The following is a 144,179-nucleotide window of genomic DNA, read 5'->3' as shown; positions in this document are numbered from 1 at the left end:
TATAGGGACCTTGATGCAAATAATAAGAAAAGAAAAGTAAGTGGGGGTGTGGGACCCATATGAAGGAGAAGGAGTCATAAAAGTGAAACAAAAGAAATGCATAAAATCATCGCCGCGTAGAGTTGGCGCATGGTTGGAACGTGGAAAAACCCACTTGCTAGGAATAGTGACTTAAATTACCAAAAATACCCCTACCTTTTCATTGAAAACTACACAAAGTTGGGGTGTCTTTGGACTTTTCAACACACCACCAAGCTCTCCCAATGTTGACTTGAACTAATACTAAGAAGAATACTTTGTAGATAGCTGACCTTATCAACGGTCGGAGTCTCATTCTTACAGTTCAAAGTATTTAATCATAATTAATTATTTAATTATAAGAATAGTCTCACATTAAAATGTGATGATTAATTTATTGGCCACTTTATTTTGACTATTCTATTTTCCCACTCTCACCATTTATTTTTTAAGTTTGACGTATAGCTAATTTTTCTTTTTCGTATTTTATTCTATGATATTTGTGACATAAATATCCAATATTTAAGATTTGTAATCGGTATAGATCAAATATTTTTTTTTAGCGGGAAAAATACCAAAAATTAGTAAAACAATAATTATGTTAATGCTCTTCCGTTAAGTCTATTAATGAGTTGATTAGACCAACACGTGTCACTTTATAATTAGTCCAGTTCATAAATATTTTTAAAAATTAATTTTAATTGATTTTAAAATAAAAACCTTTTAATTAAAAATAAAATAAAATCAAGATTTATTTAAAACCATTAAACCTAAAAATAAACAATTAAAATAAACCTAAATACATATTAAAATATTGAAACTAAAAGAATAACATCTTTTTAGTAAAAAAAAACCGTACCTCCTCCTCCTTCTTCTTCTTCTTACGAGATCTGAGATCTCAAGTGAGAAAGGGAGAGCTGCAGAGGGGACTTGCAGTGGTTGAAGGTTGGTCTGGGCACGGGAATGGGACTCGAGTAACTGAGTCAACGAGGCTTGGGCTCCTGCGAGGGCGATGGGGTTCGGGGCTCCTGTGATGTCGATAGAGTGAGGGCGATGACCTGGATCATCTTCTTCTAGGGCATAGGACTCGAGCGAGTGAGTCGACGAGGCTTAGGCTCCTGCGAGGGCGATGAGGTTCGGGGCTTCTGCGATGTCGACGGAGTGAGGGCGATGACCTGGATCATCTTCTTCCTGCAGGTCACTGGCTGGGGTGGGTTCTTCTTCTTCCTCACCTCCAGAGGTGACGACGCTTGGAGCAGCAGCTGGGTCATGGGCGATAAGTGAGGGAGAAAGTTTTCGTGTATGGCCTAAGATCCAAATCTAAGGTTGGATAGGTTTTTGATTCTTTTTTTTTTTAATTCTTTCTAATATGAGGTTAGTACTAATAATCAATTTTGTATTAGTTGTAGACTACTAGCTAGTCAGTTTAGCAGCTCTGACTTACAAACTCATGTTACCATTGATAAAATACATGTTCTCGTTGTTCATAATTTTGACCCTTATCTGTGTGCAAAGTTTTGTTGGCCATGGCGACTCAATAAACAAAATAAGAACCTAGCCACTAAGACCATCACTAATTTGTTTGGTTGGTTTTTTAATACGTATTTAGGTTTATTTTAATTATTTATTTTTAGGTGTAATGGTTTTAAATAAATTTTGATTTTATTTTCTTTTCTTTTTAATTAAAATGATTTTATTTAATTTATATTTTAAAATCAATTAAAATTATTTTTTAAAAATATTTATGAGCTGGACCAATCATAAAGTGATACGTGTTGGTCCAATCAACTCATTAACAGACCTAACAGAAGAGCACTAATAAAATTACTGTTTTACTAAATTTGGATACTTTCCCCGCAAAAAAAAAAAGATTGAGTCTATGTCGGTTACAAACTCCAAACATAAGGTACTTATGCCGCAAATATCACTTTTATTTCAATATGTTCCCTTTCAAAATTTAAAATATAAGAATAAATGTGCCAATATTTTTGAAATATTAGTAGGATGCTTTTATTTCTACCCCTAATTTTTCTTCATATACTTTTGTTTATTTAAACCCTTTACAAATTTAAAAATAAATAAATTCCCACACTTTCTAAAACTTTTATATACAAGATGACCCATTGGTAAATAATTATTTTTGTTGCCCTTTGCTTTTTATGGGTCTAGTTTGTTGGATTTTGCTTTAACTTTTACTTCTCAAAAAACACTTTCATAAAAAGTTGATGGAACTAATTTCTTCTACAAAAAATATTTTTAGAGTTAACATTAAATTATATTAGAAACTCAACCAATATTAAAAATATTTTTAGTACTTCAAAAGCCAAAAAAATGATTTTTATAAAAGTCCAACCAACCAACCCATATATCTTGCTATAAAATAATACAAGTATGTTACTGTCTTGAAGAAATTATTGAATGATGAGTAAAATATTTTGATTTAGCTTAATAAAATTACATATTTTCCTATAAAATTTTGTTGTTGGAAAAAAGAAATGGAAATAAAGAAAGTTTGAATATATTTATAAAAAGACATGTATTTGTATAATAATAATATTATTATTAAAATAAAAGAAAATTACACTTTGGATAACAAAATATGATAAGATATATAATAATAATACTATTTATTCTTATTATAATAATAATACAAAATATATATCAAAATAAAAATATTAGTATTCTATAATTGCATAGAAATAAAACTTTAATTTTATATTTGTCAGTCATACCCAATAACTTACCATATATATCGCAACAATAATAAAACAAAAAGGAAATAAACAACTACAACTAATATCAACCAAAACATTCCGCCCAAATTCAAAATTTGAACTTTTTTGCAGAAAATGTTTCACTTGAAAACCTGAATATACTAAAGTTGTCGGAGTTACTAGTTCAAGTTTTCCAATCAGACACAACTAAACAAAAAAGGTATATACTGATTCAAAACCGTTTGTATTCTATTCAAAATCACAATATTGGTGTAACTAGTCGTGTATATTGGTAAATAAACTAGGTTTTACCATTTTTCACGACAAAATATGGTTCATTTAATACTTTTTTTTTTCAGTTTTTTTTTTTTTGAAATATTTTTTTTTTCAGTTTTTGTTGTTTGTCTATTTGTTAATATCTATGTTCATCATGTTTTTTAAATTTTGTTGAAATCTATATATTATTGTAATGGTTGTAAGCGTGTACAAATTTTCTCAAATAAAAATTTGAATTTTAATGTTCATAAACAAAAAAGTTGAACGTAATGTAATTAAAAAATAAACAAAAGCGTTTAATTATAAATACTAGTATGATGATGAACCTATTCTTTATGATTTTTGAATGCAGCATGAAAATCAAAATCTTTTAAAAAAGTTTATGAGCAATTATTACAAATTAACATAATAAAATAAATGAATTGGTTAGGTTAAACATAATAAAAAAAACCATTTAGGTTGGAAAAAAGAAATCGCAATGGAGAAAGTTTAAATATATTTATTAAAAGACTTATATTTGTATAATAACATTAATATTATTATTATGGGAATTTCTTTGGTGCAACTCCTAAGAAGAGGTACACTCTGTGAATATTTTTCAGTGCGATTTTTTTTATGATCGTGTATATTATAGTTATTTAGAACATTTTGTAAATTTCTAGAAAATTATGAATAATTTAGAGTACCAAAAACAATGTTCAAACATATTATTTTCTACATGCATAAAAAAATAGTTACTCGTGCAACAACCTATTTAAACATTGTTTTCGGTATTATAAATTATTCAGAATTTTCTAAAAATTTATAAAATACTCTAAATAACTACAATATTATCGGATATAAAAAAATTTCACGCCAAAAACTGTTAACGAAAAGCAAACAAAAAGAGGTGTCCTGATACACCTCTTTTAGTGAGTTGTACTGTTGAAATACCTTTATTATTATTAAAATAATGACTTTGTATTTTTTTTCTCATAATAATATAGTTAATTTGTATTTATTATGAAATAATAAAAAAAAAAGTCTTCATCGTACAAAAGTTTTTATTTTATTTTAATTTATATTTTTGATGTTGTGAGATAGATAAGACCTGTACCAGTTGATTGCATATTTTTGTTGGAAGAAGAATTGGGTTCACAAGTAAATGGGTTAATTAAGTCTCCCATTTAAGAGGATTACTTCAATCCCTCCCTATATTAGTGCCCATTTTTTCGCATAAATATATTAATATTCAAATCTTACATAGAAAAAAAAACAGAAACATTGAACCCGAACCGTAAATTATTATATTATAATATATAGACTTGAGATTGAGAATATATATATTATAAATAATAAAAAAGTTTCGAATCAGAATATGTTGGTGTTTGGTGCATTAAAGCAAAATTTGATATGAATTTCATCACAAAATTTAAAAACAGTGAAAATTAGATATATTGATGGTGAAATGTTGAATCTTCCCCCTTGTTTATTATTCTCTACTTTTAGACTATTTTCAATATAAGATGTAAATTTTATACCAAATTTATCACACGAAGTAAGTTATTATTATATTTTGCTACATAAAATACAAATTAACAAAAAAAAATCAATAATTTATTTAATATTTATTGATAATATACAAAAAAAAAAAAAAATTTATTTTTTTATTGTAAAAAGAGTGAATAAAAATTAATATGATTAGTCACTAATTGTTAACTAATAAATTAGTGTCAATACGGTAAATAAAAAAGTAATATTTATTACTTGACCAAATTTTGGCCCTTATTGTGCGAAATTTGACACATTTTTTAAAACACAATTTGAGTAATACTTTTGTTAAAATATACTAAATATAACAATGCACTATTTTTTAGCACTTCATTAAAAATGCTCTTATATTTGTATTCAAAGTATAATTCTATATTACATGCATGTAGCCAATATATTGTTAAATCAAATTATTCTAAGAACTAAAATTATATTTATATTCCAAGTATAATCCCATATTACGTACAAATCAATTCATGATGTAATCATTGTCAAATCACATCATTCTAAGAACTTAAAATTTGAATATTTCTAATTTTATTTTCATGTATAATTTATATTTTAATTTCAGTCATTAAATTTGTCTACAAACAAAATATCATATTGTTGCAAAATTTCAAAGATTATCCTTTTTAACTTTTTTTTTTCCTTTTAAAGTTTTGATTAAACTCTTAGAACAATAGATTATATAAATATAAAATATTAATTTTAACCTCTTTTAACATAAATGGTGACAAGAGAATGACTAATTATTATGAATCTTTTGTTAACTAATTAGAAATTAATTCGTACTAATAATTGTGAGAATAAAATGTTACATCAAAAAAGTGTTCTTATTTAATAAGCACCAAAATAGACTAACATAATTGTGATGTCAAATGTAAAATTTATTGGTGTAGGACTCATTTATATTAATATGCAGTGCATTTCATATATAATATTATAATAATACTCAACTCAAATCAATAGATACACTTTTCTAACTTATATATTTTTCGATTTGACATGGTGTGTGAGTGTTTCAAATTTTAATGATATATTTTTTAAATTTTATAAGATGATGAATTATATTTTTCTTAAATTTCAAGATTTTCACACCAAGAAAATAAGCATTCACATATTTAAAAAATTGTATCCAAATGTATCTAACAAAAAATTATGTGTATATATATAGGTGGGTGCACTTTTAATAGTTACTACCCATAGATGATTACTTTAATATTAATTATTAGATTAAGATCTATGATCCATATTTATAGTTGTTAATTAATATTTCTAAATATAAATTTTGATTTTTTTCAAGTTTTTGGAAAGGGTGCACTTTTAATGGTTACTACCCATAGATGATTACTTTAATATTAATTATTAGATTAAGATCAATGATCCATATTTATAGTTGTTAATTAATATTTCTAAATATAAATTTTGATTTTTTTTAAGTTTTTTTGAAGGGTTACCTGATAAAAAACTTATATTTATTATGAAAATATAATACTGTAAAATTTTTATTTTTTAAATGCATATCAATTTCTAAATATAACTAGTATCTCTTATTAGTTAGAAACAACATTAATTATGGCAAAAAAAAACTAAATTCGAAATTAATGTAGAAAAAAATATTTACTTGTTGGTGACTTGCTATAACAAGTCACTGTGTTGCCACATTATCATAATTGTTAATACTCATCTATGGGTAGTAACCATTGAGAAGCATTTCATCATAATTATTAGTACACATGCTAAAATAAATTAAAAATAAAATATTAACGAGATAGGTTCAGAGCTGTCCTAGGAACGAGGTAGGATAACGGGTACCCTACCCTGTGGAATAAATTGACAAACCCTTTCCCTAGTCTCTTTCCATTTTTTGTGTGTTATTATAATCCAAGTTTTAAATAAACTTAATTCAATTCCATTTAACATGTATATTTATTGATACCCAATATTTAATATTTTACCATGCGAATAAAGAAATTTAAATATGAGAACTATATTCTCTCGTATTAGATTAGTATATCTAAATTTTTTAGAATAAACTTTAAATATTAAGTCGTACTCATTAACAACTACAATGTTTGTTGCGTGAAATTCTTATCAAAACATGACAAGTTGTAAATATATATATTTTTAGTAGCTAATAATTTTATTCTAAGTAGAAGCTTAGACGTAATTATGAGTACTCCACTGTCCAAATTGTTATCATAGTTTTATAACTATAATAAAACCAATAATTGATTTATATACACTAATTAATTGTATTTTGAGATGTCATAAATATGTTTTAAAATTTGTATATTCTCGTAATTAAAAAAAAGTAGCAGTTATGGTGCATGATGGTGCATGGACATATGTATGCACATGTAAGCGGAGCTCTAACATACTACAAAACAATAAATATAGTGCTAAAAAGATACAAAATCAAATCAAATCCAACTCAATTTTATTTATTCCGCTATTATGCTATCAAGCTACAGTACCCCACCAAATATGGCGGAGTACTATAGCAACGGCAATTTGTTTTTTTACTATTTTGCTTTTTATATTAGTATTTAATCATAAATATATATTATTTTATATATATTTTGTTGTAATTTTTAGTGTTGTGATCGGAATAGAAAAAAAATATGATGCTAAGATTCATTAGTTTTGGTGTTGGTGCAACACTATATATGATGTTATGCGTTGGAGATAGCTTAATGATATCAGATATACAGATAAAAAATGTTGTCCGCATAATGCATCATGTTTAGGGATGGAAATGGGGTGGGTAATTGGCGGGGGTGCTCCCCCTGCCCCCATCTCTGCATATTTCTCGTTGGGGCTGGGGAATCCCCATGGATACTCATTTATTTAAAACTAAAATAAAGAAATATAGATTACCTAAAATTAATATATATTACACTATATTAATCACTCGAAGTATTAAATATATCCAAAATAAAATTTAAATTTAAAAAAAAATACTAATATGCCACAAAACTAGATAAAGAAATATGTAAAATAAATAAAAAATATTATAAAATAAATAAAAAATTAAACAGGACCTTGTCGAAGCAGTGAGTGATATCCCCTTCCCCACCCTGTTTAACATTTGGGGTTTTAAAATGGCCCTCGTCTCCGCTGCGTTCCTCGTTTAGGCAATGAATCCTCGCAGGGTCTCGTCCCCGTAGGGAAAATTTTCATCCCTAATCATGTTAAGTACCATAAGTTTTACTTCATGTACATGGATTAAGATTTAATATATTTTTTTTACTTGGTTTAATGTATTTCGATTTTTAATGATTAAATACTATATGATCAATTTAATAATTAATGCACCAATTATACAATGAATGAAGTGTATTCTAACGATTTATATTTGTAATAAGTCCTTTCCTGTATCCAAATTTAGTTTACCTGTTAAACTTCTGAAAGATCTTCTCAATGTGTAATATATATATATTATATCATAGAAGATTTTGATGATTTCTCCATCAAAATGTCATATTAATAACCCAAATTGTAGTTTTCTTGTTGTTTTGCTAATTAATTAGCTAGACAGTCCTAATCTAGATTATTAACCTAATCTAGTGCTTTGCTGTGCTGTGTTTTTTTTTTTGTTAATCCTAATAAATAAGTTTCTTGTCCTTCCTTTTTTTAAAACTAGTATAATGTGCACGTGCCTTGCACGTGCTGCAGCATTACATAATTATCATCATACTATATAAATTTATAATAAACTATTACTTTTTAATTATTAATGAAAGAATTATAAAAATTTGTAGCCGTATAAATTTATTAAGTTTTATAACAATTTTTTTTTTTCATATCTAAAAAGAATAATAAAATTTTGTACCTCTTTTTATTAGGAAATATCGGTACATCACTTTGTATACATATAGAAATAAATGAATAAATTTTTGAAGAAATGTTAAGTTGTTGGAATGGTCTTATGGGCTTTAGCCATTGATTCGTGGCCCATTCATTAATCAGCCCATAGAGGTAGAGCCCACTTTGCATGACTTTCACTTTTCAGGTTGTCCTCTCTATTCTCTTCAAATATACACTAATCACCTTTTTTCATGAAATTTAAAAAAAAAATCTAAATCCTAAAAACACAACTTAAAAAGCCTTAGTAAATCGAGGCACATGTGATTTTGATCTCATTTGTATGAAAAATGCTAAATTGTTCTTGCATATTCTAATTTAGATTAATATATATATGTTAAATTTATTATTGATTCGCACCAATTATAATATGTAATATTATAGAATATTGAATTTTTAAGGTGTCTTATAACAATACCCTATCTACATATATATATATATAAATATATATATATTTCGATTTTTCAAGAGCAATGCTATTAGGAATAGTACGATATAACATGTCATAAAATATTGGATAAGGTGTGATTTAGCATGATTTTTCAAGAGATTCTAGATACCAACAAACTATAGGAACTTGAACCAAATTCTCATAAATATTAAATCATGAATTTTCAATGGATAAATCAATATCTCTCTATCTTATCGGATACATGATCAATTAATAATTAGAACGAAACTCTTTACCTATGAGAAATCTCCAATTGTTGCATCAACTGATGCATCAATAGTTAATCTCAAACCCAACAATGAGAACATACTTAAAACAAACATCTTTATCTACTACTATACCAAATTATTATTATTATGGATATTTGCGGCAAAAATATTCAAATTATTACGTTTGTAGCACTTAAGTACTCAAGTTATTTTTTTTTGTCGGCGAAATTATCTTTCGTCCATTTTGTGTTGCAGCAGTCAGTTCTAATCGTTAAGTATTTTTGTGACATGTTGGTGAAAGTACCAAATTAAATAAATATTTGTGGTGAAAGTACCAAATTAAATAAATATTTGTGGTGAAAGTACCCAAATTATAATATATTTGTGGCAAAAGTACCTAAGTTATAAGCAAATTTGACATTACGTGGTAGACTTAGTGACAAAATAAATAACTACAACAAAATATGAACAAAATATATTTTTACTGATAAACAAATAACTTAGGTACTTAATTGCTACAAACATAATAATTTGAGTAATTTCACCACAAATATCTCTTCTTATTATTATTATTATTATTATTATTATTATTATGTGCTGGAAGACAAAATATACTATTTATTGTTCAAATCTATATCTTGTTATTTGAGAAGCATAAATTATTTTGTTAGATTGGATACCTCTTACACGATATTGTCCTTTTGCATATATATATATTCTTATATATTATATATACATGTACTTATTATAACGAATATTAGTTTTGAAATGAGATCAAAGAGAAAAAACAAATTATACAAGTTAGGAAAAAATTTCAAAACAGAGAAAATTAATTGTGGAGATCCCTACAAATTTTACCCTAAATACTCTAAGTATATTATGAACTGGCTACTAATTAATGATTATCTGTGGCATTTATTTTTTTCTACATTATAGCTCAGAACATGTTAGTGATCTCTATAATTTATTTACAATCTCCAACACGACACAGCCCACCATAGAACATATATGTACACTCTTAAGTGTTGTTTGGTTGGAAGGAATGAAAATGAAGGAATAGGAATGAGAATGAAAAAATGAATAGGAATAAAATGAAATAAAAAAAATATAAATAAAAAAATTGATAAAAAAATTATTAAATTTTTTTCAATATTGTATTGGAATGATCTTTCCTTCAATTTCCAAATAGAATAGTCATTCCACTAAAATTGTTGAAAAATAATTCTATTGCAATGACATTCCAATACTCTAAAATGCAACCAAACAAAGGAATGAAATGAAAATTGATTCATTTTCATTACATTTCATTCTATTACTTCCAACCAAACATCACCTTAGGATTAGGGGAAAGAGTGTCGAACCTCGCTAACCACACGATAACACTAGCATTTGGGATACAAATCTATAAGTATATAAATATAAATATGTACAATTTTGGGGTCACCACCACTAGACTAGCTAGCCTAAGCAAATGGTGGTTAACTATGCCATGCCATTTACTCTTGAAAATGCTAAGAATTGATCATGAATTTAAGTCTGGGCCAAAATTGGGCCTCATTCACAATGAGATTAAATTTGGGCCTTATTCGTAATAAGGCTTAAGTTGGGCCTTATTCATATAACACCTATTATTGTTGTTCTGTGAAGTTTCAACTGTAAATAACGATATGAAGTCATCATCATCATACCCTGCGCTCCCGCGCAATCTACCACTGCCCCATTGACACTGCTAACTTACACCGGTCTTCCTCTTCTACGACTAACTAGCCCAACCTCACCTGCAAACACTGCCTTATCCATTAACCATGGAGTCTCGCCTTCTTGATGTCTCTAATTTGGCTTGGTCGTCGGGAACTTCTTTAACGTCCACCGCCTATTCGACAAAATTCCGCACTGACAATTCCCACATTCCAACCCCACAAATTCGCTGCCTGAAGCGGAGCTCGCCTTCTTCAAAGGGAATCCATAAGAACTCCGATAAGGACCTGTCTCGGATTTTGCGAACTGATGCTGCTATTAAAAACATTGAGAGAAAAGCAAACTCCAAGAAGTATAACAAGTTGTGGCCTAAAGCTGTTTTGGAGGCATTAGATGAGGCTATTAGTAATCATTTTTGGGAGACTGCGCTAAAGGTTGGCACTTTTTTTCTTTATACCCATTTATTTCTTGCTTTTTCCTGAATTAAAGCCAAAACCCAGTTGTCTTTTGGTTCTGATTTATACATTGAATTATGCAAGGGGACTTTTTGAAGCTACCCTTTTAATTTTTTCTTGAATTTAAGGATCATTTTTTGTAGTTATCTAAAATGTGATACCAAAAATGCTTACTTTGAGTATTACGAATCGTTTAAGTGTGAAAAGATTGAATTTTGGTTATAAAGTGCCCTGCTTGGCTGCTGAGCTTGAGATAATGCAGTAAGAAAAACAAAACAAGTAAGAAGATTCAATGATTTTAAGTGCTAATTTCTTTCGAGACATATGAAAACAATCGGTTGGGTTTTGTAGATTTTTGGACTACTGCGTATGCAACACTGGTATGAGCCGAGACGCCAAACATACACAAAACTCTTGGTGATGCTTGGCAGGTGCAAGCAACCTCAGCAGGCCAGCTTGTTGTTCGAGATCATGTCCTCTGATGGGCTGCAGCCAACTGTTGGTGTCTACACTGCCCTTGTTAGTGCGTATGGCCAAAGTGGTCTCTTGGACGAGGCATTTTCTGCTGTGACTGATATGAAATCAGTCTCTGACTGTGTGCCAGATGTATATACTTATACTATTCTCATTAACTGCTGCATTAAACACCGCCGTCTTGATCTGATTCAACGTGTTCTTGATGAAATGTCATATTTTGGGATCGAATGTAGCACCGTCACATACAATACTCTCATTCATGGATATGGTAAGGCTGAGATGTTTGAACAGATGGAGAGTACATTGACTGATATGACTGAAAGTGGCAACTCCCTTCCGGATGTTTTCACATTGAATTCTATTATTGGGGCTTATGGAAACTATGGCCAGATTGGTAAGATGGAGAAATGGTATGATGAGTTTCAGCTTATGGGGATAAAGCCAGACGTTAAGACCTTCAACATCCTGATAAAATCATATGGGAAAGCAGGCATGTATGATAAGTTGAGCTCGGTTATGGAGTACATGGAGAAAAGGTTTTTTTCTCCCAGTGTTGTTACATTCAACATAGTCATTGATGTACTTGGAAAAGCCAGAGAAGTTTCGATGATGGACGAATACTTCAAGAAAATGAAACATAGTGGACTGAAGCCTAACTCTATCACTTATTGCTCTCTTGTCAATGCTTATAGCAAAGCCGGGCTCATAGAGAAAGTTGATTCTATTTTTATGCAAGTGGCAAACTCTGATGCTACACTAGACACACCCTTTTTCAACTGTGTCATCAATGCCTATGGACAAGTTGGCGATGTCAATATGATACATGAATTGTTTTTGTCAATGAAGGAGAGGAACTGTTACCCTGACAATATCACTTATGCCACCATGATCCAAGTCTACAAGGCTCAGGGCATGACTGAAGCTGCTCAAGCAATGGAGAGTAAGATGATTAACATAAAGGAGCATTCAGGTAACTTGAAAGGCCTCAAAATGTTAAGTGATTCTATACATTTTTCACTAGTCATTTGCAGCTTCTCTTACACAAATGGTTACTCTTACTTCTGCGTTTCTCAGGTTCAAAGTTGATTGCATAGCAACCTCTAATACAATTGGATAGTCCACAATCTCACCGTGTGGACCATCCCTACAGGGCCTAAGCATCTTATATGAGCTGTAGTTGGTGCTGACTGTGATCACTATTTGAGGACCATATTAGAAAGGCCCAAAGTAGAGACTAGCAGAGTTGGCTTTTGGGCTTCATGATAACTATTAATCTGTCAACTCCTGTGAAGTCTTAAAGTCAATGAGTTTAATATGGTTTGGTTATTGGACTCCAGCACTGTCATATATGGAGTAGATTTTCAAGTCAAACATGGATTTTGGGCCACTAAGTCTGTCATCTTAACCAGAAGTAGGCAGACTCAGCCCACTCTAACTATGCAACCAATGATGCAGATGGCAATGTACTTATGAAGTTGGAAGTCTCTCTCTGAGGATGGTTTGCTAAGACCTTTTATTCTTCAAAATCTTGCTTTTCATTTACTCTGTCTTAATAGTCTGCTAACAATAGTTAATTAGCTATGTACTTTGTCCAAAAGTATGTGCATAATTCAAATGAAAAATAAGGTTGTTTCAATTGAGTGCTTTGCTTGTTGTCAATGGCATTTGATGAAGATAATACAAAAAGTTCTTTACTGCTTTACATACCTGTGGGTGTGAGGTTCAGGTTCTTGAATCTGTGGAATACTAGCCATTTTCACACTCTTTTCATATTCAAAAGTGGTGTTAGAAAAGAAAAAAAATAGAAGAAGAAGAAAGCAACCATTAAAATAGTGAAATAGTGTGAATGGAATTTCAGAGCTACTACAGTTGGAGTAGGAGTACCTTATTTTCCTTTGGGACATCATTGAGTCAATGAAAGAAGTTGATTTTGTTTTCAGTCAGAACTCAAATTATGTTTCTACAGAGTGAGACACATGTGAGGTTGGCCCCAAAGACTAAAGCAAGAATCTTCTAATTGATCCATCAAAAACTAACAGAAAATGCTAAAGTGAACATGTAATACAAGTGTGAGGTCACATGACATGACAACATTACAATTTTATATCTCGTGATATTTATATATTAGTGTGTAATGCTCAACACCACATCACAGATGTCCTATAACAATAGTCAAAGCGTAACTAATATTAAAACCGAATTCATATTTATTTACTTTTGATATTTTTCGAACTATGTTTCTATAGAGTGAGACGCATGGGAGGTTGGCCTTAGAGATTAAAGTAAGAACCCTTTAATCGATCGTTTAAAAATCAACTTAGAATACCAAAAGATACATGTGCTACTACAAGCGTGACGGTGAAACTCATATATTTTATTGATCGACATTACATGTGTCTGATAGTAATACTGAAAGGAGAACTACCAATACGAATAGTTGATTATGAAATGACTTAAAAGCCAAATTCATAAATATTTTATATATATATATATATTTTATAAAAGAATCTTCATTACACATTGAAGTTTCAACCCAACATTATAGGGAAAAAGTTGGATAAGAAGTGGAGTTGGGGTTGGGAGTTAGGGAAGGGTCAAGTGTAAGGGCTCTCTTGGTTGGTACAAGTCCATTTGATTGCATAGGATTATGAATTTGAACATTCTTGTGGAATTTTTCTTCCTTTTGCGGCTGATATCATTATTATTTTAATTACTAAACCAACTAGCAAATAATGCAAAAAAAAAAGAAGCTGATTGTGGCTTTAGTCTCTGATTGGACTATGAAATTGAGATTGAAATACAAAAGTTATGATTATCCATTTATATAAAGATATACATGTGTCAATTTTATGTGGTTGGTTTTCCTATTCAGAAATATTTTAGAGGTATTAGCATAATTGTTCCCCAAGTTTGGCAAATTAATATAGGGGTTGGTTGGTAACACTTAAAAAAAAAATTGATTTAATTAATTGAAAATTTGACAATTAAACATAAAACAATGTAATAATTCTATTTTTATTTATTATTTTTAAAAAAATTTAATTAAAATTCATTAAGTTTTGAAATAAAAATTTTTCACTATCAATTTTTTTAAACCGTTTTTTACTTTTTTTTTCCTTCTCTTCTTCAAATCAACAACCTCACTTATATTGGACTTGTTTGGTAACACTTAAAAAAAAAAAAATTATTTAATTAATTACAAATTTGAAAATTAAACATGAGAATGGTGTTTAGTAACTTTATTTTTATTTGTTATGTTTAAAAATTTTGAAAACAAAAAAACAACAAAATTTTCACTTTCAAAAATTTTTTAAACCGTTTTTTACTTTTCGTTTTTTTTCTTATCTTCTTCAAATTAACACCTAATGTTATATTGTTAAACAAAAAATAAAAATAAAAGTTATCAAACGTATTTATTATTTTTTATTTTTAAAAACAAAAAAACAAAAATAGTTATTAAACATATTTTTATTTTTTAAGAATAAAGAAACAAAAATAAAAATAAAATTTCTATTTTTGTGTTTAAAAAATTCAAAAACAAAAATTTTACCAAACACAACCATAATGATTCAAAAATATTTTTTTAAAAAAAAATAATTAAGTCTTTAAATTGAATTTACTTAGTAATTAGTGTTGATTTTTAAATTTTTTGATGATTACTTCAATCGACAAAATTATAAAAAAAAAATTACTATAAATTTAGAAATATGATTACTAATATTTTTTTGAATGAGTACACATCTTAATCAATAATAAATTCAAAGATTATATTATAAATTTACAATGAATTCAATCTACAAAGTTATAAAAAAAATTGTTATATATTTAGAAACGCAATTTCTAAATTATTCCAATAAATTCAAAAGACAACCATACTAAAAACTCATATTTTAGATTTGATGATGTTTAACAAGTTTACTCAAAATTCGAATATCAATAAGAGCAACTACTTTTACAATTGGCAATGAAATATTATTATTCAATTGCATTTCGCTGTCTTACTTTAAAACTTAGTACAAGTAGTAATAACATTATTATACCATTTTTTCTCAAACTTTCTCTCTCCCTAAAACCCACTTGAAAAATAAATAAATAAAAATACCCCACTTTCATTGCAAATTGGAAAAAAAATTGTTCTTATCTCTCTAGACCCCACTTTAATTTTTTTTTTCATATAATTTTCAAGGAAGTAGTAGCACCACAATTATGTTTCATTGAATCCAAAATTTGGAATTTTTGGTGGTGTGTGTAGAATCATGGACTAAAGGCTAAAGGGGTTTTAAATCCTTAAGCATAAAATAATGGTTATATGATAAAGACATGCCCAAAAGTCCTTTAAGTTCAAAAAAAAAAAAAAAAAAAAAAACAGGATATGCCAAAATAATATAATATAAGCTTTACTTAAATGGATCTTCATGACCAATCAAATAGTGACAATAACTAAACAACACTATCGTCTGCTCTTCTAGAGAATTTCCTTAATTTTTTCTCCTTAGTTGTGTGGTTGGGATTAGTTGAAAAGCACATTTGTTTCATTTTCTTTAATAGAAAAAAAAAAGTGAAAAAAGAAAAAGAGAATTCAATATATGATAACTCTCTAAAAGTCAAAATATAGAGAAGAAAATGGAGTTCTCCACTCATTTGGCATAAGAATCCATTCATTTCATTATTTGGTGTCCAAAGTTAATATCACATCATCATTAATCTTTAATCTTGATGAAGAGGTCTCTATATGAAACAACTCAACAAATTAATCACAACTTTCTTTATTATTTCAAACATATATTATTTTATTGTAACACTATATTTTATTTTATTTTATTTTGAGTTTATTCTTTTAGAAAATAAATAGTTAAGAATTACGTATAAAAAAAAAAATGCACGCGATATTTATGTCGTGACAGAACCAGATACAGAATTACTTCTTAAAAGAGTCGAGCTATTTATAAATTTTGACTTTCAATGAAAGCTTATATATTATTTTCTTTAAACATATTACAATATTTAGTTAAATTTTTATTAATATCTTAAACAATAAAAGTTTGTAGTAGAGGGTGAAAAAAGTGCAAGAATATGGTTTTTAGAGGTAAAAATGTGTCATGATTTCATATGGGTAGGGTATAAAAATTTACTCTAGAATAAAATATTTAATAAGTAGGAGATAGGGCATATTTTTTAGAGGGGAACAAATATGATTCATAATGAAAGGTTATCATCAAATACACCTTTCAACCTTTTTAGAATATATTCTAATATCCTTATAGAAATATAAAATATTATGCTTTACTACTAGTAGAATATATATAATATCTTGTCACAAACTTTTCATTATAAATATATAAGACTAAAAGCAACATAGATTCCAAGAAAGTTAAGTCCTCCTCAATATTTTAGTTTTGATTAGGAAAAAATCTTATAATTAAAAAAAAAAAATCAACCCCTCTTATAGATTAAAAAATATATATTATTATTATTATAAATCATGTCCTAATTACATACTAATATAAATAAATTCTACAAAAACATCAAAATCTCATGTAACTCTATGTTTATATTAATTATTATAATGTTAAATATATAGTATGTATTATTTTCCATGTGTCTATATTTTATTAAGGGTATGATGTATACATAATTTTATTCATAATTTATATATTATTAATTATAAATAATTATTACATAAATAATATTCAGTATGAACGAGATCACCAAAAGAATCAAAGGTAATAATACATGTGAACATTGGAAAATGATATAATAAAGTTCAATGTGTTCACGAGAAAGACAAATTTTATGTCATTATTGAATTGTTGCCTTCTTCAATTGCCAACCAAACATATTATAACAGTTCATAAAAATACAAAAATATATTAACAAAAAAATATATTAAAGTGCTATTTTAAATACTTTGAATATTTCTATTTTTTGTTATTTTCTTCTCAAGTAAACCAAAAAAAGTGGCAAGTGTCTTCTTCACATACGTGTACAATAGCTAGCAGCAGTTGATTGTGTTTTGTCATGATCCATGCAAAAATAAAGAATTTTAATTAAAAAAAATTAGGTTAATTGAGTACACCTACATTCATTACATAATAATCTCAATACATTTTTTTTTTCAATCATATTTTATTTGATACACCTGTTTCACATGAAAATTAATTAAAAAATATTGTAGCTGGTTTGAAGAACTGTTCCAAACTAGTATTTCTCTTTAGTTGATCTGCATCATGCAAAAACTGACTCCTCGACAACAATATAATTCAAACGAAAATAATAACATTTTCTATACACTCAACATTCAATTGAGAATATTATATACTTTACAAATATAAATAGAAAATTGTTTTAGAAAATATTTATTTTCACCAATTATTGAAATATATATGTAATATTAATTAATGTAATTTTTTTTCTTCATCAAAGTACAATCTATTATAGATGGACTTAAATGACATATAAGTAGTGATGCATACTGGGCGGAGAATTGGCGGGAAGTGCTCTCCCCGTCTCCGTCTCCGTCCCCGTCCCCGTCCCTATTTATATTTCTAATCCTCGTTCCCACTCCATTCCCGCTTATTCTCCGTCGAGGATGGGGTGGGGAATTCCCTGTTGGAGCGGGAAATTCCCACGGGGAACCCATATATTTAAAAAAATTAATTATAAATTAAAATTTTAAACTAAAAATTGTAAATTATATGTAAATAAAAATATTACACAATATTTATTATTTAAAATATTAAACACTATCCTAAATAAAATTTAAAATATTAAAAAATTACTACTATATTACAAAAACACATAAAAAAAGATATAAAATATATATAAAATATTACAAAGTATATAAAAAATTAAATGGACCACAGGGTGAGGAGTGCTATCCCCGTCCCCGCCCCATTTAATATTCGGGGATTAAAAATTATCCCCATCACCGCCTCGTTCCTTATTTAGAGGGGAATTCCCCGCCCCATTAGGGGCGGTTCCCCGCAGGCCCCATCCCCGTGAAAAAAATATACATCCCTACATATAAGTTCCTTAACAATTAATAATGACAAAATAAGGTAGGTACTATACTCCTAACTAAATAAGCAAAATTATTTTCTTCTATTCTATAAACTAACAATAAAAGTAAAAAGACAAAATCGAACAGGTACAAGATATAATATGTGTATTTAATTCAATAATGAGTCAATCTTATGTGTACATATATAAGACAAAATAATAATAAAAATATTCCTTTATTTATATTGTCGCATAATGAATAGAATTGAAATATATATAAATATTATAAGTTATCTGTATTTTGATTTATTAAAGGAAAATTTACATAAACCGACAAAACTGGCACATTTATTGCAAAAATATTGTGACGCAGAATTTTTATTTTTTTTACTATTTGGTATTTACTTATATATGTTTTAGTAAGATTTTATATTACAATAATACGATTTATGTTAAAACTGACACCCACATAAATTTGTCGGCACATTTTTTTTTTTACAATATTTTTCTTTATAGTCACATCACTCTCTTTTTATAGTCTATCTTAATTCTTTCTATACTATCACACAATTCTAATTTTTTGTTTCCCAAACCAATTTTGTTTCATCTTTACCCTCTCTACTATTCATTTTTTTCCCTAAAAACTTGTGTTATTTTATTGGTTGTACTATATATTTGATCAAGACAGGTCCTGAAAAAAAGTTGGCCTAAGATGGTTTTAATAAATTTGAAAAAAATGGACCCTTTTGTATATGTAATTTTTTTATGTAATTTTAAATAAAATTAAACTAATATTTAGTAATATAAAATTAAACTAATTTTAAATAAAATGGGCCCTGGGTAGGGGTGGGCCCTAGGCACGGGCCTAGCCCGCCTATGCCCAAGGCCGGCCCTGTATCTGATCATTATCTTCTTTTATTGTTTTTAAATTTGTTTGAGTTGTTTTTCATTAAAAGAAAAAAAAATGTAAGTGGAATGATTTTTTTATTTATTTTTTATATATATTTTCTATAATATCTATTCATAAAAGTCAAATGTCAATCTTTTTGGTCATTCTTGTATTTAAAATGTCAAAAATTCAACTTTTTATATATTTCTCTTTTTTATTGAACCTCCAAAAGTTCATAAATGCCCGTGTATACAGGGACAGAGCCACTTTGGGCTGAGAAGGGGCTTAAGCCTTCACTGAAATTAAAAAAAATACTTATATTATATATGTGTTAATTTTTCTTTTTCTTTTTTACTAAACACTTTCCTTACACGTTTAAAGCCCTCACTTAAACTACTTAAGCCCATTTACACTTTTGTAAGTAACAATCTATTTGTATATTTGTATATGTGTATGTATACATATTTGAAGGAATAGCATACTAGTTAAATTTTTTAGTTTAATATGAATAAATAAATATGATAAAACATACATTTACTTATTATATAATGAAGAGATATTAATTTATCAAACAAAATTTTTTAACACATATACGATATAAATTTATCATTCATTTTTACTCATATTAGTAATATTTATTCAAAGTTCAAGCCTTCACTGAGCTAAGTTTCTGGCTCCGTCACTGCGTGTATATATCGTCTCTCATGGAAAACTAGTTGATTTAAAAAAAAAATCATAAACACGAATAGGCTTCAAGGAAGCACATGAGCTAATGCGAGCAAAACTAATTTCTTATTTTCTGATCTATTGTTGTGTTGTTTATGTATGATTGTCGTGTGATTTCTTATTTTCTTTTCTGTTGTTGGACTGTTGTTGTTCTGGTGTTACTTATGTTGATCTGGGTTTTATGACTCAACGAGTTTTTTTCTAGATTTTTAATGGTTACGTTGATATTTAGTTGTTTATAAGTTGTTTTGTTGTTGTTTTCATCTTTTTGATTTATTTTTATTATTGTTGTTGCATTTGATTTGATTTATTTTGTTATTTTTTCAGTTTTTCTATCATTTTCGAGTTGATCTCATGCTGATAATTCTTTTTATGTTTTTGTTTTGTTGCTTAAGTCTTATTTTAAGATTTATGTTTAGTTGTTTGATCATTTCTTTAACGTTTCGATAATGTTGTCCCATATTTTAGTTTCGCTAACATTGTCTCAACACCAAAACAACGCAATATATACTATTAAAAATATTAAAAAAAACTATCATCAACCCAAAGCAACATAAACTCTCTCTCTCTCTCTCTCCATCTCTTTCTTTCATTCTTTTTTCTTCTTATTCTTCTTCAAATTTTCACAGCAACAACACCATCACCATTAGAGATCGTTGTTGACTTGAAGTTGATTTTTGTGTTGATCTTACGTTGTCTACTTGTCTGTGCAGGTTGTATGCTAGGATCATTGAAAATAACGTCAACATAACATGCCAACAACGCGAAAGCAACAATATTTTAGATTTTGCTGTTGTTGCTGTCAGATTCAGATCGCCGACAGCTATGGTATTTTGACGCTGCTGCTTTCTTAGATTGAGATCGGGTTGTAGTTGTGTTTTTTTTTCAGATCGCGATTAGTTGTCGTTGTGGTGTTACTTTTCAAGTCTAGATCGTCTGTAGTTGGGTGTTGTTTTATAACGAAATGCTTTGTAGTTTTGTTGTTGTTTCAGGTCGAGTTTGACTGTTGTTTGAAATCAAAATCGTCGTGGGTCACCTGAGAGAGGTCTGGTCTATGGTTTTGCTGTTGTTTGATGTTGAATTTAGATGTTGTTTCAGATAGAAATCACTGTGGGTGCCGCCTGAGAGATGACAGGTTGCAGCCTGCGAGAGAGAGAAAGAGCAAGTAATATTTCTGTAATTTTGAAGTTTTTTTCCGTACAAATGTAAAAAAAAAAAAATTTGTGCTACAATAAAATGATATTTTTTTATTACTTTTTGGTTATTTAAAAAAAAAAAAATCTCATTAAAATGGACTATTCTCTAGCATTATATATTTTATAAAATAGTACTTTAAATTTCAAATTTAGTTAATATATTTTTTAATATCTTCAAATAGCACTAATGTACTTTGGAAAAAGATTATCATCATATGTCATCCATGACGATGCGAATATACACGAACGAGAATGGAGAATATTGAAAATTCGAAACTAGTAATATTTTACTATTTTGTAATTAAAATACGGGTACTAAATAAACATTATTGATAATAGGAAGTTAAAAAATTTATATGGAAACAAAAAGTATTGAAATAGTATTTATTTTATTTATAAAGACACAACTTACACCATTCATTACTAATAAGTTTTGATATAAAAATTCATGAGTTATAATATAGCATTAGAGTTCAATAAAGTACATTGATCTAACATAATAACAAACAAAATTTTTTTAAATACTTTGGTTTAAAATTAGTTTTTAACAAGAATCACCATCTCAATTAAGTGGAGATGAAATTTGACAATTAATTGATTTTGAATTTCTTGTCACTAATCACCATTATTAGAGATATATATACATGAGAATACTTGAAATTAGCTCACTAACCATTCACAAAAAATAATTAATAATTTTCATATTATTATTATTATTGATTGAAAAATTTGTAAAATAATTATTGAGGAATATGACATAAATAGTTTTCCGACAAGTATAGAAGATATAGTACTTGTTAGTGTTGTGATAAGGCTCTTTAACATAAATATCTTCAAACATATATATGAGTTAGCAATAATGTCTTCTCATTTCTGTTTTTCTAGTTAGTAGTTGGAGTATATCACTTTGCTTCTTCTATATTAATTAATTAACTTACTATTCCATTTTTTATTTCTATATTAATTTTTTTGGAGTAGATAAATTATAAAGGTTGATTAAAAAAAAGTTCATAATCTTTTGATTAGTACCACAAGTACTCAACCACTATCAATTATGTATATAAAATTATTATTTTCACTTAATATAAGATTTAGAAGGTCATTAGAGCTAATTTAGTGGTAAGTTTGCATACCTCGACTAAATTATTAAAAAATTATATATAAATAAAAAATAAATATTCAAGTGTTTGAAAAATGAAAAAAATCAATTGAGTGAGAGGCAAATCTCAACTACTTAAATGATATATACATCAATAAATCTTAATCTATAACAAAGACGCGGCTAAACATATCGAAATCTAACTATATCACTATATTAAGACGGGTTTCATTATATCATTTTCATACCTTATTTCTTTATTCAATTTTAGATAACTATTCATAACATAATACAATATAAAAATCAATAAAATTGTACACAAAATATATATATATAGGGAACGACTACAATGTATATATTTTTTTTGCAATACCGGTGCATCATTTTTCTATTTCGGCACCTGAATAGTTATAATCCAAAATTGTTTTATAAGATGGTGTACATTATAGCTATCTATAACATCCTACAAATTTTCAAGAAATTCTGAATAAATTGTGATACCGAAATAGGGTCTAAACTGTCTGTTGCACGCGTGACTGTTTTTTTGTGTATGCGTGTAAAATTTGATAGTTTAAACTCTGTTTTCGACTTCGTTAATTATTCAGAATTTCTTAAAAATTTGCATGATATTCTAATATACACCGTCATATAAAAATTTGGGATTATATTTATCCAGGTGTTGAAGTAAAAAAATGATACACCATTATTATAAAAAAAATATATGTTGTAGTCGTTCACTGTATATGAGTTAAGTGCACCCAAATAAATAGATATTTGATTTTTGAAATCACTATAATTCTCCACCACCCGACTTAGACATTTATAATTAATTAATAATCAATCATAGATACTCCCCATAAGATATCTTTAATTAATAATATAATTTATTTAGATTTTGTTCTTATTAATTATTCAAAAAATAAAATATACAAATTTTAATTGTTAGATTTGTATACAATAATTGCGATTAATATGATAATTTATAATAAATATTTAGTCAACAATGAGAGTAGGCTTGGATTTTCTTTTTTCCCATAATTTTTAAACCAATTAATTAAGTTGATTTGGCTTAAATTGATTGTACTAGCATAAATTATTAACAACCAATTATAAGAGAACACGTGGATAGTTAAAAAGCTCTACTCGTGATGTTTAACAAGGTTCTAATTTTTTTTACTTTTAATATCTAACACAAATTTCTCTTTTTCTTTTTTCTATCTTTTTTTTTCAATTGTGTGGAATGGAGTATGCCACGTTTTCTTTACCCTTTTCGATATATATCACAATCTTATAAGGATTAATGTAACACACATCACAATCAAAATCAATTTAAAATTTTATGGCCACAAAAAGCTTTAAGATTAGACATAATATAGTCGAATGCTCTTTATTTCTTTGTTTTTTTTAACCTACTAGCTATATGCCTATGAACCAAATTATTTTCATTACATTATTTGTATAGAGACCACATAAGCAATTTGTTCTAAAAAAAAAAAAACATGTCTAAATTTAAAGAATTTGGATAATTGGTAACTGTTTTTTGACTGAGTTTAGCTTTAGTATCTTTTGTTTTTTTTATAGTACTAGGATATACCTTGTAATTTAAAAATCAGAATAACATGTTACTCAGCAACTTTTTAAATATGACAAAATTGCTCTCATTCATAAGTAATTAAATAAAGAAAATTAATTTGAAAAAGTATTTTAACATGTTATATATTTTAATTGGTCTAATTTATATATATATTTAAATAATTTAAAATTTAATTATATAAAACAAAAACTAATTAAAATTAATAAACAAAAAACTATTTTTATTATTTTCTCACTCTTTCTCTTTCCTTCTTTTCCTAAATCGTTCACTATAGTTGCCCTAACATTAAAAGATGATGGAAAATTCTGAACCTGGAAAATTATAAACCCAATAATATCTTGAAAAATCAAACCCGCACCACAACCTGCAAATCGAACCTAGAAAGTTTAACAATACTAGCGAATTCACAATAACAACGAAAGAAAACTAACAAAAATTGTTTTGGGGGTTCTGGTTGGGTCAGGACTTATTGCCAAAAACTCAAACCTAAAAATAAAAATTCATACACAAACTCAAACATTGAAATAGAGAATCCAAAAATTCATATCTAGAATGTCATACCATCGCCAAAATCTTGCCTACTCCTTTGCCATATATGCCCCTTCATGTCACCCTCGAAGCTTCTCTATAACTGCCCCTTATTGTCGCCACCAAAGCTTCATAGCCCATCAGAGAACGGATTTCATAGGTGGATCTCAAACTTGCACACGTAACAATCACGTAGATCGAAGAGTTGAAGTCTCGCTCTTCACATTTTTCAGGCAACGTCGATCTTTCTCCTCTAATGGCCCACGACTATTCTGGCTAAGATCTTCACGATCTCCTTGACAATGAGAAGGTGATTTCGGTACTAGTCTGTAACATCCCACGTCACTATGACTGCTTCCTGGAATGACGACTGACCCTACAAATCAACACGAGTCTTTCCAGAATGCTTTGTCCTCACTCGCACGCTTCATGGGAAAACTTCCCAGGAGGCCACCCATCATGAGACTACTCCAGGTCAAGCACGCTAACTTTGGAGTTCTCAAGTGATGGACTACCGAAAAGAAGATGCATCTTGTTTTTGGTAGCCCATCACTTGAGAACTCCAAAGTTAAGCGTGCTTGACCTGGAGTAGTCTCATGATGGGTGACCTCTTGGGAAATTTTCTCAGGAAGCGTGCGAGTGAGGACAAAGCACGCTGGAAAGATTCGTGTTGGTTTGTAGGGCCAGTCGTCGTTCAAAAAAGCAGCCATAGTGACATAGGACGTTACATAACCTCCTACAACATAAATTTAATTGACGGTGGCAAATGAGAGACTTCAGCTGGTTTCATCACCTTTCACACACGACCAAGAGACAGAATTGTGCCACCAAACTTTATGGGTAAACTTGAGACGATGATAGGATTTCAACTGGTGGAGTGCATGTCATCGAAAGTGGGCCTGGGAAGGAGTTGCCATGCTTGACAGAGACAAGGAGAAGGGAAAGAGAGAGTCAGTGAAGACCAAAAAAGAAAAGGATAGAGAAGATAAAAAATATATATATATATTTATTTTTATTTTCATCAAAATATATTTTAAAATTAATTTTTAGGAAGTTATATTCAGACCAATTAGGATAAAATATTTAAAAGATTTAATCACTTATACCAAATGGTAATTTTATTATATTGATAAAATTTGAACTGAGGTGCTATTTTATATCGATTTTATAAATACAGGGTACATAATGATAATTATTCTTAATGTAGGGTACTAAAGCTTAACTCTGCAAAATTACAGGGTACCAAAAGAGTAGGGAGCCCAAAATTTATAACAAATATTAAACATATTTTAATTGATAAAATTATAACAAGTTATTTATAACATATTGAATTATAGTGATGCAAAATCTTCTTTCGTCGCTTCTATATGGAGCTAATTTATTAGTTATTTTACTAATTATATAATATAATTAAAAATAATGTAATGATAATAATTATGTATAATATAATATAACTCAAGATGAATAATAGTTAGATATATTAATTATGTTTGGACTAAACAAGTATCGCATTTGCCAAGTAACATTACAAACAATACATTTATATCATACATACACATTTTAATACGAGGTTTATACTTTTTTGGACCATGTGTTTTGTCTCATTACTTGTTTAGATTCTATGTTTTAACAAATTTTTTTTTAAGATCTTGTGTTTTGTAAAATGATTTAAATAGATCCCTAAACTTAATTTTGATAAAGAAAAAATTGAATCTAACAATATAGTTAGACAAAATTATTTTGTTATTATTTTAAATTGTTAGTTTGGTAAATTATTTGTAATTTTAGCTTAGAAAATTTTGACCAAAAATCAAATTTAGAGCTCTATTTAAACTATTTTACAAGACACATCATTTAAAAAGTCATTTGTCATAACACAAAGTCCAAACGATTAATTAAACAAAACATGTCCACAAGTATACCCATTAATATACATATATATATATATATATAGCTATATTATATATAATCAATCACATGTCAAGGATAGTCAGCTGTCCAAATATGGTATATATAAATATACAATGCCTTTTTTAAACTCCAAAAAAAGAAAAGTATTTATTAAAATACTATAAGTTATTAATCAATTAAGGTGGCTGAATTTCCAAGAATAGTATTCTTGCGGTTTCTTATCAGTTTCCATGCACCTTTTTGGTACTTTTCACAGGCAGAGAAGGCTAAATAATTTGACTATTATGCTTTGCTTATATTTATTATTATATATTTCCAAATAATACATAAGAATTCAAAATACACTTTTTGTTTATTTTGTATTGATTTTTTAAAAAAATTAGTATTATACTAAATATAATAGGAGACTTGAGTTGATGTATGAGAACATTCAAATTAATTTGCATTGAAAAAATATATCTAGAGAATTAATTTATTAATTACTAGGGATTTAGAGAGAAAAAAAATAGTACCAATTAATGAATTCTATAAAATATTGTCTTGTATAAATATATATATAAAATAATTTTGTACAGAATTAATTAATTCCTTAAAATGTATGAAGAGAGAAAAAAAATTGATTTTTTAAAAATAAATTAGAACCCATATAAAGATCCTATATGAAAAATATTATTTTTTTATTAAATTTTATACAATGACGGCTTAAAATTAAACCGACATATTATTTCATAAATATTTATAATCTCTTTAGAAATTATATTTTTGTTCGCTTCAAAATAATTTGTCTAAAATAATAATAGTTCACTCTCTAAAATAATGAAGGAGAAAAATTGTAAAAATGAGTTTCCAATGAGCAAGCTAAATTTGAACTATTTTATATTTTTTTTACCTTAATAAAAAGTATTACACGTTTAGAGACAATTATTTATTAAGCTAAAAATAATTTGTTATTTTATATTTTTTTTACCTTAATAAAAAGTACTACACCACGTTTAGAGACAATTATTTATTAAGCTAAAAATAATTTGTTATGTTTTCTTTCTTTCTCTTTCCATTTTAATTATATATATATTTTCTTTCTTTATCGCTTATTTTAATGATGTAGATAAAATATAAATAAGAAATAGTTGATGTATAATATAAAATAAAAAAGATAAATTTTTGGTAATATATTTTGAAAGATGAAGTAGAACATTTATTGAGATTGCTCGACATTTTTATCACAATGCATGCATTTCACCATTTATTAAAGTTTCATTGTTATATATGGTTGGTGTTTATCACATGTGATCTAGCTAATAATTTATATTTATATATATATGGCTAATTAATTATGGTATGTGTAGTGGTTGGTAATAATTTGAGGGAATATTATTAATTAATATATATATATGGTGTGATATTATTGTATTAAATGGCTGTGGTTGAATTTATCACTTTGTGATGTAACACATGCATAAAATTATAGGATTTTGGCTTAATTTAGTAACAAAAGTTGACAAAGAGAGTGAAATAAATGAAAACATTAGGGATTGGATTTATTTAGTTTACATAAAAAAAAAAAAGCATTTCAAATCATAACACGTCAAGCTGTTATTTGTTCAGCAAACAATACGGAACCTCTTGTTCTTTTATCATCACTTTATTATTATTTTTTTTTTTCTATTTTCCAAATCTTCTAAAATTGACACATTTATTTGGAAAACGACATAATAAATTCATGTCCCTAAAATATTAAATTGGAAAAAATAAAAATACTATATATGTTTCAAAATTATATATATATCTAGATTTGTATTATTGTTGTGATTGTTACCCAAATTTTAATTGGCTCGGCTCGAAAAGTTTGTAGTGTTATATTTTGTGGTGAAATAAAATATTGAGAAATTTTTGCATTATATGGTTGTTGATGCCGTTTTTTGTCAACTTAGTTATGTAGAGCAATAAACAATTAAATTTTAAAAGAATAGAAGAAATTTGAGATTTTTAATGTAGTTCAGTAGTTATAATACCTACGTCCATTATTATGAAATCTATGCAAAAGCTTCGGGTGAGAGCAATTTGGCAGAGTATCTTCTCAGTACAATATTGTGCGTCAGTACAAATGACCAAGTCTAGGCTATTTGTAGACCTGGTTATAGAAATATCTTCCCTCAATTAAGAGAAGTTATAATCAAATATCTAAATTCAAATAAATATCAGAATTATAATAGAAATCAAATGCATTAATTACATTATAATCCCATAAAAATAGGTTTCAACACACGGTTTTACCAAATCCCTAAGAAATAGGAATTTCCTAACAGCTCTTCCATGTGGTAAACGCGTCGTCGAGCTCGAACGTTGCTTTAATGCGCTTTCGAGATCATTCAAACTTCGAGCTCATCATTTCAGTTGTTGCGTCCTCCTCACTCGCTAACTCGATTGAACTCAACCCTTAGAGACGGTTGGTATCTTCGAGCCTGCAACTCATGCTCGAGCACTGATAGCAGGTTTGGAACTGTTTAACAATTTGTACAAGTATACTGCTAACACTTGTTAATCCCGAACTTAATCTTGAAATTTAGGTGTAACAATAATAGTGAGTGACAGATGGCTAACGTGGGTGTGAGAGTTGAAGTCCCACCTTAAACTTTTATTTGTTTATAAAATTTTAATTAAATATTTTAATGTAACGAAAGAAGATAACATAAAAACCCTCACTAAAAATCTATATTTATAAATTACTCCATCTCATTCCAAAATCTAAATTTTTCTAAAAATTTTCCACTTCAAATATTTGTTCTTTATTCCCCACAAAAAAAAAAAAATATATTTGTTCTTTATTATATTTATTGTTGGTTGTGTATTCATTTTATTACTAACAATTTTAGGACCCTACAATAATTTTTTTTTTGTCGATGGAATATATTGAAGATACATAATTTACGCATCTTGTTTATTTTGTGAAAAGAAGATTTGTTTATTGATTGATATTATTTGAATTTTTCATTATGGTTCATTTTCAATGGAAATCATAACTAAAAAGTATAAGAAAAATTAGTTGACCCTTGACAATAATAAAAACGCATATACCTTTTTCTTTTGCTTAATTAAGACACACAAGTTGTTATAGTCAATAAATAGTTTTTTTTTTCTTTTCAAATTGGTCATATATTTGGGAAAAAAAAAAGAAAAAAAGAAGAGAATATCTTGATGGGTAATCATATAGGAACTTTCCAAAAATTGAAGTTTTTGATCAATTAAGGAACAATTTATTCAATATAAGATACTTAAGTGGATAATGAGAATTAAGAACTAGCTAATACACAACTAAGGTAATAATACTAATTGATAAGCAATATTATACATTCTTTTTTTCTACAATATATTTTAAGTATTGGGATTAAATAGTAACTCTAAAAGTTGAAATTTTGATAAACTAAATAAACATTTCACTAATTTTGTACCAAATTGGGTGATTAATTGGCTTGTTCAGGACACTATTTTAGTTAAAAACATCAAAACATAGGGTATTATTTCGGTGTTTATGAAGACCGGAAGCCATATTTGATATTTTACAATAAACTCAAAGGACCAAAATAATATATTCTGTAAAAAAATAAAATTATTGGTGCTGTTTGGTAATACTTAAAAAAATAATTTTTTATTTAATTAAATAAAAATGTAACAATTAAACATAAAATAGTGTTTGATAACTTTATTTTTATTTATTATTTTTAATTTTTTTTAATAAAAATTCATTAAATCTTAAAAATATAATTTTTCACTTTCAAAATTTTCTTAACTGTTTTCGATTTTTCGTTTATTTTTTTCTTCTTCTCATCTTCAAATCAACATCTTATTTATATTGTTAAATAAATAATAAAAATAAAAGTTATCAGACGTATTTATTATTTTTTATTTTTGAAAATAAAATACAAAAATAGTTACCAAATATATTTTTATTTTTTAAAAATTAAAAAACATAAATAAAAATAATATTTCTACTTTTGTGTTTAAGAAATTCAAAAACAATAATTTTACCAAACACAACTATTTGATTTTACAAATTAAAATGAGGAATCTCTTTTTGTAATTGTAGACTTGTTTTTTTTAAAAGAAAAAAAAATACTAACACGTGTTGAACAGCTTAATCTGTCTCATAACAACACTTGAGGTATTAATTTAATCTCTAATTTTAGTATTTTTTTTTTTTATAAGATCAATATCGAAACAAACAACACAAGACAGACTGTTTACCCAAGCCAACTGGAATATTCACACATTTTTTTTAATTAGGGAATTCTTGTAATTTCGTGGCACTTTCTTTGATTAACAAAACTAATTAAGAATTCATTTGGTGATAAATTTGATTAAATAGTAATTAATTTGCTTTAATTACAATGCATGGCCACGTAGGATCAAGTGTCCTTCCTTCGCTGCTTCTTTCCTTCCTTCCAACAAGGCGAGCTTAGCTACCAAGTACACGTTTACACGTGTGCACCATTAATGATGACTCTCACGTGCGCTCATTAATAATGGATTTTAATTTTTATTAATTAAAATGTTTTGTTTTTTTCTTTCATTGATTAATTGAATAATCAATGCCTTTCACGTTGTGATATGGACCACACGTATACATGTATGGACCTGACCTGATCTGACCTCACCTCTCTGCTTTTTCCAGTTTAGTCCAACTTGCCTTCCTCACCTCTCTCTTTAACATCCTTCAAATCCCCAAAATACCCTTCCTTTTTATTATTTACTTCGTATACTTGATGAAGAGAAAAAATAGATTATTGGGTAATGCTCCATTGCCTCTACTTTATAGCTCGAGATATGTTTTCGATGCAATTTTTTTTTTGTAATTATTTAAAATATTTTATAATTTTTTAAGGAATTTTAAATAATTTACAGTATTAAAAACAAAGTTCAAATAATTTGTTATACTCAACTATTTTTTTTACGCGTGGAAAGTAATATATTTGAATCTTATTTTCGGTATTGTAAATTATTCAAAATATTTTGAAAATTTGCAGAAGACTCTAAATAAGTACAATGTCAATGGTCATAAAAAAAATTCGGTAAAATTACTTCCCGAGCTAAAAACACCAAAGAGATGCACTAGTATACTCCTTTTGGCGGTGCACGAAAGAATCCTCCAATTTACCATAAACAAATGTTTATATGTTAGGTCATTTAATTTTAAAATTTATGTATATGAGAAGAAAAATATTTTTATTTTTAGTATGTATTTTTATTTCAATTATTAAATTAACATAATTTGATAGTATTAGTGTTAATATATGCCTCTTCTATATAATAAGTGGGTAGATAACGAATTTTTTTAGTTTTAATAGTTTTTTAATTTTTTAATGGAATATTCTTATATTTAACATAATATTATTATATTTAAGGGTATTTTGTGAATATCATTTAAACTTAAATAAAATAAAATAAATAATTAAAAAAATTAAAATACTATACTTTTGAGATATTTTACAATGATAATATTTAAAAATAATAAATAAATTAAAATTTAATGTTTTTGAGATATTTTACAATGATAATTATTTATAAAGAATAAAATCATATATTTTATAACATAAATAAAATTTAATTAAACTTAAACTCACTTATTAGAATAATATCATATTACCGTATAATATAATCTACTATCAATTAGCAACAAATTATTTTTAAAAAAAAACTAGCAAGAAACTTAAATTTAAATTCCACGTATAATGTTTAATATTACATTAAACATATAATATATAATCTCTTGTCACTCCTAAATTCAATAACAATAACAAACATAAACTTAAAAAAATTATTTAATTAAAACATAATATTTATTTGAAATTTATATGACATTAATATAAATTTAATAAAAATAATTAATAAATTCTATACATAAAACCACAAAAATTGCATTGTATGTTACTTGTATTTAGTATCTTAAAAAACTTTCAATTTTATTGTTTTACTAGCCAAAAACATTATCGGGCACCTCATTCATAGAAAATTAGTATATTATTTTCTAATTTTCTTTCATACTTTTTTTTTCTTCAACAATTTTCCAGTTATATTTTTTTCTCTTCTAAACGTAAATATATATAAACTAAACGTATTTTTTAAGAATATATACATAATTTTTTAAAGTTGCATATGTTACTTTTATTTTACATTTAATATTATGTAAAATAGAGTGCCTAGTTCATGTGATTTTAAATCTTGTTCAGAAAAAAATAGATGAGCAACAAATTAAATTCGAGATTTCAATAATGCCCCTTATATTTATACAAGTTTAATTGATGTGTATTTAAAAAATAATAATTACAGTAATGTGTACATAATGATAATAATAGTAATAATTAATTATGTTAAACCTAAATAGCAATTATGTTCACTTCTTTTGGTTACATTAGTAATTATATTTTTTTTAGAAATTAAGAGCGTGTTTGGAAGTAATTATATAATTATTAGGTTGTGTAAATTAATAAGATAGTAATTACATATCCTATGAATTACAGTATATTTTAAAATACAACTTAAAATATAAAGTGTTTTTAGATATTAAGTGGTAATTAATTATCAATTTTTATTGTCATTTTTTATAAAATAATTAATAATTATACAGAAAAATAATATTATGTGATAAATATTATTTAAAATTGATAGTATATAGTGTTTACACAGTGCAATTACATCAAATTCTCATGAAGGCTATGAGAATATTGGAGAGTATAATTGAGACTCCTCAATTGGTTTCAATTACATAATTATTTTGTAATTACATAGTCAGACAAACACGCTAAACTAAGTAAATAATCTGAATTAAGCTCAGTTTTAATTAGACATTAACTTTCCAAAATCACCTTAAGAAAAACTTTCGAGCCAAAATTTCATTAAATTGACTGAAGAACTTATACACTTACTCTAGTCAAGGGCTAAAAGGTCAAGGTCATCAAGCTAAAGATATTCATGAAGAAAAAATTCACTTAATTGGGTCATTTATTTCATATGCATGTATTATTATTTTTATTTATTCTATGTTAGGACAATAATTAGTATTATAATCATTTAAAACATTTTCTTATAAATGCAACATTAATGGATAGTTGCATTTTAAAAAAAAGTGCTTAGAAATTTTTTGTTTTAATAATTTTTTATTTTTTTCCAGTAAATTGTAAACATAATTTTAACTTAAATAAATTAAAATAAGATATTTTACAATAATAATTATTTAAAGACAATAAAATTATATATTTTTTAATTTAAATAAAATTTAATTAAACTTAAAATTAATATTATATTAAATATATAATTTTAGTTGTCACCAAATTTAAAAAATAAAACAAATATAACTTAAACAAAAATTAATTAAAATAAGATATTTTAAAGATATCTTATTATAAATAAATATTATTTTAGTTGATTAATTGAAAAAATAACTAATTTTAAAGTTATCCCAAAATTCAATTAAGAGTCGACCAATAGTAAATTTCAATCCCATAATCACTAGTATGACTGATCTAGCTGTCAAAATCTACGGTTAACGAAAAGACGAAAATGCCCTCGCCAGACCTCAACGTCCACGATGAGTCAAAGTGCCAAGTGGGCACTACTCGTAGAAGTAGTAGAAGAATAGAAAGCGAGAGAGGAAAGGACAAAGAAACTTCAAATCTCTCTCTCTCCTACCTGAACCCCCAAAAAAAAAAATTTAATTAAAAAATAAATAAATAAAAAAAATAAATATCTAAAAACTAACTATATAAATGGAGACTCCCGCTATTTATGCCTATTCACATTCTCATTTCTTTATTTATTTTCTTTCCTCTCTCTCTACTTTCTCTCTCTTCTTTCTTTCTTTCATTCATTCATGGATTCACCTTCTCGCTCCTCCGTCATCATCATCGGCGCTGGTGTCTCCGGTGAGGTTTTCTTAGCCTACGAATTCCACTCATCTTCATTCGATTTCTTTTCCTTTTTTCTTGTTTTGACATGAGATTTATGTATTGAAAGGTTTATCGGCGGCCAAGGTGCTGGCCGAGAACGGAATAGAGGACATACTGATACTAGAAGCGTCGGACCGAATCGGCGGTAGAATACGGAAGGAGAATTTCGCTGGAGTGTCGGTCGAGCTTGGAGCCGGTTGGATCGCCGGAGTCGGCGGTAAGGAGTCTAATCCCGTTTGGGAACTCGCTAATGAATCAGGCCTCAGAACCTGCTTCTCCGATTACAGTAATGCTCGTTATAACATCTACGATCGGAGGTCCGTATACAATTTTTTCCGGTCGCTTTTTATTTTTATTTTTCTTCTTCCATTAATCTGGTTCAGCTGGTATGATTTAATGTAGGTTTTAATGATTTTTGGTACCATACATTTTTGGAATTTCTTTGCATTAATGGCTCTGAATCTTTGGTAATTTATTTTATTGGATTATTAATCGGTGTAAGATGTAATTTTTTATTGTTACAGCGGGAAGATTTTTCCGAGTGGACTCGCTGCCGACTCGTACAAAAAGGCGGTTGACTCAGCTATTCGTCAGCTTCGAATACAGGAGGCGGAATTTTGTGGTAGCGACGTCTCCAATGCAACCGAACCGCCTTCGTATGTCTCTATTTTTATTTAAAAAAATAAATTCGCTTAGCTTTCTTCAACAAAGTGAGGCATAGCTCTATACTTTTTCTAAACTTTCCAATTTGGTTTCGCCTTTTCTTTCGTCCAGAACGCCCAAAACACCGATTGAGCTCGCCATTGATTTTATCCTACACGACTTTGAGATGGCAGGTTAGTTTTCCTGTTTTAATTTTTTGATGCCTAGAAATAACAAATCTTAAAAAAAAAAAGAGCTACTATAATATGAATTAAGTAAAAAGTCATAATGGGTTAAGTATTTTTTAAATGCAGAAGTCGAGCCCATCTCTACTTATACGGATTTTGGAGAACGAGAATTTTTAGTTGCGGATGAAAGAGGTTATGAACATTTGCTATACAAGATGGCTGAAAATTTTCTTTTCTCATCTGGGGGCAATATTTTGGATAGTCGTCTTAAACTCAACAAGGTATATGCTAATATTTACTACTTTTACTCATTGTTTTTGCGTGTTTGTTATCATTTATTGTTATTGTTATTATTATTTATTGTTATGGAAAAGAAAATGATTTGGTTCTTTTGATTATTATTTTACTTTTAATCATCCAATCATATCATATGAAAACGAAGGACGTAGTTGAAGAAAAAGAATAGAGGAGAAATCCTATTTCTGTTTCCATTAGCACGTACTGTTTTATTTTTCAATTTTTTGTTTTTATTTCATTTGTTTTTGTATGTTGAGTTGAGATTGATTGACCCACTTTTGGAGTTTAAAGATAATGACGTTTTCAGAAGCAGTTTTCCTTTCTTTTTCTTTTCATTTTCTTTGGTGTCCTTAATCGTTATTATAATAATAATAATGGGGAAACAACAACTTTACTGGGGTCAACTCACTTTTTTTGTTTTTAATAATAGTTTATTTATTTAGTTATAATTATTAGTCTACAGGAGCTGGTTTATTTCGCATATACTTGAGTAGATAAGTTCTTTCATTCATGATCATATAGTGGTTAATGGGGTAATATTATATAGTTTGCCAAAGTTATAGTCTTTGTATCACGGGAAATTAGCAGCTTTTTAGTTGGTTTTTCTTAATTTTAAAGTTGAACATCATTTTCTTAAATCAATAAATAATACCGATAAATCTGATCAGTATTAGAATCCAAAAGATGAAACGTCTATGGTACGATTTTTCAGTAAAAAATTAAGAGACATTTTGTGAGGAGTAGTTTAAGAGAGATTCATTTATTCAAACTTGAGTCAGACTTTTGTGTATACTGCCAAAATTAAAATATTGTGTTACCTTTATTTGAAGGCAATGCTTTTGTGAACTTCTGTTAACATTTCCCTTATTTTTGGTGAAGATGTACATCTTCTCTTCTGTTCTAAAACTTAAATTTGACTTCGAAACATTCAATCAATCTTTCTAGTGCTGGGTGTTTTACCTTTAGTTCCAATTGAGTACTCGGAGTCAATTGTACACAGGAAAGCTAAGAAATAGCACTTTTCGAGTCTATACCCCACGTAGAGCTATACCTGACCCACCAACAATATCTTTGATTTCAATCATGGAATGGAATGCAATGTTATCCTTTCCGCCATCTTTTTATTTATTTATTTGAGATGACTCAAAGCCTTTTACCTCTCATTAATTAGTAGGCCCCGAAAGGTCCCAATTTGCATTATTCTGACTTGAGAACATTAGCCGTTGCGGTGAGATGTCATATCAAAGCTCATATAAGAACACGAAAGTAGGGAGTCTTGTCACTTTTCTCCATTTAATGTGCTGTGTTTCTTTTCTTTCCGAATTGCTCACAAAATCAGTATCCAATGGCTATTTTTTTAATTACTATTATTCTTATAACAACGATGCAATTCATCGTGATTTTGAGTTCCCAAAAATTGTATTGTCGTAATTGGGTCTTTTCATCAGAATTCTGAGCCATCTTTACTGCTCAATAAATTTTCTTATGGTTTGACTTTTCAGCACCTGAGGGGTTAATAGATAATAACCCTCTGTTAATCCAATTTTTTGTACAGTTGCTTAATACATTTATTATTATGTTTGCAATGCATAATTTGGGGCAGGTTGTACGGGAATTACGGCACTCGAGAAACGGCGTTACTGTGACAACGGAAGATGGTTCCGTCTACGATGCCAACTACGTAATTTTGTCTGTTAGCATTGGCGTTCTCCAAAGCGATCTCATTTCATTCAGTCCACCCTTGCCCGTACGTCTCATATCCCTATATTTAATTCCTTTCTGTTTTAAAATAATTTTTAGAGTCAATTCCAAGGCACATTGATGCTCTTCTCGTTTATAAGATGTGACACTACACATTTATTTTCTTAGATTTGTGTATCTCTCATCCTTCCCAATTTGCAACGATATTTATTTGCTTTTATTTGGAGAATCTTTACCGCTCCATATGCTCATAAGTTTCACTATGTTCTGTCCAATATGGTTGAAATTCAAAAGAGGTATGGGTCCCTCTAGGTGGGAGTTCCAATCTCAACTTGTTTACCATGTATATACAATATGTAAGCATGGCCCACAATGTTTAATGTATTTTGTTAAATTAGTCAGAATCTATAGATATGGGCTAGCTAGCTCTCACACTCAACTGGGGTATGCTGGCAGCTGACGTGAGCGAAAGATTTCCGAGGTGTTTGTATTGTGCAAATCCTGTGGATGGCTGAATCTATGCAACTGTAATTTGCAACCCACGGGATTACCAAGGGGTGCCCCATTAGGCTATTTATTTTAATTTTTTAATGCAGACAATATGAAATAAAAAAAGAAATCATCTAGCTGACTTGTTGGTGGGTAACCATGCAGCCTTTTTTCTCTTTTCTATATTTTATATATTAAAAGAGGATAAGGTTTACCCCCACCCCAATCTTTTTACTTTTCTTGGGCACTTGGCCGTGAAATCTTTGTTTATATTATATTTTCATATCATAATGATTGTTTCTGGACTAATATTAACGTAATTTATAACTGTAAACAGAGATGGAAAACAGAGGCTATTCAACAATGTGATGTGATAGTGTACACTAAGATATTTCTCAAGTTTCCTGATAAATTCTGGCCCTGTGGACCCGGGAAAGAGTTCTTCATCTATGCCCATGAACGCAGAGGCTACTACACTTTTTGGCAGGTTGGTTTAGTTTTTACTCTTCCCATGCATGCTAATTTTATCTGAATTTCACTGTGTATGATATAATTTAAGCTATATGTTTTTGTGGTAGTTGGTTTAACTTTGATTCCATTCTTAATTTATTACTTGCTCTGTAGTAGTTTATAATTGATTGGCACACGATAAGGTGTCAAGCATCATAATTTTTTTATATTTGTGATTAGTATCACATGTCACATTCATGCACCTAATTGTAAAATATACAATATAAAGTTGTTAAAATTGCATAGGATTTTTACTTAAAATGAATTTACTTTATAAGTATGCATGTACATGCATCAGAACAATTCCATGTATATAAACAGTATTCTATATAAAGTGTTATTGTGAAGAGCTAATGTTTTGATTGGCTCATGTATATAATTGTGGTTGTCATCACTTGTGGCCAAAATGTCCAATGATGTACCAAACGCTCAACATTTTTTCCCTTGAGCGGCATTGTGTTTGGATTATGATTGAGACCCTTGTCTGCTGTGTGTTTTTCACACTTGGTTTGCAACTGCCTTTGATTTCAATTTTAGATATTAAAAATGTTATTTTTTCATGTAGTGTTAAAATACTTTTTTACATTTATAGTCTCTATTATGGTTGTTTTCTTTGATAGTGTATTTGATGTTTTTGTCGCTCTCTTAGAGCTGGCAGTTTTCGTTGTACTATGAACCAATCTCTGTCTAAGCTGTTCATCAATTTAAAAATAAAATAATAACAATAATAAAATATTGATTGGACTTTCTTATCTCAAATCTTTTAAAATTGATCAGTTTGTTGTATTTGGAAAGGATTTGATATATTATAATGACCACACGTGGCCTGTTGCGGAGACAATGTGGGATCTCCTTTGTCTTGTTCAATTCCAATGTTATTTAGTTTATCAATGTAGATTCTATATCTATAATCTATATTATGTCAAATTAAATATCTTTCTATTTCTATATATATAAATATATATTTATATCAGATTGAATGATTGATAAGCCTACCATCTTTTTTTTTAATATGGTTGCCTTCAACTTCAACTACTCGCCTTGGCTTCTAATCTTTGTACGTTAATGTGATGTGTCATTAGCACATGGAGAATGCTTATCCTGGGTCAAATATTTTGGTGGTGACGTTGACAAATGAGGAATCAAAGCGTGTAGAATCTCAATCTGATGAAGAAACATTGAAAGAAGCCATGGATGTCCTTAGGGATATGTTTGGCCCCAATATTCCTGATGCTACTAATATTCTTGTTCCTCGCTGGTGGAACAACCGCTTTCAGCGCGGCAGCTATAGTAACTACCCTCTCATCACTAATGACCAAGACTTCCGTGATATCAAGGTACACTATTGGAATAGTTACAAATAGTAACAATTAAGTAACTTTTTCCATTGGTTTTGACTTTGGTTTTCTGTGACCAGGCTCCGGTGGGACGCATATTCTTCAGTGGCGAACACACAAGCGAGAGATTTAGTGGGTACGTCCATGGTGGATACCTTGCAGGTATGAAATAATTGTTCTCTTAACTTACTCAATTGAACATAATTTGAAATGGCTTAGTCTTCTTACAAACATGTATATATATATATATAGGTATTGATTCTGGTAAAGCTATACTTGATGATATTGGTAAAGATAAGGAAAGAAAAAACGATCAAAATCAGACATTTTTGTTAGAACCACTGTTAGCGTTGACTGGGTCGTTGACTCTGGGGCAGACAGAAACAGTGTCAGGTCCCCACAAATGTGAAATTCCTACACAATTATATCTAAGTGGTAACATTGGGATCCAAGAAGCGATATTATGACTAGATGGACCTGTGGTACTCGATTCTCACTGCTGCTACTTTGATGAAGTTGAAAATATGATCACTATGATGAGAGATGATGTCAACAATAAGGGTTTGGATCTGAAATTATTTTCTAACCCTTGTTAAGTGCCTTTAATGAGTTGGATTAAAAAGTCAAGACAGGACAAGACGAGACAAAAGGTGAAGAAAAAAAAAGTGGAGAGGAAAACGTGCGAAATGATGCACATATTATCACCACACGGTGTATATGATGAATATGATTGTTGCCAGGAGTATATATATATATATATAACTATATGATGAAAAAAATTATATATATATATATATCGATTGGGTTTGGGGTTGCCTTTTGGAGGTTGGAAAGTTAATTATTTTGGGCATATTAGCTTTGATATTTGATTAGTTTTATTGTAACCATTGAAATTATGGAAGGAAAGGGGATATATAGTTGGATTCTAATTTGTTCAACCTGATGATGCTTATTAGTGAAATAATGAACTAATTACCTTTGGTATTAAACTAAAGTAAGTTCTTAGTTTTGTCTTTATATGATTAGCTAACTCATTTACTTGAATTCTAATTGGTAAAAAAAATTTACCAATCTCTTTTGGTATTTATCTATAGTAAGTAATTTATTTGTCTTTTTCTTCTTTTTATTCAGGGAATTAATCTACTTTTAGTATTAATCTAAAGTAATTTTTGTTTTTGTCTTTTTCTGAGTTGCAATCTACCAATCTCTCTCTCTGTTTTTTTTTCCCTTCCCAATGTTCTATTCTCTTCTCTCAGCTAATTAATAATAATCATGGTAATAATGATAGTAGTAATTTAGAAAAAAAGTCTTGAGTTTGTTGGGGTTCATAATTGATATGATTTATTGGCTCTCAATCGAAAACAAAGAATGATGGCTCTTTGTTTTTTTGATAATGGCCCCATTAATGCATATCTGAAAACTATTGAACTTTATTCATATATATTTACTAAATTAGCGGCCTGATTCGGAACTTTATAACCTTTATTTCAATGCTAATCTAATTTCTAAATGATAAGTTTGGGATGTCTTGTCATTTGCTTTTTGGTTTTTTTAGTGAAAAGATTTTATTATATGCTTATATCTCATGAGCTTACTATATGATTATATCTATATTACTTTTCATGGCCCCACTCCAACAAGTTTTTGTTTTTAATGGATTTTTGGAACCCCCCCTAATATGTGTCATGGGCCCTTAGTATTGATATGCCCAAAATTACTTGGTGGGCCAAGAGTTGTAAAGGGCTAAGGTTTTTTTTTCCTTGTTGAAAGGACAAGGGCCAATCCAACAAGGTTATGGAACCCAATTGACCAATTACCAACAAAATGGGGATTTTTTGCATGACTAAGTCTTATTTACAATACAAGACTAGTGATATGATATGATATGTAATCATATATTACCAATTTTGATATGACTATTCATGTATTTTGATTTTGAAAAAATTTGATTAAGACAAGAATAGGTTTTAACCTGATAAGTTTTGCTAAAATGTAAAAAGGTGATTGACACAACATAGAAGTTTTTGTTATTAGTCAATTCACTTGGAAAAGTACTTTTTAAATCATTCATGGATAAATTTAAAGAAAGACTAAAGTTGGAGGTTTTAGATGATTAAAGAAAAAGTATTTTGACATAAATGTTTCAAAGTTATATATTATTGTTGAAAGACAGGTTTAAATATGAGATATTTGCGATAATAATACTAAATTTTTGTTGATAGCTGTACTTAAATACTAATTTTTTTTTTATTTTGAGGGTAATAATATCAAATCTTTATTAATTGTTGTACTTAAGTACGATTTTTTTATATTTGTAGAAAAATACAAAATATTTGTTAATAGTTACACTTAAGTTTAAAACTTTTTAATACTAATAATACCAAATCTTTCGTATTATTACAACAAGTATTCTTTAAATAGTTTTAAAAATGTATAAAATAAATTTAATTTATGACAAAAATTAATTTTAAAATATTGGTACTTGATGGTAACTATTAACAAATATTTGGTATTTTTACTGCAAGTAGAAAAAAATATAATACTCAAGTGTAATTATTAATAAAAATTTGGTATTTTTTTCTAGTCAAAATAAAAGAATTAGTATTTAAGTGCAACATAGTATTATGTCCCAAGAACCCTTTAGATAATTTGTGAAGAGTTACAATTAGGTCATCTCCCCTCCACGATATTTTGAAGTAATTTTTCAATTTGGTGGGAAAAGAGTTTTATTTAGTAGTATTGTTTTTTTTTTAAAGAAACATTAAGCATGACAAGAAAAAAAAACTGAATATTATCTTTTTTATTTTTTAATATACTTTAAGCACTTTTATTTTCTATAACTTTAGTAGCCGGAGGAGAGTTTTATTTATTTATTTATTTTTATAACTATATCTTTTATTTAATTTTTGGAATTGCTAAGGTGTTGTTTGGTAACCATTAAAAAAATAGTTTTTTATTTAATTAATTAAAAATTTGACAATTAAACATAAAATAGTGTTTGGTAATTCTATTTTTATTTTTTATTTTTTTAAATTTTAAACAAAATTTATTAAATTTTGAAAATAGAAATTTTTCACTTTCAAATTTTTTTTAAACAGCTTTCATTTTTTCCTTCTCTTCTTCAAATTAACACATCACATTGTTAAACAAAAAATAAAAATAAAAGTTATCAAACATGTTTATTATTTTTTGTTTTTAAAAACAAAAAACAAAAATAGTTACCAAACATATTTTTATTTTTTAAAAATAAAAAAACAAAAATAGAATACTATTTCTATTTTTGTGTTTAAAAAATTTAAAAACAAAAATTTTACCAAACGGACCCTAAGTAATCCTCATCATTACAAAAAATGTCATTTGTGATAGTTCCTAACTGCCACAATTGATTTTTTGCGTCAGTTTTGAAAGTGACGCAGAATCTCATGACGCAAACCAGCTTGGGATTTGCGTCAATTGAGCACTGTCACAAATGTCACGTTTGTGATAGTTGGACATTGATGCAAATGCTATATTAAAAAACAAATGCTATGAACCTTGACCCTGTGTACCCAGCCCCTAGCGACCTTATGCGACCTCAGCCCCCGTGTACCTAGTCCCCAGCTAGCGACCCTCTCAACCCCTGTGACTCCAGCCACCCCCATGACCTCTGCAAACCCAGTAAGAGAAAAAAAATTAAGATGAGGGTTTTTGGGTTTTGATTTTTCAAATAATAATCTTCAAAATAAAAAATCTATACAAAAAAAAAAAAAAAATTATGTATGAGGTTCATGAACATATTATATTCATCAATTTAACCTTAAAATAAAAAAAAATGAAAAAAAAACCTCACCAAAATAGGTTAAGAAAGTCGGAGGCGCTGTTGGTTGTTTGGAGAAAACCTAAGTTTTCGAATTTGGGAGAGTGAGGGGCTCGGGGACGATGGCTGTGATTTATTACTGGGCAGACCGTTTGTGTCAGTGGGCAATTGATGGTAACGACTTGTTTGCGTCAGTGGGGCACTGACACAAATTGTTAAGCAAAACGTACTAACGCAAACACAAATTGTTTGCGTCAGTGGGCTTGTTTGCTTAACCGTTTGCGTCAGTGTCCCACTGCCGCAAACATGCCGTTACCGTCAGTTTCCCACTGACGCAAACAGTGACGTTAACGGCGTTGGTTGGCCAATGATGCAAACTTCGCCAATTAACAACGTCGGTGTTACCACTGACGCAAATGCTGATTCTCAGTGAACTGGATTGATTGACACAAAAGATGTATTTTGGTGTAGTGCCTTTTTCAAAGCATTATTTTAATTACATTCCTTTGATCTAGGATTTATTTCACTTTAGGACCATTCACTTATAAAGTATGTCTTAATAAAAATTAAAATGAGAAAGTTTATGTCTCAAAATTATATGTTTTTTCATCTGTTTTGGATTCTGAATTTTTCTTAATATTATCTCTCTAACTAATTGTTATTTTTTGTGTTTTAATTTGAGTGTTTTAAACCGCAATCACAATTAAAGCTTACGAATTTAGCTCTTGCACTAAGCAAAATTGTTAAGGGGAATTATTGGTGTCCAATACGACAAAGAGGTGACATACTTTATTGGTGTAATATAATATTAGATCTCACATATTTGAATTTAATAAGTATTATAGAGTATCACTAACTAGTCCTATAGTGACACCTCATGTGTTGTTTGACAAATTAAAATGACAAATAGCAACACTCCAAACAAAATAATAAGTAGTAATTACTTAGTTTAGGACCAACTCAACATTCTTTATGCTATACCAAACCCAACCCATTTAAGCCTTCTTTTTAAAGCCCATACAAACAGGCCCAGGCCTTCTCTAAGGCCTGGTCCACATAGCCATCTTTCTCTAACTTTCAGATAATCACAATTTTTTTTTTAATTTGAGTTAATTATAAATAAAAATAAATTCTACATGAAATATTTAGTTATAATGTTCTAAATGAAATATTTATTTAAATAATGATTTATCATTTAGAACATTGATTATATATAGTGTTTCACTTGCTTCATCTTTATTAAATTATAAACTCCTAATAATAATAAAATTAGTCTGTTGCCACTATTACGACTATATAAAGATTGAACTGGATAATTTTAAATCAATTAATCATTATATATATTTTTTATTCTCAACTTTTTTTGTTTGGATCTTAGATTTAAAGAGGGAAAAAACAAATTATGAGGCATTTTATTTTTTCTTGTTTGGATATTTTAAGGATTTTATTTAATTTTTTCTAAAAATAAAACTTAAATATATTATAATTTTATAACATCGAGTACGATTGTAAATATATTCAAAGACATCTCTATCAAAATGTTGAAAAAATATTTTCCTATATTTTTTCTTTACTATCTTATCTTGTTTCACAAAATATTTTCTAGATAAAATCTAAGATGGAAACAAAACCTTAACAAACAATTTTTGTTTCCATTTAAAAAAAAGAAACTTTTTTTGTTTTTTCCACTTTATATATATACATATACATATATTATATATTAGTCAAAATAGTGTATTTCAAATCATTAACATCTAAATCGATTATTTGTAAAAAAAAAAATATATATTTTAAAGGAGAAAAGATTAATTAGCCATAAAGAAAGTATTAAATACATTTCTAAACTAAGAGTTTAACTTTACAAATCAAAATTATACTAATTATATAGTAGTGAGGACTAAAAATCAAGTCTTTTTTTTTTTGACAAAACTAAAAATCAAGTCTTGATCTTTATGAAGTAGTTAGTTACAACTTACACATAATTATATATATAATGTATTTTATTGTGTTTATTTATTTATAATTTTCAACTAATTATGCCTTCGAACTTCTTTCTGTCGGCAGCAACTCTTCCAAAAAAAATAAAATTAAAAATCGAAAAATAATAAAAAAAAAACTGTCATCAATGTCATATGGTGGTGATCTACAGAGACTGTTAGAGATCACAGTTTCAGTCAAGCTCTGAGCTTTATGCAAGAACGAGAGAGAGAGAGTGACTGAATCGAAGTTCAGCTCACCACCATTACAGTCAAACTTCCCCAAAGCATTGGTTTTTATATAATCGAAACACTAATCCAAAACTGTAATGATGGTCCAAGACCCGCCATTTCCATCCTCAAAAAAGCCCCCAAAACCTCAGCGCAAGCAACCCCAACCTCAACCCCAAGAGCCCACCCTTCTCTCAGATCACTTCCCTGAGCCCCAATCTCTCGGTTTGCCCAAATGGGTTTCCTTCAATCTCTTCAAAATCACCACCATTTCGATCCTGGCTCTCGTCATTGCCGCCCTCTTCTTCCTCCATAACACCAATGAGTCTTCCGCCACTTTCTTCTGTTTCAACTCTCACTCTAAGAAGCCTATCCCCATTGAACTGCCCAAAGTGGACTTCAATTCGGTCCGACCCATTTTGGACAAGGATTCGGTTTACGCATCTTTCACCTCCCGTCGGTGGATTGTTGTCTCGGTTTCTGATTACCCTTCTGATTCGCTTCGGAAGCTTGTTAAAATCAAAGGGTGGCAAGTACTCGCAGTTGGGAATTCGAGGACTCCTTCGGATTGGGCTCTTAAAGGTGCGATTTTTTTGACTTTGGAGGACCAAGCTAATCTGGGTTTTCGTGTTTTGGATTACCTTCCTTATGATTCTTATGTGAGGAAGACGATTGGGTACCTTTTCGCTATCCAACACGGCGCGAAAATGATTTTTGATGCTGATGATAGGGCGGAAATCGTTGGTGATGATCTTGGTAAGCATTTTGATTTGAAATTGTCCAGTGTGGATGTAATGCAGGAGAGGATTTTGCAGTATAATCGTAAAAACCCGAATAGAACGGTTGTGAATCCTTATGTTCATTTTGGGCAGCGTTCGGTTTGGCCAAGGGGATTGCCTTTAGAGAATGTTGGGGAAGTTGGGCATGAAGAGTACTATAATGAAGTGTTTGGAGGTACGCAATATATTCAACAGGGCTTATCTAATGGCTTACCTGATGTGGATTCTGTTTTTTACTTGACTAGAAAGTTAGGTTCGGAAGCATTTGATATAAGGTTTGATGATAATTCTCCTAAGGTTGCTTTACCACAAGGTGTAATGGTGCCTGTAAATTCATTCAATACATTGTTTCATTTCAATTCGTTTTGGGCCCTAATGCTTCCGGTTTCTGTTAGTTCAATGGCTTCTGATGTGTTAAGGGGTTATTGGGCACAAAGGATTTTGTGGGAAGTTGGGGGTTCTGTTGTGGTTTATCCTCCCACAATATTTAGAGAGGATAAGATTGAAGGATACCCTTTTGCAGAAGAGAAGGATCTTCATGTAAATGTCGGTCGGTTGATTAAGTTTTTGGTTTCTTGGAGATCTACTAAGAGAAATTTGTTTGAAAAAATATTGGATTTAAGTTTTGCTATGGCAAAAGAAGGGTTTTGGACTGAGAAAGATTTGCAGCTCACAGCAGCTTGGCTTGAAGACTTGCTTGCTGTTGGGTATAATCAACCAAGGTTGAAGGCAGTGGAGTTGGATGCGATTCAGCTGGGAACTACCATCAACCAGGGAGAGTTGAAGGAGTTTGTTCCTCAAAAACTACCTTGTGTGCATCTTGCAGTTAAGGAATCAGAGACTGTGAATTATGAGATTGGGAACTTGGTTCGCTGGAAGAAGAATTTCGGTAACATTGTGCTGATCATGTTTATAAGTGGGTCTGTTGAAGGAACTGCCTTAGAATGGAGATTGCTTTATGGCAGGATATTCAAAACAGTTGTGATTTTGTCTGAAAAAGCTAATGAAGAGTTAGCTGTGGAGGAAGCTTCACTGGAACAAGTGTACAAGTAAGTTTTTCTGGTAATCATACACTGTATTAGACGCACATTTCGTGGCTTTTGTTGAGATTGTGAGGTTGGTGTTGATTATTCATTATTCTAACTCTTTGTTGTCTCTGAAGTCTCCTATTGCATGTTTAGTGCTGCATTGTACAATGTCTTGGATAATTGAAAAATGTATTATTTGATTGCTTACTATTAATATATTACTTTCTAAATATTGACAAGCTAAGGAGTAGGTAGTATAGAACACTGGCTGATACAAGTCGAGTCTTTTCCATCTTTTGAAATAAGTCATTTGAAGAACTTTTCTAATTACCTCTTATGCAAGATTGGCTTTTGATTCTTTTCCTTGCTGATTGATTCACCATGATATTTGTTTCTCTCGGATATGATTCATGCACACGAACTGATGAATCTCATCATTTTTTAATTTACTTTGTTCCTGACATGTCTGTATAGGTATTTGCCAAAGATATTTGAAAGGTATACTAGTGCAGAAGGATTCTTGTTTCTCCAGGACAATACAGTCTTAAACTACTGGAATCTAGTACAAGCAGACAAATCTAAGTTGTGGATCCCTGATAAGGTAATGCAAATTTCAATCACCTAACTCTGGCTTCTGAATGATCATATCTGATTTTCTTGGACCCTTTTTAGGTGCCTAATTCATGGACTACAGTCTCAATCAAGGACAAAAATTCAGCGTGGTTTTCAAAACAAGCGCACATGGTTAAGAAAGTTGTAAGCACTATGCCGGCTCACCTTCAGGTCAGCTACAAAGCGAGTAGCACGGGCGAAAATAGTCTTACAGTCTGTAGTTCAGAGGTTTTCTACATTCCTCGGGCTTTTGTTGGGGACTTTGTAGATCTTTCTGGCCTTGTGGGTAATTTCAATATGCACTACAGGGTAGCAATTCCTATGTTTTTCACGGCGATGGATTCGCCCCTGCAATTTGACAATGTCTTCTCTAAGATGATTTATAAGCCAGAGTTACTGTCTAGTAACTCTTCCCTCTCTTATTCTGCTCAAGTACCCGCTGTATACCCTTGGACCGTTTCCAATGAGGTGGGTTTTGTGGAACTCATAAGAGTCATGGCAGCTGGGGACCCCCTTCTAATGGAACTGGTTTAAAAGAGCAGTTCGTGAGAAGTGAATCTCAGCTTGGAAGTGCAACACTTTTGGTTATGTGGAGAAAGTTCATACAACACTTGACATTGAATTCCCTTGTCTATGTAGCTCTGAGGAAAAAGGCTCATCGCTCATATTTGATATAATGTAGTTTTTTTGTAATCTTTTTACTCCATAGTTTCCACTGTATGATTCATTGATGTAAATTTTCATTAGAAATTGTATTTGACTCAAGGTTATATCATAAAATTTCTCTCACTCAGTAATGAAATGGTTAGAGCTGTTCTTCATGCAACCAACTTATTTATTGGAAACTTTTTCAATTTATTGGGAAAATAATATTACCAGCTTAGGGTGCCAAAAATTAACACCCATAAGTTTGATAACAGTGTTACATGCTGAAGCCAATGACTTTTTAACTTAAATATTTTTCATACAATGATTTAGAAATGGCAAGTGCATCTCCTTTGGCCTTCCCTGGGTAAGTATTTGTTCCTGTTTGCCAATTATTGGAGAACAATATCCATTCTTGTCTCCATTCTTTCAAATAGAATTTCTCATTTTTGCTCAAACTTTTGGAGAGTAAGTTGAAATAGGCAGAAGCTCTTGGTAGATAGTAGCTTTGCAGCAGGCCACTCCAGAATTTATTTGCTATATTGATAAAAACAAAAGTAAAGTTAAAACAACTAAAAATCACAAAGATAATGAGGTAACTAACATTATGAGTCCATGTTATGACATTACCATAATCATGTAGCTTGCTCTGATTTGTTTCTGTGGTGTCATACCACATTGTTACTTGTGTCCTTGCATTCCACTCATACTGAAGAAAACAAATGTTTATATCATCACAATTATATTGAATCAGTTTAGAAAGGATACCTTCTAGATAGAGAGAAAAATCTAATAGAAGAAAGGCAAGGAACATGGTGAAAAGCTTGTTATGACACCCTGACTAGAAAAACTTATATCCCAAATTATGAGAGGAAAATATTTAGTTGACTCCATTACTCGAAGTAAGGAATTGTTGGGACAGTGTTGATATGTCTTAATTCACAGTTCAAATGAATAATGCTTGTGTCAACAATCCTCTGTGTCAACCATGGAAGGAATCTTTCAAACTTACCTGCCGTTTTTCGCGAGGATTGACTGCAAGATTTTTCGCGCTTTCAAGCCAGGTTCCAAGCAAGAAATTATCATCAGAAGCAAGAAGAACATCAATATCGGTAATGAGTTGAACAAATTTTTGACTATGAAGTTTATAAGCATCTACATCCTTATGTCGAAAAGCAAGCACTGCATCAATGTATACTTGGTTTGCATACTTTGAGAGCACTTGTCTTGTTAGATCAACCAAGTCATATCTGCCATAATGGAATGCACAATTAGAAATGATTCACTTTATTTGCTTAGTACTATTCAAAAGAGGTGATCTCAGAGAAAATTAATAATAATGAAGGAAAGCATGTTCCAAATCATTTTTACCTATAAGTAAGGCTTCCAGCAAATTCACTACCATTGTCAATAAATAGTTTTAAGGCATTGATCACCTCCTGAGTAGAATACCATAAATGTGCTTTGGGCAAATCAGTGCTAGTATTTTGGAGTAGAAATCTTCTTTTTCTATCTATTCTCGAAAGCATTTCCATCCGATTATGTCTTGAAAATTTTGGACTTTGTTTTACTTGTGGATCCCAATCTGGAAATTGTACTATAAAGTCTTTGTTATGGTCCTGAAAGAAGTTATCAATCATAATTAAGATGCCTTGCTAGATATGCTCTTACCCATAAGAATAAAATTATAAATCATTATAGCAGTAAAGGCAAATCATAACAGCTGAAAATGGTGAGAAAAGAGAATTTGATGGTTGACATACAGCGATTCCGTCAGTACAATTGTAAATTGTTTGATGAAGAATTTTCCAAGCTGCTTCAACTTGGTGAACCGCTTTACCATAACGTCTATGAGAATAGGACTTCAGCCATTCCTTTAGAAGCAACATACTTAAATTTAAATCATATCAATACAGCATATGATATGCAATTATTAAGAAAGAAAAGATGATGAGGGAAATGGGTTTGAACAGAATGTCATAGATTCAACATTTTAATTACTGAAGTTTGAACCTTCATCAAAGTTAGAAAAATGTTCTAGAAATGAAACAATTGACCAATTATATATTTTCTTGAGTTGTGAGTTGTGACCAAATTGTAAAGGACTTCCCCTGACACAATTGGGAAGATTATACAACATAAAAAAAATGAATTAAAATTTCTACAACAATGAATAGAAAGGCTGACATGGGTACCTGAACATTAACTTTTTCACTTCGAAATGCCATTTCAGACATCAGTTCATATACAACTGGATTGTGCTCTATTCCTTCCATGCACATACCAACGCCAACCTATTGCAACATTAAGTTATTTAAGTAAAGAGTATGTAACAAGATGGTATTTCAGTTTTGTTTTACCTGATACAAAATGGAGCATGTGATACCAAGAGGATTGCCACTTGCATAAATATAATCTAATTCAGTGTAGCAACTACGTATAGGAAGAAATTGTAAATTGACATACCATAGTAGAATTCTCACTGATACGAGCATCGATAGGTCCTGAAGAAACTGAGTCCAATACGCCATACATTTCAATATTTCCACCAAAATTATGTAATAGACACCTGATGTACATTAAAGTCTCACTATGCTTCAGAAAATAGTTTTACAAAAAAACAAAAAAAATCAAATCACATTGCATGTAAAAGAGAGACTTTTCAATTGTTGCCCATTTTATTGAAATGTAAAGAACAGTTCAATAAACAGAGCCAGTTACCAGACATAAGGTGTGCCATAAAATTGAGAAGATGTATTCCATACAGGTTTAACATCAGCAAATAAGTCAAGAACTATCATTTTCCCAAACGGGACAGAATGTAGAAGGGCCTGCACATATCAGTTGCAATGAAATCAATGGGCAGAAGGCATCATCATGGATCCAATTGCCAAATTACATACATATAAATCCTAATATCCTGTTAGTTTATACTTCTTTTTCAGACACACTATGCATGTGTTACTTGTCAGGAGGGACTTTGTTCTCATATAAATCTTCCTCCAAAGTTGTAATGAGTCTTACTTTAATAAGCAATCATAAATTCAAAAAATAAAAGCTAATCCATTCTTTTGCAGGTCATTATTAGAACTATTATTTTTTAAGGTAGCCCTATCAATATTCAATGCAAAGTACAAAGAGTTGAGAAATGAAATTATTAAGTTTCATAATGTTTATGTACACACATACTTTCATTTGAGGCGGCTTCCAGAAAGAGGCGTCCGAATAGAAGAGCCAACCCTGCAAAATTATACAACTCTCAACAATAAGTAACTCTATATGCAAGCAATAGGATGCTTAAAAAAAATTGAAACACCTTATTTAATTTTCTACTAGCATTACAGTTATGATATGGAGATTTATGATAAAAATTATCATTACTTCTTTTATGATAAATGTCAAGGTCACCTCTTCATCAAACAAAATCATGGTCATAATGAGACATCCTAAAATATTGAATGGAAATAGCAAATATGATTTAGTAAATATTCATATAGGTTATAAAGCATTGATTCCTAATCAAAGAACTTTCCAAACAACTCTAATGTTGTGTTTGGGGAAGAAGGGGAAAGAAGTGATTTGAAGAAGAGCTGAGAAACATACTTGCATTAGCCAAACAGCATCCTTGTCACCTTCTGACATTGCTTTATACACAGCAGCTCCAAGTGATGAAATATAAGCAGGGTCAGTGGTTGGTGGAGAATTTTCATTAAATGTATCACTGCATGTATTGTATTATGGTATTCAGTGAAGTTTTCCATCTCCAAGCATATTTAATTCAAATCCAAAGTTGCTACCAACAAACCACTAATAAAATGATACATGAAAGTTAGTTCTCTCCAGTCCTATCATGAGATTGTTTTTAATAGTTACATTGTGAAGGTAAACCATGAATTAAAGTTTAGTAGCAAGGTACGAGTGCTTAAAATGACGTTCAGAAAACGTAATAATGAAAGAAAAAAAAGTTCCGCCAGTAGAGAAGATAATTGAGTTTATCTCTCTCTCTCTGTCTATCTATCTATATATATATATATAAATAAATAATCATGTTTAAAGTAGTGAAGTTATTTGAACATTAATAAAATGCAAATGCAAATGCAAAGAATTACCAATTGTATATATCTGTCACATCTCCATATTCTGCAGCATTCCATACAAAATGTAAACCATCAAAAAATTAGTCAATGTTAACAAAAAGTGAGATTATTTCACAATTTATATATACAATGGAAAAATCAATGCACCTTCGATTTGTCGTTTAATAAAAGCTGCTCCAAGTTCAACGAACAAAGGATCAGAAGGAGCAAGAAGGTAAGTACAACACCATCGCTTATCGCCATTGACAGTGTTCCTAATGAGAGCAAGAGATAAAATTCTTAGCATTGCTTTGCTTTGACACAAAACACATGAAAAAAGAAAAAGGTTCAAATAAGACATATCTAATGCATTGCATGGAGTTACAAGCTAGCATTAGGAGAACATATGAAATCAATGACATGATTGTTCATTATTTAGAGAAAAAAGAACTGTAAAATACCAATCCCCAAGTCTAGTAATGTTAGCCGAAGGACGTATCTTCTTTAATGTTGCTGGAACATTTCCAGAGAATGATGGCAGAACTGAAAAAGATGAAGAGATCAAATGAATCAAGCCATGTCATCATAGTGAAAATTTGACCGGAACCTTCTTAATATTATAGAAATATATAAAGTAAAACTTCTATAAACATAGCATAATAGCCATTACAGAACTCAGCATCACCTGGAGTCATGCCTAGCTCTAGCATCCGGGAAAGTATTTGTTTCTGCAATTTCAATTGATTATCCAACCAATTTTGTGATAATGGTCCACCCCACCTGTAACAGCATATAGATTCGGTTTTTACACAAACAGAAGTGTATGCTGTGGACAACAAATTAAATTACGAATACACATAAGCTATTAACAAATGTCTACTTCATGGAATTTCAGGACAATTAGTTCTCACATTAATGGAGAGACAACCTCTGACTTTAAAAGTACAAGTACAGGCATCTAATACTTACGCATGTAAATTTCCCATGCGAGCCCATGCAAGGAAGGCAGGTCCACCAAAAAAGTCATTAAGATCCTCCTTACTGATATTAAAATCCTGGAATCAAACTTTTCCAATCAAATGATGCCGAAAGACAAGTGATCAACAAAGTTCCTGCACCTATAGCATTCTACAAATGTGCATTGCTTTCAAAAGGTACAAAACAATGAAATATGAAATGACTTTAAATTTCTTGAATTATCCATGTCTCATGTATCAGATAGTAACAAAGCTTCAAAATTCAAATAAATTACTGCGGCTGTGGGACAAGGCAGCCAAGTTCTACCTAGAAATTACCAAGGATATAGAGGAACCTGTGTAAGAATTAATAGCCACTTATCATACCATGAAAACTTTTTGCCAAATAGCTTCTTGACCTGTAAATGCTAAAGGCAGATTAATCCCCTGAAGAGCCATCCAGTCTATTTCTTTCTCCCATCTTTCCCAATCCCACCAAACAAAGGAATCTGTAAAAGAAATATTACAACTTATAAAAATTATAGACAACAAGAATCAGCAAAAGTGATAATGTGAAGTAATTCATATCAACCAAAGTTGAGAGCAACAACATTTTCATGCCAAGCTTTTGCACGTGCAAAATGAGTGGACTTTTCTCACTTCATAAGAACCTTGTCATCTTATGACTTGTTAGCTTTGATTTCTGTTGTAATTCCTAACGATCTTGAGCTACTGTGCAACAATATATGAATAAATGATTTATGTCAAAGCACATAGAAAGAGCCTGCACTTACAACTGGATGTAACAACATTTTGGTAATAGTTCCAAGGAACCGGCCGTTTTATTATGATTCCCCCATCGTTTAAAGGGGGAAGGGAACCTGGGTTAGGAATAGAAGTTATCTGGCTACCACCGGTCTTGTCCCAAGAAATATGAACCCCACACCAATACTTTAAATACCAATGAAGGCCAGATGCAAGTTCAACTCCAGTAGTCCCTTTGACTCTGAAAAAAACATGAGATAAAGCCTTAAATCAGGGTGCATACTTACTGTACAGCAGATAGTCTATTGTGACAAAATGTTTCTTACAAAACTAAAGAACCCAAATCCACATACATTATCTGAGGCTCATCCTGGCTTGATAGCTTGTAATTTTGTAATATAAAGCAACTATGTCCTCCACAAACATCCTGATATTAGAACTTTAGACAATCAGCTTAATTAAGTAACATGAGATCAAATAAATGCAACTTCAATAAAATCGTTGTACTGAATACACCTAATAAGTTCATGAAAATCGTTGTACTGAATTACTATTATAAGAAAAGATGTTAATTTCTGTCTTTTCTCAGCAACCAAACACAGCACAGCATTGTGATCACAAACAATAAAAAATTTAAATTGAAATTTGATTACTTCTCGTTATTCAGCTTGCTGTCCTAGCAACAAACGAAGCATTCGAGAGAAATCTAGAAAACCCACTTCAGAATCAGATTAAAGCACAAACCAAACCAAACCAAACCACAAAACAAACATAATGATTATAGCAATTAAAGATTGTACCTTGGATACAATCTTGAAGACAAAACTGGCTTCATAGGCAGGAGGAAGAAATCTCTTGAGAAGAGCATTAGCGGCACCCTCTTGAGCTGAAGCAGATACCCTTTTGGAGTCCAAACGCCGAAGTAGATTCTGAATGGCCTCAGGTTCAGATAAAGCTACTGGGACAAGTAGCAGACTCAAAGCTAGCAAAAGGGTCATCAAATTTGACATCTTTAGTGGCTCCTCCTCTGACTATCTTCAGAGGAAAACTGAATCAACAGCTCAGTTTGGTGAAACTGAAACTAGAAGTGGAAATGAATCATGAATGGTTATGGAGGAGGAAGAAGAGTCACACCAAATGGGTCACTATGTAATACAAAATAAGGTGGGCATATATGATTATAGTTTTACACAATCAAAAGATTCCAACAATAATGTTAGCAGATGGATAATGATGAATTATGATATGTTTTTTTTTTCCAACGTTTGAAAGTCAATGATCTGAAATTGCCACGTCAGACGCTTATCATAGACCTTACCACACCAGACTCATTATTTTTATTTAAATGATAACCACTTATATTTTTATTTAAATACCAGATTTAATTTTCAACTTTAAATTCAAACGATGAATTATTGTTTTATAAAACATGTAAAAATTAATTTTGTGCCTAATTTTAATCATTTTTCTAAAAGATACTTTCTTTTTAATTAATTATCAAATAGAGGGATAATTTTGATTAAAAAATGTTATTATTGGACTTTTTAAAATAGAAAATCAAATCGTGTTTTCTCTTTTTAAAAAAGAAGTATTCTTTTTGTCAAAAAAAAAAAAAAAAGCAAGTATTCTTATTCTATATAAAGCATATTAAATGAAGAGATTTTAGAATTTGTTCATATTCTTTTCCACGACAGAGTTAGGGTTTCATCATATTCTTCACTCCCTCCTCCACCCTCCGCCACCCTCACTCTGCCGGACTATACTCGAAGATTGCTCTTCTGTCTATTGCAAATCAGGTCAGTGTTTCAATTTCTCCCATTTATGGTTTTAATTAGGGCACTTTTTCAGCCTCATTATGAAACGTAGAGTCTTTTTCTAGCTAAAAGTCATCAAATTGAGTTTCTGGAAATTATTACCCAGACTTTGAGCTAATCACACTAGTTTTTGTTCGAGCACTACTACTCATTCTACCTGTGACATATATATATATATATATATATATATATATATATACTAGAAAGAAAAAAAAATTAAACGAATCAAGGAAAAACACAAAACTCACGAGGAGATTGAGAAGAAGATGTCAACTGAGACCGAGATTGAGATTGAACTGCGGCAGGTGAAGAGCAGTAAAAGACTTCCCAATGGCTCCGACGGAGCTTGGTTATGGATTTAACAATGGCGGTCGTCGATGTTGCCATATTTCATGGATCTAATGTAATTTCATGACACAAAATCTTGGATTTTTGTTGGAAAAGAGTAGATTTGGAGAGGAAGAAGAGGGCTTAAGGGGTTTAAGGCTTGTTCACGGGTTGGGTTGGGCCGGGTTATGGCTAAAATTCTGTGCTGGCCCGACCTATTCGGCCACTATCAATATGGGCTAGATTGGGTTGATCCAAGTTCTTATTTTTATCACATTTCTCCCAAAAAAAATTCAGATCTCATCTCAGTCTCTCGTCCACTCCACCCTGGTCTCTATCTTCCAAGTGCTCTTGCTCGGCTTTGGTGTGCATGGCATTGTCTCCGGTGGTCAAGGGTTTGATGGTATTGATTGTTTGATTTGATGGTTGTTGTTTCTATTCAATGATTTGATCTGCTTTTGCCTTTGTATGCTTAATTTTTCTTCTTTTTTTGACAAATTTTGATTTTCATTGTGTATGTGTTAGTAATGGTCTGTTAGTGTTGTTCGTAAAATGAATAAGTTTTTTGGTGTTTTGGATCATATGGGTTATTCGTTTGAGTTTAATTTTGGTTTTCTTTGTATGTGTGTTAGTTGTGGTCTGTTAGTGTTGTTCCTAAAATGAATGAGTTTTTTTATGTTTTGGATCATATGGGTTATTCATTTGAGTTTAATTTTGGTTTTGCTTGTTTGTTTCTCTACTCATATTAATTCCAAATTCTTGGACTGATTATAAGTTTTATTAAATTCAAACTGGTTGTTTGATTGTAGAAGAATTTTATCTTTCAGGTCTTTACTATCATCAGGGATTAAGAATTTTTTTTTTTATCTACTTCTAAATATTTCTATTCTTAATTCTTCTACATTTTTTAAGTGTAGTTAAGTTATAAATAGTTTTCTGTGTTTATGTAAAGGACAATTAGTTTTTTCATCTCTGTTTCTTTAAAAATATGTAACTATTTAGTTTTTGCAGGAATACTAATTTGAATCTTGCTTTTGTACTGATTTAATATTAATATGCTATAGGCATATTTAAAACAATATAATTAATCTTTTCAATGATTCTTGAAAGCTTCCAGGTTTGAAATCAGATTGTATTACTTCAACACTTTCAATCTCAGAATTTTTGTTCAAGGAGTAGATAACCATATTGAATTCAGTTTCACTAACATTTTCAATGTTTCTATAAAGTTTCCAGAGTTGAAATCAGGCTATTAATTCAACACTTTCTGAAAGTGAAATTATTCTCAGATTGTATTTTGGGGGTTTTTTTTTTTACTGATGAGAGAATTGATGATGATATGATTTTTCTGTATTTGTAATGTGTTTGTGGATGCAATAGGTTGTGTATACTTCTGAATTGTTGCATTGTTTGGGAAGTAATTTTTTGTAAAGGAGCAATTGTTGAATTTTTCTGTTTTTAGTAGAAGCAACTGTTCAGTTTGGATGACTGAGTAACCAGCACTGTTAAAGTTTTATATTTTAGAAAACATATTCTGTTAAAGCCATACGAATTTCTGTTAAGCCCCGTTTGACAGTCATTTATATAATTGGTAAGATATCAATATAATACACATATCATATCGTTCAACAGATCAGGATATCTTATACACAGCTTCATTCAATCACAAAGTTGTAATCTTTTCATGTAGATATTGGTCTTTCTTGCTAAACTTACTTGTATTTTTATGAATATTATACAACTTTGTTATTGAGTTTTTGAATTGGAAAAGAACGCGTCCGAGGCCGAGCGCTTACCTCTTGAGAAAGGGGTGGCGTGGTATTCCACGGGAGAGGTTTTAATCGTGGCGCACAACAGTGCGTTGGACGCAAATTATCAACTTTTGTTGGGGGCTACTTCGGCCGCTCTGCTGCCTTAGTTTGCAGACAGAGCGAGGGTCTGCCCTACATTGTTTTTCTTGATTTTATTATGGTTTCCCCAAATGATCATCGAAATTTTACTTGTCATAACTCTGTTTTTCATAAATTTTCAGCTCAATAAAAAAGTTTGGGGAACTTGAGGAAGGAGAATAGGAAGAAGAAACAATGTCGTATGACGATGTGGAGATCGAAGATATGGAGTGGAACGAAGAGCTGAAGGCGTACACATACCCGTGCCCGTGTGGAGATTTGTTCCAAATCACTAAAGAGGACCTTAAACTCGGCGAGGAGATTGCTCGCTGCCCCAGTTGTTCTCTCTACATCACTGTCATTTACAACATGGAGGATTTCTCCTCCCAATCTGATCAGACAAAGAAGGGTATTGACCCACCTAAACAGCAGCCAATCACTGTTGCTTGAACATTCCAGGTTCATATCCAATCAAACTCGTTTCAGCTTACTAATTTTTGTATGAATATTCATTATAGTTTGTTTGATCCTTTGGTTATGTTTTCATAGTTCTGATTTCAATTTATTTATTCGAAACTAATCAAAAATGTTTCTGGTGATGATGATTTCTATAAAGGGGTGTTTGGTACGGAGTCTGATTTGGTCTAAACTATGTTTGATAAATTTATTTTTAATGTAAATGGGTTGGAGGTTTGTGTTTTTTAGATAATCATCCTTTAAACAACAATCGAGTTTCACATTCCTTTAATCTGAACCCCTATAACTCTACTCCCACAAACTCAAATCCAAACCTTATACCAAACACTCCCTAATGACTTAAATCTTGTTCCTCATCTTTCTTTCAAATGAAAAAAAGTGACTATTATGCTGAAATGTTCTTTTATTTATGATAGCTCTTGTAGACAGTTTAAACTTTTACAAGTGGGATTAAATCAATATTCTGGTCTTGCAGTGTGGCCTTGGCTAGAGGTGGCAAAGGAATCGATAATTCTTTCCAAGTTTTGACATTTGAGGATTCTTTTCAAGTTTTGACAGAGCTTTTTTGACTACTTGTGAAAATGGAAGTGAGAAATGTTTACTTTTTTGTAAACATTATATTATTATTGGGTAAATAACAGGAGAGGCCAGGGGAACATATGAGTAGAGAGATTGTTATTATTATGTTAAGGGTCATCGTTAGATGAGGTGTTGATGTCCTTTGAGGTTAACAATATACATGTAACAGTGAATAATAGTTGATACCTTTTCTATTATCGTCTTTTTTACCGTTTGTTTTATTCCTTTGAGAGGTTGAGAATTCTGGGAGTTCATTTTCTTAAAATCTGATTTGTAGAACGAGGAATCGAAAATTGAAAGGCAAAGGTGATGTTTTGATGGTTACCATATCTCTACTTATCTATACTATATATATATATATATATGCACGAATAATTTTTTGAGTCATCCTTTTTTTTGGTTTGATAGTGAGACTCAATTTTAGTTGCTGATCATCCTTTTCCCAGTCCGTTTTTTTGTTTGGTAGTGAGACACTCATTTTTAGTTGCTGATCATTCTTTTCCCGGTATGTTAGATAAACACACAAATGTAATTGTATCTAAAATTGTGATTCTTTTATTTATTACATTCCTTTTTTTTCTTACTAGTTCATTATTACACGTTTCACCTTATTGTTTTGCCCTTATATATATTATTTATAAAAGTTTTTTTTTTATTTACTATTTTGTTTTCTCCTTTTATGTTCACTATTCCACTACCTGCCTCTATATATTATTTTATATAACCCTATATATTATTTTATATAATTTCTTCCAAATACGGTGTTACTCTGCCTAGGGAGAAGATAAAAAAAAAACAAAAAACAAAATTACATCTTCCCCTTTCCTAACAAAATTACGGTGTTAGTCTGTCTAGGGAGAATATTAAGTCATTCTTGGATTTATATTATCTTATTCGTAATTGTATATGCATAATATACATTATATTGTATTAAGTATAATAGGTTATTTTTCTTTTTTGTTTTTTTCTTAATTTATTTTTTCTATTAACCAATATATATATAATATACACTAATTATATGATGTTTATTCGTAGTTGTATATGCACAACATACAATATAGTATCTATATATATAAATTTAATATGTATGATTATATTGTATTTAGTCCATTGCATTTATATAGTAATATAATAAAAGACTATCATTATTTATTGAATATTAATACATACGAATGCAACGTGGTCTAATGCATGTGAAAGTTACACGTATTGATAGGCTTGTTGCTCGAGTCATACTACGGTCATCCTTCTTTTTATAAACAAAAAATAAATTATTAACTGTGAACTATTTATTTATATTATTATTTAATTTTTTCACAAATTCAAAACAAAAATATATTATTTTTATAAAAAGTAAAACGTACGAAAAAAAATAACACTGGTACCGGGTTGCTCGTGCCTTTGGCACGAGCCACTCTCACTAGTATATATATGCACGGATAGCCTCTTGGTCATCCTTTTTTTTTGTTTTATTCTTATTTTGTTTTTTCTTTTCAATTTTTTTTATATTTCTTTAATCCTAAAAATCATTACACGTCTACCCACTATGTATTACATTATTTTGTCGTTTTACCGAATAAATAAATATTTGATACTTATCTTTTATTATTAATGTTATTTACTTGGTGTTTCTTTCGCAATATATTATTATGAAGTTTTTCCAATGTATATAGTTAGTTTTTTTTAAAAAAAAAAACTACTTAATGTAATAAGTGTGTTAGTTTTCTTTTCTATTGGATATCCTCATTTAATTTTTCCTTTATACATTATTGGAGTTTTTCAGAATAATTATATCTATAATTTATTGATTTGCAAGGTAATCATTTTTTTTAATGGGAGAATGACGTCTTTATTTCTTCCAAATTAATAAACTGTTTCTGATGTTGTAAATAATTGAATTACATATTTAGAAAAATATTAGTTTACAAATAAGTTATCTTCTCACAAAATATCAATTTATTAAACAAAGAAAAATTGTCATAGAATTAGAGGAGTGACAAAATACATAATAATAATAATAACACAGTCAATTCAATTTCCAAGCCAAGAGAAAAAAAATATTAATTATGAACTATTTGTTTATATTATTATTTACTTTCTTCATCTACAATAATTCAAAACATAAATATATTTATTTACTTATTCATTTTTAAATCACTTTTAGTTTCTTGGTAAGAAGCAAAACGTTAGAGAAAAAGTAACAATGTTAACGGGTTGCTCGTGCCTTAGGCACGAGCCATACACTAGTATATATATATATATTTATATATAGTAGTTGACTTCAATACAAAGTTTGTCTTTAAAAATGCTTATCATGATGTTGTTTGTACTTTGTAATACGTACCAGAGATTGGATGCTGGATGTATGCAAGTCAAACACAATTAGCACTTGCATACATCCAGATTTATCAACTGGAAAGATCATTACTGGAATAAGTAATCACATGAATATCATTCAGGATGCAATTGGAGAGAAGGTATTTATATATATAAAAATCGGTGAAAATGACTTATTTTTTAAAGTGATTTTGCACTCTTGCCTACTTTTGATAATTTTTTGCAAAACGACCTTTGTCTAAAATTCGATTAGTTGTCTAAATTTTTTGACCACCTGTCTAAAATTTTCGAATGACTATTTGAATTTTTCGATTACCTGTCTAAATTTTCGACTAGCTATCTAAATTATGAGAAGTTATTTTGCAAACAATTATTAAAACTAGGGTAGTGTGTAAAATAATTTTAAAAAATAGGTCATTTTGAGGACCCTTATATATATAGAGAGAGCGACTACAACGCATCCATTTCTTTTGCAACACTGGTGCATCATTTTCCTATTTTCGGCAACTGGATAGATATAATCATAATTTTTTTTATATAATGGTGTACATTATAGCTATCTAGACATCCTACAAATTTTTAAGAAATTCCGAATAAATTATGGTACTGAAAACATGGTCTAAACTGCCTGTTGCATGTGTGCGCTTTTTTTTGTGTACGCGTGTAAAATTTGACAGTTTGAACCCTGTTTTCGGCTTCATAAACTATTCAGAATTTCTTGAAAATTTGCATGATATTCTAAATACCTACAGTGTACACCTTCATAGGTATTATATCTATCCAGGTGCCGAAAATAGAAAAATGATGCATCGCTATTGCAAAAAAAAGATGCGTTGTAGTCGTTGCTATATATATATATATAATAGTATGCTTGATACTAACTTTCATATATTAACCGTTGTAGTGTTTAACATGATGTCATACAGTTGGGTCATTTTCTATCATGCTTTGCAACTTTCTTCTCTGGAATTTTGATTGCTGCCATATGCTGTTGGCAAGTGGCAGTCCTAACCTTCTTGGTTGTTCCACTGATTCTTGTCATTGGAGCTACTTACACTAAGAAAATGAATGCCATTTTTCCATTGCAAAAATGATATTCCAATCTCAAGCAACCTCTTTGGTAGAACAGGTAACAAGTTTTTTGTATTAAGAATCCTAATTAATCTCATCTTTATGTGTATGTGAATAACATCTACACATTCACTCTTCGATGATATTTTTCTTTCTTATATTTCTCATTTTTTTTGGGTGACAGACTATATCTCAGATAAAAACAGTATATGCATTTGTTGGAGAAAATTCTGCAATCAAGTCATTCTCAGAATGCTTGGAACAACAAGTTTTGCTTTGGCTTTGATAAAGGGAGTTGGAACAGGACTGTTTCAAACTGTGTCCTTCTGTTCTTGGGCTCTTATCATATGGATTGGAGCTGTTTTAGTCACAGAAAACAAGGCAGAAGGAGGAGACATCTTAGCTGCTGTCATGAGCATTCTCTTTGGAGCTATGTAAGCCAAAGCTTATTCCATTCAGATAAGAGTTTTCTCTAACTAATAATGCCACATTACTTCTCATTTTCCTTTTTGTCTGAGTTTCAGATCAATTACCTATGCTGCACCAGATATGCAAGTATTCAATCAAGCCAATTCAGAGAAGGCCAGTTATAAGCAGTGATTCACAAGGAATAACACTTGGAAAGGTTAATGGAAATGTTGAGATATGTGATGTAGTTTTCTCCTATCCATCTCGGCCGGAGAAACAAATCCTTGAAGGGCTTTCCTTGTCGATTCCAGCCGGAAAGACAGTTGCTCTAGTGGGGAGTAGTGGTTGTGGAAAGAGTACTATCATTTCTTTAGTTGCAAGGTTCTATGACCCTTCAAAAGGTTTGCTTCATCACCTTAAAACTTCACTTAAAAATAACATTAAGGATTATTTTTTGACAAGTGGTTCCATAAAGAATGTTATTTTTTATTGGTATAGCTTAACTTATATGTACATGTAAATTTACAGGGAAAGTTCTCATTGATGACAATAACATTAAGGATTTGGATTTGAAGTTCCTGAGGAGTAATATAGGAACAGTTTCCCAAGAGCCATCACTGTTTTCAGGCACCATTAAAGACAACATAAAATTGGGTGATATGGATGCTGATGACCAACAGATTCAGAATGCAGCAGAGATGGCTAATGCATATTCTTTTATATCACAACTCCCAAATCATTACTCCACAGAGGTCTGCTTCTAACATAGTCCTCTCAACTAGATTATGTTTTTCAAAAAGTCTACATATTTTGATTTGAGAAAATTTACTTTTTTTCTACAACTGGTGGGACAAAGGGGAGTTCAGTTATCAGGGGGTCAAAAGCAAAGAGTAGCCATAGCTAGAGCCATTCTAAAAAACCCTCCAATCCTTTTGCTTGACGAGGCCACAAGCGCGCTTGATACAGAATCAGAGAAGTTGGTTCAAGATGCTCTTGAGAAGGCTATGCAAGGAAGGACAGTCATCTTGGTTGCACACAGGTTGTCCACCATAGTTAATGCAGATATAATTGCAGTTGTGGAAAATGGACAGGTTACTGAGACTGGAACTCATCACAGCCTGCTAGATACCAGTAAATTCTACAACAACTTATTCAACATGCAGAACCACCTTAATCCATCTCTCGAATCAAAGTAATGCCAAGCTTAAAAGTTTCTATCTTGTGCTGCTTTATATAAAGTAGAAATGAAATCTAATCTTGGTTTTATGTTAATAACAGAAGAACTACAAATTCTTCTGAAGAGGATGAAGGTATGCACAAGCACATGTCTTCTGTAAATGACATCAAAGAAAATAATAAGACATTAATGGAGCCTGAAAATCTTCTCTTGGAATATTCCAAGCCAGAAGAGAAGGAAAGGAGAAGAAGGAAAAGAACTATATTCTTTAGAATTTGGTTTGGCTTGAGAAAGAGAGAGCTTACAAAGATTGCTCTTGGTTCTGTTGCAGCTGCTTTCTCTGGCATTTCAAAGCCTTTTTTTGGATTCTACATTATCACTATAGGAGTAGCATACTACCATAATGATGCAAGGAAAAAGGTTGGCTTGTATTCATTGATATTTTCTGTAATAGGGTTGCTTTCATTATTCTCCCATACCTTGCAACATTACTTCTTTGGAATAGTTGGAGAGAAAGCCATGACAAACCTGAGGCGAGCTTTGTATTCAGGTACCCTAAACTTGAGCCATTACAAGCTCAATTTTCACCTATCATCAACTTAGTCTAACATACCTATCATTTAACAATCACAGGAGTACTCATCAACAATGAAGTAGCATGGTTTGAGAAACCTGAGAACAGCGTTGGCTCTCTCACTTCGCGGATTATTAGTGACACAACCATGGTGAAGACCATAATTGCAGATCGAAGAATGTCAGTTATTGTACAATGCATCTCCTCCTCCATATTGATTGCAACAATTGTCAGTATGAAAGTTAACTGGCGAATGGGGCTGGTAGCATGGGCAGTAATGCCTTGCCACTTCATTGGTGGACTAATCCAAGCCAAGTCTGCTAAAGGCTTTTCGGGTGACTTGACTTAGCTGCTTCATATTCTGAACTTGTTGCCCTTGCTTTTGAGTCTGCAACCAACATAAGAACAGTTGCCTCTTTTTGCCATGAAGAGCATATATTAGAGAAAGCCAAAATATCTCTAGAAAATCCCATCAAGAAGAGTAGGGTACAAAGTATCAAGTATGGCATAATTCAAGGATTTTCCCTTTGCTTATGGAACATTGCACATGCTGTTGCTCTTTGGTACACAGCAGTTTTGATTGATCGAAAACAAGCAAGATTTGAAGATGGCATAAGATCATATCAGATCTTTTCTCTTACAGTTCCTTCTATAACAGAATTGTGGACACTTATTCCTACTGTTATCTCTGCCATAAGTGTGCTAACTCCTGCATATCAGACCCTTGACAGAAAAACAGAAATCAATCCAGACTTACCAGAATCTTCACATCATGATAGGATCGAAGGGCGAATCGAATTTCAAAATGTCAAGTTCAGCTATCCATTGAGACCAGAAGTTACTGTCCTCAACAACTTCAGTCTGCAAATTGAATCAGGCTCCAAAGTGGCTCTTGTCGGTCCAAGTGGAGCTGGAAAATCTTCCATTCTTGCGCTTTTGCTTCGATTCTATGATTCTATGGAAGGGAATATACTCATTGATGGGAAAGAAATAAAGGAATACAATCTGAGATGGTTAAGAGCACATATAGGTTTGGTGCAGTGCAACAAGAGCCTCTTCTCTTCAGCTCTTCGATTCGTTCCAATATCTGTTATGGGACTGATGAGGCTACAGAAACTGAGATTGTGGAAGCATCAAGGCAAGGCAAGCAAACATACATGAATTTATAAGTACTTTGCCTGATGGATATAACACAGTTGTTGGGGAGAAGGGGTGTCAACTCTCAGGTGGGCAAGAGCAAAGAGTAGCCATTGCTAGAGCCCTGCTGAAGAGGCCTGCAATTATGCTGCTTGATGAAGCAACAAGTGCTCTTGATGCTGAGTCTGAGAAAAGCATTGTCAATGCTTTGGAATCGATAAGTCTATTTGGCAATCGAATGTCAAGTATTACACAAATCACAATCGCTCATAGGTTTTCCACCATAAAAAACTCAGATACTATTATTGTCATGTCATGGACAAAGGTGAGATTGTGGAAATGGAATGGGCTCCCATTCAAGCTTATTAGCATCTAAGGGATTGTACTCAAGACTCTCCCAGCTACAAAGTTTGTCAGGACACTAGATGTTCTATATAGGTAGCACAAATTTAGGTGCTTGAAGTAATAGGTTTCTAGTATATATATATATATATATATTCATTCTTGGACTCTTTATATATATATATATATATATTCATTCTTGGACTCTTTCTCCATCTCTACATTCATTCCGATTGGTGCACCCTTTATATAAGATTATCATACCAATTATGTTATGTGTTGAAAAAGTTTTATTTTACTTCTATGATGATTAATATTATCATATCATTATGTTGTGAATAATGATAATATATGTGAACAAAGCATTACACTATTGTTGAAATAAATTTGATTAGAAGATTAGAAGGTTAGATAAACTATTAACATCCGAACATCATAAACAACAAAATTAACATACAAGTTTCTTATTAGAAGATGAATTAATTATAGATACTCTGTTTCCCTTAAAAAAAATGATGGAATATCAATATATAATCCTTCTTCAAAATTATATAATATATATTGATTTATTAAATTTTAAAGTAATTTTGAATTTATTGGGCTTATTTTGATTTTATATATATTTGTATGTTTTAATAGTTATTATATGGGCTTCTTGGCAAAATGGCCTATTTTTTTAAGTCATTTTGCATTCTAGCCTAGTTTTAATAATTCTTTGCAAAATGACCTCTCATAATTTAGACAGGTGGTCGAAAATTTAGATAGGTGGTCGAAAAATTTAGACAACTGGTCGAAAATTTTTGACAACAGGTCGAATTTTAGACAGAGGCCATTTTGCAAAAAATTATCAAACGTAGGCCAGAGTGAAAAATCACTTAAAAAAAGAGGTTATTTTCACCAATTTCCCTTATTATATTGTAATATGTTGTAATTTAATTATTTGAATTATTGTTGTGTGTTTAGTGGTAAAAATAAATGCATATTTATTCAACTTAAGCGTCAAAACAAATTAAGTTTAAATTAATGAGATGTATTTGTATGTTGAAAATATTTATTTGAAGTTAATTTATACTATTTTACAGAAATTAATTTGCGTTTTTTTTGTTTAAAGGAAATCTATGATAAAAGTGGCATTCTTGAAATGTCTTAACCAAGGCCCATCTCCTAGCCCAGGCCCAAGAAGCCTGCCTCCACGCCTTCAACGACCCAGCAGCAAGCTTTCATCTCAGCCAGCATCACACAATTCCAATGCCTCCATCCAGCTGCCACCTGTCCCATTTTCTCTCAGCATTCGGCTTCTCCAGCATATCTCCACCTACAAGCATCACGGGCCTCTGCCCCATTCAGGCCCAACCTGGGCCCGTTCCCTGCTCACGCCGAATATAAGAACTTAAAAACTAATAATAACTTAATTTAGCCAAATATAAGGATACCCAACCCATTGCTATGCTTGGGTAAACTCAACTCGGCTGCTGTGTCGTCCTCGTCGAAGCTCACTCGATTTCTTCCTCCATTGTCTTCGCAATTGCTGTAAGTAAGCAAGCTTCTCTCTTCGAAAATCATGTCTGTACCTTTTCCTATGATTGTCTTTTCAATCATTATATCTGGGTTTTTTACTAAACTGAAAATTAGATAGATTCGGGCAAGAAAAAAGAAGGAAAGTTCAAAGCAAATGCTTGGTACAATTGGTTGTGCTTGACTTTTTCCTTTGCTATGATGTTTGGAGAGAAAATCTTAAGGAATCGAATCAAAATAGTTTTGAATTGACCACGATTTTTTAATTATATATATATATATACATTTCATGAGTATTTTAGGTTTGTTTTAGATATAAAACTTCCACCTGCTAATGGATTATCGAATTTCGGTATATTTTTTGACATATAATGGAGACAAATGTAATCCTTCGTGGGTTTGGGTTTGTGTATGTGTGTTTTCTTTATTTGGGTAAACAAAGTGAACTATACCTGTTTGATAAAATTCCAAAGTGAGAAGTTGTTCGATAAAATTCCCAAATGAAAGGGCAAGAGTTATTATTATTGTTATTTAAATGGCGGTTGCTCTTCATTTCATTTATTTACTTCTGGATGTTGATGAGTAGGAGAAGAATCATTTATGAACTGCTTGTTGAATGAATACAATGGCCTGTTTGCAGGTTTAGAGAAAAATGAGGAAAGGGTTACATCCTCAGATGCAATGGATATCCTACGTAACACAGAGTGGCAGATTGATGCACATTATGATGACTAAAATACACCATGTTGGTAAAGTTTACCACTTGAAAGCCAAACGCCAAATGGCTGAGAGCGTTGGGCAGATTGCCAAGTTTAGGCAGCGTTATGAGAAACAAGCTCCTGGGAATTCTGAAACTTGATTTCATCAGAGATTTGTAGTGTTCTTAAAAGTGTTTCAGTTGGCCCTCCTTTGAAATAAACATGAACCTATTGAGTGCAGTGAAGCACCACATTTTTTTTTATGTATTTAGATGCTTTGTTTTGAAGAAAGGTCTTCATTTTATGTATTTAGATGCTTTGTTTTGGAGAAAGGTCTTCATTTTATTCTCATATTACTATTTACGATTTGCATTGATCCAATCCAAGTCATCATAAAAATTTAGTTTCTGTTGGAAAACTTGTGAAGAAACACATGTTTTGATCCTATCATTTCTATCATGCAAAGCCAAATCTGAAGTTGTATAAATATATAAATAGTAATATGTATATATGTATGTATGAGTAGGGAAAGCACAAAAGATAACAAGGATAGAAAGGTGGCTAATGTGTTGGTGGGCATTCACTGGCCTTACCCATATGATACTTGAGGGTTATTTTGCCTTCTCTCCAGAATTTTACAAGGATAATAAGACTGCATGTTACTTGGCTGAAGTTTGTAAGTGGTTCATTTTAAAAGATTTTGACCAAATTTTGAAGGTGATGTTAGGTGTTCATAATGGTTTTATTCACACATATAAGTCACTTTTGCTTTGTAGGGAAAGAATACAGCAAAGGGGATTCAAGATATGTAGCCAGGGCTTCTGATATTGTTGCTGTTGAAGGATTAACTGCAGTGCTTGAAGGTCCAGCTTGCCTTCTTGCCATGTAAGATTTAGCTTTGTCTTTTGCTTTCCATAGTCTAATCTTGACTAGGAGACTATTTGGTAGCTCAAATTGTTAGGCATGTAGTTTGTTTCCACCAAGTTTGAGTCCCTATACCTACCTACATAGTATAAAATCCCTATTTTGATTAACAAAATAAATTCGAAGATAACTCATTTTCATTTAAGAGTTCTTATGTGTTTCCTAGCCTCTCTTGAGATTCCAAAATATGTAGAAATCCCTTATTTTTTTTTTTCTTGAGAGCACACATAAGATTCTTCACTACAAAAAAGATGATGCTAACCCCACCATTAACTTTGTTTATGAATTTCATAGTAATAGAAATACATGTCCTACTGATACAGAATTTGAAACTAACATATCAATTACTGTAATTTCCTGCTCCCTAAATATGATAGGATTAGGTGGGGATCCTAGATTTAATAAAAAATCTTAACTCGAGAGTCATAGTCAACTTGTGTATGTATGCATGCTTTTAGATTCATTTCTCTTGTCCTGAATATGGTTTTGGTGGTTTTGCAATTTGCAGATATGCAATTGCTACAAGAAAGTCATATAGTTACATTCTTCAGTTTGCCATTTCTTTGGGGCAACTCTATGGAACTTACTTCATAACTGCATTTTTGGATGGTGACAGCTTTGCCACAAGTCCATTTCACTACTATGCATACTATGTTGGTGCCAACTTCTCATGGTTGGTGATACCAACTCTCACTTGCATCCGGTGTTGGAAGAAGATCTGTGCAGCAGTGGAGGTGGCTCAACCTCGAGCCCAGAAAAAGACCACGACTCGCTGAGAGCTTAAATGAAGATGGTAACTTTAGTCCTTTTCACAACTTTATGTAATAAATTATGATCAATTTCTGGGACTTTTTTTTGGATGATTTAGTGAATAATAATATTCAATGAAGTCAACACAAGGTGATTACTGCATCTTTATGCCTTGTAGAATTTTGATAGTCATTTTTCACAGGATAGTCCTTTTACAACTTTAATGTGATAAATTTATGAGACTTTTTGGATTATTTAGTTACAATAATGATATGCAATGAAGTCAACACCAGGTAATTACTTCATTTTTAAGCCTTTTAGAATAAAATCGTTTCCCTTTGTACTTAGATTGATTTGCTGATCTGTTTGCCTAATAAATATATATACACAGTCAACTCTAAAGATTACTCAAGCAAAACTTGTGTATGACCAAATATTTGATTAACAATCTCAATCTTGTATGAAGATCGTAAATAAGTTGAATTGGTCTAGAGTGGTGGCTTCCATGATAGTAGCACTGGTCTATAATATAATAGAACTATGGAAAGAAACAATGGAGTATATGATTTCACCTAGTGAACAACACAAATCTCACAAGAATCTCTAGAAACAGATTCTAGAAAACTTGTTAATACTATTTGTGATCATTATTGCCCTGGTCGTTGGGTTCAACTTCAACAGGTGGATTATGGTGATCAAATGGAAGCTTTATCTTTCCAAGAGATCCAGCTGGAACAAGCTTGAGATTCTCAATCATGAATCCATCTGAGTCATCAAAGAAGAGTTGGTCTATAACAGTTCCATTCTTCTTGTCTCTACTGTTCTTTTCATGAACTTTATGTTTGACTCTTCAAGTTTTTTCTCCATTGCATTCATATCCTCACACTGTAGGAGAAATAGTAAATGACAATGAAACGCATAACAAACCAAGTGGAGAGAAAGAAAAAACAGCTGAAAATTCTATAACAAAATGTGTGTTTACTGAAATGAAATGTGATTGTCCATGGGGTCCAACTTATGAGCCTCAGGCAACTTTTCCAGGTCCTTGGACTGGACCAAGTGAACCCTAACTCCACAGTTAAGCAACCCAGCTCCATCAAAATCAAAAGCTGGTGGCCTCTCAATCTGAGCAAACCCCAGAACCTTGGTGTAGAAATCTATGGACTCCTCCACATTTCTGCACAACCTTGACACATGGTTTAAAGCCATTAAAGGAGGCTGCTGCAAACCATGATCATGATCATCACCATGTGTTCTTAGCATTTCTCTGATCAAATCTCAACTCTTGATTAGTAGTTATTGAACTACGGTTACTCACTTCCCCTTTTGCCTCAGCTTCCATATCAGCATCCTTCTTCTGCATCTTTGGTTTAGTCTTTACATGTCTATAATATACATTTATATATTGTTGTAATAGTCATTGAATGAGGCGGCTGGGGATTGTTTGGAATGATGGTGATAGTACACATGGCGCAAAGGGGGTGTTGCCGGATACAGTTTGCAACTTGTACAATTTGCAGACCCCATTGTCGGAAGGTTGTACTAGACTTACTACATTGCCGACGAGGATAGGTTGTTTAAACAAATTGCGACATCTTCACACTCCTCCTTACTTACAAGAGATGCCACTGCAACTTGGTGAGATCACAACTCTACAGACGTTAAGTGAATTTGTTGTTGGAAAAAATGACGAATCTGGTGTGAAGCTGCTAAGAAATCTTCAAGGTCTACATACATGGGACTCTTCACATTTCAGGACTAGAAAATGGTCAAGTCAAGGATGTTAAAAAGGGTGAGTTACTAGATATTGAAGTGGGGTTTTGGTCACGCGGCTAATGATGAGGTCTCACAAAAAAAAAGAAAAAGAAGTACTTGACGCCCTCATACCTCATGCAGAGTTGAGACAACTCTCTATCAAGGTACCAGTTTTCCAGGATGGGTTGGAGATGAAGTGTTTTGATATTCCACAATTGAAAAATAAAATGGAACGAATTTACCGATCAATATTTCTGGCTGAGTCGCGGACAAAGTCGCTTTCTTTAAGACGTTTCGCGGCTCTGCCCTAAGTGTGCACGGCAGTCTATCAACCACGCCGTCCCCAGGATAAAACAACCTCTGTACGATCCCTCCCTGCACCGAGAGGATCGTTCTTGTACACCCTTTATAAAATTGCTCTCTGAGAAATTTCGTAGAATCAAGAAAGAACTCTGTGTATTTGTTCTATATTTTCCAAAATGGTTCTATCTTATTTATACACAGATAAATACCACACCACCCACCAGCTCGGACGGACGGCGGCGGCGCGCGTGTGTGAGTCCTCACCCATTTGCACAAAACTAGGTACCCCTTGGGGCACACCCCAAGTCATTGCATTTGCAATATATATACACTCTATGAAGAGTGTTCCAAATCCATGTGGGACTTTTCCCATAGCACACACAACTCTAATGTATCAATTTTTTAATAATTTATTGAAAAGGTTCCAACATGTTTTGATCCTATCATTTTGTTTGGCTTTATGGTTTTAATTTGGGGTCATATGCATTCTGTAGAAAAATATTGGCATATCTGCTTCCTACTTACCAGTTCAATCATGGTACTTTACATCTATACCTATCCCAAGTTTCCTTTCTGGACAGTGAGTGAATAGGTTTTTTTTATTGAATTATGTATTTTTCAAGTCAATGATATAATCCATTAAAATCAAGGGAAAATTACATAAAATACTAATTTTTGAAAAAAAAAATTATTTTTTCACAGTCAAATATATATATATTTTCAATTTTACAGTTTTGTCTTTTTTTTTATTGTTTTCACGTTGGTTTTAAGTTTTTTTTTTTTTTTTCGTATTTTCACATTTTTTAGATTTTTTTTTGTTGTTTTCAAGTTTTATTTTTAATTGTTTTTAAAAATTTTATTTTCGTAATTATGAAACTTTGAAAATTGTATTTTTAAAAACTTAAAATGTATTTAAGAAAAGATCTATAAAACCAATGTTAGCAATTTGAAATCTTAACTGGAGATAGGCTATATAATTAAACAAAAACCATATTCTGATGTATTGTCTATGAAGGCCCAGATTCTAAACCTGAGAATAAAACTGTAGAAAATAGCTGTAAGGAAATGGTATTTATGTATAATTCATCATTCGTATCAAGAGTAATTATAGACTAATCTCAATAATTATGCCTGAGCCACGTGGCGGCAAGAGAAATGTTCTTATGAGCTTAATTGACTAGAATGAGATTTGTTGAAGGTGAGAACTCATCAATGATATTAGGTCGGAAAACTTAAATATATATCTAAGAAAATGATGAATTTAGAAAGTACTTAGAGAAAACTTGAAAAATAAAAACTTTGAAAAATAATGAAGAAATGATATTCGTATATTACTCAATAGTCTTAGTAATAGTGGTAACTAGTTACTCCTGTTATGTCATAAAATTACTCTAGCCTCCTGTTATATATATATATATATACATATATAATTTTTTTTACATAATTGTGAAAGATACTAACCTAGGATTTTTTATTAACATAATTGTAAAAAATACTTCACTCAAAATTTGGAAAAAAAAACCGTACAATCTAAAATAAATATTTATAATAAATAAAAAATAATTTTAAATACAATTTATATTAAAAAAAAATAATTTGTAAAACAATCAAAAAAAGATTTAATATAAAATTAGTAATAAAAAAAAAACAAATAGACTAAAAAAAATAATAATCAAATTACATAAGTACTTTTTCAAACTAATAAAATTTGATTTAGAGTAAAATTATAACATAAAATAATTTTTATAAAAAAATAAATAAAAAAAAGTGAAAATTCTAAAAAAAATTTAAAATTTACATTTTTTTTTGGGTTTGAAAAGCCATATTTTTTAACACTATTAAAAATACCATTAAAATGCAATTTCTCTTTATTTTAGTATTAAAGCGAAACCCACCTTCGTTAAAACGAAATAATCTCTAAACCTGAGGCTGAGGGTCACAATATACAACTAACTCAAAGCCCTAGATCGCTGTAGTGGTGGCCGGCACCAGTTCCAGAGCCATGGCGTTAAACAACGGTCTCAGATCCATCGCCAAGCAGATTATCGCTGCCTCCTCCGAATCCACCCTTTTCATCAAGCCAGGTTTACCTCCTCCTTCTTCTTCTGAAAATTATTTGTGAAATTATTAGGTCGTTTTGTTTGGTTGCGATGATAGGAAGGAATACTAAAATTTTGATTTTCAATCTCTCCTTCCCCTATCGATTCAGATCACTTGTTTTACTCTTATTAAAGCCTTGAAATTTCGGGTTTAATTTATAATCTGTTAGGGCGGGGACTTAGGGTTTCGTCGATTTGGGGTCTGTTTGGAGATGTGAGGGTTACCGCTTGTTCGGGGGTTGAAATGAACAAATGATGGGTTTGGATGGAATTTGAATGTTGAATTTTAAGAATTGTAATTATGTAAAGCAACTACAGGGAAATCAGTAGTGGGTGTGTGATGGTGAATTCAAATTGGAAAGAAAGGCAAGACGAGAAGAATTAAGAGTGTTGGTATTGTTAATGTATAATTCACGGAATGTTATAGAATTTTAGTGAACTATCTAGTGTAATTTGGAATTTGGAATTTGGAATTTGGAATTTGCAAGAATGACAATCTCAGAAATGAAATTAGCAATATTAAGTGTAAAAGAAACGTCATTTTGCTACTCGAGTCATTTGCAAACGCTATATATCGTGTATTTGTTTAGTTGAACATGGAGTTTTATGCCCTCTGTGAAGTTTGTTTAGTGAACATGGATTTTATTAGTATAGCTCATTCATTAGTTGGCATGGATTTCTGAGAAGGTTAGGGAGTAACTTACTTTACTTGTTCTGTGGTTGGTAGTCATTCACAGTTGTAGTTGAGTTCTTAAGGGTCAAGCATGATTGATTGATCGTTGATGATTCTGATTCATTTTTAACAATCGTTGTTTTAGACAATACAAATGTAGAAAATCTTAATTCTTTAGAATGCTTTACACGTCGACAATAAATGCATATAGAATTTGGTCATTTGTATAATTTTTCTGTAGCATTGACTTTTTCTAGAATGTTTCTTTTTTTCATGCATCTCCAGACGTTAGAATTTGGCATTGATTTTGTAAGGATTCCCCTTCGTCATCTGAAGCGTCGAGATCCTCTTTCATATGAGAGGTTGGTTGGATTTGGAACTCTACTCTAATTAGGGTACACAATTTCTTCAACCTCATTTTTCTGTAATTTTTCAGACTTCGAAAAATTTATATTGTTATTAATCTTGAATGCTTAATTGCTGTTCGTGTTTCTATTTTGGCTTTTTATCTAGGATGATGAGTATGATACATATTGTTCGTCTTTGTATAGAGAGAGAGAGAGAGAGAGTAGTGGTTTGAATTGAATCCAATTCAGAAAATAAGTTTCCATTGAAATGCTTTTAGTTGATAACTCCTTTGACTTATGGCCATATACAAGTATTCACGTTTGAATTGTTTGGTTTTGATTAGATAGAATTTGACATTCTGGTTGGTGCTGTGAAATTGTTATGGTGATATGATGGTTTTTATTTTTGGTTTCCATTGCATTTTGAGCTCTCTTTTTTTGGCAAGCTTCTCAATTGTATTTTCCTTGATTGGCTGAAGATCATTTGGGCTCAAGTATTAAGAAATCCTTAAGGCTAAGTGGGCCAAGTTCTACAATGCCTAAATTCACATATTAAAGCACCATTTTTCTTGCCAAATTCATGATGTTTACACATATATATATTGATAACTAATTATGTCAAGTTTTTTTTCTTCAGCACAACTATACCAGTTACGAGAGATTTCTCTGCTGCCTTACCACGCACAAAGGGGTGGCGTGGTATTCCACGGGAGAGGTTTTAATCGTGGCGCACAACAGTGCGTTGGACGCAAATTATCAACTTTTGTTGGGGGCTACTTCGGCTGCTCTGCTGCCTTAGTTTGCAGACAGAGTGAGGGTCTGCCCTACATTGTTTTTCTTGATTTTATTATACAACTTGTGTGAATATCGAACTTTTACTTGTCATAACTCTCTGTTTTTCATAAATTTTCAGCTCAATCAAAAAGTTTGGGGAACTTGAGGAAGGAGAATAGGAAGAAGAAACAATGTCGTATGATGATGTGGAGATCGAAGATATGGAGTGGAACGAAGAGCTGAAGGCGTACACATACCCGTGCCCGTGTGGAGATTTGTTCCAAATCACTAAAGAGGACCTTAAACTCGGCGAGGAGATTGCTCGCTGCCCCAGTTGTTCTCTCTACATCACTTTCATTTACAACATGGAGGATTTCTCCTCCCAATCTGATCAGACAAAGAAGGGTATCGACCCACCTAAACAGCAGCCAATCACTGTTGCTTGAAAATTCCAGGTTCATATCCAATCCAACACTTTTCAGCTTACTAATTTTTGTATGAATATTCATTATAGTTTGTTTGATCCTTTAGTTATGTTTTCATAGTTCTGATTTCAATTTGTTTATTCGAAACCAATCAAAAATGTTTCTGGTGATGATGATTTCTATAAAGGGGTGTTTGGTACGGGGTTAGATAATCACCCTTTAAACAACAATCGAGTTTCACATTACTTTAATCTAAACCCCTATAACTCTACTCCCACAAACTCAAATCCAAACCTTATACAAACACTCCCTAATGACTATTAAATCTTGTTCCTCATCTTTCTTTCAAATGAAAAAAAGTGAATATTATGCTGAAATGTTATTTCTTGTAGACAGTTTAAACTTTTACAAGTGGGATTAAATCAATATTCTGGTCTTGCAGTGTGGCCTTGGCTAGAGGTGGCAAAGGAATCGATGATTCTTTCCAAGTTTTGACATTTGAGGATTCTTTTCAAGTTTTGACAGAGCTTTTTTGACTACTTATGAAAATGGAAGTGAGAAATGTTTACTTTTAGTAAACATTATATTATTATTGGGTAAATAACAGGAGAGGCCAGGGGAACATATGAGTAGAGATTGTTATTAATTATGTTAAGGGTTATCGTTAGATGAGGTGTTGATGCCCTTTGAGGTTATAACAATATACATGTAACACTGAATAATAGTTGATACCTTTTCTCTTATCAACTTTTTTACAGTTTGTTTTATTTGAATCTGTCTTTCACCCCTTTTGATGGGAGAGTTTTGTTCCTTTGAGAGGTTGAAAATTGTTTAGTTGGCTGCATAAGATTGTTAAATTCTGGGAGTTCATTTTCTTAAAATCTGATTTGTAGAATGAGGAATAGAAAATTGAAAGACAAAGGTGATATTTTGATGGTTACCATATATATATATATATTCATTCTTGGACTCTTTCTCCATCTCTACATTCATTCCAATTGGTGCACCCTTTATATAAGATTATCATACCAATTATGTTATGTGTTGAAAAAGTTTTATTTTACTTCTATGATGATTAATATTATCATATCATTATGTTGTGAATAATGATAATATATGTGAACAAAGCATTACACTATTGTTGAAATAAATTTGATTAGAAGATTAGATAAACTATTAACATCCGAACATCATAAACAACAAAATTAACATACAAGTTTCTTATTAGAAGATGAATTAATTATAGATACTCTGTTTCCCTTAAAAAAAATGATGGAATATCAATATATAATCCTTCTTCAAAATTATATAATATATATTGTCCGGTTCTTTATTTCTTTCCATATTCTCAAATTTATTATTTTTATGTGTTTTTGGCTGGCTCTTCTTTTTATATTTTGAAAGTAAGTCTTGGTTGTTTTTTAAGCAATAATGGAATGGGTATTATTGTGGTGCAAACTTATTTATATTTTAACATATACTAGGATTACATTTAACATATACCAACATTCAATATATTTCTTTATATAATTGTTTTGCTTTTTCAGACTCATCAATCATATCTTTTAGTTTCTTTTTTGACTTCTACGACTGATTTGGTTTATTACAAACATAAAATATATTTCCTTATTTAATCGATTTTCTTTTTAACACTAATTATTATAACTACTTGTAGAAAATTCAAAATAGATGCAAATGGGATACTATTTGGCATCCTTTTCTATTTGTAGTAGTTTATTTTTATTTAGAATTATTTAACCATGTTATTTACTTCAATCTCCAAAATTATTTATTTGGATACTATTTGGTATCCTATTTTTCATGTTGTTACTATTTATTATTTTGTTGGTGTTGGATTTTGTTGTAAGTTGAATCTACACATATTTCAAGATGATCATCACTAGATTTTAATTAGAAGTAGATATTGTAGTTTCAATCTAGTTTGAATATGAAACTATATCTCAAATTTATATGATCTAGATTCAATTTCCAAAACATCAATTGAGCTGTTAAAAAAATCAAATTAGCTACCAAATGGTATCAAAATACACTACTCACTTCATAATCATTATTAGGCATGGCAAAATGGGGCGGTGAGGCGGGGCGGGGCGGGGCGGAGCGGGGCGGAACTCCGACCCGACGGGGCATCTTTGCCCCGTCTCAGATTTTTTGTTTCTATACTCTAACTCAATTCTCTCATGCTACTTATATACATAGTACGAAAAATTGACATTTTATATGTGGTTTAGAATATTTTTAATTTTATATAGACTAGAAAGAATTATAAATATTGAAAAATATGTTTTATATAATTCATCCTTATTCTTGTATTTATTTTGTAAATTTAAAAATAAAAATAAAATAAAATATAATATAATATTTGATGGTGTAATTGATATCGAGTGTAAAATATAAAGATTACAATAAAAAATAAAATTTAGGCTTAGGGAAAATTCTAAAATTATAATTTAATGTTTCTAAAAAAATAAAAAGTTAAATGGGGCAAATGGGGCGGGGCAGATCTGCCCCGATTAAGCCGGGGCAAGTCGACCCGCCCGCTCCAAGAAACTAATCGGGGCAGGGCAAAACCCCGCCCCATTTACGTGCTTAAATTAATTATATGAATTAATAATAAATTGATTAATTATGTTATTTTAAGAAGGTCGTTATGTTAGTGAGTATTTAAGAAAAAGTGTACAAATCAAATCGGTTATATATAAAAATAATTAATACGTTTTGGGATAAATAAATGTATAATTATTTAATTTAATGTGTATAGAAATGTAAAGTAAAAAACAAAAAAGCATTTAAACAAAATAATATAACTAATGAAATTCCCTCACACTAATAAAATCTTTTAAGGGCCATCTCTCAATGATTTTATAAAATGCTTATTTATGATTAGTTTATTACTAAAAGTAGCATGATCACGTGACATTGATAATGGACACCTGTCCAAACGACATCAAAAATGGTCGAGTGACACAAAACTAGGAACTTTACTTTAATTTTCAGTTTAATACTTGATGAACTACATAAAAAAGATGTTGTTGGATATTCATCTAGTCGCTCAGAAGTTTAATAATGAAAAAGATGCAATGATTTTAATAATTGTGTATATTTTTTTAGTGTGGTATTTAAAGAATTAGAGATGAAAATATAAATAATATAAAAGATAGAGTAAAATGAAAAAAAAATTGAATTGGAGAGATGTAAGTGGGTACTTTTTTTCCTTGCACCTGGGGCCAAAATCTTGACCAAGTTAGAGCAAATGTTCTAGTTTTTTTTGTTTAACTTAGAGCACTTAGGTTACCTAAAATAACTAATTAGTTAAAATAGCTAACAAATTTTTTTTAAAAATTCTAAAAACACTCGTACGTTAGATGAGAAAAATACATAACTATTTTACTTGATGATATTTTCTTAGCCAAATATACCTAGACTTTTCTCGTTTTTAGTGCTACTTTAAATGTTTTTTTTTAATTTGTTCTTTTTATTATATTAAAGATATAATATTTAAATAATGTAAAAAAAAAATAATGTATGATGTAATAAAAAATGTGATGTAAAATAAATAAAGTGGGGTTTTTATGAGGTATTTTAAATGGCTCAGGTTTACCACCCACCTTCGTTCACCACTGCCGCCCACCCTAGAGTTCGTTTGCACCGTGTCCCAGAACTGATTGATGCTCTGCAATCTCTCTCTCCACCTATCTCTCGGGTGTTTAAAGATTCGACTTTGAGTGGGTATGGGCATTTGGTTGGAGAGTGGTACCTTCTAGCTTCCAACTTTGGCATAGTTGCACTACTTCTTCGACGATTCCCAACTTCACACCTCAGCGAGGATTGTGGATGAGATTTGTGTGCCTAGGGGCAACAAGTGAAGGAACTATGTTGATGGAAATAGTTGTTGCAACGAACATTCTTCTGGGATTTCACACAGTGAGGCGATGGGTTTTTATGGCGTGCTTGAAGCCCAAATTTGGGCTTGTAATCCTGGTCGAAGGCAAGGATCTGATCTGATCCCGCCAATGACTATTAGAGGCAATGGTCTGATGTTGAATCTCACCACCAATACCCATCGCAAAGTTCGTGATTTGATTTTAGAGGCCCTAGTCATTTTCTTTACAAGTAAATTTTTTCGTTTTTGATTAAAGATAATAGTTTGTTGTTTGTAAGGATAGCTTCTTGTTTTTTGTTGTTATTTGTATTTTAGGTTTTTTTTTCTCCTGTGATTTAGTGATTTTGAATTAATTTTGTGTATAATCTAGGATTGATCTTCTTGATTGTAAATTTGTTTTGTTTATGTTCTTGGTTGATTTATTTAGTGTTAGAGAAGAACAAGATAGAGAAAATAAATTATGAATTTTCTTTGTATTTTAATTTATTGTACTTTTATTAAAATATATAAATTGGACTAATTAGAATAAGAAATATGTTATTGTGTTTTTTTTAAATAATTTTAATTCTTTTATAAATATCAAAAAATAAATTAATTTTTTAAAATTGAAGGTAATATGGTCATTATGAATAAATTGTTAACCAAATTCAAGCAAGAGGTGCCATTTTAAACTGATTTTAAGAAATAAGGGTACTAAGTGAGAATTATTGATAATAAAGGTATCAAATTTTAATTTTGTGAAAATATAAGGTAGTAAATTCCGATCTTTATATATGAACATAACATGTGAAAGAAACGACAGGTGTGGTCTGTGGTGTGATCCTATTCACATCTCTATATATATTTTTTTAATAATATGAAAATAATATTATATATATAATTAGTTTTAAAGAGAATTTAATTAATAAAATAAGTGTGTTATATATATTATAAGAAAATATATTATTTAGTGTGAAATTTAGAGTGTTGGGTTGGAAATGAAAATAAAGATAGTATGAATGGTATAAAAATAGTGTAAAAGATATATTAAAATGAGAAAATGGGTTAGAGATGGCCTCATATTGCACTTCAAAGTTGATTGAGCATTTTGTGAGATGAATATGTTAATTAAGATAATTAATATAGATTGATATGTAATTTTAGTTATGTCTTTTTGTATTTAAATTTAATTAATAATTATTTAGTTATGTTTAAGTTGTGAAGATGATGATATTTTAGTCATATGTATTATTTTTAAATATTATTTATACTTATATTAATAAAAAATAAATAATTAATAATAATTTGTAAACTTTTAAATAATTGTTTGAATTTAATTAATAAAATAAAAAAGTATTATGTATATATGTTTTTTTAGTGTTATATTTAGAGTATTGGAGATGAAAACAAATATAAAATATAAATAAAATAAAAGATAAAGTAAAGTAGAGAAATAGAATTGGAGATTAAAGAGGATACTCTACTAAGTAAAAGTTAATATACTTTATAATACACTCTCTTTTGTAATTTATTAAATCAATGAATGACACGTGTATTCCACTAATGATTTCAAAAAATATTAAAATGTAAAAAATTGAATAATATCCATATGTCATGCATGGATAAAGAAAAGTGTAAAAGAGAGTGTAATAGAGAGTTTCCTTAGCACTCTTCTATTTGCAAATATGCACCAATACACAAGATGCAAATTAACATAAAAAAATCAATAATTCATTTAATATTTATTGAAAACACGAAAAAAATTAATTTTTTAACTATTTTTTATTATCCAAATTGTGTACTTCAAAAAATTTGTCATTAAAAAAATAATATATAATTAGTCATTAATTGTGAACTACTAAATTATAATAATTAGTATTAACATGGTAAATAAAAAAATTAGCTTTTATTGATGTGCCAAATTTGGCCCATGCTATATTTTGTGTCAAATTTAGCACAATTATTAGAATTAAATTTTTTTTTATAAGATATGTTAAATATAACATTGCACCAACTTTTGGGCACTCCATTGGATGATAACAGAAAATTTTATGAACTATTTTACTATAAATTCAGTTTTTTATATTGATATTTTGACAAATTCTTTCCCTTAGGAAATGAATAATAGATATGTAACTAACAACCCTCATCCCTTTAATTGTGGTTCTTTATATCTTTACAAATTTAGAAACGTCCTAATCTTCAATTGGCCTATTCCCAGGAACAAAGCTGATCAAATAACTACATTGATAAAAAGAATATAAGAATTTAGTTAGTCAACTCCAAATTCAACTCATTTCAGATTTTTCTTTTCATTAATTTCAAAGTGTAGCTAGAGGATATAATTAAGTCATGTAAATGAAGGAATGAATTTTACTACAAAATCCAAAAACTAATTTCAGTAATAACTCACTCTTGGAGCCCTCAATCTGAATGACTCTACATCTCTATGCCCCTCAATAAGTCATGTTCATGAAATTTTTCTTAATTAAAAAAATGGGTGCATGAAGATATAACTTATATAAAAACGAAGGCATGATTTTTACATAGACAATTCTCATATAGGAACTTCATTTTAAGTTTTATTGGCGGGGCTCTTCAGTGTTCTCGACCCGTGAACAGTTTTCGGCACGATTTTTTTATGACCGTGTATATTGTAGTTGTTTAGAGCATCTTGCAAATTTTCAGAAAATTCCGAATAGTTTACAATACCGAAAACTAGATTCAAACATATTGTTTTCCATGCGCATAAAAAAAAAATAGTAACTTCTAAGTTCAAGATTTTTCTCGTTCAGACTTTCAAGAGTGACTTACTTCCAAGTTCAAACTGAGCGAGATAAAGAGATGGCTATATATCAGGAGAAAAAACTATGAATATTGGTTTATGAATGTAAAGAAGAAATTGAAAAATTGATCACTTGAAGCAGACATAATAATTTCTTTAATACTTTTAGACTATTCATCAATGAGAAGAAAATGAAATGTAATATAATGTTGCATATGCAATCTCAAATTATCTGATTAAACTTCATAAACCCAAATTGTTCATCTTTAGGAAAGAGTTAAGAGAATGTTAAAATGTGCTTTAGAAAGTAGGAAATCGTGCGTGATAAAAAGTATGGAGTTCCATCTTAAAAATAATTAGTGATGAGTAGAATAACTCATGTTCTTATAATCTCACATACTTTTTACGTGGGATTCCATTCTCTAACATAGAAAACTAATTATTTTTCTTTTTCTTAAAATGGATCGAGATTATCAAAACTTAACCGAAGGTAAGCTAAATAATTAGATAGAAAAACACACTTAAATTAAGCCATACTAAATTCAATTCATGCACACACACAATTTCCCTTGGGATAATATCCATAAGTACACAAAAACAAACGAGTTAAATCAAGGCAACTACATACATGCCAGGGCCATATTCAAATGATTTCCATCATGTCTGTCCCAGCTTCTTGTTCTTGCTCGGCAAATTGGGTGCCCAAGCCCAAGTGGTTCATCAGCAGCCATGTGAAAGTCAAGAGCTCTCCTCCCTTTCTCAGTTGCTTTGCATGAACGAATGGCATACAATAAATGGCAGCATACGACAACATTTCCACCCAAACTCGGCTCATTATCTTCCACCTCTCCGAGGAGTCCTCTTTCTGTAGCTGCTGCGCAAGTATACACGCATCAAACAACACAGATTTGCTTCTTTCACCCTTCATACCCGTCGATCTAACTTTCGGTTTCACAGACAGAATCTGATCACACGCTTCGGCATGACTCGAAAGATTGTGCTTTCTGAAAAACCTGTTAGCTTCTGCACAAGTGTCTCTAAACACTATGTTCCAGTTGCCCAGAACCGGTGCCAACATGACTGGCTTGTTCACTAAAAGATAGAACATGTAATTTGAAAGGACCTTGCAAATATTCTTATACCTGCCACTTGATTGATCATCATTGGACTTCTCTTGATTACTGTTCTTTGACTGATCTTCCTCCTGGTGGCCTTGACAAGCACATGTCCGACAACAACGTTGAGCAAAGAGCTGCCAGATATTTTGTTCTCCATGTGTTTTGTGATCTGTAGTAGTTGATGAGTTGTCCTTATAGTAGCAGAGTTCAGTAGCCAAGTGCCAAAGAAGAAGGCTCTCAGCATATTGGAACTTAGCTATGCTCCAATTTAGTTTAATATAGCTAGAATGATTCTGCAAGAGAGCCGCTTCTCCTCTTTGTGAACATGTCTTTATGGCATCTCTCAACTCAACTGCCTTGTTGGATTTGTTCTTCAGCTCATTGAAAATAAAATCCTCAAGATAACTCTCGACTCTTCTCCAGTAGGAAAAATTACTCAAGACACTACTTTTTACTGTCTTTGAAATCCCATACTTGCGAAGATAACTAGCCAAGTCTTGTGCTCCTCCCATTACGTTAGGTCCAAGGCAATGACTGATTATGTCTTTTTGAGAAACTGATTTGGACCATCTTGACATTCTAAATATTTTCAATAAAGCTTGAGGACAAAATTTAATGATCCACTCATCCTTGAAAGCCATGAAGACCCAGTCCGAAAAGATGAGGTTGAAAACAGAAATGGTGTCGAGGACCATGGCTCCGATGAACAAGGTATAAGTAAGACCGATTTCGAACTTACCATAACCATGCTTTTTAGTAAAGTGAAAAAGTAAGAAGGCTACAACCGTGGAAGAAATAGTAATGAATCGAAGCGAGTAACCGAGTCTTCCATGTATTACAATGGCCTTAGTGTGGAGAACTTGGTACATGAAGCTGAGCTCGTACTCCACCAATCTAAATGCACGAGAAGCAGTTTCGTTGAGAAAATAACTTCGACTTGACTTTCGATGTTTGGAGCTGAGAAGGAACCCGACAATGAGTCCTTTGAAGGTTCCAAAAAAGCAATATGCTACTCTTAGCAAGTTCATCTCATCGAAGTACTGCGGATCTGGTCCTTGAATGGCTGAAATAGGTTCAGTACTAGCACTATCAGACATGGTGTTGGTCAACACTTCTTCTATCGTAAATTGAACCTGGACAGACCTTGTTGCAGAGTATACTTTTTCAGCTTCTTGGTAATCTGGACCGGGGTTTGGATCTGGCAAAGCGGTTGCTCCGAAGCGGACTAAGCTTGCTCTATGCAAAGCCCAAGTTCTCTCTGAAAACTTGATGAGCCCTCCAATGAATACTAAGATATTAGGAACCAAAATCTTGTTCTTGAAGAGCGTCAAGTTGAGGCAATAAAGAGCTGCCATAACTTGCAGAATGAGTCCAAATAGGTGTCTGATCCATAACTCGTTGTCTTCGAGAGACAGTGATGTAATGCCATCAGGTCCGCCGAGATGCATCAAAAGAAACGAGGCCCACAAGGCGAAAAGGTCGTCGTTGCCTTCGTGTTTGCCAGGGTCTCCATGGCTTTTGGTGATTTGTCCTATGGCCACAGCAGCAATCCAGTCGGCTAACAAGTAAGAGGCCCAGACAGACCTGGCGAGCAGGTTGCTTCTTGAGCGTTGACGAGAAGGTGCCAACAATAACAAGAAAGCTTGGAGTGAGAGGCTGATGATGATGCACAGCCTCAGGTCCCATGCATCCCATAGCTTTTTCACCTTCTTTGGAATAACGAATGGCATCGAATGAATCTGGTGCAGAGTATTATCTTCAGTAGTAAACCCAAGACGCAAATCAGCTCAAGTAGACTGAGAACAAGAGAAACAACTTACCATGAGATATCTCCAGTCAACTGCAATCGGTCTTTAAGTCTTACTCTTTGTATTTAGGCTGACGACGAAGAGTGATGCTATTTCACAGGTGCTAATGCTACATAAATTGTCACACTAACAAACGATAATTCATAATACTTAATAAATTTAAATTTAAATAAGTAGAACTCGATATTAGATTCCACCACTAACAAATATTACTTACTTATGACTCTGGGACCACTATAAATAGCCACCAATAACTTTTAAGCTTATATGATGTTAGAGAGACATAATATCTTATCTTTTCTAGTACAAGAAGGTGGGTCCAATAGAAAGCTCAATTAGTCAAATAATTTTTTTTTAAAATACACATTTTTTTGTTTGTTTTTTTTTTCTTTTTCTAGGATTGTTATGTTTTCTTTCTTAAAAAATACGTATTCAAATTTTTAAAATTAATATTTTAAAATTTTTATAATTATGAAAATACAGTTTATAAAAAAAAACTTGAAAATAATTAAAAAACACAAAAATATTCCTGAAAACAACACGAGAAAAACACATAAGTAAAAAGTAAAAAATTTCTTAAAATCATAAAAAAATATAAATTTTTTTAGCAAAAATTAATATTTTATGTAAAAATCTCTTATAAAAACTCCTCTCTTAAAACCATTTGATGTTTGATCCAGACTTAGCCTAATGATTATAATAGAAAAACTCCAATTCTCGGAATAAAGTTTGGTTTGAATATTCCTTGAATCTGTTTACTAATTTACATAAATGTCATCATAAGATACAGCTGAATAATTAGAGGCTAAAAAGCTCAGAAAGCTTTCAGTCCAAAATTTCCTTAGAAAATAAACATGTACTCTCACCCTCCTCTGTTATTATTATTATTATGTTGTTGTTGTCGTCGTCTTTGAAACAGGAAATTAATGAAGCAGCTCATCATCATAGTTTTATATCAAATTATGAATTTTATTACGAAACAAATAATTATGCCCAAATAGCCAAAATTTAATCCACAAAAGCCTAGACATACATGCATGCAACTAAAAAGAGTGTTCAACATTACATAAGATATCACTTAATAATTGACTAGCGATACCCTATAATACTAATTAAATTTAAATAATTAGAATACCATATTAAATTACACCATTAACACCTTTACCAATTCTCAAAGAAAAACAGAATTCAAAGATAATAATTAGTCGACATAACAAAGTCAAACGTGATCACGAGGATCTTTAAGCAAACTTTCAATGTGAGGAGAAACTTGAGAGCAATGCTCAATCTCCACCTTCCTTCTCGAAGTTGAAGGTGCAACGAGGCTAATAATTTTCTCATGCGGTATTTTCAGTTGGGGGCATAGCTTGATCGAAATTGTATTAAGCGAATTAGATTTGTTGATCCAAATTGGAATTTCCTTTAAATCATCACAGCGCCGTATATGGAGTTGTTGCAGGCTTTTTACTTGTTCAAGTCTTTGAAGATGATCTTTTATGTCAGCAAGATGATCCAACGTCACAGAATGGAGGGTGGGTAGGGATGGCCATGTAGCGTCATATTTGGGCATAGCAATCACATGTAGCGTCCTCAATTTGGAGAGAGGAAAACCAGTGGAAGAAGCTGATGATGATGATGATGATGATGATGATGATGATGATGATGATGATGATGTTCTTGGAACTGTTTTCCCTGCCACAGTCTGGTTGAATGGCTCCCAACTAGTGTTTTTCAGCACCAGTAGTTCCTCTACACATGGAAACGAAGGCATGGAATTCAGCTCGGGGCAATTCTCAACAACCAACTTAGAAAGACGAGAAAATGTAGTTTCTTTCACATTCCACCATCCCCAAAGTTTTGGCAAATTTGTAAGTCGAAGCTCCATCAACGATGAAAACAATGTTGTTGATTCGTTCAACATGTATTCCAGATTCATCAACTCGTCTAGTACCAATACTTGGAGATTAGGAAAGCAGTCGCCCAAGGAAGGTAGGTTAGCACATCCGTTGCATCTCCATAAAGAGAGCTTAACAAGATTTTTATGGGATAGAAGCCAACTCGAAAACTTGCCACCACCGTAAGAAGATAAAGACAGTTCTCTGAGATTTGAATGTGGCTTGAGATCTTCTAGTGCTTTTTCATAATCAGCTTTGTTATCGTTATTGATATCCCAAATCAAGTTCAACGATAGAAGATCTTTCTTTCGGTACAAGTTTGCTTTTGCCGTCTTATCGTCTACTGGATTTCTCAAGTTCTTAACTTTGAGCTTGCCTTTTAAGTGATCTAGACAACATAACTCGTCGAGCTTGCCACTTAGCTTTGAGGCAGAGCCAGACGTAGTCTTCTTACTCATCACAAAATCTGATAACGTTCGCAGATTCAGTAGCTTACTTAGTCCTGATGGCATACAAGTCAGCGAATCACATGACTCGTTCTCGAGGTTTCTCAACTTGGCTAGCTTCGTAATGCTCACCGGCAATGTCTGGAGATTAGTGCAGTGATTGAGTTTCAGAGTCAGTAGATTTCTCAGTCTGCTAATAGACTTTGGCAATGTCTTGATATTCGCATTATGAGAAAGATCCAAATAACACAGTTGCTTCAACTCACCAATGGATTTTGGCAAGGAGTTGATTCCTGATTTCTGCAAATCCAACATCCGAAAGGACTTGAATTTTATAATCACATCACAGATTGACTCACTTGATATGCCTTCAATTGCCCATCGAAATTGCTTAGGCAAAACGAACCCCTTAATCTTGATTGACTCGTCTATGGAAATTGGAATATGCCAAGATGAATCTAACTTACGAAGCAATCCATCGAGTTCTTCCCAGTTCACATGTAATCTAGCGTAATCAATCCCAGCTACTTTTCTCGCGAGATCATGCATCAAACTATGCATTTTGCATTTTGTTATCCTCCCCAGCTCATCTTTTCTCGTCTCTACAAAGAAAGATCTTCGAAGTAACTCCATGAAATAACAATAACCCAACTCCACTAGATCTTCTGCCTCTTGATCATACCCCTTGAAATAATAGCTCCACTTTGGCTCTATCAACGCCGACGACATCCACAGAGTTATGAGTGTGTCTACGTCGATTTCGTAGTTCTTTGGAAAAAGCTCACAGTAAGCAAAACAGTCTTTCAAAGTAACTGGCAAATGATCATAACTCAACTGAAGAGTTGCTAGAACATCAGATTCTGATATCTTCGAAACCTCATTTTCATAGAATGACTTCCACTCTGTCTCTGAATTCTTGGAAAACAATATGCTTCCCACTGTCCTCAGGACGAGAGGAATTCCCCCACACTTGCGCACAATCTCTTTTCCAATAGGAATAACTTCTTCTCCTTGCACGCAGGCAACTTTTGAGAATAGTGACCAAGAGTTCTCATCGTCTAGCTTCTTTAACTCGTGCTGATGCCTCTTACCTGTGATCTCTGCAACACTTTCACTACAGGTAGTTATAATGATTCTGCTCCTTTTTGCACCAACTGATGATAAGTGACTGAGTACTTCCTTCCATTTTTCTTCGTCATTGATCAACATATCATCAAGAACAAGGAGATACCGCTTTTTTCCGATTTCTCGGCGAAGAAGAATTAGCAGTTGGTCAAACCCAAGATCTTTCGGGTAATTATTACGAGTCATAGATAGAGTGATCATTTCCTTAAATACTTCAACATCAGAGACATCAGTGACACACACCCAAATTTTGAGATCAAAATCACACTCGTTGAAAATGAGCTGAGCAAGTGTTGTTTTCCCTGATCCTGCAATACCCACAATGGGAATGACCATTATTGCACTCTCCTCCTTCGTCAACTTCTCCATGATTGCTTTTTTGTCTTCTTCCCTCCCAACAACTGTTTCTTGAGGCACAAAGAAGTGAGTGTGCCTCCACTCTTGATTTGCAACTCTTGTTACTCGATCGAAATTATTGTCTCCAATATTAAGAAGCCACGACCACCACCTGCAAATGTCACTTTCACGACTGAGAATGGTTGAGATTGCATGAAGCTTTAAAGGAACACCTTCACATTTTGCGGCGATGACTCTCCCTAATTTCTCAAATTCTTGGACTTGTTGCTTCTTACTATCCATTAAAGCTTGTCTTTTGAAAAGAACCCATGAGTCTTCTTCACTCAAACGATTTAAAGAATACGGTCGAGTAAAATTCTTCGGTTCTTTACTGCGGGTACTGACTGTTAACACACGGTACGCCTTTACACAGCCCGTTGGCTCACGAGTAGAATTCTTCTGTTCTTGTATCCAGGCAATAAACTCTTTACTGCGGGTAGTGACTAACACACGGCTCCCCTTTCCACAGCACCTGAACATGTTGATGAGCTCACGAGAATCATCATCATCCACCATGTCATCGAGTACAATGAAGTATTTCTTTGAATCTATAGCTCTGCGGAGTTCCTTCTTCAATTGATCTATCTCAAGATTACAACAATTATCAACTGATACACCTGCACCTCTAAGAAGCCGTAGGAGTACCATTCTCGTTCTCGTATCACTGTCACCGCCGATGGATGCCCATAGACGCAGCTGGAAACTTCGTTGAATCTGATAATCGTTGTAAACAATTCGAGCAAGGGTGGTTTTTCCTATTCCACGATCACCAACTATAGGAATGATCACTGTAACTTTTTTCTCGCCTGTGTTTATCTGTGGTTGGTCGTCAAGGATAAGTTTGATGATCTCTGTTTTGTCACTGTTCCTCCCCACAACGTCTTTTCCATTAGAAGAAGAAGAAGTTTTGTATTTTAGTAGTTCTGTAACCACCTCATCCACTTCTTCCCTCACTTTCTTGATTTCGTGAAACATTTTGTTGGTAACATGAAGTGGGTTTGAGGATGAGAAGAAAGTGAGAACCTTTTTTGGTGCAGACATTTCAAGTCTTCTCCAACCTTCCTTCGACATTTCTGCCAACAAAAGATTAGCGCGATAAAGTGCATGCTCAAGCCTGCGAAGAAAACTTCGGACTTCATTCCTTTGAAACCGCAGAAACTCTTTCTCATCACCACGTAAATCTTGGACAGCCGTAAGAGCTTGTTGCAGACGCGAGACCTCGCCGGTAAATCCCTTGAACAGTGAAAACTCTTCAGTAGCAAAACAACGCAACGATCGAATGGTTCGATCTGCAACGGTCACCACGATTTCTTCAGCCATGAAAAGATTAGAGAGATTGACAAACAAATCAAGCAGTAGCTATGATAAGCTCTGAAAGGCCTTGCAAGTTTTTTTTTTTTAATTATATTATCTTCATCTATTTAGCTGCTCTTGCATACAAAACTTTTTTTTTTTTTTCTTGTAAGGAGTTTAGATGACGTTAATGTTGATCTATTTGAATTTAATAAATATTATAGGATATGTTAACTAATTATGAAATACCAGCTCCTCATGCGGTATTGACAATTTAAGGTGTCAAATAACAAACAATTTACAATATTACAAAAGAGACTTGCTAAGGGGCGTCATTGGTGCCCAACACCATAAGAATGTGACATATAGCTATTATTCCAATCCAATATTGGATCCCATACATTTAAATTTAATAAGTATTATATGGTATCACTAACCACCTAATGTGATGTTGGGTACCTTAAGATAGCAAATAGCAACACTCGTTACAAAAACGAAAAAAAATCTGCTGTCCCCAATTTCCTATACCCTTCATGTCCCACCAATTATTTTAAGACACATCATTGATTTATAGTATTAATATAGTTGAAAAAAGAAAATGTTGTAAATAATTTAAATATATATTAAATAAATAAATGAAGTGTCTTAAACTAATTGGTTGGACATGGAGGGAATAAGAAATTGGGGACAGCAGATTTTTTTCTACAAAAACATCCCCAAAACGTTTCTTCTATTTCTCTCTATTTATTACTTCACCTACTACATATTAAATGCTCTCAATAATTTTATCATAAATTTCTTTTATTATTTAAATGTTACTATTTGGCACATTTTTAAGGTATCTAACACCAAATGAAGTGGCACCCATGATTGGTAAGTGATACATCATAATACTTATTAAATTTAAATAAGTGAGACTCGCACTACTACAAAAACATGCTTTTACGACACTTTATTCAGGCACTCAGCTAGATGCGAGCCCTAAAAATATCTCCTGGACTTTTTAGGACACTCATTGATAATCCTTAAATAATTTATTTTAAGACATGCAATGTGAGCCCTAAAAACTGATGTGTATTCTAAAAGTTTGAATTTTTTTTAACAAAAGTTCTTGGACTTTTAGGACACTTATTGAGAGTCCTTAAATAATTTCTTTTAGGACACTCAAAGCGAGCCTTAAAAAAATTATGTATGTTCTAAAAGTTTGAATTTTTTTTAACAAAAGTTATCCTGAACTTTTTAAGACACTCATTAAAAGCCCTTCAAGAATTTTTTTTAGGGCACACAAATGGAGCCCTAAAATCTTATGTGTGTCATAAACGTTTGAATTATTTTTTTTAACTAAAGTTATTATATATTAAATCACAAAGGAAAAAAAACAGCCCATTCTCTCTCTCTCTCTCTCTCTCTCTCTCTCTCCTTGGATTCCCTCTCTCTTCCCCTCATTTCTCTTTGCCTCTCTCTCGCACGCAAGCCCACTGCCCATCCATGAATGGCGGCACTCCAGCCACCCCCTACCTACACGCGCCAGCCCACGATGTTCCCCGGACCCCGAAATCCCCAGCCACTAGCCTCACGCGCCCCCCAGCCCTCTCGACGAAGCCTCCAAAGTTCGACGATCATGTGGGTTTTTGAAATGTTTTGGGCATTTTCCGACCACCTCGAGCCACCCCGAGCCAAATGACCACCACCACTGCATTCTTTGTGCTTTGGGCTTCAAAACCCACTAAAGAATCGAACCAAACCACCACTGTGGGGTGGCGGCGCTGCCGTCATCGTCAGAGCTCCGGCGGGAGCTTTGACTACCAATTAATTTTTTAAAAATAAAACTTTTCAGGACTCAGAATGTGAGCCCTAAAAACATTCTTTTAGGGCTCGCAACACGAGTCCTAAAAAAATCAGCTTTTAAGGCTCTCAAATAGAGGATTCACGCCCCACAAGTCCAAAATCATTTTTAGGAAGCGAGCCCTAGTAAAAAATATTTTTTTGTAGTAGTGTCCATATTAGATTGCACCAATAACAATATGTCACGTTCACCACTAATGATGACGTAATAATTCTCTTATTATTTATATGCATGCATGTGTAACATGTGAGCTGAGTTAGATAGTAAGTAATTAATGGCATTTATAATTTGAACGTGAGAGTTATTCTTCATGATAAATAATGTTGCACGGATGGAACTCCTCCATTAATTAAGATGGGGAAAAGTCCTGAATTAGTAGTTGCATTCTATAACATTTAAAATCGTGGTTGGTAGTTGCATTTATTAAATGATATATATAGTTAACAACATTGAAAGAACATTAATTTTCTTATATGATTGATGTGGAAAGTCATTTCCAATTGATAATTATCTAGATAATAAACAACTTTTTCATTCCACTTATTGTTTGTATACTCTACTTTTGTTAGTTTTTATTATTTATTTCTTTATTTTAAACATTATTTTCTTCTCATAAAATTACCTTCCAAGAAAAGAAGGAAGACTCTATGTCGTATTTTCACCTCTGACATGTGGCAACCCCGATGACTGGCTCGGACGTTCATAGACATTATCGGGGCATGTTACTGCCCGACGCCTCTAGTCAGAGCAAGGTTCCTCTTAGGTGAGACTTTGCCGCCATGGGTGCCTTAGTAGATTACTTCATTAGGTTCGTCCTCAGAGCTGGAGGTTCTCTAGCTCGAGCAATTAAGGCAAAGGCTCTCGTCCCCCAGTCATCTACCAGGTCCAAGGTTTTGGTTCTCGGACCCTAAGATAGGGGGAAACATGTCAGCAAATGTGGGTTTGCAGAGCCAGAGGATCATCTGACAACCTTTATGGACGATCCGTCAACAATGTTGTCGAGTGTACGACTCGACAATTCGCATCCCCACTACGCCATTTGACATGGAGGTACTTACAGCATGCCCTGACAGTACCAGGGGATGTTTGTTGTGAAATTTTAGTTTATTTAAATACGCAAGTGCACGTAATCACACAAGTATGCTAAGTAAATCAAGATCGTCTCCACAGGGATTGCAAATTAAAACTAAATGCGTCAATTAATTACCAAACAATTACACGTGAGTAACCAAATTAAATTGTTTTGATTTTTGTCAACTAACACTACTTGGAATCAATTAAAAATGCTCAAAAATAAATTACAATTGAATGGTTAAAATAGGCTTGAATTATTAAATCCCTCTATGTCAATTGACTTGTACGTTTTGTTGCAGCAAAATCTCAGCAAATTACCCAGAGTTAACAAGAATTTAAAACACGTTCATGAAACTTTTCCAAGACCCATGATATTAATTCTTCCACCTAATTTAACATATTCCTATGCCAATCAAGTTAAAGAACCCAGAATTAAGCATCAATTCATCATTGTTACACAAGGAAAATAGCACATTCATATGATATTCACAAACATAATCTAACAAGATTATCCACTTGTGTCATTCAAATCTATCCATTATATTCAAACTTCCTAGCACAAATATAAATCAATATCTTGTAATCGGTGATCAAGCAATAACAAGAATTCATCATTAAGCATATTTGAATGAACAATGTGTAAATTACTAAAATAAAGTGCTAGAAATTTAGAATTAAGACATAGAGATCATTAATAATCCAAGCCTCAAAGGATCTAGTTCATAGCTAAATCAATAAATACAAATACAAAAATAAATCTATCCATAAGTGTGTAAACACCAAATACAAAGAGGAAATAGGAAAGAAATGACAAGTGAGAAGAAATACCCCAAAAGATGATGATGGAAGCAAGCTTCTCTTCTTTCCTCTTCTTCCTTTTTCTCTTTCCTTCTTTGTACTGCAAAAAACTCTTGTACTTGGTGGTCTTATCTAGAATAATGGCTGAATAGTTATTACTGATTTTCATCCTCTAATTAGTTATTTTGTTCACAGTTATTTAAAATTTTATAAATAGATTTATTCATCTAAATTTTGTTTGCCAAATAGAAATTAAAGAACAATTATTGGTAAGTGGGTTATAGTCTTTGTGGGAACAAAACTCTATTTACTATGTATATTACTTGAATCGTTTGCGTGTACTTGTGTATCATATTTTCATGATCAATGTGTGTCCTAAAAGTTTGAATTTTTTTTAACAAAATTTCTTGAACTTTTTAGGATACTCATTGAGAGTCCTTAAAGAATTTCTTTTAGGACAGGCAAATGGAGCCCTAAAAACTTATATGTGTCCTAAAAGTTTGAATAATTTTTTTTAACTAAATTTATTATATATTAAATCACAAAGAAAAAAAACAACAACAGCCCATTCTCTCTCTCTTCCCCCATTTCTATTTCTCTCTCTCTCGCACGCAAGCCTGCTGACCAGCCACAAACGGCGGCACTCCAGCCACCCCCTGCCTACACGCGCCGGCCTGCCATGGTGTTCCCCGGCCCCCGAAACCCCCAGCCCCGCGAGCCCCTAGCCTCACGCGCCCCCCAGCCCTCTCGACAAAGCCTCCAAAGTTCGACGACCATGTGGGATTCTGAAACATTTTGGGCATTTTCTGACCACCTCAAGCCACCCCGAGCCAAATGACCACCACCATTGCATTCCTTGTGCTTTGGGCTTTAAAACCCACTAAAGGATCAGACCAAACCACCACTTTGGGATGGTGGCGCCGCCGTCATTGTCAGAGCTCTGGCGAGAGCTTTGGCTACCAATTAATTTTTTAAAAATTAAAAATAAAACTTTTCAGGACTCGCAATGCGAACCCTGAAAACATTATTTTAGTAAGTCCTAAAAAATATTAATTTTTAAGGCTCTCAAATAGAGGATTCGCTCCCCGCGAGTCCTAAAATCTTTTGCCCTAATAAAAAGTTTTTTTTTGTAGTAGTGTCCATATTAAATTGCACCAATAGTAATATGTCACATTAGTACTAATTAATGGTGCCGTAACAATTCTCTTATTATTATTTATATGCATACATGTGTAACATGTGAGCTGAGTTAGATGGTAAGTAATTAATGGTATTTATAATTTGAACGTGAGAGTTATTCTTCATGATAAATAATGTTGCAAGGATGGAACTCCATTAATTGAGACGGGGAATAGTCCTCAATTAGTAGTTGCGTTATTTAACATTCAAAATTGTGGTTGGTAGTTGCATTTACTAAATGATATGAAAGAACATTAATTTTCTTATATGATTGATGTGGATAATCATTTCCAATTAATTTGCACATAATTATCTAGATAATAAACAACTTTTTCATTCCACGTATTGTTTGTATACTCTACTTTTGTTAATTTTTATCATTTATTTCTTTATTTTAAACATTATTTTCTTCTTATAAAATTACTTTCCAAGAAAAGAAGGAAGACTCAATGTCCGTATTTTTACCTCCGACACGTGGCAACCCCTAATGACTGACTCGGACGTTCATAGACGTCATCGAGGCATGTTACTGCCCGAGGCCTCTAGTCGGAGCAAGGGTCCTCCTAGGTGGGACTTTGTCGCCATGGGTGTCTTAGTAGATTACTTCCTAAGGTTCGTCCTCAGAGTTGGAGGTTCTTTAGCTCGGGAAATTAAGGCGAAGGCTCTCGTCCCCCAGTCATCTACCAGGTCCAAGGTTTTGATTCTCGGACCCTAAGATAGGGGGCAACGTGTCAGAAAATGTGGGTTTGCAGAGCTAGAGGATCATCTGACAATATTTATGGGCGATCCGTCAACAATGTTGTCGAGTGTACGACTCGACAATTCGCACTCTCACTACGCCATCTGACATAGAGGTACTTACAGCATGCCCTGACAGTACCAAGGGATGTTTGTTGTGAAATTTTAGTTTATTTAAATACGCAAGTGCACGTAATCACACAAGTATGATAAGTAAATCAAGATCGTCTCCACAGGGATTGCAAATTAAAACTAAATGCGTCAATTAATTACCAAACAATTACACATGAGTAACCAAATTAAATTGTTTTGATTTTGTAAAGTATCACTACTTGGAATCAATTAAAAATGCTCAAAAATAAACTACAATGCTAATATGAAAGTGAGATAAAATTGAATGGTTAAAATAGGCTTGAATTATTAAATCCCTCTATGTCAATTGACTTGTACGTTTTGTTGCAGCAAAATCTCAGCAAATTACCCAGAGTTAACAAGAATTTAAAACACGTTCATGAAACTTTTCCAAGACCCATGATATTAATTCTTCCACCTAATTTAACATATTCATATGCCAATCAAGTTAAAGAACCCAGAATTAAGTACCAATTCATCATTGTTACACAAGGAAAATAGCATATTCATATGATATTCACAAACATAATCTAACAAGATTATCCACTTGTATCATTCAAATCTATCCATTATATTCAAACTTCCTAGCACAAATATAAATCAATATCTTGTAATCGGTGATCAGGCAATAACAAGAATTCATCATTAAGCACATTTGAATGAACAATGGGTAAATTACTAAAATAAAGTGCTAGAAATTTAGAATTAAGACATAGAGTTCATTAATAATCCAAGCCTCAAAGGATCTAGTTCATAGCTAAAACAATAAACACAAATACAAAATTAAATCTATCCATGAGAGTGTAAACACCAAATACAAAGAGGAAATAGGAAAGAAATGACAAGTGAGAAGAAATACCCCAAAAGATGATGATGGAAGCAAGCTTCTCTTCTTTTCTCTTCTTCCTTTTTCTCTTTCCTTCTTTGTACTGCAGAAAACTCTTGTACTTGGTGGTCCTCTCTAGAATAATGGCTGAATAGTTATTACTGATTTTCATCCTCTAATTAGTTATTTTGTTCACATTTATTTAAAATTTTATAAATAGATTTATTCATCTAAATTTTGTTTGCCAAATAGAAATTAAAGAACAATTATTGGTAAATGGGTTATAGTCTTTGTGGGAACGATACTCTATTTACTATCTATATTACTTGAATCGATTGCGTGCACTTGCGTATCATATTTTCATGATCAATGTGTGTCCTAAAAGTTTGATTTTTTTTTAAACAAAAGTTCCTAAACTTTTTATGACACTCATTGAGAGTCCTTAAATAATTTTTTTTAGGATACGCAAATGGAGCCCTAAAATCCTATGTCTGTTCTAAAAGTTTGAATAATTTTTTTTAACTAAATTTATTATATATTAAATCACAATGAAAAAAAAAAACAGCCCATTCTCTCTCTCTCTCTCTCTCCTTAGATTTCCTCTCCCCCCCCCCCCCCCACATTTCTCTTTCTCTCTCTCTCTCTCGCACGCAAGCCCGTTGCCCAGCCACAAACGGCGGCACTCCAGCCACCCCCCGCCTACACGCGTCAGCCCACGGTGTTCCCCAGCCCCCGAAACCCCTAGCCCCGCGAGTCCTAGCCTCACGCGCCCCCCAGCCCTCTCGACAGAGCCTCCAAAGTTCGACGACCATGTGGGTTTCCAAAACGTTTTGGGCATTTTCCGACCACCTAGAGCCACCCCGAGCCAAATGACCACCACCATTGCATTCCTTGTGCTTTGGGCTTCAAAACTCACTAAAGGATCGACATTGAACCACCACTGTGGGGTGGTGGCGCCGCCGTCATTGTCAGAGCTCCGACGGGAGCTTTAGCTACCAATTATTTTTTTAAAAATTAAAAATAAAACTTTTCAAGACTTGCAATGCGAGCCCTAAAAACATTATTTTTGCAAGTCCTAAAAAACATCAGTTTTTAAGGCTCTCAAATAGAGGATTTGTGTTCCACGAGTCCTAAAATCTTTTTTAAGGAAGCGAACCCTAATAAAAAGTTTTTTTTTGTAGTAGTGTCTATATTAGATTGCACCAATAGCAATATGTCACATTGAGCACTAATGGTGTCGTAACAATTCTCTTATTATTTATATGCATGCATGTGTAACATGTGAGCTGAGTTAGATGGTAAGTAATTAATGGTATTTATAATTTGAACGTGAGAGTTATTCTTCATGATAAAATAATGTTGCACGGATGGAACTCCTCCATTAATTGAGACGGGGAAAAGTCATGGATTAGTAGTTGCATTCTTTAACATTTTCAAATTTGTGGTTGGTAGTTGCATTTATTAAATGATATATATAGCTAACAACATTGAAAGAACATTAATTTTCTTATATGATTGATGTAGATAATCATTTCCAATTTATTTGCACATAATTATCTAGATAATAAACAACTTTTCATTCCACGTATTGTTTGTATACTCTACTTTTGTTAATTTTTATCATTTATTTCTTTATTTTAAACATTATTTTCTTCTTATAAAATTACTTTCCAAGAAAAGAAGGAAGACTCTATGTCCGTATTTTTACCTCCGACACGTGGCAACCCCTAATGACTGGCTCGGACGTTCATAGATGTCATCGGGGCATGTTAATGTCCGAGGTCTGTAGTCGGAGCAAGGATCCTCTTAGGTGAGACTTTGTCGTCGTGGGTGCCTTAGTAGATTACTTCCCAAGGTTTGTCCTCGGAGCTGGAGGTTCTTCAGCTCAGGCAATTAAGGGGAAGGCTCTCGTTCTCCAGTCATCTACCAGATCCAAGGTTCTAGTTCTTGGACCCTAAGAAATGGCGCAACGTATCAGCAAATGCGGGTTTGCAGAGCCAAAGGATTGTCTGATAACCTTTATAGGCAATCCATCAACAGTGTTGTCGAGTGTACGACTCAACAATTCACACTCTCACTACGCCGTCTGACATAGAGGTACTTACAGCATGCCCTGACAGTACTAGGGGATGTTCCCCATAAAGTATGTACCTTTCTCTAGTGGGCCCCGCAAATCTCGCTTGGGTCGTGGTCTCTATTCAATGTAGCCAAATGCATTGAATTTTTTATTAATCCCCCAATAATGGGAAGAATGTGTGTTAACTTCGGATGATTAGTATTAATTACCCCAGCCTCTATAAATAGAGCTGGGAGTCTCATTGTAATGGGTTCGGTTTTTTAGAGAGAAAAAGACATTGTACTTAGAGCAACCTAAACATTGCCTAAGAATACTCCACTGAAGCTTGTTATCACAAGCTTCCAAATCTTTTAATACCAGAGATTCGTGGACTATGGTTTTTTTATAACCTGAACCACGTAAAAATCTATGTGTTCTATTCATTTATTTATTTAATCTCTCTTCTTAGGATTGATTGCGAAAAAGGCAATCAACACTCTATATACATACTGTAGGCATTTTAACTTTTTAATATTGATGTAATGGGTTAAAACAAATATTAAAAGGACATTATATTTGTACCATAAGAATATATATAAATACCTCATTAATTAAATAAAAATAAATTTTAACATTTTTTCTTGATAATTTTATTTTATCTTGTTTTCATAATTTTTTAAAAATATTAATGTATAATTTTTTAGAAAAAAAAAACTTTTACTTTAACATGTTTTTATATATTCTTTTGTTTTAATTTTTTATTTATTTAAATATTTAAAATATATATTATTTCTATGTATTTTTTAGAATATGAAAACGATTTTGTTTTAGAAAAATGTTAGTATAAATTGAAAAAAAATATTATATATTTATCTTTAATAAAAATGAAGTTTCTTTATTAAATTTTGGGTGCAAATGTAATGCCCCATATTAAATATAACTTTCATAAAAATTTCTATTAAACGGGCTCTTATTATTTGTATTCAAATTACAATATGTTATGTAAAATTGGATAGCGTACTAATATATAATTAAAAACCATATTTGATGTTGATTTGCTTACTTGATTAATTAACTCGCTCATCGATATGTTTAGCATTCATATTAATTAAATCCATCATCATGTTTCAAAAACTTGTAGATCATATTTTATAAATTAATGACTAATTAATGCTGAAAAGAGACATAACCTTTAATTTAAATATCCGACCCCTTAAGTAAAATAATGACCTCTTAGGGAATTCTTAGTGATTATATATTTGGAAGAAAAAAAAAAAGCAGGAATTCCCTTTGAATCACTTGAGCAGAATTTTCTTCATTTTACAATTTGAACCTTTAGCAATATAATTGTTAAAGATAAATATATTATACTGGATGAAAATGGTAAAACCAAATATACAACTATATGCAAAAGGTTATAATAGACAAGATGATAGGTAATTAAGTGTTACAATTCTATAAAAAAATATAAGGAAATAGAAATAAGAGGAAGATGAGAATTATAAACTAAAACTCTTAAAGGAAAGATACATATAAATATGTAAATAGAAAATAGAAAAAGAGAAGATAAAAGCAATAGTAGAAAAAAGAAATAATAAGAACAATAAGCAAAACTCTCTCACTCACACAACCAAAGTGAAGAGCATTAGGGATCACCAACTTGAACAAAGTTTACAACTTTTGTCCAAAAGTTTATTTCTCTTATCTCAAGCACTAAGGGATTCTCTCAATATTGGAAATAGCTCTCTGGAATAATCAAGCATTATTGTGTATTTCCAGTCAAGTGCTCTAGTAGATAGAAATGTTGTGTCTTACAAATGAGCAATATGCTCCTATTTATAGAGTTTTGAGACACCATTTGAATTTCAAATTTCACCAACATCCATGGTTGTTACCAATGTTTAATTACTTGATGTCTATGGAATCAAAATGGAGATTTGGGAGTTACTTGGGATGTTGGGACCGTTCAAATTGGAAAAAACTGAAAAGAGAAATTGGTTGTCAGCACCCCTGACTGCGGCCAGGAGTATCAATGGTCGTTGCCACTGTCCTCTGTCCCCTAGGCCGCAGCCAAAGCTCCAATTTCAGCAACAAAATTTTTCAGTTTTTCCAAAATGTCACAAACCCTTTCCCACATGATTTTGTGACATCCATACACCTATTGAGAGTTACAAACATGTCTCCAACAGCCATATTTCATAATGACTTTGTGAAATCCAAACTCAAATGTGTAACACACAATCTACACATTATTGGGTAATATTTGAGAGTTACAAATTTGTAATTGATTTTGTAACTCCAAAATATGTCACATTTGGGCGCACACATGTGTCCAATCTTGTGACTCTCAATAATATTTTACAAAATGTGACAAATCACATTATTTATATTATATTATTTAAAATAATATAGCATTCCCCCACTTAGATTAAATAATCACTTTTTGTATCACTTATTTAATCAATCAAACATTATATTAAAATATAAAATTTTCCCACTTGATTAAATAATAACTCTCTATAGAAACATTTGCATTGGTGCATAAAGTAAAATATCTTTCGACTTGAATTTTACCTTATTGTAATTATCATAAAGTTTGTTGAAATTTTGGTTGCCGAAGCATTGAAGCACTATCTCTTGATAATAACCAGTGATAACACACACATTTGCTATGTTCACTTGGGACCTACTTTTGCATGGTTATAATGGACATGTGCACATTCCATTCATAGGCTTTTCTTGAGAATGACTCACAATTCTCATGAGGGGGACACCACCCTTAGGTTTATGTAGGTAGAAGTCTTACAGTATTTTGTTACCCTAAAATACTTATATTTTCAAGACTGAGTTCTATTAAAAACTTTTCGGTTTTAACTAGGGGTGGCAATTTGGGTCACGACACGATGACACGACACAACACGATTAAGGTAAATGTTATCCCAAAAAATGGAGATTGATGACGTGGAAATAGAGGTGACAAATGACAGTACATGGTCCGTAAAAGACACATTAAATAGTCAATAAATACATTGACTCCTCAGAGTTGTGATAAAGTGACCCGGTAGACTGATGAAGAGTTTTGACTGCTTGAGAGTGTCACGTCCAAGCCAAGTACATCCGAGGAGCAGTCCAAGTGCCCGGTCGGACCTTGGTTCGATGAAAGGCCAAGGTGAGGGCCAAAGGGACCTTGATCCGAGGAGAGCCCAAGGGACCTTGGTTCGAGGAGAACCCAAGAGAGTGGTCCGAGGAGAGCCCAAGGGACCTTGGTTCGAGGAGACCCCAAGAATGCGGTCTTTATGCATATGTCTAGCAAGTGCATGGTTGTCCAAATAAAGACATGGCATGCTAGAGGAGAGTGCCATGTTAGAGGAGAGATATGGCATGCTAGAGGAGAGTGTCATGTTAGAGGAGAGAAGTGCATGTCCTACCACCATGCACTTTTCCGACCAACAAAAGCATGTCCTACCAGCAAGTGTATGTCCTACCAGCACTTGCATATGTCCAGCATGCATGTGTCTGACCAGCACTTGCATGAGTGGTCAGTAGGAGATATGGGTCGGCCAGATAGAGGAGACTAAGTTAAGATTCCCAGAAACAGCTTCAACAAGAACCGGTCTTTGCACACGCGGGAATCTCTCCTTTTTCCCACAAATTGGGGGTTTTGTTACATTTTGAATGTTTTTTGTAATTTAAATGTAATAAATATAATAAAATATCCCTACTCTAGGGGATATCAGATATATGATCCTAAGCATATAAATATGTGGCTTATGGGATTAAAAAGGGGCTTCTGCTTCTTTTTAGACTTTTGGCAATTTGAGATTGGGTCTGAGTTCTAGAGAGAGAAAGTGCGTTTTTCTTGAGAGAGAAACCCTTTTTGTATTCCTATTTACACTGAAGAAACTCAGTTGACACTGGTTCATCTGATCTTGAGTGTGGATAAAATAATAAAATCTCTAAGTGGATTAGGCTATTACCGACTGATCGGGGCTGAACCACTATAAAATCTCTTGTGTTATTTACTTTTCTTGATTAGACTGTCTGTGTCGTTTAACTTCTCTTGAAGGTTCATCGTTTTTGACGTTCTCACGTCGTTGGCTAAAAACACAGTCAACAGTAAACACGAACACGACACGTTTAATAATCGTGTCGTGTTCGTGTTTACCTTAATCGTGTCGTGTCATAATCGTGTTGACCCATTTAATAATCGTGTCGTGTCATAATCGTGTCAGACACGATAACATGAATCATTTACATAGGTTTTATGATTTTTTTCATACAGTTATGATTAATCGTGTCATAATCGTGTTATCGTATTCGTATCGTGTTGACCCGTTTAATAATCGTGTCGTGTTCGTGTTCGTATTTTTGACACGTTTAATAATTGTGTCGTGTTCGTGTTCGTGTTTACCTAATCATGTTGTCGTGTTATAATCGTGTCGACATGAATCTGATACATTTACACGAATTGTTAGTTATAGTTTTAACCTTCATTTGATAACACTTTAGTACTCACACTACAAGAAATAAGCTCTTTGCCGGTGCAATTCGGAATTGCGCCGGCAAAAATGACTTTCACCGGCGCAACTGGTGAATTGTGCCGGCAAATATTAACACCTTTACCGGCGCAATTCGGGGTTGCGCCGGCAAAGGTATTGGTTTTAAAAAATGGCAGTACTTTTGCCGGCGCAACCCCGAATTGCGCCGGCAAAAGTGGCATCAGATTTTCAAAATAAACCCACAACTTTTGCCGGCTCATTTCACCTAACGCGCCGGCAAAAGTCAAACGTGTTTTTTAAATTTTCACACGTTTCAAAGAAGGTAGGTGGGTATACTTTTGTCGGCGCGTTTAATTGCGCCGGCAAAAGTCAAAAAATGCGCCGGCAAAAGTCGTAATAAGTAAAACGACGTCGTTTTGTAGTAGGGTTTACTAAATACTTTTGTCGGCGCATTTTTAGACTTTTGCCGGCGCAATGAAACGCGCCGGCAAAAGTCATAACGATATTACTCAGCCGCGAGCCTCCTTCTTCCCCATTTCAGTTCTATTTTTCAGAAAAAATAAAGCTTCTCTATCTCTCTCCTCTGTGATAATCTCTCCGACTACCCGTGAGCCATAATCCCATCGTGGCTCAACTCATTTAGTGAAGCTTCTCTCTCAAGGTTAGTAAATCAAATGAGAAATTTTTTAACATTTTTGGATTTTTTTTCTCTATATTTTGTTTTGTAATTGTATTTTTTTTTGTATTCTCTCCCTATAAACAGGTGTGTTGTAGCTCATCTCGGTGAAACAAGTCCAAAAAAGTTAGTTTATATATATATATTTATATATGTTTATATATATTTCGGTTTATATATATATATTTATTTCGGTTTATATATATATTTATATCTGATTATATATATATTAATTTATATATATATCTGTTTATATATATGTATATATTTATATATATCAGTTTATATATATATATGTATATATTTATATATCCAAATATATATATATGCATATTTAAATTTGTCTTTTTTTTTTATATATATGTATATATGTTTGTTTATGGATATATGTTTATGTATATATGTAAATGTGTGTGTATATATGTTTATTTAATGTTAAATTTTTTTAGAAAATTGATTAATATAAATGTATGTGTGTGATATTTGGTATTATAATTATATTTTTCTGTTAAAAAAAAAATAAATATGTGTAGTTTTAGAAAAATGAGATTAATAATGAAAAAGAAAATATGATTTTAGTATTTATTAAAAAAAAATTAATTTGAGTATGTATATTTTTTAATTTTAATGCTTAATATGTATATTAAAAAATAGATTAGATTATGTGTTACACCCAGATTTCGAGCTATGTTAAATATGACCTCGAAAGTTGGATTCGCAAACAAGTGGACTCTTAAGGTTGGAAATATGCTCCAGGATTAAATATCGAGCCTGCAGGACATAGACGACTGTTGAGGCTAGTTTTTGTTATGTTTTGGTGATGTTTTTAGTAGTCTTTTATTTCGTTTTTCTTTCATTTAGTGCGGGTTTAGTCTTTGTTTGTTTGTTTTTGTGAATATCAGGAAGAATTGAGCATGTGGAAGAAAATGCCAAAGAAATGGAAGAAATAATCAAGTTTTTCATCATATTTTGATAAAGAAGGGTTCTCAACACAATTTGGAAGTGTTGGTGAAATTTTGGGATGAAAACTTGAAGAATTGAGAAATTCCTTAAGAGCCACGACATGAGCAAAGTGGAGCCGCGGCTAGGGGGAAAACAGAGGCATTGTTTTTCTAGGAAGACCTCGGGCCGCAGCATAGCTATAGAGGGCCGCGGCATGGAAAGGGCTTTTTGCCCAGGAATTTGGACACGGGCCGCGACATAGTGTATGTAGAGCCGCGGCCCGCCTCTTTAAAATTTGAAACTTTAGGTTTTAACTTGGCGAGAAAGAAGAAAGAAGTGGTACGGACGAAAGGGAAGAGGACTGGTTTTGAAGGCTCAAGCTTAGAGTATTTTTACATGTTTTTCTTCTTCTTGATGTTATCTTTAATTTCTGTTGTGATTAGCACTATGGCTATGAACTAATTTTCTGTTTAGGATGTTTAATTGAATCACTTGAATCCCTGTTATGAACTAATGCAACTTTTAATATTCTTCTTCTTCACTCTTCTTCAATTCCATATAATCTGTTCTTTTAAATTGATTATTGATTGGCCATCTTTAGTCATTTACATATATTTTTAAGTCAAAATCTAAGAAGTGAGATTTAATTATGCTTTGGTTATATTGGACATAATTCTAATTTAGAACGAAAGTATCTGAATTAATTGTGTAACTGTTATTAAGTTGATTGAGATTAATGCTACCTACGTGTTCGAGATCATCTACCACCCAAGAACGACCATTAAGGCACAGGCATTGGCGGACTTTATAGTGGAATGTACGGGTATAGCCGACGACGAGGTAATAACCACGGCCCACGAGCTGTGGAAACTTTACGTCGACGGCTCGTCAAATGAAAATGGAGCAGGGGCAGGGATCATTTTGGTTACCCCCGCAGGAAGCATATTTCATTCTGCCCTAAGATTTGGCTTTAAAGCATCGAATAATGAGGCCGAATACAAGGCTTTACTCGCGGGACTTCGTATAGCTAAGGAGCTCAAAGCTAAAGCTATACATTGCTACAGTGACTCCCAGCTAGTGGTTAATCAAATCTTGGGTGAATACTAGGCTCGCGGCACGAGAATGGCAGCTTATTTGGAGAAGGCAAAATCAACGTTAGAGTGTTTTGAATTCTATACAATCGAACAGGTTCCCCGCGAGCAGAATTCAAATGCAGATGCCTTAGCTCGACTCGCAGCGTCCGCCGAAAATGAAGAGCTGAATGCCGTACCCATAGGACACCTATCAGCGCCTAACATTAACGAGCCAGAAGAGGAAGATGTGTGTATGATCGAAACAGAGCCGACCTGGATGACCCCGATAGTTGATTATCTCGAAAATGGAGTTCTTCCAAAAGATCGGAACCAAGCTCGAAAGTTGATGTATCAACTTCCCCGTTACACAATCTTGGATGGAAGGTTGTACTGAAGGGGATATTCCATGCCGTTACTCAGGTGCATAACCCCTCCCGAAGCTAAGAAAGTCATTGAAGAAATTCATGAAGGGTTCTGCGGAGATCACACTGGGGGGCACAGCCTGTCCAAGAAGATCATACGCCAGGGATATTTCTGGCCAACCATTAAAGCGGATTCTTTCGAGTATGTGAAGAAATGCGACAAATGCCAGAGATTCGCCACGATACCTCGAGCCCCACCATCCGAGCTGACCATGTTGACATCCCCGTGGACTTTCGCAGTATGGGGCATCGATCTCATAGGCTCTCTCCCGACTGGCAAAGGCGGAGTGAAATATGCTGTAGTCGCCGTGGATTACTTCACAAAATGGACGGAGGCTGAATCGTTGGCAACTATAACCTCAAAGAAAATCCTTGATTTCGTTGTAAAGAGCATCGTGTGCCGATACGGAGTGCCGAGGAAGATCGTATCCGACAATGGAACCCAGTTTGATTGCGACCTATTCACCAATTTTTGTGAAAAGAACGGTATAATAAAGAGTTTTTCATCAGTGGCTCACCCTCAAGCGAATGGCCAGGTCGAAGCTGTGAACAAAACTCTCAAGAGTTCTCTAAAGAAAAAGTTGGAGGAAGCAAAGGGACGGTGGCCCGAAGAATTGCCCCAAGTCCTTTGGGGATACAGGACAACGGCTCGAACCTCGACAGGACATACCCCGTTCTCTCTAGCATACGGCTGCGAGGAAATGTTGCCCATAGAAGTCAAAATCCCAACGATCCGAACTCAGATTTACGACCAAATTTCAAACCATACTCAGCTCGAGGAAACCTTAGACTTGATTGAAGAAAAAAGAGAAGAGGCCCAGCTGAGAAACGCTGCCTACCAGCAACGAACTACCAGATATTTCAACAAGAGGGTTCGAGATCGAAAATTCGGAATGGGAGATCTGGTGTTAAGACGCGTATTCTTGGCTACTCGAGATCCGGCAGCTGGAGTGCTCGGGCCGAACTGGGAAGGACCATACCAGATAGAGTCAGTCATCTGACCTGGTGTGTACAAACTTGCGAGATTGGACGGGAGCCTAGTACCGCGAGCATGGAATGGCGAACACCTTAGACCTTACTATCAGTAGTGTAGGAAAAGTGTTGCCTATAACCATGAGTTTCTATTTGTATTAGTTTATTTGTTTTTGAATGCCATCAAATAAAAGATCTGTTTCGTTCAAATATGTTATTTCTTTTTATTTTTGCAATCTCTCTTAATTTAATAACCTATGGTCACACTCATAGGATATTAAGGGGGCATCATTGGTACCATCAGCTTAAAAAATAAAATAACATATACAAAAAAATATATAAAGTATTTGGATGTAACCAAATACGCGAGCCTAGATAGTTCGGACATAACCGAATTATCAAAAACATATAAAGTATTTGGATGTAACCAAATACGCGAGCTTAGATAGTTCGGACATAACCGAATTATCAAAAATATATAAAGTATTTGGATATAACCAAATACGCAAGCTGAGATAGTTCGGACATAACCGAATTATCAAAAATATATAAAGTATTTGGATGTAACCAAATACGCGAGCTTAGATAGTTTGGACATAACCGAATTATCAAAAATATATAAAGTATTTGGATATAACCAAATACGCGAGCTGAGATAGTTCGGACATAATCGAATTATCAAAAATATATAAAGTATTTTGATATAACCAAATACGCGAGCTGAGATAGTTCGGACATAACCGAATTATCAAAAACTGAAAACGTTTGGAGTTAACCAGATGTGCAAACTTAACAGGTATGGAACAAACCAGCCAAAAGAAAAAAACTAATCGATGGTAAGTAGGAACCTAAACCTATTTCGAAATCGAGGCTGGAATGTCTTAAAGAAAATAGTTTCGAACTCTTAACCTTGGAGCAAAAACCGAGGATGAGAAAAAGTGACTAAGCAAAAAAGATATAACCAAACCATCCACATTACATAGCATATAAGTACTTTTGGGTTCATGGTTGAAGTAATATCCGACTTTGAAAAATAACGAGGTCGGAAGCGGATAATTTGAACAAACTATGCATGAATGCATTGAGCTTCGAACCTAAATCCACAATATGTTTGTATGACTAAATAAACATAACTGATTCATCAATATAAAATGTGCCAAATATTTCGAGCCAAGAAATGTAAAGCATATATAAGTAATATTTAAAGAAATTGTATCAGCCCTGAGGGCATAAATTAAAATAATTACAGAAATAAGGGGACGCAGCCACAATAAATGATTTCCCCGAGATCAGAGTCAAGGAAGAGGAGTCTCCTTGGCCTTCTCAGCATCTGCAGCACCGGATTCCTCAGGACGAATAACATGGCTATCCTCCTGGGCTGCATCCGAAACGGCGTCCCGAGCAGCCCTTTCCTTCTCGAGCTGATCAGTCTTCTCCTTCTCGAGCTGCTCAGCCTCTTCCTTCTCGAGCCGAGCATTCCACCTTTCAAGAAGCGGCGCCTCGTGAGGACCTAAGAAGCTAGTGTCCAGATCTTCATTGTAGGCCCACATTCGGTACATGGCCGAGTCAACCGCTTGTTCCTTCTTCTCTTTGTACTCAGCAAGGAGACGAGCCTTTGCATCCTCCATGATGTCGAAGGTAGTAGTCTTTTCCTCTTCAAGCATCTTGTTGGTCTCCTGGAGCTGGGTGATCTCCTTCTTATGCTCCTCGAGCTCAGTCTTCAGCTTCCCGAGCTCGGTGGCCATGTCCTCACGTTCCTTGGCTCCTACCTCAAGCTTCGCATTCGCTGCCTTCAGATCATCGCATGCTTTGAGCTGGAGATCCTTCGCCTCCTGAGCATGAGACTTGCTCGAGTGGATCTCATTGTTCAGCTTATAGTTGAGCTGGGCAGTAAAGGCAAGAGCCTGAAAAAGGAAGAAACCACCATTAGCTCCAGGTCAGTGTGATTATAAGCAGAAAAGGAAGGACTATAGAAGGATACTCACCGCGGCAGTATGCTCGATACTCTTCTCGTAGAGAAAAGTGCAGTCTCGGGTGTCATTTAAGCACTGCCATTGGGGAGCTTCGAGACTGCCATAGCTCTGGCCGATCCGGGACATAACATCCGAGACCAGCGTAGATCCATGGGACCCAGCGGCATTGTCAACCACATATGCATCCATGTGGGTGGAGACTGATAACTTCTGTGCTCGAGAAGCAGAAGGCCTTCTAGAAGGCGGACCTAAGGATGACTGAACCACCACGGGGGGTTGGGACTCAGCCATAGCGGAGGGACCGACCAGCGAAGTCGGCGCCACTGCCGAGGCGACGACCTGCGAGGACGGCGCCGTTGTGGAAGCACCGGCCTGGGAAGTCGCCGCAGCGATGGAGCTCGAAACCGGCGGAGCAGGAGGAGGGGTTTTCTTGGACCTCTTAGGGCCCTTGCCCGGCCGGTCGGTCTTCTGCGCCTCCACTCTGGGGCGCTTGCTCCTCTTGGCGCCGGCGCCATCGATGATGTTGTCGAGGTCGGAGTCCATCTTGCCTGCACAAGTCACAACACAGAGTGAGTTAATAAAAGAGAAGCATACAAGTTGTTTCAGTATCACAAACGTATAAAGTGATGATAGAAGAAACCTAACTGGAACTCTCCCCCGAGCTCGAGCTTGGGGACTAGGGGTGAGCATCGGTCGGTTTGGGCGGTTTTTTCACAAAAAAAAATCCAGAATTCGGTTTTCGGTTCGGATTGGTGCAATCCGAAAACCGACCGAACCAAACCAGTTTAAAAAAAAAACCGACCGTTTTAGACCGCGGTTTGGTCGGTTAAACCGACCAAACCAAATTGATTATTTTTTTTTTTTGAAAGTTTTAGTTAAAAAATTAAAAATTTTGGATTGTTAGATTCCATTTTTGTATGTTTTTAAAACATAAATATATAGAACATAATTACATTTATAAGTGCCTTAAGTTTTTTTTTATTAAAAAATTTAATTTTTAATAATTAATAATTATATAATATTATATTATTATTTTATTGTGTTCGGTCGGTTTCGGTTTTTTTGGTCGGTTCACCCAAAATTTCCAAACCGACCGAACAGTGGCGGTTTGCACCGTCGGCGGTTTTTTCGGTTTTCGGTTTAAACGGTTTTGGTTTTTTCGGTGTTCGGTAGGTCGGTGTACACGGTTTTTTCGGTTTTTCGGATTTTATGCTCAGCCCTATTGGGGACCATGAAATTCCCTCGTCTTCAGAGGAGGCGGGGGGAGTGCCTTCCCTATATGTGGGTGATAACCTCGAAAGGTCCCTATAATCGTTGGTCCCATACTGAACAGCTATCCCGTTCCACACCTCGTCCGTGGTATACATGGTGTCGTATTTCCCGAGCCCACTATCAAACCTATGGACACAGTCATCTACCCAACTCCATATGTAGAAGTGGTATCTATCCTGTGGGCACGAGACTAACCTATTGGGCCTGTGTTTTAGTAAGGTGGGGGACCACATTCTCGAGGTAGGAAGGACTTTACCTTCATCCGAATCTGAGCTCGAGGCTTCATCATTAGCCTCATTCCCAGACAGCGGACTCCTCGAGCGAACTGGAAGTGGCGGCCTCGTTTCTCTCCTCGGAGGAAGGGCGCCTGTGGGCAGTGGCACCTGCTCCCAGTGTTCGTATTTTTTATTGGACCAGTCAAAGGTGGACTGGCCCTCCCCCAAAAGTCCGCACTTTCGGAGCTTATCCTCGTGTAAAAGGTATAAGAGGGACCTCCTGCCATGTGGGAGTTGGAGCAGGGTCTCTCTATGCTCCTTCATTGTATCGTCAGGAGTGGGACACTAAAAATTGGCTGAAAGACAACATATTTCTACTAAGTACGGATCTAAGAGCTAAAGTCACGAGCACAGAAATAAAGATAACAAGAATACTTACGAATCCGCCTGAACGAATAGTGTCGAGACGGGGACAGACCGTCTGTCCAGAAGAAGGCCCTTTTGAAATCGGGCGGATGATTGGGAAGATCTTCAAAGACCTTCTTTTCCTTGGGATAGCTCGAGAGGTAATAAAAGCCATCCCCTCCCCGAGCTCGGGAGGGGTTACTTTTCAGACAAAAGAGATACAAGATCTCTTGAGGCGAAGGTCCTTTCCACCCCATCTCGTGGTATAAGAACCTCAGGGCAGACAGTACCCTGTAAGAGTTGGTGTTGAGTTGGAACGAGGCCAACCCAACGAAATCCGTGAAGTCCTTGAAAAAATACTTCAAGGGCAACAGAGCTCCTGCCCTCATATGTTCCTGGCTCTAGGCCGCGTATTTCACACTGGCGTCGCAGCGCCCAGGGGCGAAACAGCTTCGTTCATGGTCGACCGGAGGTCGACACTTCAAGGAGCCTGACAGGCTAAGGCCGTGGAAAGCCAGGATGTCAGTTATCTAACTAGTTGTGGTAACCGAGCTCCAGTAGTGCTCGGCCTCAAACATTTCTCTCCTCGGCTGCGAGGAAGAAGGTTCCCCCATTAGTGAAAATTTGAGCTCTCCTAGATGGTACGCGACAGTAACCTTTAATGCAGGATCGAGAGGAATCGGCCTAGGTCCTGAATAGGATTCCGGGTAGAGGGCCTCCTGAAGAACTCTCCTCTTCCCCTCTATGACCTCGTCTATCTGGCGGCGGTAGTGAGCTCGAATGTCCTCTTGCTCGCGCGCAAGCTCGTATTCTCTTATTCGACGTTGATTCCGAGCGAACAGCGATTCTGGGCTCGGAGATTTTGGCTCGTAAGGGATTGCCAGCAACGACCCCCACCGACTTTCCAGATTCTGTGACATCTAGTGAGAAAGAAAAAATGGTGAGGGCCATGCATGCAAGAGTCCCGAGCTCGAACTTATGAGCTCGGGGTTTTAGGAGCAAAACAAGCTAAATATTAAGACCCTTATTGAAGAGTCAGGGCGTGCGTTCCACGAAAAAGAAAGGAGCGTGGATAATTTTTTGAAAATCCCAAAAATCAAGGGAAAAGAAAGTGGCGGTTAACCAAGAAAGGCAGCCTTGGGTTTCGTGCATTTATCAAGGCCCATGTTTTTTACCCGAAAACTTAGTGTACAAGAAATGCCGCCTAAAAATTTCAAAACCCAGAAAATTGGAACCTCATTCAAACATGAAAACTGGGTATAAGCCAGTGATGTAAATCCAGCATGGAAGTATAAAAAGCATAAGAGCCTATCGGATCAAAACCTCCTATCATATTATGCTAAGGATGTAAACTAGTATATACACATACACAACAAGAACATCATGAATTAAAACTGACAAAATGGAAAACAAAGATTGCATACTTACACAATAATGGCGATTGCAGAGAGATTGTCGATTGAAGAAGAGGTTGCAAATAAGAACTCACGGACTCGAACAGACCAGGGTTTTTTTGTTTCTTTGGCCGAGAAAACATGCACAGAATAGAAACTTTATAAAGAGGTCTCTGGTTTCGTTTTTCTTCTTTTCTTGCTTTTGGTGAACGAAGGTAAAAATGAAGATGAAGAGTGGGGTCTCGTATATATAGATGGAAAAAGGGGGATTAATCCGGGGCGTTGAATGAAATCCTTGCTAAATTGGACGGATGGGAATCAATGACAAGATGACGCCGAAAAGGTGGCAGATGGATGATCGTGGGCATGTTTCCAAGGCACTCAAGTACCAAAAATGAGCAATACCCAGCTGACGCGTGTCCATTTTCAAAAGTGTGACGATACAGTTCTTAAAGGAAGTAGTTCAAAAGTTTCCTTCTCTTAGGATTCGAACAAATACTTTTGAGGGGGCAAGATGTTACACCCAGATTTCGAGCTATGTTAAATATGACCTCGAAAGTTGGATTCGCAAACAAGTGGACTCTTAACGTTGGAAATATGCTCCAGGATTAAATATCGAGCCTGCAGGACATAGACGACCTCGAGTATGGTGACCTCGAAGTATTCATGATCTCGAAAGATAGCTCCGGGGACGCTCTCATCTTCAGGGGTGACCTCGGATCAGGGGTCCCGAGCTCGACGCACATACGATCTCCAAAGCCATGTGGCCTCGGGAGATGTTTCTAGCTCGATAGATGACGAGAAACCTGGGAAGCTAAAGCCTTAGAGATACGTGATAACCACCTTGAATATCTACAAGTGTTATAAATACGAGATGTAATCCTCATTTATTATTATAAATCCCCTAGAATCGTGGGATATTATTTGGTCATTTATACGTCCCCTGGTCTTCAGGGGACGTTTCCTTTTATATCTGATTATAGGCATTTAAAGCCATTTATTTGATTTACACGAAAAGAGTAACTACCCAAAATATGTGGGATAGTATTCTTCGATCTTCTCTATAAATAGAGAGGCCATGCACCATTGTAAAGGACCGAAATTCTGAACCTTGAGAGAAAACTCTGAAGAATTCATGCTTGAAGAATTTTCAGAGATAATCTTGAGTTTAATAACAGAGACTCGTGGACTAGGCAGATTTAACTGCTGAACCACGTAAAAATCGTGTGTTTATATTGTCTTATTTCAATTGGCCATTATCAGTTATTGTTTATGTGCTCTTCTTTCACTGTTTGACGAAAAACGGCGTCAACATTATGTATATTAAAAAAATATATATTATATTAAATATTATTTGTTTATAAATATTTACTAAATAAATTGTTTTGATGTTACTGATATAAAATGATATAAAAAGATTTGATATATGTTATTAATCTTGGTTTATGTTGTGCATTTTATGAGAATGTTCTGTATATTGCTCTGGGAATATTCTAGTTATATATGTGTTTAATTTGTAGGTTTTTCAATTTTTGGGATAGTTTGAAATATAGTCGTTATGCTACCCAAATTTTGTTGGAGTTAGTAAAATTAATAAAAGTTTAATAATTAATTAAATAAAAATTTAAGTATAATTGAAAATTCATCAAAAAAATAATTTTTAACTATAATTTAAATAAAATAAAATTATCAATCATAATAATTAATAATTAATTTTAACATTAATATTAGATGTTTTGTAATTGAAAAAGTTAAAAATATAAATGATTTAATAAAATATAAATATAATAAAATTGTTATTGATTAAGTAAATAATCCAATACAAATTGAAGAATTTAATAAAAAATTACAAAATGAAATTAATGTATAATTAAATTAATTTTAAATTAAAAGTAATAAATAAGTAAATGTTAAAGTAGACTAGTCAACGGACACGTGGCACTACATGATTGGTCTATATCGTTATTATTCTTAAAATAATTTTTAATTTATTTTTTAATTTAACAAAAAATAAAATTTACAGTTTTTTAAAAAAAATTCAAAAAATTTTTCAACTTAAGATTAAGTATGAAAAATACATTTTTTTTAAATTTAATTTTATATTGTTAATATCCTCAAATTTTTTAATTTATTATTATTATTATTATTAAAATCTTCCTATTTATCATTTTGTCTACTTTTTTTCAATTAAAGATTAGTCAATTTTGTTTAAAATCTAAGCAATAATTTAAGATTAGATATTTTTTTTACTTAATCCTAAATAATTGATTAAAAGCAACAAATTTGATTTTTTTTTTGTAAAAAATGAAAAAAAAAATTATTTTTTGTTACCTTTAAATTGGAAAACAATAAATTGGATTTTTTTTTAAAAATAAAAAATATAAAATGATTTTTTTTATGAAAAATTATTTAAAATAATAATAATAATGTGTACCAATAATGTGGTGCCACGTGTCATTTAAGTGTTAGTAAGTTGTAAGTTTGAGTAATTTAGCCGCAAATATCTCTATAAATAATTATTTTTGCCAAGGATAGGATATTATTATCAGTTAGTGATAATTAAGGAGGCAAACAGTCATGAAATACTTTGACTATCATTTCCCTCATTTTAAGACAATTATTAATATTTTCTTAATTATTTCGCTTAAAGATGGCGAGCGACAGGAGCTGGATGAGTGCGAGGAATCGTTGGTCTCTGGAGTATAGAAATGGTGTTAAGGAGTTCTTCGATATCGCCAAAAATCAGTTGAATGATCGGGGTTTGGTTCGCTGTCCGTGCAAGAAATGTGGGAATGTTAAGTTCCAGCCTATAAATGCAATTTCGATGCATTTATTCAACAATGGCATCGTACAGTCCTACAAAGTGTGGCATTGCCATGGAGAGGCGCTGCCGCCACCACCAGATGTGGTACGAGATCAGGATAGAGATGAGATAGCGGATATCCTAGAGCATGTTTACGCTGAAGATGACATTCCCGCTGGAAACTATAATGATCCTCCCCAAGATGATCCTCAACATCGCGACAAGTATGACAATTTATTTAAGGAGATGTCAAGTGAACTGTACCCGGGTTGCCGAAAGTATTCCGCATTGAACTTCTTGGTGAAGCTGATGCATCTGAAAGTTATTAACAAGTGCAGCAATCATTACTTTGATGGTTTGCTGGAATTGTTAGTCGACGCTATGCCTGATGGAACAATTTTACCTAAGTCTAACTATGAGGCGAAGGCAAAGTTGCGGAGTATTGGATTGGGATATGAGTCCATCGATGCTTGCAAGCATGACTGTGCACTGTTTTGGAAGGAGAATGCGAATTTGGAATTCTGTCCGGTTTGTGGTGAGTGTCGCTGGCAAGATAATCGTGGGAACGGGAAGAAAGTGGCCCATAAGGTCATGCGGTACTTTCCGTTGACGCCGAGATTGAAAAGGCTGTACAGTTCCAGATATACTGCAGAGGACATGAGATGGCACTATTCTAAAAGGCCAAGGGAAGATGGTGTGATGAGGCACCCCGCTGACAGTAAGGCGTGGAAGCACCTTGATGAGTTGTACCCATCTCTTGCAGCCGAACCTCGAAATGTTAGGCTTGGGTTGGCTACAGATGGTTTCAATCCTTTTGGGAACATGAGCAACTCTTACAGCATGTGGCCTGTGATACTTGTCCCATACAACTTGTCGCCATGGATGTAGAGTCCAAGAACTTTACTTAGCTAGTTAGATAAGTAGTATTATAGTATTTATAGTATTATCTATATGACTGTGGATTTTTGGTTCAGACCGAGAATTATTTGGACACTCATAGTAGTACTTGTAGATTTTCTAAGTTTAACCTATAGTTTAAGAATATTAATTTTAACCTAAGGTTTGATTAATATGATTGATATTAAGGATAATATTTATTATACTATATGGTTTAGATAAGAACCAATAGGATTTTAAGCACATGTTATGTATGGGTGATTAAGGATTAAGTATTTTGAGGATTTAATTTAATAAGGGTAAAGTTTGAATGCTTTAAGGTCAGTCAGCAGCTTTGAATACGTTTGAGGGCTTAGTCAAGGCTGTTTACTCAATTTGAATTAAGCTAAAAATGTGTAATTTCGTGTTTAAATAATCAGCGAATGCCGATATATCGCAGCTATAGGGGGCGATATATCGCAGCACGTAGATACAGAAAACACGAAACGATGCACGTTTGCCTCGGGCATAATGGTCCAGGCGATATATCGCCTATAGGGGGCGATATATCGCCTCCTTCATCATATTTTGAATGCTTTTGAATTCGTTTTCCATTCAACCATTCAACTTCTTGATAAGTCCAGCACCTTTTTGAACGAGTCTTCAGCCTCTGCTGAACGATTATTCAAATTATTTTCACCTAAAAATCCATTATTTTTATTCAAGTGAAATTAAGATCCTTTCATTCCTAAACTCTATAAATAGGACCTAGTACCCAGCCATTATTCATCTTTTGCTCTAAGTTCAGAGGCTGCAAGTTGCTAGGTGAGTGTGAGAGTGTAAACACTTGGGTTGGGAATCATAAGCTTGATCATCACAAGCTTATCAAACACTTGGGGAAGTAAGGTTTTATAGTATTTCGGTTCGAGGTTTAGATTGATCTTACAAGTCTTCAAGGTAACCCAAACTCTAGTTCATTTTTGTACCTTTTCTTTAAAAGTTCTCATAGTCTTCTACTTATTCTAACCTTATTCTTATTTTGGTTAGGAAATCTAAGATCTCGCACATAAGTTTTTGGTAAGTATTTTTCTCAATGGTTTAGTCCTTCCATTCCTTTCATTTATCTTCTTCTCTATACTCACTCTTTTTCAAATGGTTCTTAAGAGTGTTCCAAAGTCCCACCTCTGTCCTCTTATCCCGGTATTTTTGGTAAGGAAAATAGGATAGAATCTATATGTTATATGCTTATGTTATCTTATGTTTTTATGTTATGAAATGTGTTATGTGTTATGTATGTAGACTTGGGCATATGACCCATATGACTAACAAGCCCCAAATAGATTATGGGCATATGACCTGCTTAGCTAGTAGGACCCCACTAATCTAATGGGCATATGACTTGTTTAGTCTATGGGACCCCAAGTAATAATGGCCATTATAGTATGTGTATGATATAAGTGTTATGTTATGTTATGTTTTTTTATGTTCTTATGAAATTTATGTATATGAACTATGGGTTAGATTTTCCTTGCTGGGTATTAGGCTCATTCCTTTTTGTTTATATGTGCAGGAAAATAGCTTTAGTGGCGGTAAGGTTTGTGGAAGCTTGGGGAATGTGTATCGGTGATGAATGGATTCAAGGAGTCGAGAGTTCGATTTTCGAGGATGTAGTCTTGTTTTTATGGTTTTACATGTATTTTTCCGCACTTGCTATGTAACTCCTTTTTATTTTAAATTATGTTTGGTTTTTAAAACAATGGGATCCCATATCCTACTTGATATTTTATGTAAGAAACTCTTATTTTTACAAGTTTCCTAATAAAGTTATGGTATTTTCACAATGTAAGTTTTATTAAGGATTAGTATGTATAGTTTCGTTAATGGTCCAAAAGTCTAGAGTAGTTGGGTCATTACAGTGGAAGTGCATGAAACCACAGTCATTAATGTTGTCTATTCTAATTCCAGGTCCTTCTTCACTTGGAAAAGATATCGATGTCTATATGAGACCTTTGCTTGACGAGTTGAAGGAGTTATGGGTGAATGGTGTCGAGACACGAGATGCATACAATAGTACCTTGTTCAATATGCGTGCAGCAATCTTGTGGATCATTAACGACTACCCAGCTTATGCTCTGATGTCTGGGTTGAGCACAAAAGGGTACAAGGCATGTCCCACATGCAATTAAGAAACGCCCTCTGTAGGGATTAGAAGTAAAATTGCATACATTGGCCATAGGAGGTTTCTTGATATGGATCATTAATGGAGGAGCAAACGAGCACTATTCTACGGTAACAAGGAACTCAGGCCACCACCGAAAGATTACTCCTGTGATGATGTGTTGAAGCAATTAGAGAATTTGCTGATTAGACATCCTGGGAAACACAAAGAATTTGGTGGTGTGAAACGCAAAAGGGCTCCGATTGAACTTAATTGGTCGAAGAAGAGCATATTTTTCGAGCTTGATTATTGGAATGAGTTATTGTTGAGGCATAACTTGGACGTAATGCACATTGAGAAGAATGTTTGCGATAGTGTCTTGGGAACTTTGTTGAACTTAGAGGGAAAATCTAAAGACACTGACAAGGCAAGACTTGATCTAGCAGACATGAAAATTGGGGAAAAACTCCACCTCCGCAAAGAGGGAAACAAGTGGAAGAAACCGCACACCAGTTACACCCTCAATGTCCCGGAACGTCGAGTTTTCTGTGAATTTGTGAAGTCAGTTGAATTCCCGGACGATTTTGCTGCAAACCTTTCGAAGAATGTCAATGTTAATGATGGCAAGATAACTGGGCTGAAATCACACGATTGCCACGTGTTGTTTCAGCAGTTGTTGCCCGCCGCAATTAGGTCGTTTTTGGTTCCTGAAGTTCGGAAGCCAATTATTGAGTTGTGCGGTTTTTTCAAAAAACTTTGTGCACGAACTTTGAATGTGAAAGACCTTGAGAAGATAGAGACAAACATTATCACCATTTTGTGCAAGTTGGAAATGATATTTCCTCCAGCATTTTTCGACATTATGGTGCATTTGGTTTTGCATCTTCCGAAAGAGGCAATTCTTGGCGGTCCCGTGCACTTTAGGTGGATGTATCCCATTGAACGTTCAATGGCAGTTTATAAACAGTATGTAAGAAATCGTGCACGTCCGGAAGGTTCAATCGCAGAAGCTTACGTGGTGAACGAGGCCTTAACCTTTTGCTCAATGTACCTTCGGGGGGTTGAGACTCGATTCAATCGACCTGAGAGGAATGACGATCGCGTTGAATCCCAACCAAATTGGGAATACTCTATTTATAAGGCTGTTGGTCGTCCATTTGGTAAGAAATCAAGTATGCTCCTCAATCCGCAGTTAAAGCAAAGGCAGAGTGGTATATCTTGAACAATTGTACCAAAATTAAGGAGTACCTTAGGTGTGTTTTCTATTATTTTTTCAATAATGATGTTTGGTTTATACACTGAGTAAATGCCAAAATCATAATATTGTTGTCCATTTGTAGAGAGCATATGGATGAATTAAGAAGACGGGGGGCTCGAATCTTGAAGTTCAACAAGAAACTGATTTTCCTCAGTGGTTCAAAGAAAGAGTATGGATATTAGTCAATTCTTTTCCGAAACCCCACTTAATCAATCCAAAACTAACTTTCAATGTTAATGTTGATAGGTGAACGGTTTGCATGAGTCAACACCTACTAAAGTGAATAATGAATTGTATGCTCACGCAAACAAATCAAGCGGCACCGTGTACTCATATCCAGGGATGATAGTGAATGGTGTGAAATTTGTGACTCGTGGTCGTGATATGAAGCTTAAAACACAAAATTGCGGTGTAATGGTGCCAAGTGAGGAAGGAGTGAACTACTATGGAGTTTTGGAAGAAGTAATTGAATTGTCCTACTTGATGGGTTACAGTGTTGTCCTATTCAAGTGTAGATGGTTCAATACAAGTAGAATCAAAGTGGAATCCAATTTTACGAACGTATATGTGAAGGAAGAATGTTATAAAGATGATCCTTTCGTTCTCGCATCTCAAGCGAAGTTGGTGTATTATCTTCGAGATGTGAAAAATGGGGATGATTGGAGGATCGTTAATGAATACATTCCGAGGAATGTATGGGATTTCTCAAATTCCGATGTTGATTATACTGAGACCACAAATGATATACCAATATTGCAAGAAGTTAATTCTTCTTCATTTCAGTTGTGGGTAGAACTTCCAATTTTTGATAATCTTCAGTATGATCAGGTTGATGTCAATGACACTGAAGTGTACAACGTCGATGATTTGGTTGGTGAAAGTTCAGATGAATTTGTTGTCGATGATGAAGTTGAATTTGAAGACGACACATTGGCCGAGTATGAAGACGATGAGGACGACGATAATGTTCTAGTCGATAGTGATAGTGATAGTGATAGTGGTGTTCGTAATGATGTTGTAGTTAGTGATAATGAAGACAGTGATATGTAATTTAAATAAGTGTATGTAACTTTTTATTTAATTCAATGAAAACTTTATTTATTATCATTAATTAATGATAGTATCAGATATAGGTACACACGCACCTATTGGATGCCTTGGGAATAGTCAATGTATTCATGTACTGGTATTCATTTTTTCAAGATGTTTGAGAAACATCTTGAAAAAATGTTAATTTTATAACAAAAAGAATAGTGATGCAACTAGTGGATGCCTTGGGGATAATTAATGTATTCATGTAGTGGTTCTCATTTTTTCAAGATGTTTGAGAAACATCTTGAAGAAATGAGAATTACTACATGACTGCTTACTATCTCCAAGGGATCCACTAGGTCGGAATAGGGTAAGTTGGGAAATACAATAAGTAATAAAATATTAATTTTATAACAAAAAATAATAGTGATGCACCTAGTGCATGCCTTGGGGATAGCCAATGTATTCATGTGCTGCTCCTCATTTTTTAAAAATGTTTGAGAAACATCTTAAAAAAATGAGGAAAAGTACATGACTGCTTACTATCTCCAAGGGATCCACTAGGTCGGAATAAGGTAAGTTGGAAAATACAATAAGTAATAAAATATTAATTTTATAACAAAAAATAATAGTGATGCACCTAGTGGATGCCTTGGGGATAGTCAATGTATTCATGTACTGCTCCTCATTTTTTTTAAAATGTTTGAGAAACATTTTTAAAAAATGTGGAGAAGTATATGAGTCCTTACTATCTCCAAGGGATCCACTAGGTCGAAATAGGGTAGGTTTGGAAATACCATAATGAATAAATGTTAATTTTATAACAAAAAACAACAGACATACATAATTTGAATTAGTTAATTAATGAATATTTTAATGTAGAATGGTCGAACCAAGTAATGACACAGGTGGTGGCTCCAAGAGAGGCAGGGGAGCTTATTACGGTGCCAATATCGAGAGAGAGCTGGCCACCAAAAAAGTTAGCCATCTGAAAGTAGAGTTTGATGCACAAACTGGAAAAGCTATTAAAACGTATGGCAAGTGGTTCAACAATTCCATGGCTCGTTATTTGCGTAACACCGTACCCCCAACTACACTAGCTTGGGAACAAGTAAAACCAGCTGATATCCAAGTCATTCGAAATAGGCTATCTGTAAGCATTTTTTAAACCTTTAATAACTCACTATTCAATATTTTGTCTATCTTCATAATATTTTAACAAATTCCAATTTTAATTGTGATTTTAGGACAAATTCATTTATCCACAAGACAATCCAGTAATCAACGACGCCATGGTAAGACAAATGCAAAAACATCTGACTGATTGGCGCCACACGATGAAGAAACACTGGGTAGAGGTTGGAGGAGAGGTGGACAATGAGAGAGCGAATTCAAAACCTTTTGTGTCGATTACTTCTTATAATTGGGCAATTCTATGTGATTTTTGGGCTTCTGATTCTCACCAGGTATGCCGTAGATTTTACATTAATTTTTAATTATAAAATTACAATCTAGATTAATGAGTACTGTTTTCTGTTTGAAGCGTATATCGAAGAAAAATAAAGAAGCTAGAGCAAAAATGACCATACCAGGAGGACACGGTTCCAAATCCATCGTTGCCCATGTTTATGATCACGTAAATTATAATAACCTATATCCTTACATTTACGAAAATATTATAAATGTCACAATGTTTAAATAATTTGCTTTTTTAGATGGACCCATCTACTGGCGAGCTCCCGAGCATGATCGACACATTCGAGCACCTCCACAAGAAGAAGGATAAGTGGATTAGTGATGTAGCGGCCACAAAACACGTAAGTTGCATAACCTTAACTAATTTATGATCATTTAACTTTAAAAAAAGTTTAGTAAATAATTAATAAATATTAATTATTAATTAAATTTTTAACAATTAAATCTTTATAATCTATGTGCCAATATTTTTATGATTAATGATTGTGGACTAAGATAAAAAAAAAAAGAATGTAACTAATGTTGTCCCCGTATCAGGGAGCTTGCGGGCTAAAGTAAATTTGGTCATGAAAATCCATATCTGAATGAGAGACATGCAAATGTAGTTGATATATATGTTTGGAGACGTAAATTCCCCATTAATGGAATTAACTGCACTTACTGTATATATCAACAACATCTTCATGACTGTCATTCAGATATGGATTTTCATGACCAAATTTACTTTAGCCCACTTGCTCCCTGACACAGGAACAAAATTAATTATATTCTTTTTCAATCACTGGTCTGCAGTCATTAATGATAGGATGTTGGCAGATAGATAATAAAGTTATATTTTATATGTTGTTATATTAAAAATTTATAAGTTAGGTTTTCAAATAATGTTATATTGGAATTCGAGATACGTGCTTTTTATTGTGCAGACTGAGATGACCGAGCGTCGAGCATCGCAGAGTACGGCCCTTGTATCATCTGTTGCTTCTTGTGTCGGCGATAATGTCGACGGTCAGTTCCCGCCTCATATGGATATTGTCACGGATGTCCTTGGACCCCGCTTGCGTTATAAGAAAGGGTTTGGGGGGTTGCCTAGGTTGAAGGCAATTGGCGCAAAGAGGTCAGCATCTTCGTCAACTTCTCAAATGTCCGGGTAATTGCCACCTGAAGTGGACAGCCTTTTGCAACGAACTGAAGACATTATGCTAGAAAATCAAAACCTAAAAAAGCATAATTCTAAACTTGAGAGTCGTCAACGGCGTCAAGATCTCCTGCTTAGTGCTTTGTTGAAGCATGTTGGTGAAATGGCTCATGGTTTTACTATTGACTTACCAGAACAGGATTCAGACGATGACGATGATGCTGACGGGGGTGGGGATGATGAGGCGGACAGTACTCATTTGTAGAACTGTATATTTATTTATTTAAAGTTTAATTTATTAGACATTTATTTTACTAAACTACTTTTATATTTTCATGTTTGGTGAAGACAATAAATATTAATAGTTGTAATTTTTTTTATTTATTTATAAAATTTTAAATTTATATATAATTAAATAATATTACTAAAAAATTAAATAATTATTAATATATTAAAATCGAAAATTATTAATTAATATTAATATATTGAAAATAAAATTAGTAATAAATAAAAAATGTTATTTAAAAAATACTTTTACCGGCGCAAAATTACGTCGGCAAAAGTTTTAATATTCACTGGATATATACACTTTTCCCAGCGCAAAAATGCGCTACTAAAAGAGTCAACTTTTGCCGGCGCATTTTTACGCCGCTAAAAGTATTTTCCACAATAACGTGCCAAATTTTTTTGCCGGCGCATTAAATTTTGCGTCGGCAAAAGTCAAATTAGTGACGGGGTTACGTCGCGGGCCTTTGCCGGCGCAAATTTGCGTCGGCAAAAATATAAGACTTTTGCCAGCGCAAAATCTTGCGCCGGCAAAAATAAGGTTTTTTGTAGTGTCATATCTCATATGAGATAAAATTTAAGTACTACTACTATTCACTTTATTGACTTATTATTACCTATTGAATCTAATTACAAACTAGTATTATAACTATACAATATTACAAACTAAACTCATAACTATAATTACGTATACAAACTAATATTATAACTATAATAATGTGGACCAAATCATAAACGTATACACTGAATATACATACTCTAAAAATAGAAGAATATTATTTACATATTCTAATAATTTATATATATATATATATATATGCATGTGAAAATAATAGCTAGACAACGACTGAACGATATATGAGAGTTATTGTGCATTAATTAAATATTAACGGTACGTACGTATGCTGCATGGATGGGTCTAATCTATTAAATAATTAGGTACGTACGTAGATTGGAAGATGTGGACACGATTAATTGATTCTTTTGGCAAAAACGAAGTATATATATATATATATATATCTTCTATATTATATAATACACTACAAAAAAAACGTTCTATACCGAGAACATGTTACCGAGTACAAGTTCTCGGTATAGATCTTTTAGACACCCGCCTCCTTTACGCGGTTTTTTCATTTTAGTTTGTGTACCGAGTACCTTATACCGAGAACATATTCTCGGTATAGGGTCTTTACCGATGTCTTTACCGAGAACGTGTATTCGGTATAGATAATTTAGACTCCCGCCTTTTTTACGCGGTTATTTCATTTTAGTTTGTGTATCGAGGACCCTATACCGAGAACATGTTCTCGGTATAGGGTCTTTATAATCTTCATCTTCCCCAAACAGAGAGCTCATTCTCTCTGAAACGGAAAATTCCGAAAACCGTTTTCTCCGCCCCCCATTTCTATTTTCCTAGATTTCGGCCCGCACAAACTTTGGTTTTTGTCAAAGTTTACCTTCCAAAGATGATTTAAGTAGATATAAGGTCTATTGAGGTAGTTATTTACAAATATTTCAGTTTTTTTTTTTGTATAAATTTATAAATTTTTTTTCAGTTTTTGGTTTTTATAATGAGATTTTTGTGGTATTATTTTCAGGTTTTGCATTGTATACCAGCGGTTTTAGAGGTATTTCACATTTTCTTTGTAATTTTTTGGTTTTATTTATATTTTTTGCATAAATATATTTAGGGTTTTATTTATAATTTGTTTAATATTGTTAATATATTGTTATTTGTTATATTATATATATAATTTCTGATTATGTAATTAAAATAGGTAAAAATAATAATTTGTGATGAAAATTAGTTAAAAATTTAGTGATATCCAATTTAGAGGAAATAATATATTGTGTAGTATTTTAGTAAAATACATATATAGTTTTAAGATATAGTTAGTTTCATCATATGATAAATAATTAATTTATTAGTATGAAAATTTATTAATTTAATAATTTATTTTTTAGGTATAAAATTTGACTTTTAGTTATAAATATATGTTTATATGAAAATTTAATATTTGAATGTTTGTTTTTTAGATTGGGTTAAATAATTTTAGTTTTAGATTATTAGATTTAGTTAATAAATTTTGATTATTAGAGTGAGTTTTGTTTATTTAATTTGAATTTTGTTGTTGTTGTTAATTTTTTTTATTCTTAGTGTTGATGAATATTGATGCTTTGTTTTTGTTGTTAATTTTTAGTAGAATTATGATATTTTAAATAGAAAATTGAATAATTAATAAAATTTAGAGTAATAATTATAAATTATATAGTCATTTACAATGTATTTGTATTGCTTTGTGTATGTTCTGCGACTTGATATTTTTTTATGTGTTATTTGCAGGTTTTTAAATTTTAGGATATATGAAAATACAGCCGTTATGCTGCCCAATTTTTTTTAGAATTAAAAATACTCAATAAAATTTATAATTTAAGAAATAGTGACTTGATAAGTTGTATAATATATTTTTAATCATGATTAAATCAAATTAACAATAACATTATGCAACCAAATTTTAATAAAAATAAACATTAATCCTGAAATTTTATTTAAATAAGTAATAAATCTTAAAGTAATTCTAACGATTTATTCAATTTATATATATATATATATGAAATTGTATAATGAAATTTTGTAATTTTTGTTTGAAGGTTGGGTATTCGGTTTTTGTTGGACTAAAGAGATTGCTAGTGTAGAGGTGATTTCCTACAATTGATTAGATGGGCACCAGCAACCTGTCAATAACACAAAGAAGAGAGACGAGAGTTCAATTGGGAGCACCGGTGGGGTGTCAGCCAAAGGGACTCCGACGCTCAAGTCAGTCGGGTTGTAACGAGAGCTAATAGAAAGTAATAAAATTAAGATATAAATAGTCGAAATGATGATGGATGAAGGAGTCGTAAAATGGTCAGAGTGACGGTGGCGATGACGGAGGAGTCAAGCGACTAGGTCAGGTCCAATCAGACTGACTAATTAGTCTTGCTTGACTGGATTGCTCAGAAATAGAGTAGCCTTCGTTTCAATTAGAGAGTAAAGAAAGTTCAGTGATTATTTTATGCCTTTTCTCAACCTCTGATGGTCTTATTTATTGTCCTCCTTCTCGTTCCGTCCTCCTCCGTCTTTCTCCTTCGTTTGACTCGCTCCAAGTGGTTTTATTCCGAGATTCTTGGCGAACGTGATGGGAGCCTTGACTGTTTCAAGGTCCCTGGATGACTGAGTGTATCCGAATTCGGGTCCGGGTATGGTTTTGGGTAATTGGATGGTACTTTGTATATGCGAGCCTATTTTACATGGGCTTTGGGCCTTCTTGGCTAGTTAGATAACTTATTGGGCTGACTGACTGCTTGTTGGACTATTATTTTTCAAGTATACGAATTTTGTCCACTACAGTTTGTCCCTCACTCTTTGGTATAGAATTCATTCTTTTATCAAAGAGTAAAAAAGAAATTAATTCCATCAAAATTTATCCATTTTCCCAATAGTTACAGAATATGCATTGACTCAATTTACCTTTTTCAGAAATTATTCACGGGGGTCATACTCGATTTTACTTGTGGCCGAGTGATGCGTTCCTATGCATCCGGCCGAGTGATGGGCACCTACGCATCCGGCTGTCCGAGTGACCTGCGGATGCGCGTGGCCTGGTTGGCCGATCGGCTGTTTGGGCCGACTGGCTGCTTACTTGCGGCTGAGTGATGCGCACCTACGCATCCGGCCGAGTAATGAGCACATATGCATCCGGCTGTCCGAGTGGATTGCGGATGCGCGCGGGCCTGGTTGGCCGACCGGCTGCTTGGGCCGACTGGATGCTTGGGCCGAACGACCTTCTGGCCTAGTGGTCCACGGGGTGGCCGTGAGGCATGGCCGAGTGGGTCACATGTTGGCCGACTGAATGGGCTGCACGAGCCGAGTGTTCCTCCGGGAAGGCCGAGTGTTTCGTTGGCATGGCTGATTGCTCCTCCGAGTGTTTTACCGGGGTGGCCGAGTGCTTTGTCGGCATGGCCGAGTGCTCCTCCGGGTGGGCCGAGTGCTTCGCCGGGGTGGCCGAGTGACTCGTGTGTTTGGGCCGAGTGGTCTGCCGAGGAGGTAGTGTGTCCGGGGGAGATGGCCAAGTGGGCCTAGTGCGCTCAATGTGAATTTTCATTTGTCTCTGAGACTTTAAGTGTCCTTAGGAAGTTAAATCCTTTTTGGTAGGGCCACCTGATGGTTGACACTTGGCACTAATCGGGTGGATTTGTGTGCCTATATAAGGGTGGTTTGTTTTTACCATTGCATTCATTTGAGGAAGGCTTGGAGAGGAGGTGCAAGGTGTGGAGTAAAAGAGCTTCTCAAGAGGTAAGTTTTCTCTCATTTGTTTTCCTTTCAATGTCCTTATGCATGTTCTTTGTGTTCTTCGTGTTCTTCATGTTCTTCGTGCTAGGTTAGTTTATTCAACTGTTATTTTTGTTTGATCCTGTAGATTTTCTGTTTGCGTTTGATCTGATTGTAATGGTGGCATATGAATTTCTGTTGTTTAGGCGTATGTCTCATTCATGTGTTTCTGTTCCTTGAGCTGAGTGGTATGTCTGACTGATTAGTAGAGACTTATAGGCTGACTGCTGTTTAACTGAATACTTTGTAATCTAATTTGATATAGTAGTCTGTTTTGCCTCGTTTAATCATATGTTTTTTATGTTTGGTCCGTCTGACTGATTGATTGATGAGTCGTCCAGCGCTTCTTGATTGTGTATCGAGCTAAATATTCTTCATGTCTTTTTTGTGTTCCTTAAGGCTTAGCTGTTGTTTTGCTCTAGGTGATCAGCTCATTATGTCTACAAGTAGGTGTGATAGTCACGCTGATTCAGTTTGTCGACTGTCTTGTTCGTTTAGTGAAGAAGATTTTAGTTCTCTCTTTCAAAGTTCTGCTGAGATGGTTGATTGCAACCGAATTACAGTAGTAGAATTGGGGGGTCGTCCTTTAGGTGATGTTACTGGAAGGGGAATAGATTCTAACGAACCTATTGATGGTGGTATGCCGGGTTCTGGTAGTATGCTTAGTTCTAATCCTAGGTCCTCCATAAGTTTAGGTGAGTTGACCTATCTTCGTCGTCATTATGAGATCCCTGATACCATCAGTCTGCATGCTCCTGCTAAGGCGGAGCGGCCTGACTGGCACTTACCTGGTTGGGTGTGTCTGTATGAACTTCCCTTCAAAGAAGGGCTTCGGTTTCCTATCCCCCGATTAGTCGTTGAGTTGTGTGAGTACCACGAGATTTCGCCCGGACAACTAATGCCAAATTCATGGCGGATTTTGATGTCTCTCGAAGTCCTTTGTGAAAGGCACAAGTTAACACTTGGGGTGGCTGACTTGTTGAGAGCTTACTACTTGAAGGCACACCTTAATGACAAAGGTAGGTACCAGTTAACAACTAGGGGGAAGGACCCTCCTTTAATTATTAGTTTGAAGAGTGGAGATAAGAGGTGGAAGGACCGTTACTTCTTCGTCCCTTTCGTCTCGTTGGGGTTACCTGCTGATAGTAGGATACCTTGTTCATGGTCTCCTGCATGTGAGTCTTTTATGCTTGCCTACTAATCCGTTTCCTTGCATATACATGTTGTTGTTGTTTTTATTTTATTTTGTGTGCTGATACTTCTATCATTTTGCAGGTAGGTTTCGAGTTGAGTACCTTTGGGATTCGAGGGAGTCTTCTGGTCGACTTAAGAGTATTCTTGCTATTCCTGAGGCGGAGCGTGAGTGGAGTGATTTGTTGTCTGAATCGAGTCTTCGTCAGAGTTCTTTGTGGCGCTCTGTTGAAAAACTCCCTGAAGGTATTCCTCTTCTACAGAGTCCTGATAATCCTCGTGTTGTGTTTATCAAGAGAAGTTTAGAAGTCTTGGGATATACTCCCAATTTTTTGACTGAATTGACGACAAGTGAGCGGTTGTTTGCAGACGTAGCTATGTCCCGACCCTTTACACTTCCTCTAACCGGTTCCAATGCCTTGGAACGTTTGCGTCAAGCAAAGAAATCGTCCGTTGGGAGCTCAGAAGCTGATAGAGAGGTTTTCGTGCCTCCGGCTGATCCCCCTGTTTTGACGCGGAGTCAGACGAAAAAAAAGAAGAAGGCTGTGCAGGATGATTCTTCCGACCCATTTAGCGACACCGTTGCCCTTTCGTTCCCTTCCAATGCTGCGGCCTATAGTGAGATTGGGCCTCACTTAGGAGAGATTGATAAGTTGTTGTGGCCCGAAGATGATCACAGAATGGAGCAGGTTGGTACGGATGGGTCAATTGATACCACTGTTTCTCATTTGTTCCAGGTACGAATATTTCATTTAGTTTTGTTTGTGCCGACTAGCTGATTTCTCTTGTTGTCTTACATTTTCTTTTTTATGTGTCAGGGTTTGCAAGGGGTCATTTGGCTGAAGAAGAAAATCAAGTCCTTAATGGCAACTCTAAAGGAAGTAAGGAGTCAGAGAAATGATCTTCGGGGTGAAGTTAGTCGGCTGAAAGATTCCAAGAAGGAGTCTAATCAACTCATAGCTGATTTGAAGGCTCAACTAGAATCCAAGGAAGCTGATGTCGAGAAGCTGAGAGTGACTCTTGGTCAAGTTGATGATTTGAAAGCCGAGGTTGCTTCGTTGGAGAATCGGATGTTGGTCATTGGGCTGGAGGCTGAGATCCAATGCCGTGGCGTAATGGCTAGTGAGTTTCGGGATGGTAAGGCTGATAGCTGGGATGTTCCCAAATACATTGCTGATCTTGAGGAATTGGAGAAGATGAGGGCTGAAGAGATAACCCGGGCCGAAGAGTTAGCCACTTCTTTTGGCATCATGACTACTAATGATCTGGTTGTGGATGACTGATTCCTCTTCTACTCGTGTTCATTGTCGTGGGATAACAGAGTTTGTCGGGCCTTTTCTAGTTGTTGTATGAACTTTTTCTTATGTAGTATTGTATCCTGATCTAACTGACCTAGTTTTGTTGTATTATGGCTTGTTGTAGCTTCTGTTAGTGTTGTTTAAGTTATTGTATCGGATGCTGATTGGCTGAATGACTTATGGAGTATTAGTGTCTTATTCCCCCAATCTAAGTATAAAGTGACTTAGTCAATTTATATTTAGATTTGTTATTGAACTGTTCGTAGTATATATATAAAGAAAAAATGGTTGTGATAGGGGGCTGCGCTCCGTGGAGCTGCCTACATACCCTTTGCAGGGATCAAGCCCAAATGTAGTTCTGACACTTCCTGCATTATAAGTGTCAGTATGTTGCTCGAATGAAGATCTTGTGAGAATACTGATGAAAGAAAATGAAAGTAGACTGGGTTAAGTTAAGAGTGATACAGTCTCAAGTGGATAGCATTCCAGCTGTTGTTGATATCGCGTCCCTCCTTTGTTTGTAGCTTGTATGCTCCATGTCCGACTACCTTTGTGATGAGGTAGGGACCTTCCCATGTCGGGGCGAGCTTACCTGCTCCAGCTTCCTTAGTGTTCTGGAAGACTCTTCGTAGAACCCAATCTCCTACTTTGAATGTCCGAGTGCGGATGTTCTTGTTGTAATGTCTGGCTATGCTCTGTTGATAGGCTGAGGCTCTTAAGAGTGCTTTGTCCCTTCTTTCGTCGATGGTGTCAAGTTCATGGCACATGTTTTCCCAATTTTCTTCGTCTGTAGTTAGCTCATATCTGGCTGTCGGAACTTCGCTCTCAGTAGGGATGACTGCCTCCATCCCGTAAGCTAATGAGAATGGTGTCTCCCCTGTCGCAGTCCTGGTTGTGGTTCGATAGGACCACAGGACTCCTGGCAACTCGTCAGCCCATCTTCCCTTAGCTTTTTCGAGGCGCTTCTTGATGTTGTTCATGATGGTCTTGTTGGATGACTCTGCCTGTCCATTTGCTTGGGGATACCTTGGTGTCGAGAAGCTGAGCTTGATACTCCAGAACTTGCAGAAGTCTTGGAAGTCGAAACTGATGAATTGAGAACCATTGTCTGTCACAATTTCTTTTGGTACTCCGTACCTACAGATCACATTCTTCCAAATGAAACCCTTTACTTCTTTGTCTCGGACTTGGTGGAATGAGTCTGCTTCGATCCACTTGCTGAAGTAGTCGGTCACTGCAAGCATGTACATTTTCTGTCCTGGTGCGGTTGGAAGCTTGCCTACTATATCCATCCCCCATTTCATGAATGGCCAAGGGGACGTGATTGAGATGAGACGCTCCGGAGGTTGGTGGGATATCTGAGCGAACCGTTGGCATTTGTCGCATCGTCTGGCATAGTCAGAGGCATCAGCTCGCATGGTTGGCCAGTAGTAGCCTTGTGTTAGGGCACGGTGCGCCAAGCTTCGTCCTCCAGAGTGGTTGCCGCACTCTCCTTCATGCAACTCAGCCAGTACGTATTTGGCCTCTGCAGGGTTAATGCATTTCAAATATGGACCAGAAAATGAACGTTTATATAGTTTACCTTGTATAATAGTGAAGCGGGCTGACTGAGCCTTGACCCGACGTGCTTCGTTCTTATCTTCGGGAAGTATGTTATGTTCTAAGTACTCGACTATTGAAGTCATCCATGTTCGGTTGTTGGAGATGTCATTAACTTGCTCTTCTTCATCTTTCCAGACAGCTGGCCATTGGAGATATACTACAGGTATTGTCTTGGGGTCGGTTGTCTGGATGGAGGATCCAAGGTTTGCTAATGCATCTGCATGGCTGTTCTCCCCTCTTGGTACTTGGTTGATAGTGAACTCGTCGAAGACTGACTGCAACTCTTTAGTCTTGTTGAGGTAGGCAGTCATTTTGTTATCCCGGGTCTGGTAGCTACCTTGCATTTGGTTGACTACCAATTGAGAATCACTGAAGACCACGATCTTTTTTATTCCCATGTCTTTGGCTAGTCCGAGTCCTGCTATCATTGCTTCGTATTCAGCTTCATTGTTGGTAGCTTTGAACCCGCATCGGACTGCTTGTTCGATTATGTCACCTTGGGGTGAAGTCAGGACGAGTCCGAGTCCACTTCCTCTGGTGTTACTTGAGCCGTCTACTTGCAACTTCCAGATTCCGACTGATTGTCCCTCGGTCAGACAACAAAGTTCTTTTTTTGCCTGCACATGCATGTTAGGTGTAAAATCTGCAATGAAATCAGCTAATACCTGAGATTTGAGGGAAGTTCGTGGCTTGTATGTTACTTCGTACTCGCTGAGCTCTACCGCCCACTTGGTAAGTCTGCCTGACAATTCTGGTTTATGGAGGATTGTTTTGAGTGGAAAGGTGGTCAAGACCGTTATTGGATGGCACTGGATTTATGGACGTAGCTTCCTTGCTGCGTGGATGAGTGCTAGTGCAAGCTTCTCCAGCTGGCTATATCGGGTTTCTGCGTTAAGCAAAGCTTTGCTTACATAGTAGACTGGAGACTGCTTGCCTTCCTCTTCCCGGACTAGGACTGCGCTAACTGCTGTCTCGGATACTGCTAGATAGATGAATAATGTCTCATTGTCTTTTGGCTTTGAGAGGAGAGGCGGGCTGGTCAGGTACTGTTTTAGCTGGCCCAGTGCCTCTTCACATTCAGCTGTCCACTCGAAGGTTTTTTACTTCCTTAGTGTGTTGAAGAGGAGGTGACATCGTTCTGAAGACTTTGAGATGAATCGGCTGAGTGCTGCAATGCGTCCAGTTAATTTCTGTACGTCTTTTACGCACTTTGGGGAAGGAATCCTTTGGATTGACTCTATCTGTGCTGGGTTTGCCTCAATTCCCCTTTGGGTTACTAGGTACCCAAGGAACTTTCCTGCAGTCACACCAAAAGAACATTTAGTTGGATTCAGTTTCATATTATATTTCCTAAGAATGTCAAAAGATTGTTTTAAATGGCTGATATGGTCCTTTGCAATGAGGGATTTGACGAGCATGTCGTCAATGTAGACTTCCATCATCTTCCCCAGCAAGCCGACAAACATCTTGTTGACTAGTCTCTGATATGTTGCTCCTGCGTTCTTCAATCCGAATGGCATGACCTTGTAGCAAAATATGCCTAAGTTGGTCATGAAGGCTGTCTTTTCCTGGTCGTCTGGATGCATCAGGATCTGGTTGTATCCTGAGTATGCGTCCATGAAGCTTAGGAGTTCATGACCGGCTGTGGCGTCTACTAGCATGTCTATGTGCAGTAATGGGAATGAGTCTTTTGGACACGCCTTGTTGAGGTCTGTGAAGTCAATGCAAACTCGCCATTTGCCATTCTTTTTTTTCACGATGACTACGTTAGCCAACCAGTCGTGATAATGCACCTCCCTCACAAACCCATTATCAATAAGCTTTTGAACTTCTTCGTTAATGGCTTTGTTCCTTTCAGGGGCAAATTTTCTTCTTTTTTGCTTCCTTGGTGGGTAGTCTGGATCAACCTGCAATTTATGGACAATTATTTCGGGGTCAATTCCAGTCATGTTCGCATGGGACCAAGCAAAACAATCATAATGGGCAGATAAAAAGTTAATGAGTTCAGTTCTGATGTCAGGGTCCAATCGTGATCCGATTTGGACTTTGTGATCTGGATAGTCCGGATGTATCTGGACTTCGTCCAACTCCTCCATGTCTGGTTGGTTCATCTGGGAGTCAGTCTGTCTGTCTTCCTGTAATTGCTATAACTGAGCGGGTTTGGCCTTCATGGTAGTCTGGTAACATGCTCTCGAATCTTTCTGTTGGCCTTTAATTTCTTTTATTCCCCACTTAGTTGGGAACCTTAGGACTTGGTGGTATGTTGAAGGGACTGCCTCCATTTCATGTATCCATGGTCGACCCAATATCACGTTGTAAGCAGACGGAGAGTCTACTACCAGGAATCTTGTGCATAGATTGACTCCTTCAGCATAGACAGGTAGCTCGATCTCTCTTAGTGTGTTCTTTTGTTCTCCACTGAAACCGATGAGGATTGTAGTTTTCTTTATAATCTTTGATTCATCTATCCCCATTTCCCTGAGAGCACTTAAAAATAAAATGTTAGCTGAACTACCATTATCAATAAGTATACGTTTAGTAAGACAATTAGCAATGTAAAGTGCAATGACAAGAGCATCATGATGTGGGTTGAGGAGTCTGGTTGACTCTGTTGTTGAGAAACTGATGGTTTGGGCTGGTAGGTTGATGGTATTCTTCTCTGTCTCACTGGACTCTCCTTTGATCCAGTTGGTCTGTCTGGCATGTCTTTTGGCTGCTGAATGGGTGATTCCGCTTACCTCAGAGCCACCAGTTATTACGTTCACCGTCCGTTCATGAGTAGGTGGCTTCGGCGGGGTTACTTCTCTTCGGACGACTGACCTGTCTGCCTCCTGCTGGAATGTTCTTTTGCCTTTGTCTGTAAGTAAGTCAGTCAGGTGACCACGTTTTAATAGGTTGGATACTTCGAGTTTTAAGGCAATGCACTCATCCGTTCGGTGACCGTGGTCATTGTGGAATTCACACCATTTTGCTTTGTGGACGCATTGCAGCCGTCAAACATCTTCATATTTGGGAAGTTGAACTTCTTTGGCATTTCCACTAGTGCAATGTCGTCTACGAATGGAGAGTCTACATAACAGCTTGCTGCACTCTTCTTAATCGGAGCCGGCATCCCAGGAATCCGTTGAATGAGTGCCTCCATCTCAGCTAACTTTCGAGCCAACTCAGGATCTTGGATTGGAAATGAGCTTGTGGTTGCTTGGCGGATTGGCTCGCTCATGACTGGGTGATTTAATCCGATTACCTGCTGCTCAGGTATATTCTGATCAGCTCCAATGATGATCTGGCTGGCTCCAATGGTAGGCTGACTAGCACTTGGAACCTGCTGCTGTCCGAGTCCAGTGGCTGGCTGACTGGCTCCTGGAATCTGTTGCTGTCCGGGTCCAGTGGCTGGCTGACCGGCTCCTGGAATCTGTTGCTGTCCAGTTGCACCGGCTGGCTGGCTGACTACCGGAATCTGCTGTGATCCGGGCGCAGATGAATGTCCATGTTCAGTCATGGTTACCTGTTCGCCTGTATTGACAACATAATTTTGAATGTTAGACATGGTGGGTGGAGTTTGATAATTCCTTACCGAGGGTGATGGAACTGTCTGATTCGGTCCATCACTGTTAGAGATAGGAGTGAGGTCTCCCAGAGGTTGCATAGGGCTAACTGGGCCTCGGAAGCGGGATGGCTGAGCCTCGGTGGCTTGAGAGGACATGGCCTCCATTCGTACGAGCAGGTCAGCATTCTCAGCTTCGAGCCTCCTCATTTTCTCGCGTTCTTCATTCATCTGGGCAGTAAGAGCAGCGAGTTGAGCAGACAGATCGGGTGTCTCAGTCACGTCTGACATGGCTCTCAAGTGAACTTCTTGATCTCTTTGTCGATCGTCTAATTGCTAGGGCCCCACGGTGGGTGCCAAATTGTAGAGGTGATTTCCTACAATTGATTAGATGGGCACCAGCAACCTGTCAATAACACAAAGAAGAGAGACGAGAGTTCAATTGGGAGCACCGGTGGGGTGTCAGCCAAAGGGACTCCGACGCTCAAGTCAGTCGGGTTGTAACGAGAGCTAATAGAAAGTAATAAAATTAAGATATAAATAGTCGAAATGATGATGGATGAAGGAGTCGTAAAATGGTCAGAGTGACGGTGGCGATGACGGAGGAGTCAAGCGACTAGGTCAGGTCCAATCAGACTGACTAATTAGTCTTGCTTGACTGGATTGCTCAGAAATAGAGTAGCCTTCGTTTCAATTAGAGAGTAAAGAAAGTTCAGTGATTATTTTATGCCTTTTCTCAACCTCTGATGGTCTTATTTATTGTCCTCCTTCTCGTTCCGTCCTCCTCCGTCTTTCTCCTTCGTTTGACTCGCTCCAAGTGGTTTTATTCCGAGATTCTTGGCGAACGTGATGGGAGCCTTGACTGTTTCAAGGTCCCTGGATGACTGAGTGTATCCGAATTCGGGTCCGGGTATGGTTTTGGGTAATTGGATGGTACTTTGTATATGCGAGCCTATTTTACATGGGCTTTGGGCCTTCTTGGCTAGTTAGATAACTTATTGGGCTGACTGACTGCTTGTTGGACTATTATTTTTCAAGTATACGAATTTTGTCCACTACAGCTAGCAAGATATTGAAGGCATTGGTAAGTTTTTTTTTAATTTTTCTGTATTTTTTTAATTTTTTTTCAATTTTTGAATAATTTATGTTTTTTTATATAAATAATATAATATTAATTTTAATAAAAATATGAAATTATTATATTAGATAGAATGTATTTATTTTTAGGTTTTCAAAATAAGTATTAGTAAAAATGATATTAGGAATTGGAAAATTGTTATATGATTAATTAGTATTTTTTTTAAAATAAATTCTATGTTGTTTTGGTGAATTTTATGTGTATTAAACATATTAGTAAACATATTTAATATTTTTTTAGAATTGTAAAATTTAGAGATATTGTGAATATTAGTAGAAGTACTCAATAAAATTTCTAATTTAATAAATAGTGAATTGATAAGTAAAATAATATATTTTAAAATTAAGATTAAAAAAATTAACATTAACATTATGCAACTAAATTTTAATAAAAATAAACATTAATTAAATAATTTAAGTAATAATTAAATCCTAAAGTAAATAAATAAATTTTAAACAAATCTTAGAAATTTTGTTTAAATTAATCAAACTATTCAATAAAGCATAAGTAAAATATGTAATTTAATAAATACTAAATTAATATGTAAAAAAATAATATGTGTTAGTTCTGATTAAATAAAATTAACAAATATATTATTAGAAAACCATTATTAAAATTAAAATTAAAATTAAAAAAATTAAATTTAATATTTTTTAGTTTTAATCATTATTAAAATTAAAATTAAAAAAATATGTTTTTAATAATATTTGTTAGTTGTTTTTAATTTTTCTGTATTTTTTTTAATTTTTTTTTTCAATTTTTAAATAATTTATTTTTTTTATATAAATAATATATTTTAAAATTAACATTAAAAAAAATTAACATTAACATTATGCAACTAAATTTTAATAAAAATAAAAATTAATCCTAAAGTAGTTAAATAAATTTTAAACAAATTTTAGAAATTTTGTTTAAATTAATCAAACTATTCAATAAAGCATAAGTAAAATATGTAATTTAATAAATACTAAATTAATATGTCAAATTTAAATAATTTTAATAATATTTACACTGAAATATATTATAGTTAGATATCATAAAACAACATAATTAACTTCAAAAAGCATAAGACATTAAAAAAACATATTTAATTATATTTGCTTTTTTCTTTGGTAATAAGAAATTATTACCAAAGATATAATAGTGTTATTATCACCTAGTGATAATATTATATTTTTTTAGTGTTCATCACAAGAAGCCTTAGACCCGTTTAGAGAGGGTGAGTCATTGAAGACTCTTACATTTGCCTCTCTCTGAATTAGGACACACACAAATTGATTGTAAGTTTGATGATTAGTGTTCCGTGTAGTGCTACATTCATACAATGTCGATCGACAAAAGTTGGATTAATTTGACAGATCGATTATCCGCTGAGTATGAGGCTGGTGTGATGGATTTTCTCCAGAGAGCCCGGCAGTGCGTTGACTCAAGGGGATTGGTGAAATGTCCGTGTAGGAGGTGTGTCAACGTTGAATTTCAGACGATTGATGTATTAGAAAATCATCTTTTTGTAAATGGTTTTCTACGGAAATATACCAATTGGCATTGGCATGGAGAGGATGAAATAATACCAATGAGAGCTCGGATAGATCAAAATGATGAAGATGAAATGATGGATGTTCTCACTGATCTTATGCAAAATGACAATGACGAACAAGCGGAGAATGAGCGCGCTCAAGAGATACCTACAACAGACTATAGGAGTGGGCAACATTATAACGATTTGTTTGCTGAGATCGAGGCTCCATTATTCCCCGGGTGTCAAAATTACACTTCATTGAATTTCTTAGTGAAGTTCATGCATTTCAAAGTGTTGGGAAAAATTCCCAACAAAATATTTGATGGAATGTTGGAGTTGTTACATGATGCATTTCCAGCCCCAAATAAGCTTCCAAAATCGCACTATGCAGTGAAAATGTTGTTGCGGAAACTTGGATTGGGCTACGAGTCAATCCATGCTTGCAAGCATGATTGCGCACTGTTTTGGAAAGAACATGCTGGAAAAAGCAAATGTCCTGTTTGTGGAGAGGATCGATGGGTGGACAAGAACACTAAGGGAAAGAAAGTGCCTCATAAAGTGATGCGTTATTTTCCTTTAACCCCTAGGTTAATGCGAAAATATGCATCGAGGCACATTGCTCAACATATGAGATGGCATCACGAGCAACGTATAAAAGAAGATGGTGTATTGCGTCATCCTACTGATGGGAAAGCTTGGGAGGACTTTGACCGAAATAATCCAACATTTGCAATGGAACCCAGGAATGTGCGGCTTGGATTGGCTGCAGATGGATTCAATCCCTTTGGTAATATGAGTCTGTCTTATAGTATGTGGCCGGTAGTGTTGACGACATATAACTTGCCACATTTGGAAGTAAGTAGTTTATGTATTTTTATGTTAATTCTCATTTTATGTTATATATGATATTTACTAATAAATGTTTGTAAATTAGGATGATTTGTTTGATATTGGGTGTGCTAGATATGGAGAAGGGCATATGCCTGGGATCTTGAGAGGCATTGATACTTCGTGTGCTAAAAAGTATTCTGACTGGAAGTACGATATTAAAGAGCATTTAACGATTAATGGGCCACAAAATCGTTATGGTGGTTGCACGGATACGCAGTGGCAAAAAGCAATTGATTTTTTCCGACACCCAGAAATTACGGTATTAATTTCTTGCTAAACTTAACTATCTTAATTAAATATATTACTAACGATAACTTTTTGCAGAAACGTTCTGTGGTCAACAAGGAAAATAGAAGGAAACTGAAAGAGCTTAGCTATGGAGGTTCTCAGTCAATCCCAGCCTTGCGCTATAAAAAGGTTAGTTAATTAATTATTTTTTAGTTTATTTTTCTTATTTACGTTTAATTATTAATTTTATAAATATATATGTACGTGACAGCGCAATTTAGAGACTGGGCAACTTGAGTCCATCCCGGATAGCTGGATGGATACTCACCATAAATCAGGCACAGGGTGGGTGACAGAGACAGCCAAAAATACTTGGGTACGTTAAGTTTTTTTAAACATTTTTCAAATTTTTAATTGTTTCAAAATTTTAATTACATTATACATTGTATCACAGGAGGAATTGCGTGCATACCGCGACACACAGCAGACACAGGCAACTGATACTGAGAGTTCCACACCAGTTTCGAGTGCGCCTGAAGATGAAGACATATCTTTGGTACAAAATGTCTTCGGAAAACGACGGGGCCACCAGAAAGGATATGGACGTTTCCTTAACATAAGGGACCGAACTCCATTTGATTTTCGTCCTTCACAAACTAGAGATGAAGAGTTGTCTGAGATGAGAAAGCGTCTTCGACAGTTAGAGGAGCATGTCCGGACTCATTGTATCACCCCGGGATCTCAATCTGCCCCACCACCACCCGATGATCCCGATATTGGAGCACCGACTCAGTAGGACTTTGATGGACCCAAAACGGGTATGTTTTAAATATTTATACTCGCAAGCGTACGAATCGTATTTATAGAATAGTTTTCGTGTAAGCACGAGATCGAACCCAAAGGAGTTGACTAAAATCGAAAAAGAGAAACTATTTTAAACCAAAATTAATAAATTCTAACCTAGTTCCAAATATTGATGCAAATTTGTAACAATAAAAATAAAATAAAAGACAATAGTATAGAAATTGAAGACAATATATATAAATAAATAAAAGACAATATATATAAATAAAAGACAATATATATAGATATAAATTAATAATAGAAATGAAGATGGTAAAATAAGATTATTAAGGATTAGAATCTACAAACACTACTACAAAAAATGGCAATTGTGTCAGTCAAACGCGTCAGTCAACGCCGTTGACTGACGCGATTGACTCAGTTTGAGCATTTGTGTCAGTTGGCAAATGACACAAATAAAAGGGCATTTGCGTCATTAATAAGACTGACGCTGTTAAAAATAGCATTTGAGTCAGTTTGCAACTGACGCAAACAAGTTCATTAGTGTCAGTTTTGCACTGTCACAAATGAACTTGTTTGCGTCAGTTACAAACTGACACAAATGCTATTTTAATATTTAATTAAATATGGGTCCATAACCTATCAGCCAAAAACTTAACCCTAACATATTTTTCTCTCCATTTCTCTACCAGCCGCCCCCATCTCCATTTCACACACTCTCTCTTGATTTCTATCTCTCAACCAATCTCTCTCTTTCTCACCTCTCCCTTTCAATCTCTCTCTCTCTCTCTCTCTCTCTCTCTTAGCCTCTCCCTCTTATTAGAGGTTCGAATTGGGATAAGGTTGGGTTCGAGGTTGTGAGGCTCAGGTCGAGGGGCTGGGTCGTGGAGCTGGGTGCGCAGAGGGGTTGGGTCGCGGGGCTGGGTGTGCGCGCGGGGGGGATGGGTTCGCGGGGATGGGTGCGTGCAGGGGCTGGGTTCGCACAGGGGGGCAGGGGTAGCGGGGCTGGGTGACTGCGGGGGCTGGGTGTGCGTAGAGGTTGGGTTGCGGGGCTGGGTGTGCGCGTGCTGGGGAGGGGGTCTGGGTTCGCGGGGATGGGTGCATGCAGGGGCTGGGTACGCACAGGGGGGGCTGGGTGCGCACATGGGTTGGGTCACGGGGCTGGGTTAGGCTCGGCAGTTGGGTTCATGGGTCTCTCTCTCTCATTTTCATTTTTTTTTTCTTTCTAATCTCTTTTCTATTGCAGGTGGTGGTCATGGCTATGGCTCATGATTAGGGTGGTGGTGGGGGGGTGCTCGGTGGAGGCAATCAATGGAGAAATTTGTTTTGTTTTGTTTGATTTTTGTATAAATTTTCATTTTCTTAGAGTTTGTAAATTTTTTTTGTATTTTGTATTCAATCAATTTTAAGTTTGATATTGTATTTTTTATATTATTAGTTTGGTTTTGAAATAAATAAATTTAGTTTTGTTTGCTGGTGGTTTTTTAAAATATTTTTTTAATTTTTTTTAATTTAGCATTTGCGTCAGTGCCTAACTGACGCAAACTAGAGGGTCATTTGTGTCAGTGGAGCACTGTCATAATCTGGCATTTGTGGCAGTGCCCCACTGACGCAAATGCTAGACGTTTGCGTCAGTGGGGCACTGTCACAAATCTGGCATTTGTGGCAGTGCCCCACTGACGCAAACGCCTAGCATTTGCGTCAGTGGGGTACTGCCACAAATGTCAGAATGTGACAGTGCCCCACTGACACAAATGACCCTCTGGTTTGCGTCATGGGCAATTGCGTCACATATTAAACTGACGCAAAAACTCAATTGTGGCAGTTATAAACTGACGCAAATGACCTTTTTTGTTGTAGTGAAAATATAAGTTCAATAATATTTATAAGTACATTGATTCCCAAGTTTTAGTGATAGTTAAAATAATTCAAACTATCATTTTTTAAATAGATTTATAACTTTAAGCACAAATTATTTATAAAAAGATAGGATTTTTCTTCACTTTTCAAAATTATAATTTCAAAGCATTTAGTGTAAATCAATCTAATGAAATAACAAATAAATCAATGAACATTATTTATAAGGCAAAACATAATATTTTTGTTCTAAGCATGGATGTGTACAATTTAATGACACATCTTACACAAAGAATATTATGTATTTGCACTAATGAAGAACAAAGTTTAAATATGTGCTAACAATCCAAAATACATGATATTTAAGATGAAAGAAGATATTTGAAGAAGAAAATTCCATAAACTTTGTTGCACAAAATGGGAAATCAACATACAAAATAAACACTATCTAGTTACAAATTGTTTCATCAT

The 144,179-nt window shown here is 33.5% G+C and overlaps 8 protein-coding genes and 1 pseudogene across 11 annotated transcripts; 6 read left to right on the top strand and 3 right to left on the bottom strand.

Annotated features, from left to right (window-relative positions):
• Positions 1 to 10,708: 10,708 nt before the first annotated feature.
• On the top strand, positions 10,709 to 13,401 carry LOC133829683 (pentatricopeptide repeat-containing protein At3g53170). The gene is made up of 3 exons (XM_062259443.1): positions 10,709 to 11,197; positions 11,570 to 12,665; positions 12,770 to 13,401. Exons 1-3 carry the CDS (start codon positions 10,871 to 10,873, stop codon positions 12,787 to 12,789), a joined length of 1,443 nt encoding a protein of 480 aa, XP_062115427.1. The 5' UTR covers positions 10,709 to 10,870; the 3' UTR covers positions 12,790 to 13,401.
• Positions 13,402 to 34,419: 21,018 nt separating this feature from the next.
• LOC133829682 (polyamine oxidase 1) lies at positions 34,420 to 40,746 on the top strand. The gene is made up of 10 exons (XM_062259442.1): positions 34,420 to 34,553; positions 34,645 to 34,894; positions 35,102 to 35,233; positions 35,352 to 35,413; positions 35,534 to 35,688; positions 37,308 to 37,451; positions 38,232 to 38,381; positions 39,487 to 39,741; positions 39,822 to 39,903; positions 39,994 to 40,746. Exons 1-10 carry the CDS (start codon positions 34,502 to 34,504, stop codon positions 40,206 to 40,208), a joined length of 1,497 nt encoding a protein of 498 aa, XP_062115426.1. The 5' UTR covers positions 34,420 to 34,501; the 3' UTR covers positions 40,209 to 40,746.
• A 4,836-nt stretch (positions 40,747 to 45,582) lies between these two features.
• On the top strand, positions 45,583 to 48,989 carry LOC133829676 (probable glycosyltransferase STELLO1). Its single transcript, XM_062259435.1, has 3 exons — positions 45,583 to 47,572; positions 48,026 to 48,152; positions 48,224 to 48,989. The coding sequence occupies exons 1-3, from the start codon at positions 45,843 to 45,845 to the stop codon at positions 48,695 to 48,697; spliced, it is 2,331 nt and encodes a 776-aa protein (XP_062115419.1). The 5' UTR covers positions 45,583 to 45,842; the 3' UTR covers positions 48,698 to 48,989.
• LOC133829675 (alpha-N-acetylglucosaminidase) lies at positions 48,958 to 55,785 on the bottom strand. Of its 2 annotated transcripts, XM_062259433.1 has the most exons (19): positions 55,406 to 55,785; positions 54,959 to 55,032; positions 54,635 to 54,846; positions 54,228 to 54,349; positions 53,854 to 53,939; positions 53,570 to 53,664; positions 53,346 to 53,427; positions 53,053 to 53,159; positions 52,918 to 52,948; positions 52,412 to 52,529; positions 51,998 to 52,048; positions 51,530 to 51,639; positions 51,275 to 51,377; positions 51,004 to 51,102; positions 50,572 to 50,682; positions 50,180 to 50,427; positions 49,821 to 50,058; positions 49,439 to 49,517; positions 48,958 to 49,345 (listed from the first exon to the last, which is right to left on the bottom strand). In XM_062259433.1, exons 1-19 carry the CDS (start codon positions 55,613 to 55,615, stop codon positions 49,110 to 49,112), a joined length of 2,412 nt encoding a protein of 803 aa, XP_062115417.1. In that variant the 5' UTR covers positions 55,616 to 55,785; the 3' UTR covers positions 48,958 to 49,109. The 2 variants fall into 2 exon arrangements, with proteins under 2 accessions (XP_062115417.1, XP_062115418.1); XM_062259434.1 differs by lacking the exons at positions 54,635 to 54,846; positions 54,959 to 55,032; positions 55,406 to 55,785 and adding an exon at positions 54,452 to 54,616.
• Positions 55,786 to 56,262: 477 nt separating this feature from the next.
• On the top strand, positions 56,263 to 77,926 carry LOC133829680 (diphthamide biosynthesis protein 3). 3 transcript variants are annotated; one of them, XM_062259441.1, is made up of 3 exons: positions 56,263 to 56,401; positions 58,779 to 59,094; positions 77,443 to 77,926. In XM_062259441.1, the coding sequence occupies exon 2, from the start codon at positions 58,831 to 58,833 to the stop codon at positions 59,083 to 59,085; it is 255 nt and encodes an 84-aa protein (XP_062115425.1). In that variant the 5' UTR covers positions 56,263 to 56,401; positions 58,779 to 58,830; the 3' UTR covers positions 59,086 to 59,094; positions 77,443 to 77,926. The 3 variants fall into 3 exon arrangements, with proteins under 3 accessions (XP_062115425.1, XP_062115423.1, XP_062115424.1); XM_062259439.1 differs by lacking the exon at positions 77,443 to 77,926 and adding an exon at positions 59,588 to 60,015; XM_062259440.1 differs by lacking the exons at positions 56,263 to 56,401; positions 77,443 to 77,926 and adding exons at positions 56,408 to 57,149; positions 59,588 to 60,015.
• Positions 56,266 to 70,804, top strand: LOC133829679 (probable 3-beta-hydroxysteroid-Delta(8),Delta(7)-isomerase). Its single transcript, XM_062259438.1, has 5 exons — positions 56,266 to 56,401; positions 68,155 to 68,267; positions 68,893 to 69,626; positions 69,727 to 69,835; positions 70,383 to 70,804. The coding sequence occupies exons 3-5, from the start codon at positions 69,515 to 69,517 to the stop codon at positions 70,648 to 70,650; spliced, it is 489 nt and encodes a 162-aa protein (XP_062115422.1). The 5' UTR covers positions 56,266 to 56,401; positions 68,155 to 68,267; positions 68,893 to 69,514; the 3' UTR covers positions 70,651 to 70,804.
• LOC133830608 (ABC transporter B family member 14-like) lies at positions 63,635 to 66,884 on the top strand (annotated as a pseudogene).
• LOC133830601 (glyoxylase I 4-like) lies at positions 71,259 to 71,987 on the bottom strand. Its single transcript, XM_062260609.1, has 3 exons — positions 71,943 to 71,987; positions 71,607 to 71,845; positions 71,259 to 71,442 (listed from the first exon to the last, which is right to left on the bottom strand). Exons 1-3 carry the CDS (start codon positions 71,985 to 71,987, stop codon positions 71,259 to 71,261), a joined length of 468 nt encoding a protein of 155 aa, XP_062116593.1.
• A 6,242-nt stretch (positions 77,927 to 84,168) lies between the features above and the next one.
• LOC133829677 (uncharacterized) lies at positions 84,169 to 86,711 on the bottom strand. The gene is made up of 2 exons (XM_062259436.1): positions 86,604 to 86,711; positions 84,169 to 86,522 (listed from the first exon to the last, which is right to left on the bottom strand). Exons 1-2 carry the CDS (start codon positions 86,604 to 86,606, stop codon positions 84,309 to 84,311), a joined length of 2,217 nt encoding a protein of 738 aa, XP_062115420.1. The 5' UTR covers positions 86,607 to 86,711; the 3' UTR covers positions 84,169 to 84,308.
• Positions 86,712 to 144,179: the final 57,468 nt, after the last annotated feature.

Source organism: Humulus lupulus, chromosome 4, assembly GCF_963169125.1.
Source record: "Humulus lupulus chromosome 4, drHumLupu1.1, whole genome shotgun sequence".
Classification (NCBI taxonomy): domain Eukaryota; kingdom Viridiplantae; phylum Streptophyta; class Magnoliopsida; order Rosales; family Cannabaceae; genus Humulus; species Humulus lupulus.
Note: the sequence above shows the minus strand (reverse complement) of the source record. Positions and strands in the feature narration are given on the sequence as shown.

Coding starts and splice junctions, on each gene's coding strand:
- LOC133829680 (XM_062259441.1), top strand. CDS start 58,831: ATGTCGTATGACGATGTGGAGATCGAAGATATGGAGTGGAACGAAGAG.
- LOC133829682 (XM_062259442.1), top strand. CDS start 34,502: ATGGATTCACCTTCTCGCTCCTCCGTCATCATCATCGGCGCTGGTGTC. Junction 35,234..35,351: donor AATGCAACCGAACCGCCTTC/GTATGTCTCTAT, acceptor TCTTTCGTCCAG/AACGCCCAAAACACCGATTG. Junction 35,689..37,307: donor GTCGTCTTAAACTCAACAAG/GTATATGCTAAT, acceptor AATTTGGGGCAG/GTTGTACGGGAATTACGGCA.
- LOC133829675 (XM_062259433.1), bottom strand. CDS start 55,615: ATGTCAAATTTGATGACCCTTTTGCTAGCTTTGAGTCTGCTACTTGTC. Junction 53,665..53,853: donor CGCATGGGAAATTTACATGC/GTAAGTATTAGA, acceptor ATGCTGTTACAG/GTGGGGTGGACCATTATCAC. Junction 52,530..52,917: donor GTGACAGATATATACAATTG/GTAATTCTTTGC, acceptor CAATACATGCAG/TGATACATTTAATGAAAATT.
- LOC133829679 (XM_062259438.1), top strand. CDS start 69,515: ATGTGTTGGTGGGCATTCACTGGCCTTACCCATATGATACTTGAGGGT. Junction 69,627..69,726: donor ATGTTACTTGGCTGAAGTTT/GTAAGTGGTTCA, acceptor TTTGCTTTGTAG/GGAAAGAATACAGCAAAGGG. Junction 69,836..70,382: donor CCAGCTTGCCTTCTTGCCAT/GTAAGATTTAGC, acceptor TGCAATTTGCAG/ATATGCAATTGCTACAAGAA.
- LOC133829683 (XM_062259443.1), top strand. CDS start 10,871: ATGGAGTCTCGCCTTCTTGATGTCTCTAATTTGGCTTGGTCGTCGGGA. Junction 11,198..11,569: donor TTTGGGAGACTGCGCTAAAG/GTTGGCACTTTT, acceptor TGGGTTTTGTAG/ATTTTTGGACTACTGCGTAT. Junction 12,666..12,769: donor TAACATAAAGGAGCATTCAG/GTAACTTGAAAG, acceptor TGCGTTTCTCAG/GTTCAAAGTTGATTGCATAG.
- LOC133829676 (XM_062259435.1), top strand. CDS start 45,843: ATGATGGTCCAAGACCCGCCATTTCCATCCTCAAAAAAGCCCCCAAAA. Junction 47,573..48,025: donor TCACTGGAACAAGTGTACAA/GTAAGTTTTTCT, acceptor ATGTCTGTATAG/GTATTTGCCAAAGATATTTG. Junction 48,153..48,223: donor AGTTGTGGATCCCTGATAAG/GTAATGCAAATT, acceptor GACCCTTTTTAG/GTGCCTAATTCATGGACTAC.
- LOC133830601 (XM_062260609.1), bottom strand. CDS start 71,987: ATGCAGAAGAAGGATGCTGATATGGAAGCTGAGGCAAAAGGGGAA. Junction 71,846..71,942: donor AAGCTGAGGCAAAAGGGGAA/GTGAGTAACCGT, acceptor CATGGTTTGCAG/CAGCCTCCTTTAATGGCTTT. Junction 71,443..71,606: donor GACAATCACATTTCATTTCA/GTAAACACACAT, acceptor TGAAAAGAACAG/TAGAGACAAGAAGAATGGAA.